The 125156-nt window shown below is 36.3% G+C and overlaps 1 long non-coding RNA gene across 1 annotated transcript; it reads right to left on the bottom strand.

Moving 5' to 3' along the window:
* Positions 1–22810: 22810 nt before the first annotated feature.
* LOC143693573 (uncharacterized) lies at positions 22811–84565 on the bottom strand. Its single transcript, XR_013181389.1, has 7 exons — positions 84204–84565; positions 57786–57868; positions 53655–53788; positions 52135–52252; positions 41835–41926; positions 40183–40270; positions 22811–29520 (listed from the first exon to the last, which is right to left on the bottom strand). It is a non-coding gene; the product is annotated as an uncharacterized LOC143693573 (long non-coding RNA).
* Positions 84566–125156: the final 40591 nt, after the last annotated feature.

Raw genomic sequence — 125156 nt, 5'->3', positions numbered from 1 at the left:
TAAAGACTGAAGGCCTTTTTTATCTAATTCATCTTTTGTAAATAAACAAACATAGCATGAATAATACCAAAAAATGTCCACAAGAAATCACTAAAGTTGTTAAATGAATTCTCTTTACCCATAGTCACAGAGAGTCCATCCAAATTTGCTTCTTGATGAAAGAACAATCAATTGAGATTTACTTTAAGCAGAAAGGCATATAAAAAGCAATAATGCAAATTTCATTTCACATGAGCATTTATGAAAGTCTGATTTTAAGGAGGAACACACAATTGTGTGCACAGGAAGTAGTGTTCCTCACACTACTTCACCAGAGAGAACAAACAGTGTGACCTGATTTACCAATCCTAAATAAATGATGCAGCTTGAATTTCAAATATTTGCAATCTGTTTGCAGGGTAAAATTCAGACATATTTATTGAGTACGTTTAAATGAGAAAATCATGATCTGCTGATGGATATTGCATGGGAAGAAAAAGAGGCTAATTTAGTAGAAGAAATTACAGGCAGAGAATTACTCACTCAGCGCTACTGGCAAATAGTAAACGAGTGGCACTAAGGTTTCAATTCAAACACTTAACAAAGAAAGCAACTAATAGCGTCTTCCTTTTTCATCTGAAGTACTATAAAGAAGAGGGCTAGCCCTTCTGCCAAATTGCTTTTGCAGAAATGTGACTTCCGCCTTCGTTATTTTTACTCAAATTGCCTTAATTAAGAAACTAACTCTCCAACCCTAACTTTGATCTTGTTTTCAGACTGGATTGTCCAGGTTCATCTTTATGGACTTGCTGATTTTCTGCTGGATTCAGGTCAAAAGTCGCAGTCTGCTGCAGAATATTCCTCAAAATGATACATGTCTAGGGGAAAAAATCCTTTTGGTTTGATATTATCTTAATATTTTTAAGAAATTGGAAAGTTATTAAACAATCCCCCAGGTTGAGAAATACTGTCCATCCCAAGGTTTTTCTGTTATACTGTAGAATTACACTTCATGGAGCTAAATAGTAATTTCAAAATCTCCTTTTTGTTTATTTTGCTGGATTATGTTGGTAGTGGTGGTGGTCTGGTTTTTTGGGCAGTTTGTTTGGGGTTTTTTGTTTCTTTTTTGTTTGTGGTTTGGTTTTTTCAGTCTTCTATACCTAAGAGATCTTGTGCAGAGCTCTTCTTTCTGGAGCCCAAAACTCCTTCTTAGGCAGAATTCTACTCTGACCTTATGACTTTTTTCCTTTGAATCCTTTGCTTAGTGAGATTTCAGGTTCTTACCTTGGTTTCAAAGGGTTAGTGTTGGAATGATTTGCATATGGCACCAATTCCAGACAAGTACAGTACCATGATAATTGTTAATACAAGCAGACTTTTTTACCTGGGGAAGCACCCTGATGTTTGGGTTAAGAATTGGAAAACAGTTTAAAAGGATGGCTTTGGCTCCAGCTGAGGTGACTCTAGCCACTGTCTGAAGGTGGAACTTCATATGTGAATTCTATTAGCTTGCTTGAGTTTTGTCCCTTTCTGGGGCATGTGGATTCTCATAGGGCCTCTCTTATCCTGTCTTCTTTGTTTTATTCCATACCCTGAATAGTCTCTTTTCTATGGACAGGAGGAAGGGAATGAAAGATGTTTTATATCTGGAAGTCTTTGCAAGCTGTACATTCAGTCCCCATCCTGTCACTTGGCTGGGTGGTGTGTGCCTCCATCCTTCCTCTGGAACACGTGGAGCAGGCTATGTGCATAAATGTGGGATAGTCTCTGGTTACATAACCTGTCCCAGTTACCCACTTTCAAGACAAAGTGGGGTTCAGGATATAAAAAAAGGTCTTCATTTTATGACCAGAAAGCCTAAGAGTCCTATGGTTTATGACCAGAAGGCCATCAGGAGCCAGTTCTGGATATCATGTTGATATCTAAATAAATTAGTTTTCTTTTGTATCCGTGGTGTTCTCCTGTATATCAGCAACGTCCTCTAATCCTATAGCATCCAAAATGGCTGTACATAGGATAACATTACAGAACTGGGTTAGGTAGGCTTGGAATCCCATGCTTGGGCCACTCATGTATTTCCCTAGACATTGAGTTCAGTCATTCTGTGAAAGTTGGTCCATGGACCAGAGAAAAGTACTCCCACCTTAGGCCTCTTCATGTCCTGTTGTCCTGTAGAAAAAAATTGTATTACTTTAAGGGAGTAGACATATATTATTTTTTAAAAAAAGCTGAAATTGCCTTGTAAAGTAGCCATGAATAGGAAGGGGGGGAAAAGAGAGAGTTACAATAAATAAGTGAATTTTGATATCTCATAGGATATTTGATTTTTAATTGCTGTTTTATAATTCCTATATTCCTCTTTTTGGTGATTGGCTACACAAATAGCGCATAGCAGTAGATAACTTTTGTAAGGTTTTTTGACACGGTTTTGTATATTATTTAGGCAAGACATCGTAATTTATTTCATTACTGGAGAACAGTTGTAAAACTGAGTGATAAATACACTGAGAAAATAGTTGTCAGATTTTGTGAAGGTATGTAAAGATTTGGTTCCTCAAAGGTCTGTTTTAGTTACGAATGCATTCAGTGTTTTCATTAATAGCCTGGATAAAGGACCAGAGCATACAGTTGGCCTTTGTTCATGGCACCATGATATGTAGCAGTGAGTTTACTGGGGTACAGGGTTACAAACCAAAGCAACCTTGACAAATGGAGAAGCAACTTGGAAAAGCAAAACATAAGAAATTAATTAAAACCAACTGCAAAATATTGCCCTTGGGCAAAAATAATCAACTGTGCAAACAGAAAATGAGGAACTTGTTCAGTAACATTTCTGAAAAATATCTGGGAACAACATACTCAGCACTGGTCAACAATATCCTTCTTTTGAAGAAGGAAAAGCACACACCAGGCTGTATGTTGAGTTGTCCCTGGTATGCAGACCATGTGAAGTGAGTTGTCCACCAATTGGAACTGGAACTGACAGAACTTTAGCTTTACCCATGTGCAGTAGGATTCAAATTGATAGGGGGCCCAAGCAAGTCCAAACCAGCTGGTTAGAAGATGAAAAATAAAGGGATGAAAAAATGTAGTTCTTTGGTCTAGGAAAGTCTGAGGAGGAGACCGTGGCAAAAATTTTCACACCGATTCAGGGAAGAAAGGAGTTCATCCTTAGGGAAGAAAATAATTTATCCTTAGGCAGGATTGGACAAGAAGTAAGTTTAAACTTCAACAAGAAATACTTAGTTTAATCAGGTTTTCCAAGTGTCCCGTAAGGATGATAAATCCACGCATGTTTCCTGGGGATGTGGTGGTAGTGGGTTAATTGCCACCCTTTGTGAATGTTGAAGGTATGAATGTTTTCTGTCCAAGGGAGTGAGATGCAGGCTATGATCTCCTGAGATTCACTCAGACCCTGCTTACTGCTGAGTTGTGATTGCTGTCTTGACTCAGCTTGAACATACTAAAATATAACTGAATGTTGCAAAATTTTGTTGAAAGGACTATCTGTATAACAGATATTCAAGTTTGCTCATTTTCATGTTATCTAATTTCAAAGAAAAGCATTGATTAAACAAATTCTCAGGCTTACAGTATATCAGCTGCTCTTTCTGAGAGCTTATTTCCTTGAAGCTATCAAGTTTGTACAAAATTGAAATAAAATATAAATAAATGGTTCTCCATGAAGATGGTGCCATTCTTTATTGAACTGCATCAGTGATAGGTTAAATTTATATTGCTCTGCTGCATGATTTTAATATCATTCTGGTCTGGTTTAGGCATAATCAAGTCTTCTGTTGAAAGAGCTCTTGTAAGGAGCAATTAAACATTAGTACTTTAGCTAAACCCATATTAAATTATGCCTTGGAATTTAAGTATCTGGGAATCATCTTAAATCTCAGCTTGAATTTTAGGTTGTATTGTACCTGCAATTTATATTGAGGTATAAGACAATCTGTTTCCATCTTGATTTAGTATTTATAGCTTAAAATGTTATTTCATTATTAAGTGTTCTATGCAACTGTTAGTAAGACCACTAATAGATTAAGGTACTATTATTTATGATTACAGCTTCTGTTTTTCAACAAGGAAAGAAGCTGAACATCCAGCAAGCAAATTTTAGCATGCTTTTTGAAAGCCTTGTAATAAATCAAAGCTAGCTGGGTACCCTTCAGCAGCCATGTGTGGCCATTCCAGCCCTTCCAGTGAATACTTATAACACAGTGGAGGCAAAGGACTTTGAAGTGAACTGAAGGGCTCAACAGAACACCTCTGCAGGGCAGGAGCAGGAGAATAGATTTCATTTCAGTTATCTCACCTTCCCTTCTCCCTGACAGGACTAGCCCTGAGCATTCTCATGGACAAGATGATATGAGATGCTGAGCCCTTTGGACCAGATTGTGACAGTATGAACCATAACTGGGAGTTCCAGGCACTCCAAAAGAATCCTTGCCATAGCAAGTCAGCAAGGATATACAATTTAGATTGACACTGGGATGGATGAAAAGGTAACAAATGGTACCTTGTGTCTTGATCAAGGTAGAACACCATTAAACATTACATTTGAAATCTTTGGAGCTTAGGAATAGCTTTATGTATGTGACAGTATGTTTGCTTTTAGGTATATTTTAACATTAAATATTTCCATTTTTTATGTTTTAAATATATGTTCAGTTTATGTCAGTATTTTTATCTGTGATGGTATCTTCCAGTTTAGTTCCCCTGTCAGCACAGAGATGTCTTGAAGCATTAGAGAAATAAATACTTCAAATCCAAAGGACTAAAGAAAAATAATTTTATTTGCATCAAAGGAAAGATAGGTTCTCTGCATAAATCTCATATTGAATATGTTATCTTTGGGCCAGACTGGATGAGTATGAACTGCACAGTTTCTTTTTCACTTGCCATGTATGACGTAGTGTAATGGCTTGACAAAGGAAAAGCAGAGTTACACTTGCTGTACCATACTTCTGATTTTTTAACATAATCAATGAAGAGAGATTATATATTGGTGGTATTGCCTAAAGATCAGTTCTCTGTTTTTAAGAGCTAATTTCTTTATATTGCCAGTCTGTTCTGAAAACTCTTTTGTGTTTCAAGATGGGAGATTTCCCCTTCTCCCAGTTTTGAGGAAGAACCAGAAATAGGGAAAATAAACTTTTCTCTGTGTTTCTACATTATACAAGCACTGATTTCATAATATCTAGTTACATTTTTGACAATTTTGCAACTAGGCTGCAAGTAAAAACTATTCAGTTCTGCTTTAGCAAGCTGTGTGAGGACTATTGATGGCTTGAAGACTTGCCTAAAGACTGACATATTTCAGCCTATGAAATCTGTCTGACATACCTAAAGTTAGTTTTTAGGAGACTAGATGGAAACCATGGTCTTCATTTTTCTAAGCGCCATATGCTTATTTATAAAGCTCCTTTTTTTTATAATCAATTGACCTAAAGAGCAAGCACAATAGTTATCAGATGACATCCTAATCATATGTATTAAGACTCTCTGATTTGACAGTATTTAATATCATCTTCCCAGTAATTTGAAAGTTTATGCTAGCATCTAATAAAACTTTGGCAGAAGACAGTGTTAACTACCTAATTTTGAGAAGTGCTGCCACCAAGGCTGTGACTAGTACACCAATCAAGGACAATGCTCAGAAGTCAATTCAACAGAGGCATCAGTATTCAAGTTTGGAGTAGGAAAGACTCTGTTGGTTACAGAGACTGTCTCTTGCCTTAATACAGTCAGTATGTTTTCTAGTATTGGAACTATGTTAAGTCACCAAAGTAACAATTCTTCTAGAGGTTATTCTAATTCTCTTGTTTGTAATTATTCTTCTCCCATCCTATATATACTGCTTTAACTTTTCTTTCTGAGTGTCATCCTAATTCTCTTAAATCTATAAATTCTAACCTTTTATATTTTCAGTTAAGATACCCCAGCATTGTATCTACCTAGGGACATGGGTTTGAGAACAGAGGGGAAGAAAGTAAATCTTCCTGGTGAATTTGCTATTAGAAGAGCAGGACAGAAACATAATTACTACAGTCCCATCCAAGCTTAGCATTGCCACAAAACACCAAGGTTGGCATTTAGCTGAAATGCTCCTCTGTAGAGTTTCTTTGCTTTACTTTAATTCATAGCTGAGAGCTTAGCCTATAGCAACCTGAGCCATAGTTAATGAAAATTGAAAGCTACATTATATGCTGTCCTTCAGGGTAAAAAAATTAAAACATCAACTTTATCTACAAAGACGGTTTCATTACAGCTGCTGCATTTAGGGAGAGAAAAGAACGCAAGGCATATACATTATCCAAGTGTCTCTGTCCCCAAAGGATGGATGAAAGAATATTTTCTGGGCATGAATCTCTAGGATTTTTAGAAGTGTTATGATAATTTTTTGTTTATAGTAGACTACACCATAAGGAAGGTTTTACATGCAGTGTACAGACTGAGTGATGATGTCATTCAAAAATTCTACTAGAAAGGCATAGATGGACGGAGTCTATTATTGAAGCACTGCCTTACATGAGCAAAATAGAAAAAGATGTGTAACAGCAAACAATTTCACTCTCTGTGGGAGCCATCCCTGTCTTTTTTCAATAAATAAGTTCCCATGAGTCTGGTTCCTCACTACATCTGATGTAGCAGATGCAGCAATAAACAGTGGTCCGGGAGTGAACTGCAGTTTTCTGAAACATTTCTGTTTACTGAACAATCCAGCATGGTTGGTCACTGATCAGCTACTCTCTATGCCATAAAGATAAATTCCTACATACTAATGGGGGACAATGTACAGCTGAGCTACTCCAATGTGAGTTTTTCCCTTCTTCCTTTGCTCTTAATGAAAACATTCTGTCCACAGTTTTGTGAATACAAAGTGGCAGCAGCAGCATTTGTTAGGTACCTCTTGCTTAAGGTGTGTGCAAAAGACCCATTATAGTCTGTGTGCAGCTCCTGGGAGTTCTTAAACACCAAAGCTCCCCAGTGTCCCACCCATAATTCCTACCAGAAAATCTCAGGCTTAAGTGCACAGTCTCTGGTACACATATGAAGCAATGAGAGGGAGTTAAATGACTTGGAAAATAAAGTACATGAAGTATTTTTATTATTTCTAGTATTATTGTATATCAAAGATAAATTTGTCTTTGCTGTGTGAAATGTAGCATTTATGCCAGGGTTCCAAGGGTTGCTTTGCTGGCACCTCAGTTTAGCAGGAGTGACTGGCCCGTACAGTATAGTAGATTTCCCAAGCCAGATGCTTGCAATATAATATTTATATTACAGTAGCTGCTTTTTAGTCTTTTTTTTTTTCTCCAATACACCTTCAAAGAGTAGCAAGCAATTCCCTGGGAACAACCTCTGCTGTGTTTCATGCTCTCCTGGATATCTTGATCAAAGTGCAATTTACCTTGAATAGCAAGTAAACCTGTCTTTATAAATCTGTAAGTCTTTTAGCATGAGCTTCAGAAAACACAGCATTATAAGAAAACAAATATTAAAATGCTCATAGATCAAACCTATATGCATCCCTAAGAATCCCTAAGGCATAAGCTGACCTCAAGATGGGGAGATTTGTTGTTCACTTCAGTGGTCTATCTTTTTTTCATTTATTTTGGTGGTACAGCATATCTCCTTCTTCACCTTTCCCTGGGTGCCTTATCCCATATCAGTTATACTTTTGTGAGTTTTATAAATGAGTTTTAGGCTATGTTTACAGATTGCTGTACACTAAGTGAAAATATAGATTAATTAATATTGAGCCAGGTGTTTGTAGAAGAGATATCCCATTTTTGGTTCACATATACAAATAAGCTGTACATGTTGTATGAAACTGTTCTTGACTGTTTTTCTCTACATTTTCCATTCTCAAAGACTGTTTTGCCTCTAGGAGAGCAACTCTAAAAAATGTTTCTGTTCTGTACAAAAAAATAAACTGAATTCCAGATATGCACAGTGAATGCATTTCAAGAAATGGATGATACCTGCTGTATTGCCAGCTTCCTGTAGGAACCCACCATGACACAGTATTAACAAAGATAGGCCTGATTATGAATTATGCTGTATGAATTATGCTGCTGGGGTAAGAGCAATCTTTTCATCTTCTCATTTTTAGGGATTTGCGAGTCCTACCTTGTGTCTGCTATCTTTTCATACTTCAGCCAAGATATCTTCCCATAAAAAATAAGATGCATTTAAGCTTTATGCCCTTGCAGTCAGATTTCTAAAACAAAACAAAAATCAGCAAATGTGGAGACATAGGACATACTTAATTCCCATTAACATTTATCACATATAGTCAAGGTGGTCTTATGATTAAGGAAATGACCTAGTACTTGAGAGACCTAGATTTAAATTCTATCGATAATTTCCTATTTATTTCTGCTGCAGAAAAACACTTAAACATGTGCTACAAATTAAGGACAAGCTTAAGTGGTTTTTGAGTCCCAGACTACAGACCTTGGGCAAACCACTTTGTCTCTTGAAGTCAGAATGTGAAATCTTTTATTCAGCTTGGTGAGCAGTTTCATGCACAACTACTGTCATTGATTTTAATATGATTAGTCATGATAGTAACCACTTGCCAACCTGAGGTTACTACCTCAGCTCTTATTCTGTAGAAGGGGGTAATTAAATTTACATGTCTCCCAGAAGTATTAGTGTATTACACACTAGATCATTTATGTAAATTTATAAATCCCACTCTTTGGAACTTCTTTTCACCAAGTTTGTGCACATGCAACAAACTTTTGCACAGATACAACATTTCTTTGTATTTTATTTTATTTTATTTTATTGAAAATTGTGTAAAATGTGCATATTAGCATTCTTAAGAAAATTTAATTGTTATGAGAAATTATTATATAAATAACTTCAGAGGAATTTGCTCATTCTGTTTAATATGGCATTTTCAGAGAAAATATTCTCTGAATCTTTTAATTCTACCAAGACAATATGCTTTATACATAATCTGTATCAGAGCAAAGCTTGTAAGAAGGTTTTTAAATACAAAAGAAGTATCCTGTATCACTATTATATTTGGGGGTTTGCCTTGTATCTCTTTTATGTATTATTATTTTTTAAAATAACTACCAGTAGTGCTGAACCCACTGTGGTTTGCAAGATAAGCTATTCTGAGATCCTTCATGTTCCATAAACCAGGGTATGTTCTTGATTAGGCAATTGCTGAAAGAGGAAACTCACAGGGCAATTGCACTTACATGTCAAAAGAATATTTATTAAGAAAAGAAAAGGAAATGTTGGAATCTGAATCAAAAGAATTTAACATTGTTTGGCCTAGCCTTTCATTTTCCAATAGAAATCATTAGAAAAAGATAATAATTAGCAAAGAGGCATGGATTTATATAGAGAGATATAGACATACATACGTATACATACATACATACAGTCACATACATATATATCACATTTGAGTTTAATCTTCCACTATTTTAATCTCAAAACCAATGGGGAATGTTTGATTGCAGATTTGCCTTTCAAATCCACCACAAATTCCTTCAGTTCATTAAAAATGAAGGCTTTTTCTCCTCTACTATTTCTTGTGGCCCACAGAAGGCATTTTTTGAATGTTGAAACTGTAGGAATAGTCAGTCTGTAGTCTATCTAATTAGATGCTTTGGTCAAACACAGTAAACACTTGAGTGAACTTGGGCAATTATGTCATAGCAGGGCTGGGACTTTAAAGGACAGAAATACTATGGTTACATATAAAGTGTCAATTGTCATGGATATGTTTTTGTAGTAACCAAATTATTCTTGTGAACTTGACCCATTCCACTAAGCTTTTAGTGGAGGCTTGTAATGAAATTTGTTCCACTGTGTGCAATCATGTGCAGTCCTTCAGGTCGAGTCAGCCAGGCCAGTGGGCTCCTTTGTCAGGCTGAGCTCCTCCTCTCTATTAACCTCCCAAACTAGCTCAACTTTACAGCTCTTAATTATATTTGTTCCATTTTGTGCAATTAGGCTCACTCCATGCACCCAGTCCACTGGCTCTCACATAGGACTCCAGAATGTTGCAAGTCGTGGATATTTATTAGAAAGGTATGAAAATCATGGAATCCCAAACTGCCCTGACCAACATGAGACAATTCCAGACCTCAATAACACAGTACAGCATTCAGCAGTGAGGGATTTTGAGTGCAAAGAACAAAATGACCAAGGAGATATGTGTGTGTTGAGAAGAGGCTGTGAGAGAAGGTAATAGGAGTCACAACTACCCCTGTGTGTCACTATTCTACTTTGGCATTGATTGTGTGGAGAAAGAACAATGTTAACACTTTTTTTTAATGCCAGCCATAAATACCAGCTTCATTAGACTCAGCTGACTTTCACAAACACTTATTATATGCCCTGCCTTCCCTTACTTGAGATAATTAAGAGAGTCTGTGTATTTAGTCCAGTTCAGATATTGCTTGTGGAGATCAAGAAAGAAGTTTATTTTTTAACCATGTTGATATGGGATCAAATCAATTTCCAAGGATATGGTGCTAAGGAAAGATGAGATATGCAGTCACCTTGACTCTGTGTATTGTGCCTGTGGTCCCCTGGTGTCTTTAAAATTAATTAAATTTTAGTACAGTAGTATAGATCTCAACCCTGGTCAAAGTCCTTTCTTCAGGAAAAGAGAGGAGACTAGACTGTAAGATTTGGCTAGGCAAAACCACAGCTGAACTGATCCTGAAAAAAAAAAAAGAAATTTAAAAAAAAAAGAAATTTAAAATTAGTCATTGACCTGGTGCTAATAGGAAGCCTCCAGGAAACTGCATTTCCACAGAAAATTTCTCTGCAAATGTAAATGTTATGTCATGAAAACTTTCCAGGCAAAACTCCTGCAGGCTCTCCAGTGTCTTCAGTCTAGTGGTATCTGCTTATACCATGGATGATTTTTCGATATTCTACTATGGAAATTTTGCCTAGTGAAGCACATAAAATATAAAATAGCATGTATTTATCTAAAACACAGGCAATACCTATAAAAATTGTAAGTAAGTTTAGGCACTCAGTATTGTCCTTTCTTCATTTCAGTGATTAAAACATCGATTAAAACTCAGATCCCCTTTCAATTAAAGGAGAATTTAGTTAATTCAGAGAGAATAAGGCACTATTTTTCTACATATAAGTCCTAACCTGCTTCTTTGAACAACAGGTTGTGAAAGCCAGCATTCTTGTGCCAATAGTTTAAATGGCACAGCAACAGTCAAATCTCTGAGATGACACTCAGTGGTCATTTCTCCTTGTTCATTCTGACAGAAGAGTTTGGCTCTGTCATCTTTATATCCATCCTTCATACCACCAAAAAAGTTACCACAAAATATCTGTTTTTAAATTGCTTCTGAAAAGTAAGCGTCAACTAGGGAAGAGTTTTTTCCTTAATCAGTGGGAAAACACACGAAGCTCAGACCTTACAAGTCATCATGAAATGCCACTGAACAAAGCATAAAGTATTTACCTCTTATGATCCCACTTTTGTTGTGACAATATTCCCTACAGCAACAAATTAGATTTCAGTACAGCAGCACTGGGAGAAGTAATGACCTGTCACCAAAGCATATACTTTTAGTATTAAAAATAATAATTCTTGTATGGGCTAACTCATAAGCTTCTCTGGTGTACCCTAGGGAATGAACCTCTGTGCATGCATCATCCTTCTGTTGCCAGACAATTTTCAGAGCCAATGACGTGACACCACTGAAGTCTGAGCCAGAAAGAAAGCTTGGAACACTTCTTTTTTTCAGTTTTATCAGGGCTCTCCAATACTTAATGGTGCAGGCTGCAACCACAAAAATCTATTTTCTAAACTAAACTAAACTAAACTAAACCAATAAATCATGAGCTGTGTTAAAAATGCAGAGAGAAATCACGAGCCCATGTTCATGGTAGGATAACAAGAGGAGACACATTACCATGCTTTGTAGATAAGATAATTCATAAACCATTATTTTCTTTGGGTAAAAATCTTGGTTCCATCTTTATCCCTTTAAAGAGCAATTTAAAAGGCAGTAGTTCTCAAAAACTTGTGATGACATTAATTTTTGCAATAAAATCATTTTCTGGATATATTTAAGTCTTTTAGGTAGGGCTAAAAGATAGGACGTATCCAGGAGGCTGAAATGTAAAGCTTCACAGTGACTCTACTGTACTTAGGGGCCTCAGATATATATCTTATCAGCTGTTAGAATAATTTCAGTTTGAATCCCTCCCAGAGTCAGAAAATTTTGCTACTCCTGGATTGATTTCTGTGGTGCTAGTGCGATATCTGTGCCTAACTTTTTCTGAGTGCCGTGGGAATCTGTCCCACTCAGCTGAAAGGAAATGTGATGAGTGCAGCCCTTCAGACACCCACTCATGCCTATAGATGAAGCAGTTGGAAGTGGGGTAAATTTTTCCTAGATGAGAACAAAGAAATATAGTCTGAACCGTTGGGAAATAGTCATCATAGTAACAAGATTTTATAACTTCTCACCTGAAAGCCAATAACTCCCCCTGCATCTGCTCATACTTTGCACTCACCATTGGCAACATGTATTAGGACAGAGGCACTGATGGATGGAAGTCTCTTCTTGATGACTTTTTTATTCTCTCTCAAACAGAGCCTTCCTTGTCATATTCCTTCTTAGTTTCTCTTGTGCGAACTTTAAATTGGGACACAAATTTCTAAATCCCCATTTTTAATGGCACTTCTTTGCCACTTTTGGTGCTTGTGCCCACATCTGTCTGCTGTGCTGCTGACAGCTTTCTTATCAATTTCATTGTTCTTGCACCTTAAAACCAGTGTTCTTATCTTATATTCTCTGAGAATTCTCGTCCCTATTTACTGCTGTCCTGTTTTTGTATTTGCACTGTGTGCAGCCTTGCCTTAATTATTTTAGGCACAATTTTACCAGATAATTTAGTCATCCAGTATGAAATACAAAATGAGCCAAATTAGATCATAAACATTCCTGTTCTAGTTATTTTAATGATTGCATATCAAGAAAGAGTGTTTGATGGACATGGTCTGGGAAGTAGTGACTTCCTGAGAAGAGCTGGAGAACACTATTGCTTGCATTGGTGAATGAGCCTTTTGAAGTGCCTCTGGGGCAAACCATTTTTGGACAGAAAAATTTGGGTAAGAATAATAAAATGCCCCAGTGGCTGAGGATATCTTGCATTCCTTCCTGAAAGTGCCAGTATGAGTGGAAAGAGAAAGGAATGCTGGCAGGCAGAATTAGTGAAAGCTGTATATTGGATTTTTAAATTATTTTTTTTACAGCTGTTACCAGGTGATGCTGTTCATATGTTATTCCATAATGAATAAATAACACATATGCTATTTTCAAATGTGTATATAAATATAGTATAATATTTTGATGTTTAGGAATCAACTGTAATAATAAGTGCAACGTCTTCAATATGTCTTTCATCTACCATGTTAATAATTTGTGTGGAGTAAACAAAAATATTGATTCTCTCTCAAGATTTCAGTCTATGAGAAATTTTCCAGTATTTTAAGTGTCCTTTGGTTCTCTACAACCAATTTTAGCACTGTAGCCCTTAGGCATCAGTATAACCTTAGCTGTATTTGTATAAGTAGTAATGGAGGAAAACAAGCCCTTTCAGAAGCAAATTTCCCTAAATTATTTTAGGCTAAAATTTCAGAAAAAGATTGAAATCACCTCAATGTAAATGATACCTAAATGATACCTCAATGATACCTAAATGTATCATTATGAGAGGCAGTCCTGCCTTGTTTTAATTTTTTAACACCCTTTCTATCATGTTGCTTCACACAACTGTGGATTACATCAGGGAACTGATCCACATAGATATAAGAATATAAGAAATTTCCTTCACCAATTCTAGCAAATCATGCATTGTGGTAACTGATTATTTTCTGAGAGTTCCTGATACAGTAGTTCTTATCTTTTATTTAAAAATTAAGCGTATTTCTAGACCTCATAATTGCACAGAAAAACCTGAAAAAGTGTTCTGAGTTCATTTGAACTTATCAGATTCCTGAAGTTCCTGAAAAGGAAGAAAGCAGACTTTAATTTAAGTTTTCTGCATTTGAAAAGGTTCTTTACAAGTTAAGATTTATTATATTGAAGTAAAATGAATATTACTTTTGGTTTTAACCTTTAGAATATCAGAATCTTAATGCAGTAGTAGCCAACAGCATTTTTTAAGGCTGAAGGAACACAGAAGGAGAATCATAGGATCATCTAAAAATTTAGGTTATAGGGAGATTTTGGAGGCCATCTGGTCCAGCCTTCTGCTTGGATCAGGGTTAATCTCAAACTGGATCATGTCACCCAGGGACCTGTCCAACCAAGTTTTGAAAAATCTCCAAGGACAGTTTCCCACAGTTTTTGAACAACCTGTTCCAGGGTTTTTCAGTTCCCTTTGTGCATTTTGTCCTTAATTTCTATTGTAATTTTCTTTCTATAAATTGTGACTGCGACTTCTTTCCTTTCACTGAGCACCCATGTGAAGCATCTGTTTGCCTTTTCTGTGACTCCCCTTGAGGCAAACAGATACCCTCTCAGCCTTCAGACCCTCAGTTTCCTCAGCTTTTACATGCATGTCAAGCACTCCAGCCCCCTCCAAATCATGGCTTCCCTCCTCTGGACTCTGCAGTTTCTAAGTGTCTCATTTGCATCACTCAGCCCAAAGCTGGACTATGGATAAACCTGCATGAGGACTGAGCAGGGGGGATAATCACCTCCCTGGGGCTGCTGACCATGCTCTGGTTCCTGCAGCTGCCTGCCCTGAGCCTTCCTCTCTGCAGGGAGCTCACCTTCCTCACAGGGTGTTGTCTGCCCCAGCCCACAGGGCTGCTAGGGTTAAACTCACAGACAGACCAGGTGAAACCCGGGAACAACAGGTGAACAGCACTTTTATCTATGCATGAGTAAATTAATTTAACTCCAAAATCACTGGACTTGTTTTCTAGCTTTTTAGGACAAATATTACAATCTGATAAAAAGAGATCCCTATTTGTCTTGGCTAAGGTGGTAAAAGGCTTCTGATATCAGAGCAGCTATGTCAGGTCAGAATCTGACATGATATGCTGAATAATAAAGAGGCAAAAAAAAGATAATACATTATATATTAGAAAACACATACTGGAAACCATTATTCTATGCTTGGAAAGCTTTGGGCATTTTTTAAAACGATGGCTATCTCTGCTGTTTTCAAAGATGATTTAAACCAAAGTTTAGTTGCAAGCTGTAACTTGAGACTGTTGTGAGTTATATCACTGTTTTATTATTCTTAATAGCATCAAGTCCATCCAGAGATATTTCATCCTGCAATTTTCTTCTGATATGAAAATGCATAATGTTAATCTTTGTAATACTTTATAAACTGACCATAAACCAATGTTTATGGTCAGTTAATCATTGTATTACTTTGCTTTAGGTAATTTAGTACATTACCATAATGTAACAATCTACTTAATATAAATTTTAAAGTGAGCCCAGTGCAAGTTGCAGGGCATTAATATGCTTTCTAACCAGAAACTCAGAAACACAGCTAAAGTTTAGATGCAGATCAGATATTTTCTGCTTTGAGTGACTTAGTGTTTTGCCTAAGGAATATTGTGATTTTATGAAAGTCACTACATTATTTTTTTTTATAGTGTGCCTTACAGTTCATTTAGAAGTCCCAACAGGATTTGCACAACCTCTGCAATAATCACAACACAAGAATATCATATCAGAAAGCCTTCCCGAGCATCAGTCTGCATACATTGTGGGGTGCTGTTTCCACCAACACTGAGGCATGTCAAATCCCACTGAATCCAGGGGAGATTTAAAAGCTGTCATTAGTGGGAGTTCAGATGAAAGGCATTAATGCTAACACATGATGACATTATTGATTATATGAAAAAATAAAACAGTGGGTGGAGGATACAGTGGGTGGAGGATGATGCAAAAGTACTAACAACCAATGGTTTTGGAATTTAATTAACTTAATTAATGATTTTTAAAACATTCTATATATTGTTAGATGGTACATTAAACATAAAGAAAATTGGTGAGTCTCACCACTAGTAGTTTCTATACACTTGTAAGAGACAGCTATGGCCCTTAAAGGACAGCTGAAACAAAGGTAGAGTCCAGCCAAATCCAAAGAAACCTTCCACAATCTTAAAACGAAAGTAAGTCCTCCTACCATCACTTAAGAACTTCAATAGTAGAGACAGTTATTTTTCATTTGGGATGTCAGGATTAAGGCTCTGCTTACATACAGAGACTCTGTTTCCCTCCCTGAGAGAAGAAAAATATTGTCAGAAGAACACAGGGAACCTGGACATGAGAAAAAGTAAAGTAATAAGATTAAGAACTTTAAGATCTAAATGACCTGGGTCAGATTACTACTGAAAAATCACTTTATCACCATTTTTGACTCTGAGGCACCAAATTTTAGCTAAGTGCTCTGCTTTAAAGAAAGGACTGTATTACATATCTCAAGAATGCTCTTCTTCCTCTATGAAGTAGATTAAAGGTAGTGTTTTTTGTTGTTGTTAATTGCTTCTATAATTTGTTCTATACATAATCTGATATATAGTGTGCTCACAACTCTGCACTTTAGCTTGTGGTATCTTCATCACATTTCACAGTGATGGAAGTAATTTGTTCCTCTGCAAAGATAAGACTGCTGAAGCTTGAACTGTTTGCAATAAAAGACATGGCAGGAAATGGATCCAATCTCTGACTGCTGCATGGAAGGGAATGAGATATATGTATTTGGCTTAATTGTTGAAGTCGTGACACAACCAAAAGAATCATACTTAGTTATGAAGGATAACACAATCCTATTAACTTAGTTGTTCAAAGAAGCACCGATACTACACCGAAATCAACCACTTTTCACAGAAATAATTACTGCTGGGTCTTTACTCTTTTGCCCTGAACAAGCCAAGTATATTTTTACATTACCTTTAAGTAAACGAAGAGGCAAATTGTGGCTCAAAGAGACAATGAGTCTCCTGGCTTTCCCTTTCAGTGCCTGAGTTCTTACATGCTGGTGCAACTAGGTCATACAGTGCAAGATTCCCTATTGTGGTTATTCTTTTTATTCACCTCTTACAGCTCCCCTGGGTATTAGCAATAAAGGAGAGTTTTATTTCTTTATTCTCCCTCCTATCCTGCATAGCCATGCAAACTGGGTCACAATTTGGACCATAATTCGTAACACATCTGTGGATCCCTGCAACACTTTATAATCTACATATGTTCAACCTGCCCAGAACTGTATCAGCTTTGCCAGCATTTTTGGGAGTAGGGAGGGAGCAAAGTGAGTAGATAGTCCTTTTGGTTTTTTTCAATCCTGTAAGAGAACAAAAACCATAAATGGTTTTGTTATAATCATATTTACTACATTTGTGTCACTGCATAGCAACATCAACAGGGCTGAGATAATCAGTATGATTTCATATTTTATTGTAATGAGATTACATTAAAGTTTAACCTCTGCTCTGATTTCCCAGATTCATTATATTTTACCCTATGTTATTTACATTATTTTGTAATACATTTTGCTGTGAGTTACTATGTCTCCAGAATTTTAAGTTTGAGTGTAGTTTTTCTTCAAAAGTTTCCCTGATTTGATTTTATTAATATGAAATAATATAGTTTTCTTGACTGTTTACAATGACAGTTTTGTCAGACATTTAACTGTATGTATATCATAGTCTCTAAACCAGTTATTTAAATTAGATTAATGAAAAGAAAAAGTATGTTAAAAAAATTGAACACCTACATGGAAAATGTTTATTGTAGGCTAGGCACTGTTTTACATTTCTTATTTTTTCTTTACAATAATCCATTTCTTCCCCCTCTGGCTCTGATTATACATATTACTAAATGACATAAAAAGAAAGATTTTGTGAGACTTCTAAACAGAAGTGGAATTCTAAACAGAATTGGAATTACAGGAATTTCAAGACATAAGCTCTGTAATACAATTTTACATAGAGTCCAGTCATTTAAAGAGTGGTAGTAGAAATATTTCAAATATATCACATAATCCAAGTCAGAGAGGATGGTTTCAAAATCCTGGACAAAAAGACTATGCTAAATGCACTTTATCATTCTTTTACCTCTTCCTCTCACACATTCATATCAACATAACTGAAGACATTGTTAGTCTTTAGCTGACAGCACTTCTACCAATAGGACTTTTTTTTTCAGGAGGATCTGATTCCCTTCCTAGATTAATTGACCCATTTTACTGCTGCTTCTGAGCTGCTGGGCTTCCCTGTAGTGCCTGCAAAGCCACTGCTTGCTTGTCTTTAACCCCTGCTGTGATGACTTGGGGTCTGCCCACAGCAGAACTTACTGAGAGATAGGAGAGGACTTACCTGATATACTCTGTGAAGACTGAAAATTTATCCCACAGGCTCATGGTAACAAATTTGCTATTGATCAGGGTCAGGTAAAATCTCACATGCTTGTGAAATTACAGAGCATGGAAATGGAATTGGTTGAAAAATATTTTAAAATGAAACATATACTTTTTTTTTGAAATAGTACAATTCCTCATGGGAGATGGAGATTTCATTTTTGGTTTAAAAAGAAATCCCCAAGTTTTCCAGCAAAAGAATGATTTAGACAGATTGGAGACTAAACACTACAGTGAACCAGGTTTAAGCCAATTCCCTGTGCAAGTATTTGTGGTAAACTACAAAATACTACAAAATATTTGCATTACTCTTGAGAAGGCTGTGAAAGGCATTCTTGCAGACTAAGCACCAGTCTCCATTCTGAGAAAGTAGCCTAATCCTGCCATCTCCAGAACTGAACAAAGGGCAAACGCTGCTCTACATCCTGCACTTGCTGCTGTGCTCTAGAAACAAAGCTTGCCTTAAAAAGTCTGAGTTCAAGACAGTCAGTTGGGACACACATTTTTACATAGAATTGCTTTCAACTAAAAGGAAACACTTCTACTACAAAAGGAAGCTCAAGACAGGTGAGGTGACCTGGTCTGTCTACTACAATGCAGCTCAATAACTGATAATGTACAAAATTTCTCGAGAATTTGATAGAACGCTTTATATTTGCTTCAGGTACATTATTAAAAAAGAGATTAAATAATCTGGAGTCTCTTAAAGTAGAATATACATTAAATAATCAATAAATACAGGTTCCTTTCTATGGAGCATACTGTATTTTTGTGATAAGAATTTTTTCATCTCTTTTTGTATATATTTTTACTGACACAGGATTCTCCCCAGTATCCTGCTCCCACAAAAACTCTAGCTAGTTATCTAGCTATCATCTATCTATCTATCTATGCATTTCTGCTCCTTAAACATTTGGTAAAACAAATTGTATTCCTTGTCCAAAACCTACTGGTGGAGCAGCAGCTGATCCCTAGGAAAACCTGCCCAGTGAGAGCATTGATTATTGGGAAATTGTCTTTTTTTAGGTTTCTGCTACCTCTCCCACTTAGGCTGTTTTGTATAGCCTGATATTCAACAATGAGCCATGCCACAGGTGCTTTGTGCTTGTTGCTATATGTTTCTTCAGCATTTGTTCCAAGTGTTTCAATTGAGCTTTCTGTTCTTGGTATTCTGTTTGTGGGTAAAAATTTCAGCTGTAGTAGTAATGCCTTTTCCAAAATCAGGGTTTACAGAAACAAAGGTGAATTGTTCAAAACATTCAGATAAAAATTTAAAATCAACCCGTCTTGGAAAAGGCACTTAAAATTTCTGAGGAGTTGCAAAGGGCTGAGTTTTTTGCGATCCATAGAGAAATTTTGTCACAACGCATTGAAGTGTGAAGCCAAAAAAAAAAGGTTTGTAGATGCTCAGTAGCAATTTGCTAGAGTTTGGCAGCAAAATTATCCTAATTTTCCAATCACACCGATCCTTCCAACATCTGTGTGGGATACAGCTTGCACACCATCACAAAGCTGAGGCATTTTGTTACCCTAAAATATATTACCTATTTTAAAACAATATCTCTAGAGACATGTGATATTTTACAAAATGAGGAAATGAGAAAAACAACAGCAGCAAAATTAAGATAATTCTTCTTTTTATCTCCTTTTTCTTCCATCATATCTCTTAATGAAAATGATCAAATCCATGGTACAATCCTACTGTGCTCAACTGTGTAAAGGAATTTGAATGTACAGAACTACATTTTTAGGTCCTGGGAGGAGGATGAAGAGAATGAAACCTGCAATGTACTTCTAAATGAAAGCAGCAGCTCTATTGGAAGAATATTTCTCTACTTCACTTGGCAAGGTAAACCCTTCCCACTCTGTATTCAGTGAGGTCTAAGTCCACCTTCTATATAATGCAATGAAAATAGAAACAATTTAGTAAAAAGAGAATTTGTCTTACTGTATTTCATATCTGCTACATATGTGTCTGTGTGTTTGTAAATACAATTTCTCAGTGTCCAGGAATTAAATCCTTGCCTCATAATGCTAGTAATAATAATAATAATAATAGTGGTGTCTTTACATTCTATGGAAAATAAAGATGGTCTATTATTTTCATTAGGCACTGGTAAGGGAGTGTGCACAGGTCACAGTATGCAAGCTATTAAGATTGAAGGCATCTGCACAAACAGCCTTGACTGCTTTTTAAAGGCTAAGCTGCACAATTTGTCTTTCATTAAGAGCTGTTGTGCAGTTTTGTGATTTGTAGCCAGCTCAACTGAGCTTCCAGAGTGTGTACTTCTATTTTGAGATCTTGTCAATAAACAAATAAGACATATGCTTCAGTGAGTCATCTGAGCAGAGCAGACTATCACAAGAATCAGTTGACCTGTACTTCCTTCCTGCTACTGAATCGTTCTCTACCTTTTCTTGTTAGCACAAAGTGTGTCCCTGTACACAGCACAAAACAGAGAAGCCAGGGATGGGAAGACAAGGTCTCTTTCATCCATATGGGTTTATTTGTGTTCTGCTGGCACTGTTATAGTCATACAGTAACCAACATAAATTTTTAGTTTTATTATCACCTCTAAAAAGAGACAGAAATGTGAAAATTGAAGCCAGAAGGTTTGTATCACAGGATTAATTAGGCAGGGCCAAGTGGAGTCACACTCCTCCTGGCAGTGAGTGCCTCAAGAAGGTGCCTGCCTTCAATTATGGAGCACACAAAGCAATTAAAAACCCTGTTTCTTTTTCCTGGGGTGTTACTTGTTGAGAAATCTTTTTTCTTTCTATTTTCTTTTTTTTTTTTTCTTTTTAATTCTCTGGAGATCTGAGCTGGTTTGAGGTGTAATCTGCAAGGGTAGATATTCATGAAAAATTGATTTAGCTGAAACCTAAGTGCAATAGGTTTAAAATAAACCTGAAAGGAATGAACAGTGTGTTTCTTGGCTGAAATTTTATTGGCCATTTTTTAAATACACACATACATGCACAGAGGACCAGATAATTAAGAACTCAGACATTATGGATCTCCAGGAAAGGATTTTGTCACTGGGACACATGAATCAAATCAGCCAGCCACTCTGTGCATTTCCTTAAGCCATACAGCACTCTTGATTAACCTTTTCCTGAGCACTTTACACAGATAGATGAAAGTTTCTGAATGGCAGGGTTGTGTGCACGTGTCAGTTTTAAACATATGTTTCAGGCAGCCATATTCCATGCTCAATTGGAAATTAGTACTCTGTTTCACCTGTACCTGGTTTACAGGATGTGATAGCCTTTCCCTGGATTTATGGCCCTCTTTGCTCTCCTGGTGTTACCAAGAGCTTTACCACCATCACTGACTCTGACTCTTTGTACCAGGACTCGACATCTGATTTTGTGCAGCTGGACCTGCACATTAATTCTTTTGCCACATTCCTTTCAAACACCCAGCTAACTCCTTCCTCTCCTGTTATTTCCCATGACAGATAAATAATTCAAAATATGATATAAAGTATGGTGTATATCTGGTTTGAATAGTGCTCTATCAAGATGTGCTTCAGCTATAGCAATGACCTCATACTTCCTGTTGAGTAGGGAGAAGCAAAAAGATATTTAAATCAATAGAATAAGGGAGTCATAGCAGTGGATATTGCAGTGCATGTGAGTTTTCTTCACAGGTATTACGTGACAAAAAAATGTATGATTGGGCATGAAAAGGATGCAAATAATGACCATTGGTTTATTATTTTTTCTAAGATTGGAATGCCTATATTCCCAAGCTTCCTCATTAATGTTGCCTAAGAAGTAATTACAGTTTTGAACAAAAAAGTAGTGGGTAATGGAGATTTTTTTCCCATTGTGCACTTTAATTTTATTATTCCCTAGTTTAAATATAACTCACAGAAGAATGAGAAAAGTCTTTATAAAGGTCATTAAATAAATGCTGCTGGAACAAATCTTTAAACAGGATCATCACTGAAATGGGAAGTTATACATATGGAACACTTTAACTTGTAGTACAGATTAAACAGTTGGCAAAATAAAGCTTTAAATTGCCAGACATTATGTGTCACTAAAAATCAATTCTGACAGATTTTATTGAGGCTTTTACCCATATTATTGCTGCTATTTTTTTTTTCAGTCAAAAAAAAAGAGGAAGAGGATTGACTTTTTCATTGCAGGTCAGCCCATTTGGCAAAGGCTATCCTGTCACATGGCACACTTTGATACCCATTTTGATTTAGTGTGCATAGTGTGTTTATCAGTGGTGAATGTCAAGATGACAATAGCTTCACATTTCTGAGCCATTGCCAGAAGAACTCTGATACATTCTCCTATGATTATTTCAAGATATTTTTAAAAGTTTCAGCAATTCCACCATGCACATAAAACACACAAAGACGTTTTTCTTTCTTTTCCAAGGTTGTTTTATTTGGTTCATGAACCTTAAATAACTACTTCTTAGAATTAGTTGGCAACTAGGGGATAGCAGAGCAATATTCTTTCACTCTGTGTCATGTCTTGTCACAGGTATAAAACTGTAAATTTAGTGCCAATGGATTTTGAATTTAGGCCACCATACTATCGATATGTTGTTTTCTTCAAAAAGTCATGTACATTTGTACATTCAAAGTCCAGTATTTTTGTAAAAAGCCTTCAATTTTCACATCATTTAGGGGGTTACTGATGCAATTTATTTAAAGAGATATTTATACATACATATATAAATACACACACAAGGACAGTCACAGGAGAATTATATAAAATAATACATTGTATATGGATTGAAATTCTGATCCTGGTATTAACTGTCTTTCAAACTGCAAAGAGTTTCAGTTGCAACACTTTTAGAAATAATTAGGAAAGGTTGTTATATTCTTAGTGCAGCTACCTTGGACCCTGCTGCCACATGACGTGTCTGAGGCCAGAAGTTTTGAGGTCTACAGAAAGAGTGAGAGTCACACTGTTAGCAAAAAGACTTATAATAGTCTGAAAAAACACCAAAGAATCAACAGCTCTACAAGTGTTTTAGGATATTCACCAGCAAATAACAAGATGAAAAATAGGCTGTGCTTCCTCTCTCAGTAACTTTATTCACCACTGCAGGTGGATCAAGAGTGAGCTGAAATGGTGTGTTTCAACCACCAACACTGAAATTTGTCTTTATAAAGTATCTCTGTACTGGGAACTGAGGCTTCATTGTGTGTAAAAAATCAGTCCTGCTGGCTTTAAGAAATAAGAAACACAATTTTTAGGCATCCTGCTTACTTTTGATTATCCTTCATCCTCTCTTTAAGTTTTCTTGTCTTCAAGACAAGTTCAAAAGGTTCATTTGGTTAAGATAGCAACCAAGGATAAGGGTAAAATTGTTAAACTTCTGACTTTGCTTTGTGCCTCTGGGCAAAGGCAAAGGGCTGAAGTATCAAGTAAACAAACATATTGTCAAATTTCCTGTGAAGCCTCATACTAAAGAGAGTATAAGAAAAATAATTAGTGACAACAACTTAATAACATAAACCTAACAAAAAGTGAAACATTTTGGAACTTTGTTCCCATTTTGATTGATGGTTCAAGCTTATGCATTGTGATTTTTCCTTGGTATTTAGATTATACAGATGCTCTTCCTAGGCATTGCAGAGCCCACAGGAACCACCAGATTGCAGACTGACAGTGGGCCTTGCTGTGCTGGTGCAAAGCATTGACCTGAGCCCTGCTGTGAGCTGAATTCCCTGTGGGAACCTCTGAGAGGAGCAGGAGAGGCATTGCTTGAGCCCCCTTACTGCTCCCCTGAGAGGCCCATGCTCCTCCAATATTACATGTGTGTGTGTCTTTGTTTTATGCTTCATATTGCACTATGCAGCATTGTACATCTACAATATGAGCATTTATCTACCTGAAGGGAAAGGTTTTTTTTTTTTTTTAATAACATTAACAAAATCAGGGTTCATATAGTGCTTTGATTCATTTGAACATAGATGAACTTAATTTAGGTCTGTTGTGGGACAAAATTTATTTTAGAAACTTTTTTGTAGGTAGTGACAACAATGGTATCAGATTTAGCAGCTGTTATGTTTCAAGCAGGAACTTTACATGTGGTTACTGAGGAAAAAGGGAAAGAGTAGAAGTTTGAAGTGTGAGACTGTTCCACAGGAGATTCTCCCATGTTCCCTTATTACAAATATTGATGAACACTAATTGAAATCCTTAATATCAAAAGAAAGATGCAATATTGAGAACAGAGACGTTGAACTGGAAATTTGTAGAGATGTAAGGCAGGCAAAACTGTAAGTCATTTCACCCAAAGCAATTTTTTAAAGAAGTAATCAATGTGCCCCTTGTCATTTGGAAGGGATATTTTAGAGTAAAAGTGATTGTACTTGTATTTTTCCTATTCTTTCTTAATTTCAGTTCATAATGTGTAACATATTTTTTGGGGATAAAACTCAGTCTTGACTTGGGGTATCTATTACATGAATTAAAGGTCATTATGAACTAGGAATTCTTCTGTTTGCCTGTTAATAACATCCAAAGTTGTGATTGTTTCCAGAATTATTTTTCAGGACTTCACTTGCATAGTAACCTTTTTGTCTGCCCTTTTTTTTTAATCCAGAAAAGAAAAACAGCGCTGTGAGCACATAAAAAGCAGATTTTATAAGAGCATACACTGATATACACAGAGTCATCTAAGAAGGTATTTAATAAATAATAGATTAGAAAATTTATTTCTAAAATAAGAGCAATTTTAGTAAATACTATCCTATTTCAGAAATGTTTGTATTGAGAAAGTAAGATATGACATCTCTGCCCATCAGAGAAGTGGGGAGACTCATCCTTAGTCACTTAGTATCAGCAAAGGAAAATACAAGGATTATTCAATTCTTTGATGAGAAGGCAAGATATTTTTCAGTGTTTCTTGCTTTTGGTTTGTAAAATAGAGTAAAATCATATCATTTTTCAATCAACCACTTGTAGGACTGCCTTATTATTTTAAACTAAATGTAGAACGTTGCCATATCTTTGTATCTGTGGAGTCCAATCTGAGTATGTGTTTCTTCCATCACCTACTCCAAGGATCATTTAGCACTCAGAGGTGTTCACCTACTTCAGCCATAGCTCATGATGTCAAGTGGTGACTAACACCACATTTTAACTGTCCATTATCTGTTACCACCAATTTAAATTCTGGGAAAAGTTGCCTTATAAATGAACATCCTCCTTTGGCTTTTATATAAAATACTCCTACTCTAACAATAATGCAAGTCCATCATCTTTAATAAATTAAACAGGACTTTCATTCTCCTTTAATAGAAATACAGGAAGTCTAAAACTTGTTCTTAGGCCCTTAAATTTAGGGGAACACTAAAGTAGATGCAAATTCTCAAACACAATAGTATTTCTGGTCAGCTACATGGAAAATTTCACTAAATGGCCAAGGTAGGAGACCACAATTTCTAACTAGATCCAAATAGGTCAACACTAGCTAATAAATTTTGATCGACTGGTTGTTCTTTGGTGAGGAATGAACAAAATGAAGGGCCATGAAAAAGAGATATACAATAAACTAAAACTGCAGCATTGATTTATTCTCATATAGTGTCTGTGTGATGGATTAAAAAATAATAACAACTTTTTCCAAGGTTCTCATCAGAAAAATCAATTTGACTGAGACACAAGGGTTTGTTATTACTATTTTTAAGCAAAAGCCTTATTGACAGGAATTTGTTTTATAAGAAAATATCCTATAAAATTATACTCCACAAATAAATATCACAAAGTGAAGATAAGTATTGTATTACATACATTTCTCAAAAGGCAATTGTGAAACTTAGTCATGACACACAGAAAATGTCATATTTTCTGGTTTCCACCAATCAATTTTTAACAGAAAATTTTTAATTCATTTACTCAATGAATAAAAAATAAATACAAACTCCCAAGAGACACAAGCACTTACAACTCATCAGATACTTAGATTTCTATTTTTCTATTTCTATTTTTTAAAAAAGCAAAACACACCTACAAAAAAATCTCACCCCAAAGCACAAGTTTTTTATATCTAATAGGACAGAGCCACAATTTCCAGTGAGCAGAAAATGAGTTTTTTATTAAAGACAAATGCATAGTCTTTAATGACTATGAAGCTTATATGTTTTTTTGCAGCTGTGAAAGTATAGTTATTATGAAACCACTCCTAAAATAATTAAAGGGGGAAAAGAAGCAATCTTAGAATTTATTTCCACCAGCTGATTTGGGGAAATGTAGAATGATTATATTTTTGATTGTAAAATAATTACTTTATTGAAATAAAGTATTAAATAAAAGTATTGATACTGATTTGAAAAGGACAGAACTTTGAAATATTTTTCTGTGGATTAAAACACATGTACATTTTTAGATATCAAAGAAAATTGAGAGAGATATTGGAAATGTATTTATATGCGTGAGTTTCATATGCAAATGAGTTTCAAATACAAAAAACACTTCAAAGGCACAGTAAGGGTTTCCATCACCTATGCATTGAGATTTATGATTTCTGAGGCTGATACCTTGGAAATCCACGTAAACAGAACATTTACAGCACATATTTACCTACAACCTAAATGTATAAGAAGAAACCTGTTTTCCCTTCTTGTTACATGGGTCATCTGCAATTGCAATAGTGTGCTATAGAGATTGTAAACTGTGTTCATGAAGCCTTGGATGTTGCTGTTTGATGCCATTGTTTTATAATGGTCAGTTTGTAAGTATTACAGATTTGTATCTCACTTGGTAGGATGCAGAGAGATTTTGTCAGGGAGTTTTGTTTCTTATTCTTCAGCTGACTCTTGACTGGGCTGAGCAATCTGCCTGGAGACGTGTCAGCTTCAACCAGGTTTTCCCCACAGTGGCAATATTTGCATTTTCCTTGGAGCACACTTAAAGCCTGGCTGCCCTTTCTATGCCACTGCCTGGAAAGGTACTGGTTGTGCTTCAGGAAAAGATCACAGGGCAGGGGACAGAAGCCAGCTCTAGCCCTTTCTCTTTTGACACTTACACCCTTACTTGCAGTGTGAATTGGGCGGTTCTGGAGGTTTCTGCTCTGCAAATTCCTCTCCCATCTTGTGGCAATTGTGCTGATTTGAGGCAGACAAAAGAGTCAGGATCCCTTTTACAAGGCTGCATAGTGGAGGAATTACAGGAATTACAGGGTAAGGAGCAACAGGTGTCCACACTGCTGCAATAGTGACATGCTTGACTTTAAGCACAGCCATAATGTCAGTTATTTATAAATAAGTGAATAATAGGAATGGACATTAGTGTTGTTTACGAGTTACAGAGGAGTTATTTTATTTGTGTTGTGTAATAGTTCTGCTTTATTTCAGAGGTTTGTTTTCTTTTCATGACATTTCATCACTTCTCATTTCCCCCAAATTAGATTGTAAACCAAAGTGTTCATTCTTTATTCCAGTCTCACAGAACAAAAAAAGAACACCAAAACCCCTGTAAAATAAACATTGCTAGTATCTACATAATGCATAGATTTCAATATACATTTTATGCTTTTTAGTACATAGTTGTGATGGGTTAGTAGAAATAAGCTCAGTAATGTTGACAACAGAACAAGAATACTTTTGTATATAAACAGTTAAAGCTGGATGCAATGTGTTTGAAAATAATTATAACTTGTTTCAAATAAATCTCAATCCCTTAATTTTTATTCACAATAGGGAAAACTAAGGAAATACAAAGTAGCAGAAGATGGAACGATCTTTTGAAGTGCTGGCATGTTTTCATCATTGGTTGTTAAGACTAACTCAGAACATGTTTCTAGTTTAGCTAAAGAGCCACTGTACACCTTAATCCATGTCACATAAAATTATTCTGCTGTGTGACACAGCTATCACTGAAGGCTTCCAGAATATGTGAGATTACTTTTGTTCTCTAGAAAATTAACAAGCTTTCTGTCTTACCCTATGCGACAGTTACATAAGTACTGAACTTATCAGAGACAGAATAACATAAACCTTCATTTTATGTGAGCATGTGTAGTCATTTTATCATGATGCTCTCAAGCAGGAACATTTTTCCCTTCTTTTCAATTGAACAATTTCTCTTAGAATAGTATAATGTCAATGCTTACATCAAGCAGACCAGAATAAATACCAGCATTCAACAGTAAAACAGAGAAATAAAACAAATGAACAAATAAAAATAAAACAAACCTAAAAAAGTTAAAGTTGGCAATAAATGGAAACACATATTTCAGAATACTTCCTATTTTGAAGGCCACTGACACCTGGAATATAATTTAGATGCCTCAGTCTGCCACAACACAATTTAAAATTTCAGAAAAATAACTTGGTGAAAGTGACAGCAAAGGCACAGGAATACTAAGGTACAAAATTATTAATATATATATATAACTTTTATAAAAAAACCCCAATACAGTCCACATAAATTGTAGTCTGAACCACTTGTGGTATTCACTGAACTAATTAACACACTGTAAGTACAGTGATACTGTAGGAATGTTGGGTTCGAAGTTATAATTCAGGAACTTAAAACATGGATGTTTAAAGAGAAATAGTAACTACATTTAGCTGAGGAAACTCTCTTCTGAAGCACTCTGCTGATTAACAAAGCTGTCTGTGAAATTCATGATGCCACCAGAAGATCAGAAGAGTAGAGGATAAATTGTCCATTTGGAGATCAGAAAATTGATTTTTCTGGCTAAAAAAAGTCTTTTCTTCACTGAATAAATGTATTATGAAATTCATTAGAATGGAGTTATATTCTGCAAGCACAGTCTTTTTGATTTAAATAGCAATTAGTATTTCATTTTAATTCCACATGAGTATAACTCCTTAAGAATGTGTATAAGCAGGCTTATGGAAAGCTGAGAGAGACACTAAAGATCATAACTTCTCTAAGAGATAGTGCTGTTGTTATTCATGGGGTTTCTTGAGTTCTATGCAAAGTCCTCAAAAACTTGGAGAATATTAGATGCATCTGTCCTCTATCCTCCTTTTAAACTACTGTGGCTGAGACAGTGATTAGAGATGGACAAAAATGATCTTTTGCTTGTAATATGAAGCACTCGCTTGCTTTTTCCTTGGCTCATTTGTTCTCCATAATTGATTGGCATCTTGTCAGTAGGTGCTACAAGTATGTCTGTTGGAAAAGATCAAAAGGCTGCTCAGTGATGAAATCCAGCAAAAGTATGGTATAATTTCTTTTCTTCCTTGCAAACCCTTTCTGTTGAAATCAACTCTTTAAGTTCTAGGTAAAGTTTAGGAGACATTCAAAGATAATTCTTAAAAATAAAAATAAAATACAGTAAAAGCAGAACAGCCTAATATCAGCAATATTGATAAGAATTGCACCTGAAATTATAACTTGTTTTCTTAGGCCCTAACTCATATACACCATTTTTGCTTGAGATCTGAATTACATTTTTTTATTTAGCAGACTTATGTCTTGTAACAGACCTTGAAGTAGTGCTGGAAAGTCTAGAAACACCACAGTGGAGACAACATTATGTGCACATGTGTGTTACTCATTCTGACACCATTTCCCATTATGCTTTCCAATCCAGCCTACCATGAGCAGGGCTCTGTATCCAGGAGGACCATCTGTATCCTGTTATACCAAGACATCCCTTGTCCCAGTCATCACATGGGTGGCACTTGTATTTTGCTCTTTCCCAATTAAACACCTGAGAAACAACTCACTGCTGACAGAAATCCAGTGGCAGGGCACTGATTTCCAATGCTGAGAGGAGCCTAGGCAGACCAACAGCTTTGAAAATTAATAGACCTGGGGTTTTTTTTGTAACAAATGTTATTTCAGAACTGCAGCCAAACTACAAAGTCCTCTAAGTCTACAACTCTCCTGGCACTGCACTGCCCTGTGTGCTTGTTTGTTTTTGGAGCCAATTGTTTGTCATGCTCTCCTAGTGACATCTACAAAATCTGGGTTTGCAGGTTTTTTTTCTGTGAGGTGGAAGTTATAGAAGGGTCTCAATCCTTAAATGTGTCCTCCTATAAACTAGGTATACTCTTGTTCCAATATAAGTCTAAAGAGAAGCTACTTTCAACCCATACAAAATAACTTCAATTTAAAGTACTACAGAACTTTAAGAGCTCTATGTATATGAAAATGGTGAAAGGACTTTGGCTGAATAACTGAGTAAATGCAAACATTGCTGCATTTGCTGCTTTTAGTGCATAAAAACTCAGTTCAGAGACTAATTAAAATATCCTCACCAAGCTTAGGATAGGATAAATTATTCCACCTAGCAGGATCATAAGAAGGTCCAGGTGACCCAGAACCCCTAAAGTTTGTTTGGAGTCCTTTTTTTTCTGAGTTAGGGGTGCAACACCATGTAGTTTTTCAGAAAATGGGTGAAGAAATGAATGCAAGCTTGACAATATTCTGTAAGGTTCAAGATGTGTCCTAAATGCAAAATAAAAATAAGGCATTGTTATTGTAAAAGAAATAAAGGTATTGATCTGTAGGGATCTCCAAGAACTTTGCATAATAAAATGGTAGTAAAATGAGCTAACTCTTGAGCACAATGGCTCATTCTTGGTTACAAACATGCTGAGTTTTATGTAAATAAATCTGCAAGAATTTTAATGACAGTGTCTGTTCTGGAGAGTAGGATTTTTTAATTTTATTTGATCAATGTCGGAGAGTATAAAACATCAGAGCTATTATTTTCTATTAACTGTATCTGGCATTGGCATAAGCAGTCTACTTTGCCAATGGGTTGAGTGGGTAAAGAAGTAAGAAGAGAAAAAAGTTTGTGAAACTTAGTAAAAACTTCATAATCTATGTATAAAAGGCCTCACTTACTTGTTCCCTTTTTTTTGAAAATATTTTATAAAACCAAAATTCTGTTGATATTTTTCAGTTTAAAAAAATAATAAAATCTCACACATGTAAGACTTTGAATGTCTGGCTCATCACGATTTTAATTGTAAATCCCAGGAAATGCAGAATATGAAAATTAAATTAGGAAGTGCTCAATGGATTGCAGAGTAGTAAATTTTATTAAATTTCTTTACAAAATAACATTTAGAAAATAATTTAATAAAAAGCTGTATGTGCCTTACTAAGAAACAATGAAAAAGGTTCAAGCAGTTTTTAGTATAACTAGAATATTTTTTTGCAATGCCTGTGGTCTTAGGCAAGCTGTGGCTCAAGCAAATGTGAACAGATCAAAACATATGTACCTTTAATCTAATACGTAATTTATGTATAGATTACTAAAATATCATTTATGGCAAACAACAGCATGATTCTTTGAAACTATTTTATATGTACACCCTTTATGAAAATATAGAGAATTGTTAACTAGTCTTGGGGAGTTGCAATCTAATGTTTGTCACAGACAACACATTAAATTTCAAGTTTAAAAAAAAATGTAGAATTCACAATCTGTATATACATGTGTAGTATTCTTAGCAGAAGTCATAACCTGCTGTCCATATTTTGCTGTAAAAATCCCCATTTTACAACACAAGAAAAACATTAAGTTTATATGTGCTTTTTTTCATATCCATGTACATGGCTCTCCATACCATAACCATCTATTTTTCAGTAGGTTTGTTCTTGGAGAGACAAATCAGAAATCTTCTTGTATTTTGGCTTCTGTAGCAGTATTATGAATGAGGTATGAAAAGAAAAAGACTACAAAAACACATATTTCCCATGTACTTTGGAACAACTGTGCAATGTTAGATCTTATTGCCGAAATATAAAGAACTTGTGCTACTTGGACTGATAGGATGAAGATTTCTGGTTTGACATGAAGACAATATTAAACCTGAATTTAATCATGCTGGTCCAATCACTATTGCAGTGTCATTTTTCCTATTTCAGTTTAATGAAAGACAATGATACCTATATATCAATATTCCTTTCAGGACAGTTATCATTCTATAGGGCTGTTGCAATGTCCTCAGAGCAAAACCTCCAGATCCTCCTAACCCAAAATCTCCTCCACTACCAATCTGTGGCAGTGTTTTTCTGAGTCACCTTGTCATGCAAGCCTACTGAGTGAACAGCATAACTAATTCAGACAAGAGTTTTTCACCAGGTGAAAAGAAAATTCCAGTGTTAAGTAGCAAAATCACACTTTTTTCTACAAGACACTGCTCAGTACAAGCCATTCAGAGTCCTCCAGATTTTGTTCATGAAACAGCTGGAACACTGCTCAGATTGATTCACTTGATTAACTTAATTAGTTTGACTAATAATAATAGCAGAAAGCTGCTCAATACTATATTATTCGTAACACTGTCAGTGGGTACACCCAGTTCATAAAATGTCAAAAAAAAAAGTGAATAATGTAAAATGTTGTTTTTAAGTCCCCTGACATTGCCAAGAACAAGAATAACATGTGAGACATCTTGCAGATCTCATAATCATGAACTTGGAGCAATAGTTCTGAGGACATTGATGTCATCAGCTCAAGCAAGTGTCTCACACAGGACTCACTCCTCACTGTCCCAGTGCCCTACTTAATAGCCTGGATGCTTCTCTTTAATACAGCAGGTTGCCTTACATTCCTGAGGATCAGCAGATAGTGCAGGAAGGCTTTTATTTCATGCCTCATTTCTTCCAATATCCTTGGAATGACTTACCTCACTCACATTCTCCTGGCAGTTGTGGAAAAAGAAGAGAGTTGCAAATGAATTGTTATTTCCTGTATGTGTGTACACAGGTGTAAACATCACAGCACAAGGGACAGAGAAAGAATTTTTAACAACAAATATTTCAGTGATGAAAATCTTTACCTGAGCAGCTCTTAGTCCATACAGGTGGGGTGGCCAATTGCCTGTTAATTAGCTGAGGGGGACTTTTAGTCAGTAATAATGTTATTCAAAGAAAAATATTGCTTTAATTAGGGTTAATTGGTGGCTCATCAAGGAAGAAGGTTGCCTGCCTTCTATGCCCCAGAAAGGTGAACATGCAGCTCCTGTCTGAGGCACAGCTGAATTGCCTACATGTCACTCAATCAAAATCTATATGGCATTTGACATCTAAGCACCAATTGTTTTGAATAGAAGGTCCTCTTGTTCAGATGGGGACGTATGCACTAATCACATTTCTACTGTCAAGTCACAACATTTTTGTGAAAACTACAGGAGTTTTACAAGGAAATCAGTTGCCTGCCAGTGAAATATGCTTTGCCTTACTAGAGTTGCGTGGTAAATTGTAAACGTTTGGAATTGAATTTTGTTCAGTTTTCATATTTTACTTCAAGAATATTACCTGGAAACCAGGTAGAAGATACAGCCAGCCAGTAAAAAAATTAATAAAGTAAATTAATCTATAAATTTCTGTAATATAAAATGTAATATTGATCAGTAAATAAATATAAACAACATTGGCACTGAAGAGTTTCACAATTAATTTGAATTTAGAAGCTCACATCTCTTTGAAATAACTTTGAATCACATTCTGTTCTCCCCTCCAGCAGTTCTTCCCAGCTTTCCATTATGAACAGTGCAGATGGTACCTGAAACCACATCTTTTGCACAGCAAATATTGCTTCATTGCCAAGACTCCTCTGCTGCTAAAGGGGCAGAGGTTCCTTGGAAGGTGGCACTCCGGGCAAGAGTTTTTTGGTCAACTCAGCTCATTCAAAGAAGTGACAAGCATGATAAAAGGGCCAAAAGGTGTTATGCCTACTGGATCTGACATCCCTAGAGCTGCTGAGAGCTTGGATATGGTAACTGACAGTTGCCTTTTTTTTATCAGGCAGATGTAAATTCACTAAATACACACAAAGGAGAGCAGATGTGAGCCAGTTGTGTACATAAAACTGGAAAGCTCATAGGAGGTTGCTTTTAATAATACATGTTAGACTTGAACAGTAATATTCCACTAATGTTTAATCCACAAGAATGGCAGGGCAATAGACAAAGGAGGTAGAGTAAAACTCATTTTCCTACAGCAGCATTGTGTGATACATCCGAAGTAAACTACAATGTGGATCTTCAGCCTTTTGGCTCTGACTACAAATTCATAACTACACTTAGAGAAAAACCTGTAAGAAAAGAAGTTTCAGAAGCAAGCAAGGGAAAAAAAAAGGCAGACAAAATGTAAAACAAAGCAAGCCCTGTTTTTTCTTTGTCTCTTCTTCAGTCTTCCACATCCTTTTGTATTCTGTGTTGAAGCCAGAATCAAATATGCAGTATTTATAGTGATGTTACTCTCCTGATAAAGTATTGCACAGGCTGTGGCAACAATCTAGGGCTCAGCAGGGAAGCTGTGAGACAGCTATTTTTGTAATGTTTAAAATTATACTAAATTAATAAAAATAAAATCTCCTGCTGGGCTTCCAGTTTTAAATAGCACATTGTGGTGTAAATTATCAGAGCATCAGGGTTCTGCTAATTTAGTACATATTATAACACTGAAGACATTAAAAGATCATAGCATTTTTCATTTTAAAAACAACACTGTGAACTGGCTGAAAAATTTCAATAGTTTATACTAAGAATGACTAATATATGCTCAATGGGATAGAGGGAAATGTGAAAACTGCACGTCATAACTTTTAAGGGTTTGAAGGTATAATTGTTTAGAACTCTGTCAGAGAGGATTCTGCCTGTTCCCTAGATTATGACAGTCTAACATACTAAATTATCACCTTCTAAAATTAGAATGGTACTTAAAAATAATAACTACACTTAATTTTATAGTAAAGCAAAATGAAATCTTTCCTAACTATATAAAAAAAGATTGCTTTGAAATAAGAGATCTTATATTGTCTCATACCTGTACAGAAAATTTCTGCAAAGTAGTGCTGAAAATCCTACCACAAGCATATATTAGGTTAGATAATCTTCAAGCAAACATCTTTTGAAATCATCCAGAAAGTTCCCACTAACTTAACTTACAGAGGAGGCATGAGCTGAAAGCACTTAGTCAGTTGTTGGGGAGTATGAAGTGCTAATGTGTGCAAGACCAAGACCTAAGCAGAGTGAAAGAGAAAGGTGATGACACATGTTTCCAGAGAAACTATGTTAAAAATACGAATGTCCACTTGACAGTAAGCTCACATATTGGCTCCTTAGATATTTTCTGCCTGCTTCTAGAAACCTCTTGTGGCCATTCATCCCTGGTAGAAAAAGATCAGAGTAATGGCAAGAAAAATGTGCCACTGCAAACCAAACTGTCTGATACACTTTGACAAGGTTAGGTAGGTTGATAACAGCATTAGTGCTTTGCAAGTACTTATTGGTGCCACCCGTGGGTGGAGCAATGCCCAGAATAATGGCAACAGGACATTTGTGGGGAAAGTTCAAACAAGACGACGGGCTGAAACACCTCTTCCTCACACCATGTTTTTCTCAGTCTGCTTTTAAAATGCTAGAAGCTGTGTTTGAAAGCATGGAAGACTTATGACTACTGCTAGCATTTGTGTTTGCTCATGGTAGACTATTTATTTTGAAAAGTACTGCTTGTTAAGTAAATAAAAGACAATATAATTTTGGCAATTACTATGTTTACAGGGAGCTGGAACAAGGTGAAAGTCACTGGCATTCTTGTTGAGCTAGCTGATAAAATGTGACCTGAAATAATGTGTTCCTAGTGAAGTCATGCAAAAAATCCCTAGACCCAGTACAGTGAGACCATGTCCTCATTGTGAAGAGAGCAATATTCATACTGTGCTGTGGCAGTCTAATATGTGTGTATCATAAAAAACTGAACAAGCAAATAAAAACAAGATAACTGCAACTTCTTGGGATGACTTTTGGACAGCAGTTTATCAAAATTTACATGCAAAACAGCTCACTCCTTTTAGAAACCTCGAGTCTGAAAAAAACCCCCACTTTTCAAGCCCCATCAGGTACTACTTTGCTGGCTCACTTGGATTTTCATAAAGGGTGAGTTGATTTAGAACACCATTGAATTCAATAGAAAATCATAAAACTGAAATAAGTGTTGCTGTTATAATGCAGCAAAGAGAAAGACCAAGATTAGAATAATTTTTTTTTAAATCAGAAACTGATAATTTTTAATACAAATTTTATGATTGAATAAAAGCTTATATAATGGGGACTGATTGTTTAGCAACATCTCCCTTACCACCAATCTTGTGGCATTTCAGAGGTCCACTTGGCACTTAGGAGAGCAGTAATTGAATTTTCAGTTTTCAAAATTATTCTAAATTATTTGAATCTGGGTTTTCAAAATTATATGTCAGTATCAAGATCATTGTATACACTGGATTCAGAAGTATGAATTTTAATCATGAGTATATAAAAGTGCTAAGCCTGATTATCATTTCTTACTAGGCTTCCAAATCAAACTTTTTTTTGTGATGTCAAATTCTGATTTACTAGCCAACATCAATGACAAGTCAGAAAATCATATGAAAGTTCCCAGTGAAGTTTTGAAGCTTCACCACTGTGAAGAGATTTGTTTTGCTACCACTCAGGAGTCCTGTGCTTCCCTCCTCTCTGCTGGAGTGGGAATAACATGTTTTCCCCCTCCCCCAGAGGACTTCAGAGAGGGTGAAGAGTTTCAATCCATGAGATATGTCAGGAATGGAGGCTATAAAGGTTACCTCTGTAGCAGTATGAACACTGGCCATGACTGAGGCCAGCTTTGCTCCTTGCTCTCTGGAGCAGGGAGGTTGTGCTCAGCCTGTTTGCTGAGGGCAGACTCCTCAGGTGGGAACTCACTCTGCAAACCAGACCATGCCAATATTGTGCCAGTGAGCATGCTAATTATTAATTCATATGATAAATGCAGGGCCCACGTTGAGCTATACCCTGCCTTTGTGTAATTTGTTAGTACAGTAAACTTAGAAAAGAGAAGCAGGCAAAAAAGCCACAGGGAAGAGGACACAAAGATCCATAAAGCTCTAAAGTTAGAGATATATCCTTTTGACTCGTATATTATTTTTCTTGGGTTTCTGTTGAGCCTCTGTGAAGCCATATTTTACCGATCCTCTTTCAGAAAAATCCAAGTCTAAATAAGTGGCCATGCAAATTTAACTGGCTTTATTATTAAGAAAGTAGTGTTCAGTACTAACACATAAGTGATATTTAGACAGTGCTTGTTATATTTTGCATACAGGTGAAATATAAATATTGCCCCAATGAACACACTGTAAAACAAGTTTTTGTATTTTTTTTCAACCACAAATGTTCGAACACTCACAGTCTTGGTGGGGAAAAATGCACAGATTCATGGAGGAAGCATCTTGCACCTTACATGACACACTGGAATAACCTGTGTGATGATATATTTTTTATCTCTATGGAATCCAACATGGTTCTAAAAAGGCCTTTAGCTGAGATGTGTTCCACAAAGCTTAGTGTTGGAGGCTTCTCTTCACCCCACAGACTGGTTGTCTGAGTTTTCACCATTATTCTGAAGCACTTGTTATTCTCATTTCCAACCCCTTTTTTCTCCCTGTTTCATTCCTTGTGCTAGTATTCATATGGATTTTTTAAAAACTGTTATTAATTACAGATGATGTTTCTTCTTCACACTTGACCGCAAAACCAGACTGAAATGGACATTTATTGAATGGAGATGTAATGTAGTGTGCTACCAGTTCATGTGCTGCTCAGGCAGGTTTTGAGACCTTCCTTCCCCCTCTACTGATCCATAATTTATTAAGTTCAGGAGCTCTGTCAAAAAACTGAAACTATAGCTCAGCAGCACTAATTGCCATTTCCATCATCAAAACTGATTCATTTTCCCTTGATGCAAGAAATAACATAAGAAGAATGACCTCTCTAATCAAGACATAACATGACAAACAAAGAAATCTTACCCTCCATAAGACAGACAATTAATTACCACTCCTTACAAGACAACTCTTTCAAAAACTAAGTAAATACAAAATTATGAACAACAGCAGAGAGCATTAGTATATCCCAGAGTTGTGAGTATGCCTGCTTATTTAAATGATGATGAAAACATTGGGAAGAATAAGAAGGTAGCCCAAATTTATCATATAGAGAATTTTTTCCAAGACACCAGCTTTGTTGCAAGGGGTTTGAGATCAGATGAATGGTGCTAAGAAAACACACAAGATTCTGGACAGCCCATTGTGCCGGAGAAAAGGAAGAATGAGGTTTCAAAATGCATTTCCAGATGCTATGTTGAATCACAATCTCCATGGAGATAGACTCACATGAGACATTTTTGTGTCTGAAATGAAGGACAGCAAAACACGGCTCATTTCTTTTGTCAAGTGAATGAGAGGCTGCTCATTTGTCAGGAATGAGCACAAGGCTCACAGGATTATTGCTACTGTGACGCTAGAGGCAAGAGCAAAACATTGAGATAGAGCACAGGTAGTAAAATGCTGTGGAAATTTGAGCCCATGCAAGTGCTCTAGAACCTGTCTGCAAAAGAGAGATATTTGTAAAGTTCTGGCCAAGCCTCAGATGAGCCAAAATTTTTGAGACATGGTGATAAAAATGAATACTTGCTTTCCATATAGGCATAAACAGGAGGGAAAATGTCTACTTTTCACTGAACTTTCAAAAGTAGGGAAGAGATGAAACAAATTATAAAAATTAAAAATTAAATCAGAATTCAATGTAAATAACAAAACATGAGTGACGTGACATCATATTTTTGTCTTCTGTCCATGGGGGTTCAAAACAAAAGTAGGAAGCACAAGTACTGCAGAAACAGAAATAATATTTGACTGGGTTATTAAATATTTTACAATACTCTGCTGATAGCATATATTAACAAAATAAATGCTTTTACCATTTGTTAGAGATGCATATACATGCACTCAAAGAAAAATCTGTCTGTCATACAGATAAGAAAGAACTCGTAGAATATCTTGATTATCACAGTCACAACCAATTCTATATTCAGCATAAAAGAAGGAACAATATTCCATGAGTAAAAAGGTCTTAGGTAAACTAATAAAGTTATCTTAAGAATAAATCTCAAGTTATATATATCATAGTTTAAATCTCAAAATACTAGTGTGGAGATGTACACTTCTATTATGATTATCTTGCATGACTCCTAATATGACTACAATCTTCTTCAAGGATTTCTTAGGCTTCTTCTCATTTTTTTTCTTAGGAGTTTAAAGAAATCTTGAAATAAAGTCAATAAATTTGAACATTTTTCTGTTTTTCTTTATATTAGTGTCTTTGGCCAGAACACTGAAAGCCTTCATTGCTCCAACTGTTTACTCCTGTCCAATTTTCAGTCCTTCACAATCATTCCCATGAACAAGGGTATGTTTCTCTTCTTTCCTTAGGGTTCATATCCTTAGCCAGCACCTACTTTTTACCAATTACCCTTCTCTACTTCCAACCTATTTTATTTGATAAAGCAAATTACTTTGAATAAATAATGTATTCAAGTTCAGCCTTCCTCTTGTTTATTATCCATAAGGAAGACAATTACAGCTTTGTCAAATTTATTTGGATTTGAAAGTATTTACTAATTTTGTATCAGAAATTTTCACCCTATGGCCCAGTCAGGAACTTTGTTGATATTTTGAATTAAGTCTAGTATTGATGGCCTAAAGCCAAATGTAGGAGAGCAAAACAAAAGTAAAGTAAAACACTGTTTCATTTAAGCTATTGAGAAGACCAGATTTTGGAGACCAAACTTGTATTTTTTGTCCTCTCCACAAAAGAGTGAAGAATCCATATAACTTTGTTAGGGTATGTAAGTTGATCATAACAGCATGGTAATTAAATAAAGTGGAGCACCCATTTCAACTCTTCTATAACACTGAACAAAAAGAGAAAAAAGGCATATAAATTTTAAAAATTATTACAAAAAAATTACTGGATTCAAATTTTATTTCCTTACCTCGTGTGGCCTCATTAAGAAATGGTATTAGCTCTGGAGTTAGGACTCTTTGAGTTGGAGTTTAGGACTTTCTCTTATGGTGAGATAACTAGAGAAGAACAAAAAACATCAAATATCAACTTCAAATATCTATATTTTCTGTTAATGTAAAGGAGAGTACTCTTTGGGGTTGTTTCTTTTTTTTCCTTTCTTTCTCTTTTTTTTTTTCTTTTTTAAGTAGTTGAATACTTGGGACTTCTAGGAAAGGCAGAAATAGCAAAAGCTTAATAAAGAAATCTCTGCCAAAATCTCTTCTTGATTACTTTGTCCCTGAATGAAAAGTCTTTTGTAGCTTTGTTTCCATCAACTTGGTGGCCTTTTGAATTTGCCACAAAGTGCACAGTAGCCTCTGATCCCCAGGAACTTTTTATTTGTGCCATCTCTGAAGCCAGAGCTGTTTCACTGTTGATCTTTTCAGTAGTTTCCAACCCTCTTCTTGAGCTGCGAACCCTGTCTCTGTGCTGAGACTCTGTCCTGCCTGCCACATCCTCTAATCCAGAAATTTCCATCCTGAGCAGACCCAGCTCCTCCCAGGGACAGGAGGACTGTCTCCACCCAGCACATTGTCTTTTCACTCCTCCCCATGGCTTCGACTCAGGTTGCTTTACTTTTCCCAGAAACCACTCTCTGGTGGTGCCCTGGATCGGCCTCAGCTATTTCATAGCTTCCTACTAAGTTTTTCTGAGAGGTTTTCTGGAGCTATAAACTTAGCTGCCTAAAGCACAGAGAAGCTTCCAGGCACTGAAGGAGGTGAAATTGCTGTCATTCTGCTTTCAGAACACAAATATGGGGACAAGGTAGATAAATGTCTAGAAAAGGGAAAAGGCAAGCCAAAATCACAGTCCTTTCACAGGAAAGACTATTGAATACCCAAACAAGCATAGTTTCAATAATTTTGAATTGTAGACAGGAAAATGAAGGCAATCAGATACTGAAATGTGAGACTTGGCTTTAAATAGCTCACAGTCCAGAGCAGTTTTCTCCTGTAAGGGATTGCTCTCACAAAACAAGGAAGAAGCTTTCTATGCTCCTACTAAAACTTTCACAGAGAGCCCTTGGTATAGTTACTAGCATTCAAATGAAGTTACTAGCATATTGGAATACACCCAGACCAAATAAGACATAGTTAGTTAACAGATGCATATCCACAAAGTCCAAAATACTCTTAGTCACATGTCATTTGAGACCAAACAAAATATCCTGCAGGTTATCCTTTCCTAAAAGCAGATTTCATACTGAGGTTTGCATTCCTGCTCTGTGTGCCAGACTTGATGACCTCTGAGGGAATGCAAATATATAAAGATGAGCCATATTTGCACCAAAAGAGATAATTAAAGAGAGGAAGGAAATTAAAAAAGAGAAAAATACACTGCAAATTTCAGAAAATCTACCTAATAGTGGAATAAGTGGATTGAGGCATAAATGGTCTCCCAAGAGATAGAACAGAAAGGCTATCTGCTTGGATTAGTACTAAATGGAATGAACAAAACACTAGAAATTACATTGCAAGGAATAATATTGCACTGCCAGGGGAATGGTTGGGATAATCTAATTGTACTGTTTATCTCCAACCCCCCAAAATTTCAGGAGACAGTATCATGAACAAAAAACACCTTTTTATGCTCTTGCTTTGGCACTCCTCTACTCTCAAAGTCTTTTATCCTCCCAAGAACTGCTTTTGACATGATATGAGGATGTGTCCAACCTGAAAGGAAGTGGAAAGAAAAGTCCATGAAATATTTTGTGAGAAGCACACTCTCACCATCCTCAGGGCTTACAGCAGCTCTAGTATTTCAGCAGGTATGACTTTTCCAGCAGGTGTGACTTTTCCAGCAGGTGTGACTGTTCTAGTGGGGTGTCTGTATTTTCTTCCTTTCCCATTCAAATACCTTGAAGAGCTATAGGAGAGGGTTACAGAAGCCTTTGTTGCTTTGATACACCTGTTCTGATTGCTCATCAAATGGCAGTGATATTCCTAGAAAAGCTGCTGACAAAGAGAAGGTAGGAGACTCACACTTGTGGGTTTTGTTTCTGTTTTTCAAGGGAGCAGTCCCCTTTGGAAACAGCCTTATGAGAGCAGGCCAGAGGGGTGACATACGTGTGAACATATGTCAGTGCCCCCCGTGGTAATGTACATGCAAACATATGGCATTGCCCTCCTGGTGCATATTAGCTGTCAACAGACACAGGAAGGACCTTGCCCTGGTTATGTTTCTTATCATCCATATGGTTTTCTATTGCTCCTGATAGCAGATAAATTACAACTACTTCCAAAATCTCTGTCTAATAATAGTTTGTGTTTATTCCAAATATAGATGCTTACTCTTTCCCTTTGGTACTTCCACAGAATTCATTGAGAACCAAGCAACATTTTTTCATTGCATTGCAGGACTGGTGATTTGAAAACAGAGAGAAAAAAAAGAGAAGAGTCAGCATGCACACAGCCAACGAGATGAATATCTGGAAGTAAACATGCAGCTTGACCCCTGTAACTTGGAAGGGACTCAGCCTCATGGGAAGGAAAAGCCTCCCTGCCACATTGCACACACACCACTGTGGTCAGCAGAGAAAATCAGGACAGTGGCTCAATATGAGGAGAAAATGCTTCCATCGAGAGTTTTACAAAATTACATGATTCTATGAAAAACTGAGCTGGCAGGTAACAAAGTTAACTCAGTTAGCATATGGACTGATATTTTTCTAAAGAGAGAGTAATCTGCTAGACATTTTATAGTGAAAACTCAACTGGCAAAAGTACAGAGCATGTCTAGATGATGCTGAAGTTAATACTTTCAAAGACTAGTTACATGAACTGTGAAGAGAAAGAACCCAAAGAGCAGCTAGCAGTGCTTCTGCATTAGTTTACTACCGTGTTGTCTACTCCAGACATAATCCCAAACCTCTAGGCAGCCACTTCAATTGGTTCAATCATCAGCCCCTAAAGTGGTGTAAACCACAAAGGGTACAAAATGAGTGTTTGTTTGAAAGCACTACTGTGAGTGACAACCCAAAGTCTGAGACACAGGCAAATCACATATCTGTCCTGCCCCCATAAACTCAATCTCCTTGTCTGTTCCCTTTCACACCCCAATATCTTAGTCACACTGCACGTGTGGCAGCTGTCATTTGTTTGCTGCGCATCCAAGGACATGCTGCTTGGTTTAGTGCTTCTGTTGACAAAGAGGAAGACATATGCATTGCACTAAGACAAGCAACATTAGTCTTGAAACTCAGGTCTTAGTATGTTGAAACTCCGGTCTAAATATGTCAGGGACATGTCCCTGTTGGACATCTGATCTCTCCTTTCCTGTTTGACTGGCAGAAAAACATCTGATCCATAAGACTGGTAGTGGAACAGAACAAGTTTGAAGAAGTACAAAAGAACAAGGACAATATATCACAATACTTCTTTATATTAAAAAAAAATGTTGTGGGTTTGTGGTACTTCAATTCAGTTTAGATGATCTTGTGGCACTGAGAAAAGTCTTCCAACATTGCATGTCAGTAAAATACATTTGAATAGATTTATGCAGAAGCTCTCAAAACAGTTTTGGATGGAGTGTACATAATATGATTGGCATAAAAAACTCAGCCTAGCAAAGTACTCTGTGCTATCAAGAATCATAACATTAGTTCTTAGCATGATTTCAAAGCATTTTAGTAGATCAGAACTAGTGTTTTTATTTTTAGCTGGATTTAGTATAGTAATTGCAAAGAATCAAAAGTTGAGAGTTGTGTACAACAGCAAATGCTACATGAACATAAATATTTCTCACTTTCAGTAGTTACTGGAATGATTTGGTAGAGTCATGCTCAATGACTGTTCCAAACTAACAACATTTGTAATAGTCTAGGAATACTATAAAAATTCACAAAGAACAAAAATTTAGGGTGCATTAATGGGGCTGTCTTTATCTTTCAGGTGGAGAGAACTTTATGACAGGAAACAACAATAGGTTAAGGTAAACAGCTTATTTTGCCTACCTTCATATTTCAATACAGTAGTTCAATATAACCACATTTCTCCAAAGACTCGTATTCTGTTATTGAAAGGTAATGGTGGGAACCAACTTAAGAACATGTAAAATGCAAGATTTTTTAATCAATGAGAAGCTATTAATTTAACCAAGCCTTCCTGTAATAATATTGAGACAGACTGTCTGCCTGTTTTTACATTATAGCTAGCTTTGCAATCTTTACAGACTATAATGAGGTGTGTACTTTTTGTGAATATATTGATTGAGAGTGGTCCTTAGGAATCTAATGCTGCCAAAAACTTGGTATCGCTCCACGATTCTTGAGAGGTTGCTTGCTTTCTGGAGCAACCAAGTTGTTATTTTAGTAGGAGTTGTTGACTCTTGCCACTCACTACACATAGGACTCATTAAGTTTACCTTCACTAGATCACATTAAGCTCAGACCTAAGATCAGACTTAATGTGATCCAATGGATCACTGATCTGACAGACTACCATGTTAAAGTACACTGATGCATCACTTGACAGGTTCATTAAAGTCATTGTGCACATGTGGTTCTGCACCAGCAGGATTCCTCAAGTTCCCAAACCACCTCATCCACTAATCTAAGCAAATCTTGACCTGACATATTTGGAGTTGACCAAAAATTCAAGGCAAAAATTTGAGCTGGACAATGTAATTTTTAAGACTTAGAGAAACCAAATGGATCTTCTTAATCTAAAAACATGCCTTAGTTTAAACATCTTTATCTCACTTTCATGATGTATCACAGCTGATTTCAGCAGAATCACCCACAGCTAAATCCAACAAAGAAATATGTTTTTATCAACTGTGGCTTTATCATAGATTTTATTAAAAATTGTTATTAGCTTAGAAGACATGTAAAAGAGAATTTATAGCTAAATATACTCAAATCATTGAAAAAATAAGAAGCATTTTGCTTGCTCAGATACTACACCAAAAGGTACTGACTTTTAGGTGTAGTATCTGAGCATCTTCCATTAGCGCATTAAGCAATATAAGTAATATCTGAAACATGATACATAATCTGGAAAAATTTCACTTTGTGTATGGAAAAACAAAACAAATGTACTGGATTGTGGAAAAAGTAGAATCAGTGTTACTTCAGTGTTAAACACAACTGGCTGGAAAAAACAGGTATTGTGGGTTTTTTGGAAATGCCAAGGTTTTACAACTTGTGCTTATCCCACATTAGGAAGAAGCTGGGGAAAAGAGAGTAAAAACACCTTGTGAGTAAGACAGTTTTGCACATTCTATTAGAAGTGGGAGACAAGAATGAAATTATATCCCCTGATCATTAGGGGGGCTTGAACTAGATGACCTTTGAAAGTCCCTTTCAACCCAAACCGTTCTTTGTCCGTGAATGACTCCATGACTGAGATTCCAGGAATATTCTGTATAATAGCTACCCAAGCCACTGGAGGTTCTGCTCTGCAGTGTGCATGCATCATCCCCAACACTTTGCTGCTTTTTACATTCTAGTCTGAGAAATGGGCTCTGGGAAACCATGATGGAAGTGGACCAACCTGGCCTGTGGTCACTCTGCTCCAAAGGAGTTCATCTCCCTTCCCACATGCCACCAACACAGAAAAAAACCAGGAAAAAGCTGAGTGTATATTTAGAAAGGTCATGTATGATACAGTCTAAAGCTGGACCACATATTAAATACTGGAACATAATAATTAGTAGGGGCACACTGTTCTCTTGGTTGTCTGGGGCATTTCAATAACTTTTACCCCACTCACCAGCTAGCTAGATAAACTATAACACAGAATAACTGTAGTCTGATGCTTACATTTTCTAATGAAAATTTTAGCTATAAAGTAGTGTCTAGTCTTGGAATATTTTTATTTATTTTTGACAGAAATAAAAGGAAAGCTTGGAGTTTCTACTGAAAAGAAACTTAAAAATACATAAAATATATAAAAGAAATTTAAAAAATACTAAAATTATGTCATTCCACATCCAAAGTGGAGCTAATGTTCGTATAGATAATATATAATATTTAGAACAATTCATTAATCAAAAATGTTTGACAGATTTGGTGTAGTGCAATCTTTTACTGTATCCTTTTAGTTAAGGTGAAAAACAAAATGCAAACTAAAACAGGATTACTGAAGAGTAATCACAATAGAAATAAATACCAAATAAAAATACAGAAACCATAACCTAGGATAGTGTTTCATGGGGAAAGGAGACCTAAGGTGACTGGATATGGATATGTACCCACTAGCTAACAGTTTATGACAAATGAAACATATTTAAGTATCCTAATTGTCTTTCTGATTTAATAGGATCCAATAAATGGAAACTGTATGGCCAGAATAATGAAAAGAGCACAAAATTTATCTCATTCTGTTGCGTCCTCTCTGTGTTCTTTTGTCCTTTGATTGCACTGGTGGATAATATTATTTTGTTCCCAAGGAAATATGTCCCTTTGATTAGGTTGCAGATATTCTCTCATTTGTCACTGTTCTATCAAGCTATGCCATGTAACAGCAGGAACCCTTGATTATTTAATTGCTTGTAAGAACTCATTAAATCTTACTATCAATCATTGGACATATGGCAAATATCACCCAATGGCATGAGAGGTTTTAACAGTGATCTGTCACTGGGGCATACCCTTTCTTTGGTAGCATAGGCCCTTTGTTTAGTTCTCTGATCATAATAATTTTTAATTAATATTGATTTGTAAAAGAGTGTTCATGCAGTGGCCTTAATCTATGGGTACAAGGATAATCTTCTAACAGGAGCATTTGTAATTCCATATAAATATCCAGGAACCCCATCTAAGAGAGTTTAACCTTTTTACAATGTTTTGTAGATCATGTTAGTCTGATGATAACCTAATTTAGTCTTCAAAGTGGATATGGCTCATTAAGAAAAACGTATAAGAACCAGTCACACAATAGGTTTTGCATCAACACCTTGATGGTATCCTGTGAGCTATCTCTGATGATATAAATACAAAAGACATTTTTCACAATGCAGAATATTAGCTATAGCTACTAGAGGTAGTGACCTGTGCTACTACTTGTAGCTATCTGTGCAGATACTTGTTTTGTCTATAACAAAAATCAAGTCAAAGGTGTGGGAAGTTATCTCACCAAATACTGATTTATTTAATCACAGGTCCTTAAGGTTTATATATATTTACATAGATGGATGATAAAGTAATGAAATAATTTGATTATTGGAAAAAAGTCCTGCCTGGAAAAAATCCCTTCATATCCTGGGATATGAAGATTTTAGCATAAGAAAAATTTAGATTCAGCATTCTTTGCAATCAGAACATTAGCAACGGCTAATTTTACCTGAGAAGGCTCAAAGTTAGTAATGCTCAAAAACAAAATAAACTCTCAAAGATGAAAGTTCACAGCAGCTGGCAATGGAACTACTCCATTTTTGAAATCATAAAAAGAGTGATATTTGGCTGTTTTCTTGTGATGACTACCCTTTTACTCTACTGGACTCACTTTTACATTGTTATTAGAATTACTTGGAAGTTGCAGGAAGCAAAAGAGAAAAGCCCAACCACAAAACACTTCTTTGATGATTATATTTAACAAAAAACTTGCTTCCATCTTTCTTATTCTTGATATACCGCTATTTGGAGATAAAATCAGGATATTTAAGCTACTACTTTGTAATAACTTTGTCAAAAATCCTATTATTTTTGAAAATTTTGTGTTAAAAATCTAATAATTGATAAAGAGACAAAAGTGGAAACTAGAAGATTTCCATCTGTGAGCCAGACTTCTATTCACACATGCTACCTGTGACACACGAGACTCTTTATCTGAGGTGTGGCTGCCTTTGTAAGATAACAGGTAGGACTTGCCATAGCAACAGTTTAGGTTTGGGAAGGGTGGGTTAAATTCCAAAATTTGTATGTTCTTGGAACAAATTTTTGAATATGGATCACAGCTGGTGTCAATGTAAATTTGTTTTGTGGTTTTGTGTCAATGTAAATTTGTTTTGTGTTTTTATAGAGCTCAGTGGGTTAGCTCTATAAAAGAAGTAGAGATTTGAGTGTGTAGAAATAGTAAAGATCCAGACGCCTTGCTTTAATACAGAGTGAAAGGACAGCTGTGAGAAGCAAGAAAGAGAATGAGAATCTTAATACCTGAGATATGTTTTTGCACTTTTAGGTATGGAAATTATTAAGAAAAGAGGCAGAAAACGAAAAAGAATTTTGAAGCTGGATTTTTCTGCGTGTTAGCATTTCAGGTTACATTTTGTTTGATGACATTCTGCCTCTACATATTTCTGTGTATACATCTCTGTTCTTTTAATAACAGGCATCTGTAATTTGTCTTATGTTATGTTGTCTAATGATCATATATAGTTTTTCCAAAAAAAACCGTATCTGCTTTATGTTTTCATGAGGACTTACGTTGACTCCCACATTTTGAAACAACTACATTGATTTAAAAATCTATAGCGATTATTTTTAAACTGGTTCTTTTCTAAAGAGGATTCACCTATGTCTAAATAGCTGTATGCATACATACAGCCTTGAGGAGAGATTATTCAGGTGTTTTGTATTCTCTGATAAAGTGAAGTCTAATTCATTCCTGTAGAGGCAGAACTCAGTCCTATAACAAGGGGAAAACCTTCATGACAGATATTCAGCTACAACTATTATGTACTTAACATTATTAGAGCAGTATAAGGGATCAGGAGTCATTTTCCTTTATATAAATATAAAAGAATCATTTTCCTTTCCTGGAAAACGCTATAAGACTGTCTTGAGATTCCTCTAAACAGTGCTGCCTATGAAAAACTATCCCAAGGAGCAAATCAGATATCATGGCTCATGAGAGAGTTGTTTGGGAAATATTTCAATAAATGCATACAATTTAATTATTATTTTGCTTTGTAGGTTACATAAACTTGACAAAACATTACAGGTAGACAAATCACAAATTTCAGTGGTTTTATAAACATTTTGTTACTGGTTTGGTCCTGATTCCTCATTTTTTTCCATGTTGCGATTTTGTTGGAACCCTTTTGTGCTTTTTAGTTTTCTTTTCCTGAAGTTTAATAATTGCAAAATGAGAATAATAAGGTGAGACAATAAACAAATTTTTGTATTCTATTTGAAATTTTGACTTACTTCTCTAAGAGATAAAGATCTCTGTTACCAACTGTCTTGAGACTATGCAAGTGAAATACTTCATTAACCATTCAGAAATACTGGAAACGCCTTATTTTCCCAATAAAGAGTTTAAACTTAAGGACTTCACAGACAGCCAGTTAACAAGAACTACAATACATTACAGTAACTTCATTACTTCAAGGTAGGCTAGAGTGCCATTTCAGGAGTAATGAATGATGCTTTAAGGTTTAAGGCAGATACCCTATAGACACTGAGATTATGCCACAAAATAGAGAAAGTCTTCCAGGAAGCAAATTAATAAGCTTTGCTAAGGGAGCATAGAATAAAACCCATTAAAACCCATTAAAGGAACCCAAACTATAGGCAGAAGGTAAGGAAGGATTGATTTTTTTTGTAGCTGTAAAGGCAATAGAATGTCTATTTATTAATTAAAAATACATTTTATGTATTGGGATGTGATAAATTGTTGACTGTTTAGGTGAATTACCTCAGAAATGCACCTAAGGCTATTTACACTGATAAATTATGCACTACTACTTTTTTAATTTCTGAAACAGTTTCACAAGTATGCTCAACTTTATTTTCAGTTTTCAGCAGCAGTTTTGAGTAATCATATTCGACATTTAACTACTGCCACTAAAAGCTTCCTAGCCAGAAAAAAACCCAACTTTCACAAACAGCTTTAACTCTCTTATTTTCCCCTGTTTTCCTGTTAAATATACATACATATGAAACACAAAGTTTTCCATTTTGACAGAATCTGGTGAAAAAAGTGACATACTCTTTACTATATATTCCCTTGGCTTTATATTTCCTTAACTTGGGAGTGCTAAAACAAGTAACCTCCACCTGAAAGAAATGTCTGAAATATGAAAATGACGTTTTTTGGGTATAAATAAACACAAAGCGAAAACTGAAGGTGTATCTGTATAAATTCTCACACACCAAAGTTCTGTGAAAATATATTCATCTCTGGGATTTTTTTCTTCTAGGATACTCACTAAATCAGCTACATGTGAAAAAAATGAAATATTTTTCATAGACGTAGTATGTCTTTGGACATATAATGTTTTAAGTTCAATATCTATATTTTGTACATATATATATTTATAGTGTCTGTTTTCTGATATAGACATGTATTCTGTGTACTTACAAAAGAGTTTATATCTGAAAATCAGGCATCCATCCAATACCAAATTAGAAAATTCAACATTATATTTGTCATCTCCTATAAATGTGAATGTGTGATGATGGCTATATGGGAGTGAGTGTGCATTGTGTGTGTGTCTGTCTTGAAAAACAGGCCTTTTTTGTCACTCTCTGACAGCGGTGATGGAGGGAGAACAATACCTTTATCTCACTGTAATTTCTAAAGGCATTTAAAGGGTTCATTGTTTCAAATCAAAGAGCTATTCATAAGTTCCAATAAAATGCAATCCATCACAATTTTACATGAGCAGAAGCTTTCAGCTTGTGCATATTTTGTCAGGAAGGCAATTTGAAGCTTATAAACACAAATCACTTCTTTGGTTTTTAACCACAAAACATTTACACAGTACTGACATACCACCTACACTACCTCAGTACAAAGCCAAGAAGGAGAGCAGGCAGGACCAGGAAGCAAGGACCTGGAGACAGTACTTTCTGTTACAGTAGACCAGATGCTGGGGCATTAATTCAGGAATTCTCAAAAGATTGAGAGAGAAAAGGATGTTCCCCTATGCTTATATCCCTTATCAGAGTGTATATGACATAATTATTAAAATACTTGTTTGGATGACAGACATATCTGAAGCAGGTTTCTGTATCCAGGAAGAAGGACTCTGGAATAATTTATTTGATCTTTTTTTCCCCATTATTATGGTTGTGAACGAATGTGTACATTGACCAGATGCACAATGGCTGTGGTACCATAGCCTCTCTGATCAGCAACTGATTTGGCTTAGTCTGTTAAAAAACCTTTGATGCATAAGGGTGAATCACTCTTAGAAAAAAATGTGAAGAAATATTATGCATTCTATTTCACTGGAGGAGAATTGAAGCCACAGATGCTCTACTGTTTCCCAACCCTACAATCATTTAAGTGGCTTACTCAAAGAGCTGGAAGCAAACAGTTCTGTCCTAGTCTGTCTTAATGTGCAAACTTTACTCTATTTTTATTTAGTATTTCCTATTCTGGGAATCTTGAAAGTACAGTGCAGATTCATCTTCCTAGGGAACCGGTATTCATAGAATCATGAATCATAAGATAATCTTTGTTGGATGGGAGATCTGCAGGTCATCTTGTTCAACCATCTGCCCAAATCAAGACTTACTCAGAAGCTAGACCAGATTAAATAAGGCATAGTCCAGTCAAATTTTGAAAACTTTGTTGAAAGTCCACAACCTTTCTTGACAGCCTGTTCACCATTCTCATTGTGAAGACTTTTTCCCTTAAGTCCCCTTGCAAGCTCTCATCATGCAACTTTTTATCATTGTCCTTTGTCATTTCATTCTGAATCTTGGAGAAGAGACTACTTGTGTTTCTCCATAATCACCTGTTATGTACTTAAAGACAGAAAATTAATCACCTTTTAGCTTTCTTTTTGGAGCTTTAAATAATTACATTCCTTCAGGGTGTTGCGTGCTCCAGCTCCTGTCTATGCCAGCAGCCTTCTCTGGCTTTGCTCCAATTTGTCAGTACCTCTCTTACAGAGGGGAGCCCAACACTGTGGCACTACAGATAAAAGTGGGAATAAACACTTCCCATGACCTGCTGGCCATGCTCTTGCAGCCCAGTATGGACTTTACCTTTGGCTGTGCACTCCTTCAACATGCAGTGCAGCAGAACTCTGGTGTCCTTCTCTGCAGAGCTGCTTTCCAGACAGCTGGACCCCAACTAACACAGATGCAAAAACAGCACTTCCCCCTAAAAAAAAATAAATACAATCATTTGTATTTTAAGAGAAAGAAGCTCTTCAATACCACCACAACATAGGAATGCAGTCTGACAATTGCTAAATATACTGTGTTTCCCACTAAGATTTAAGGAGGATTTCAGGCCCCAAACCTTTAGCTCTGAAAAAGAAATAAAGTGATTTATAGTAAACAAAAATCACTTTGTAAAATAAAAGTGGAGTACTTGCTACTCATTGTAATGCACACTGATATATTGTTTAGCAGCACCATTGTTTCATTCCAAATAATCACAGGTCAGCAACTGACAAATTTACTGTTATCTATCAATTGATTCTGTTACAATGTCCTGAGATTTAAAACTCCCACATGAATGTTTACCCTTTCCCTAGTGTTAAACTATTATCCTCTCTCCCCCTTTTTCTTCTTTGATTTTAAAAATTAAAAAAAATATATATTTTTTTTTATTTTAGGCCCATGTACTTTCAGCATTTCAAAAGGCTATTTGCATATTTATTTTGGAACTGTTAGCTGCTACTGAGTTGTTTTCATGATAGGATCATGGTCCAACATGAATATTTTGTGTTATAAAGTATATTAAGAAGCCAACCAAAAATCAACAGGAATGGTTATTCTAAAATCTTTTTCTCATTTGACGCAAACAGATTGCTTCAAAATTTCACATCTTCTTTTCTGTGCACAAACTGCCTAAAAAATTTGTGGTGGCAGTTGGATTGTTTTCAAAGCACATAAAACTCTAACCTTTCTTAATCTAATTTACATTTTAAAATATTTGCTGTTTCAATTCAATTTATGCTGCTCCTGCCATGGATAAGTGGGAGGACAATGTTTAAAATAATAGTAGTTCTTTCCTCTTTCAGACAGCCAAGCATAGAAAAGAATAGTTCAGAGTAGGTTGGGAGAAGAAAGAAAACAGGCCTGGATTCACTTTGGTAAAGTAGCATCACATACAGAATCAGTATATTCACAGCAGAAGTTTTGGAACAAGCACACATGGCTTTGTTGCTTGTTTCTGTCACTACTTTTCTTTCCTTTATTTATCAGGATAAATAAAGGAAAGAAAAGTAGTGACAGAAAATCAAGCTACTTCTAAGTTGCAGAACATAGATGCAGAGGGAGGAGATGAAGAGACAGAGCCACTACTGCTGGAACAGAGACTCGTTGCCATGGGAGCAGGATAAGGAGAGCTGGTACCCTGGAGGCAGTGACTGGGGACAAGAACAAAAAGGAGAGGGATAAGAACCTGGAACACTGCACATACAGGGAACAGACTGATGCACACATCCCCCTGTATTTTAGGAAGCCCAAGCTGCCTTATTTCCAACCCACATAATCACATGCATGATGGGGCCAAGGCCAGAAAGGCAAAATTTGGCAAGGAGAATATTAACTACCTGTTACTGAAGTAATTTGCTTTTTTCTGACCAGTCTGGTAGTTCTCTCTTCCCTTTGAGCTCATTTTAAAATACTCATGCTATTGACATACAAGGTGAATATCCATGCTCACAGTCTCATATCTTCTGGATCACTAAGGAAAAGACAAAGACATTTATCCATGGAAACAGAAGATTCACAGTTTCTTCCCCTAGCAAGTAATACATTTTCTCATAGGAGTGCCATGACAATTCTAACACTGTGAGGTTTTGGCTTACACAGAAAGATAATTTTTTAAAAATTTGGCTACATATTTCTACTGACATTTTTCAGTAAAAATATAGCACAAAAATTCAAGCAATATTCTCATGTCATGGGACATTACCATGCTCCAACGGGGCTAAAAGTGCTATAGAATTTGACTGTGGTATTTTTAGCTTTGAAGTAAGTTACTTTAAATTAGGTTGTCATTTCCTGTCTAAAAATCATGTATTTCAATTTCCATTTTCCCAAATAGCAGTCGTTTTATATGGAAAAGATCAGCAAAGAAACTTTTCTCCTTTGCCTTTTCCAGGCACAGAGGGTAAAAATGGCTACTTCTTTTTTTTCACATGCTTACCTATCAAACTTTAAACCCTGTGCCCCACTGTTTATCTGCATGATTTTATTCTCCTTCCTCCCAAGTCTGCCTTGTATTCATGTTCTTTTATTCTACAGTATGAGCTGATTGTTCAAGCTCTATGACCAAACCCCTCACTTTGTAACCTTTTTTGAAAGTGTACAGTAATAAAAACAAGCAGGAGTTGTCAGTGCAGCAAAAAAATAGAACTGCCTGTTATATGCAAAGTACATCTTTAATGATGTTTAAAAAGAAGCTAAACATCTCTATGGGAATTCTTAAAACACTTATCTCTTAGGCTCTTATTTAGTTTTGCAAGTCTTTGTTGTTTAACAAGCAGGAGAAATGGGTCATCTAATGTTATATTAATCAGTAAATTAATATTTTAATTTGATTTTCTTTATAGTTGAGATGCTTGCGGCATCTCCAGTGTTTTCTCTCTCTGTACACTGATGTTAAGCAGTATCATTATCATACTGTACCTTGGGGTTGTGAGATAACAGGGTCCAGTGACAGCTCTATTCTTAGGAGAGTGGGAGGTTTATGATGACACGTATACATTTTAAATGGCACATGGAGGCTCTCGTGCAATGAAATGTCTTACAGCTGAGTCATAGGCTTTTCTACATTGGGCTTTTTGGTTCATATACTTGAAATCACACACTTTCATGTCTGAGCAGGTGATACATTTTGCCAATTTTTTGATAAGATCTTTACAGTGTGGTGGAGTAAAAATCTCAATGATTCAGGTTTTTGCAACTAGTCCTATTTTGAAATTTTTTGATAAGTTGCAAGAGATATGACTATCAATGGATGAAAAGGGGAGAAAATGACAATTAACTCTTATTATTTAAAGATTAAGTTCCAGTCAAATCTATTTTTTTTCAAATATTCAGTTAGTCAAATACAGCAGGCTTGTTGACACAGGAAGAGACACAAACTTTTATTTAACATTATCAGCTCAAATTATCCTTTTGAAATGTGCTTGGAAGTTCAGAATTTTGATTAGATCAGGCAAGACTGTCCCTGTCCCTTGCACATCTTTACAAGAGCTGACAAAGAAAGCTTTCTCCTTTTTGCTCTCTTATGCATGACCTTTAAACAGGTCAAAATAGCGCTAAGATGGAAATGGTTCACAGGTTACTGTTAGGTGAGTACAAAGGAAGAAACAGTCTTTGTTCCTTTTACCTCCTTAGTCACAATCTGACCTTCTCACCTTCTCCTTTCCCTCCAGACTCTGTAATTGAGGATATTTACTACATCAAAGTTCCCATGTTTAGTTCAGGCCCCCTCCCTCTGTTACAAATACACAAATCACACATCCTAGTGCATGCTCGCTCTGGTCCAATGGTAAGTTACATGTCTGAGTGAAAATATATGCTTGGTGATACCCTCACATACCAAGGTCAAAGCAAATCACATTCACACATTCCATATCACACTTGGTTTGCTGGCCATACCTCAGCAGATGCACCATAACCATATATGACTGTAAAACAGCCAATACTTTATTGTTTCTTGAGCTTCACTGGCTTTGTAACATAGTCATTCACAAAAATGCATCCAAATGCAGGTTCCACTTATGCTTGCAATTGGGCAAGTGCAAAATTGGCTCAGGAGGAATGTAGGCATGGTGCCAGTTTCCTTCTCTTCCTCTCTTTTTTTTTTTTTTCTTTTTATATTTTCTTTTATTTTTCAAATAACTTATTAATGTGAAATGACATTTTAAACACTGCATAGCACAGGATTCTGGGTTTGGGGACTGAGTCATGTCTGGCAACCCTTACTCTCAGTCAGAAGCTTTTTTTTCTTCTCTCAGAATAGTGGTACCAGCTTTTCAAAAGATAAATCTGCCTGGATTGAGTCAGCCTTGAGGCCAGAAATGTTGTGTGGGCCGTTGGCTGGATGACTGCACCAGAATGTTTTGAAGTTAAAATAAATGGAAGACTCTAAATGAACGTGCTTTTTATTTTAGCATAATAATAGAGTTAATGCATAATCTTACATTATGAGATCCATGAAAATTTTTGTGATAGATCATTGAAAACTTGCAGGAATATTCACATTGCTTTTGATTGGTACAGGCTTTCTTTGAGGAAAGTACTCACTCATTTTTTACAAAAGCCTATAAATAGAATAACAAATGCCTGATTTAGTTTGAATTAGAATGAAGCTCGGAGTCTTATTCAATGTCAGAACTCTTTTGAATTCAAGAGTAGGCTTACCTCAGTTTTCATATGAAGGACTTTTCTAAAAGCATGAAACTGCAGAGGTGTTTGGCTTCATTGTGAACGTTTCACACATCTCTAGCTATCATGTTGTTAAAGTCAGCAATTGCCAGTGTCAACAGGATGAGTTTGTTACACATCACTGAATGTTCAGGGACAGGTTTGACGCCCTGTATGATTTTGAAGTCTCATCTTTTGGAGCCTTCACACAAAACAAATAACATCTATCTTCAAAAAGAGTTTTTTCAGCTCCAGAAGCAGGAAGGAAATGGACTACATAAGCAGGAGCAGCAGAGGTGTCTTAAAAAGGTGTGTGCTCCAGAAGTGAGTATGCATTGAAAAAAGAGACAGTCTGCTTAAATTAAATCAAGTAACCTAAGGGATCTGGCTACTCTCCCATTTTTACAACACATTCAAAAAATAAGTTAGGAAGAAGTTTCTTCCTTTAGCAACTTGAAAAATAGATTGAAGTTCCAATTCTTCTGTCCCAAAAGCACAGCAATATTTTCTCTCTCTATTGATTATCAGTCCACTTCAGTTGAAAACAGTCCTGACTAAGATCAAAATTGCTTTGAAAAGATGACTTTAAACCTGATAAAGTACCAACACCACTACACTATGCTATCAGATGGGTATTTTTGGAAAATGAAAGTAAATCAATATTAATAATATAAACCAGAAATTGATTGATTTTGCCATTAAAATATGTAATGGTGAAAGAGCCCATATCTAATTATTTCTGTTAAAGTCTATAAGTAACGTATTAATTAAACTGGATACATGAAAATATCTGAAGACATTTGTAAGACTTACTTGGGTCAACCAATTTTTAAAAGCAAAAGTTCTGCCATTAATAAACTGCAGAAAGATCAGAGCTGTTAAGCAATGAGGATGAAAGTCACATGAAAGGATGACTATGAGAAATCTGAAAAAAAAGAATTTGCAGTCTCCATCATTCTCTGTCTTTTACAGTCTAATAAGTTAACTTGTACTGACTGGTAAGAGAGGCAATAAAAACTGATAATTCTTTAAATGACACTAATTCCAGGATGTATGCAAAGCCTTACCAATGCCTTAGCATCTATCAAGGACATATTAAATAACTCAAGATAGTGGATTAATATTGTGTAACCATCTTCAGAAATACTAAACCATCCATTCCAACATCCTTACTAGCATTGATCATGAACCATTGAATCAGTACTTTATGTTCATTTCCTTTCATTTGCTTTATTTTACACTGGGGAATATTTGCATTTGTACTACATTCCTGTTTCACATCAAACACACCCGAAAGTTCTTACCTGCCTTAATGCAATAGTAACTTTGGTAGCCAGTTATTGTCCTTGATAGCTATGCTCATATCCCACTGCACCCAACAGAGAGACTGAAATAGCAAAAAAAATGGGAAAAAATGAAAAGGAACATAAAGACCCAAAAGGCCAGTGATCTGATAAGAAAACCAACATAGGATTGAGAAATTGGTAAATTTGTAAATTAACATCTAATGTATGTCAATAAAGCTCTAGTAATGACTTAAAAAAAAAGTTAACAAAAGCACCACCAACAAAATGAGGAATTAGAAAGCACATTAGAGCAATCAGTAAATCATTAAATCATTTTGAAAAATAATCAAAATCACTATACAGAACTGAAAACCACTAAGTCAATCCTTATTGTCAAGCCTAATGTGATCCAATGTACTGTAGTGAGGGAATAGGAAGGAAGTGTCTACACCACATGTTGAATTAAAGGGAATCAACCAGCCATTTACTTTCATTTATTTAGTAACCTTCATGATGAGATCATCAAATATATTGTCTCCTCAGGAATCATAGAAGGCTGGTATCTTGTTCTTTTTCTTCTATCCCCCTCTTTCCAACCTGATTTTTCCATCAGACTACTTGACCACTTAAATGCACAGGAATTTTGAGGGGAAAGATGTTTTTGTTTCTTACCAGAAGGAAAACATACTGAGATATTATGCTGACAGATTAATTTTAAGTCACTCTGAAGGATTCACTAATGGAATTCTGAAGATTACAGTATCATATTCTCATGGAGCAGTGCTCACAACAGGCTATGCTAACTGAGACCAATAAGAAATAATTTGACGGCAAATGGTTAGTAGAAGGAAAAATGTTTCCTGTTCCACAAAAGCAAAATCAAACAAGAAAAACATATTGATGGCAACACATTACCTATAAACCTAGAGATCACTTTATTAAACAGAGAGGACTTCCCTTGTCTCTTGTTTTAGTAGGGAAGCATTCTGCTGTTGGAGTAATTTGTTGTCAAAAGTGGCTGACATGAACTGTGCTCCTGTTTCTTCTGTCTCACTTCCATGATGGGAACCTGAAACAGCCCTACCTGTAGATATTTATTCTGTAGAACACCCAAAGGAAGGTGAAAAGGATAACACAATGGGTAAGACTCATGTTTCCAAAGGCAGTCAGTATAACCAAAATCCATCTGAGTGACTCGATGGCTCACTGTTCACTGGCTTACACGATCCCTTATCCACACTGTCTATAAATGACTTGGTAATCTTGCAAGAGCTTGCAGAAATCCTTTCTTTGGTCACTGTAGTCCCTTAGTACAATTGTCTCTCTAGGCAACACTGCCTCATTCTGGCTAGTTACAGATTAATTTGAATATTGCTATAGAGCTTTGTAATGTGTCATATTTATATTTTGAAAGCAGCAAATGAAGTAAGTGCCTTTAGATTTGGAGTTCCCTTCAGCTACTTCAAATCTGCTGGAGTTCATATGTATTTAAAAGCCTACATATATTTTTTTTCCTGTAGAAGCTGGTCCAGTAGTAGATACTACCATACTTTGCAAATCCTGACTCAACTATATCAGTACATTGTGGTAGGAATATTACTACCGAGACAGCTTCCCTGCTTGGGTGTACTTCCCTTTAATTACTCCAGCAGTGTAAATGTAAATTTGCACTTCATGTTACTTCTAATACTCAAGCTCCCACATAGTTTGAGATTATATATTCATAAAAATATGAAAGAGATATCCCAAACAAGGGATTTTCTTTGAAGAAGTATGGTTACACTGTCTCTTTTCATAGGGTTAAACTGGTTCACTACCTGCTTCCATGATAACAGTAATAAAGTCTCAAATGAAAGTTATAGATTATAAAAAGATAATGAATATACTACTGGATATAATAATAATTACTATAATAATAATACCACCACTTAAAAATGCACCATAAAATTATTGAAAGGTTGTACCAAACAATCTGAAAAGGAAGGAAGCCACAGGTTTGATTCTTTGTTGTTTCTTGGAATAATTCTAGTAGTTTATTTTTCACTCTTGAATAGCTTCTGCACAATTTATTGTCATTTTACTCAGTAGTAGTGCTGATTATGTATCTCCACAGAGTCGAAGTTGGAAAAATAAGCTGTTTATAATTTCAATCTTTTATCAAAGAAAGTAAGTCAAAATATTATTAAGTGCAAAATTTCCAATTAGTGATAGCTGAGGCATACATTATCAATAGCACTATATTACTTTTTTCTGCTTCAATTTGTCCAATTCTGCTCCAATGGTAAAGATTTTGTGTACCTATGAATTTATTTCTTGTTTTCATTGTATATGGAAACAGTGTATGTACCAAATTTCAGTACATGGGGAGATCTGCTGACAATTTACTTTGACAATTCACAATTTGTAGAGCATAAATGTTTGCTAAATCATGTGGGTTTGCTCTTGCTCTCTAACCGATTCATATTTTTTTTAAATGTGGAAAGAACAGATAATGTTTAGCCAGTAAAAATTAAAAAAACTTAATACTCTGTAGATGATTTGTGATTCCCTTCTTCCTCTCATATTCATGCAAGAAAAGCTGTTTGAGTAAACAGTCACAAATACTAAAATGGAAGGGCATAGGCAGACAGGAAGAATGGCTTTTCAATTGGTTACTTAAAAGTCTTCCATTAGGTGTCAGCTGCTTACATTTCCAAACATTATATCCCACAATAATGAATAAAAGACTTCCTAATAAAAGGAAGGCTTTTTAGTATGAACATTATGAGTGCCTACTCAAGACTAAGGTTAATTTTGTGCCTTGCACAAGCACTTTGGCTTGCAGATAAAGAGCTTGATTTAGGAATGGGTCACACTCCACAGACGTGAAATATCCATCTGTTGTGTGAGCAGTCATACTCTGGAGTGAATGGAATTTCTCAGATCAGAAGAAAGTAACTGAGTATTTTGTGATATCTGATCTCTCCCCCACCTGTGGAAACCTATTGAAGCAGCTCTACTTATAAGGCATTTGTCAGAATGTTAATTGGAAAAATGACTTCATTGTGTGAGTCATACAGTCACCTCTGTGGACCTCATTAGGTTTAAATGAGCAGACTGAAGGCCAGAGCAATCATTCTGAACACAGCCATATGTTGGTGAAGAAACTCTCTCAGAAATAGGCTTGTGGCCAACTCTGGGGACTTACAAATGACTAGATGGAAGATGGAGGCCTTCATGGCAGGAAACACATTGGAAACGCTGACATATGTAGCATGTTCCCTTTCGCAACAAAGGATGATAAAAAAAAAATCTTTTAAAATAGCAGATTCACTACCTGGTAGGTTTTTAAATTGCTTGCAGCTTTTGAGTTGGGACAATGATATTTTTAGGTGGCTGTAGAACATGCTTATGTGTAGCTGTGGGCTTCTTTGCAGGACACTCCATAGCTCTGGTTTGAAGACCTTTGGAACACAAAACATTTTGGTGAGAAACGAAGTCACTCCAGCCTGACTTCAAAAATTAACAAGGACAATCAAAATGAACAACTGGTTGTGTCTGTGACTTTCTGTGAGAATATAAGCTATATTTATGGAGCTGCTTTTTACCTACATTTGAGAATTAGGTAAATCTGGATGAGAGTTTAGTAGAAAATGAAAACAACTCTGTCCCTCTCAGCAGCTCAGAAGTAATCTCCAGCAGCAGATGTAGTACAAAGAGAGTGACATATTCTACCATTAATTTAATTTTTTTTTTTACCTGAAAGTTTCTGCTATTAGGATATCCAGACTCAGAAGTGCTGAGAAAAACATTATTGGAGGATATCTCATAGTAAGAAATCTTATCAGAACAAGTAAATGGAAGGAGCATGAGATACCTATCTTCTTCTTCTTATGTCATCTAAATATAATATACATTTGCAATGAGGCTTAAGGTCATTTACAAAGCTTGACTAGCAGACAGGGAATTAAAGTCCTTATACTTTTCCAGAGGATAACAATAATTAATATAGTCATTAATATCTACTGCATAGCCTCCCCCAAAACAAAACTATTGAAATACAAGACTTCTGTGATTACAGATATGTCTTAGCTTAAATATATCTATTCTGAAGCTATAGATTAAAGTACTTTTGGGGGTGTGAAACTCTCAATAGTCTGACCTTTATAAAATTTATGTCAACTACTCATATATGTCTGAACTTCTGAGAAGTGCACATATTGCTTCCTTTTCTCAGTTGTGCACAGTCCTTTTTCTATCTGACCTCAAAATAAACAAGAATGAAGAAAATATTTTTTAAAACTGACGGCTTACTACAACTAAGCAGAAATAAAACAAGAAGCTTTTAAAAACCAGCGAACTACCAAAAAGAAGACTGAAAATCTTGACATTGTCATCACTGCTTGAGAAATTGTATCTACTCAACTCCACCTTTCACATGATGAAAGACAAATCTAAGACATGGCCTTGAGGTATCAGGCTCTCCAAAACTCTGCCCACGCAAGTTATGTTCTTCCAACAGGTATATTTTCATTACACTTAGTGTCATAATTGGAAACACAGAGATGAACAGCATTTCACAAAAAAATGGCTGTAAAATTGTATGCTCCCATAAATAAAGCAACGAAGTAACAACTTGTTTGTAGCACAACAAGAGAATAAAAACTAGGAATTAAAACCCACTGGCCCTTGTAAAAGCTCTCACATCCAAGAAACACATGGTCCTTTTCCCATGTACTCACCCAAGAGACAAAAAATATGGCCCTAAAGCACAGAACTTCATTTGTAACACAGGCAGTAAGCTGGGTATCTGCACCAAAACACCTAAAATTTAGAGGTTCCTACTCTGGATTCATTAATAGATTGGGGATTCATAAGGCTCACCTAGTCTTTATTTCATTAAAGTTCTAGTCAGAAATTTTAAGCATCTATGAAGTTACATATCACTTTTAAGGATATTTCCTATTCCTGTGGATGGATGTAAATGTAGATACTGCTATGTCACCAATATGACTAATCATTATTACCCAGCCAAGTACATCTTTCTAGTCATATTCATCTTTAAAGAAGTATCACAACCAAATCTTCAAAGCAAAAATTTGTCATGTGAAAATTCTTTCTTCCTTTCTTTGAAGTCCCTTTGCAGTTGGAGGTGCTGTCTATGGAATATAATCTGGCATGCACAGCTGCTTTCACACTGAATGTTTCAAATTCAGAGCTTTTTCTAGAAAACCAACCAAGGAACAAACAGCACTGAAGTTTATGTGAACCAATTATTCTCTGTGCTCAGCATTGAAATGTTACGATGGTATAATTCACTTAACCACAGCCTATGCAATCCCTGTGGATAAACAAACTCTTTGTCCTTGGTGTACCCATAAATTCCTTGTTCCTCCTCCCAGTGCCTAACTTCATGTCCATCCTTAAATTATTAACTCCCAGAGCAATGTCTTCCTCTTTGAAAATAATAAAACTATCCGCCAATTGTTGTTACCATGTAAAAAATTAATTTTTCATAATCACATTAAAGAAAAATGTAAATATCTACATGGTAAAATTCTGCTATTATTAATTAAAGACTTTGATTCAAAACCAGCACTGTCTCCTCTAGAAATGAATATCCATATTTAATTTTAATATTTAACAATTCTTTTCAGTAATCAGCAGAATTCATGGAAAAAAGCTTGCTTGATTGTCTACACACAATTGATTACTGGTATAGATTGTAGTTTAGTTCCATAAAGTGGAACTGTGGTTTGAGCATTTTAAAACACAGGTTCATGTATGTTCAATATTTTGTTCAGTTACACTATTTGCCAATATTTCCTCCAATTACAACAATACATTCCAACTGCCTTTTCATAAAGCCATCTTTCTCATTTATCTTTTTTGTCCGCTTGGCAAGAAATATCCATAATGATGACTCTTTTCCTAACCTTGTATTATCAGACAGGATAAAAAGCAACATCAAACACCTGCTTCTCTGAGGTACGGCTTAAAGTTATTTGTTCCTCAGCCTGTGTCACAGATGACAATGCAGAAGGTACTTTTCAGTTTATTGATTAGACTAGTGGGAAGTTTGCATTTTTCTGAATCAGCCTCTGCTCAGTGCCCTGCCTCTGTGCTTCCAGCTGTCTACACTTCCAACGCTCCATTCCAGTTTGAACTCTGTTGTTCAAAACACGTGAACTAAATGAAAGCTTCCATTCCATGGAGCAATAAGGCTTCCCACAAAGTGGCTCAACTGTTAGACACCAGCCTTTACAAATATTTAGGCAAGTCTTGCTCTGCATCAGATACAGAGAACAATATACATACGCAAGAGTGAACTCTTGCCTCTGATTGGAGGTTTTTTCCAGCCTGATCACCGTTTCTAACAAATTTAAAGAAATAAGGAAATGGAATGTAAGAAACTAGAAAGACACACCATGGAGAAAATTAAACAGTTCTTCCTGAATTGCTATTTTTTTTTCATTTAACATGAGCTATTTTCATTTATTATTAGTTACACTGTTAAATTAACTGGAAATATATAATTATACTTTAATAACTCTATTGTAAGTGCAAAGTACATCCTTAACTGGGAACTTACAAAAATGCTTACATGATGCAATACTGACATAGGTTATAGATTTCTTGTGTATTTCAAGGGTTTGTAACATTTATAAATATCTGCAAATTAAGAATTGATAAAATAAGAGTATGATAAATAAAATGCAATTATTTTTCTATGTTTCACAGATCATATTATATGCCAAATAAGGTTCTTCTGCGCAACCTTGGCCACCTGCTTTCAAGCTTAATAGAGTTAATATTCCCCACTCAATAACTATTTTGAGTCTGGTAGTGCAACCTACTTCACTAATGGTGAATCTCTTCCTGGCACACAAATACTACTACTAGTACTGATGTATATTTTTTCTTCTTCTCTGTCTGCTGCCTACAGAAGAGCCATACAGCATACATGCAAATTAATCTGTGGGAGATAATCCCAGTCCCTCAGTTCACCTATTTTAACATCAGGAAATAAGGAAGTTCAGTACTGAAAGCTCTGTAGCTCTAGGGCTTACAGACCATTGCCACAAAACATATTTTTCTGCATGTATTGCTTAACTGTTATTTTGGACTAATTTGTTAGTTAAGTTTAATTACATAACAGTTGCGCTTACATATCAATACAGATTTCAAAACTCCTGGAAAACACTTGCTGCACTTACTAAAAAGTGCTTTGCAGCATTCCCTTTCTCTATTTTATTGTTTCCACACTACAGAAGTGCACCAAACTCCCATCCATTTCCTTTGCTAGTGTCAGCTGGTGCACATCCAGGCCTGTGGTGGAGCGGTTTGGTCTCGTTCCCCAACTGGCTGCTAAAACTTGCTCCTTGCATCTCCTCTCCCCACAGCTCACTGCTTCTCCTGGCTGCTCTGCTCTTCCTGAGGGCTGCAGTGGCAATTCCCAGCCCTGGGCATATCTTCTCATCCAAGCCAAGCCAGCACCCAAGCCTGGCCCTGGTGTGTCGGGTCCGGCTGTCTGTCTCTGCCCCGACACGGGTAGAGTGGTTCTTTGGTGGGCGCGATGCAAAGGACGAGTCTGGACTCTTCAGTTTTCGGTCTTCAGGTTGTTTATTATTTCTTATCTACAAAATTTTTCTGTCTGCCCAACAGAGGTCTGATCTGCAGGCAGTCACAGGCACTCTCTGACCACCCACGGGGCGGTCATGTCTTTTTATACTAAAACCTACGTATACAATATTTACCTTTATTTCCCAATGCTTTTCGCCCATGTTGGCAAGTGCACCTTCACTAGAAACCAATCTCTAAGTGCCAACATCATCACAGGAGATGGAGGACAAGAAGAAGAAAGAAGAAGGACAAGACACGCCCCGATCTCTCCATCTTGTCTCCATAACCCCCCTGTACCAAAAACCTTAAAATCTATATCTCACCCTCTAAATGTGTCTCTTTTACACCTTTTACTCTAAAGTGATTCTCTTGTCCTCAGACTCTTGTTACTTCTGTGGATGGATCAAAATCAAGCCACCAAGCACTCTTGGCAACATTCCAGGGTTTTCGAGACCCCCAAGGGTTCTCCTGGCATCTCTGGACATCGGGAACGATGTGCTGAGATCCCACATCTCCCCCTTCTGTTTGCACCAAGAAGACTTCTTTGGCAACTTGACTCATGACACGTCTCACACACATAAAGATGCATGGGACGATGAGCATGAGGACTAAGAGTATTATTAAAATATAAAATCCCATTTTTAAAAACCCTCTCCATAAGGGAGAAAGATCAAAAAATCCCGCCACATCATCAATCCATGACCCAGTGATCTCGCCCAATTTCTTTATACTGTCTTTTATATTTTGAATGCTTTCATGAATTGATCTCGAATGATCTGAGAGATTCATGCAGCACATCCCCTCAAACTCTTCACATCCATGTCCATGAGCGAGCAATAGATAATCGATTGCTGCCCTATTTTGAAGAGTTGCCTCTCTCACACTGCTTACATCTTTTAACATGTCACTCAAAGCGAGAGAAACTGATTGAGCATGCTTGCTCAACCAACAACCCATGTGGTCCAGTTGAGTCAAGGCCACCCCTGATGCTGTCTGAGGTGAGAAAATTGCTGCTGCAATTCTCCTTGCCTTGTCCCAGGTGTACACTTCATCATCACAGTCTGCACTGTAATGTTGCAAGGACCTTTTCTCTTTGTGTTTTTGTTCTCTCAACACTTTTAAATCTGGTGACAACATTGAAATCCTCCCAATGCTGCATGGACCTCCTTTGGCATTTGCAGGAATGCCGTGCCAAATTTTGTCCCCACAAATTAAAAACAACCCACGTGGCAATTGCACTGGGACCTGGATTGATCCTTTGGCTGTCGTCACAGTGTGATTACACCAAGCTGATGCATTTCTATAATATTCATGATTTGGTGTGACATCAATGCTATTGTTTGTCCTTGACACATTCGAATTTTCAAATTTCATGCATAGCTCCATTGTTGTGGACCCAAAAATTTCCAATTCCTGCGGTTCAGTAGAAGCCACAGGTAAAAGATGTGTCCACGCACACCATTCATTCACAGGATCTTTGATGACCTGTGAAATCTCCATTGGAGGATGCCCTGGAATTGGCCATTCGCCCACTGGCAACCCAACCATGCATGCCGTGAATGGTTTCCCTGGTTTCGAATGTGTCAGGCAGATACTTTCTAAATTTGCTGCCTGGGCTAACGTTTCCCAAACATTTTGTTTCGGCTGACTGACTGAGCTGACATTGAGGGTTGAGTACTTGAGCGTTTCTTTTGAGTGGAAGGGGTTTGAACCATAGGGTTTAAGGCTAGAGGCATCGGTCTCGGAGAGGGGATGGAGCCCCGGGATGTCGAACCCCGAGTGTGGCCCCTTCTTTTCGCCCCAGACGTCACAGAGGATCGGACCCGCCCCCGACCTCGCTCCGCCGGCAATTCCCGTGCATGCGTGCCTTCGGGGACGCCCTCTGCCTCCCCTGTACTGACGTCACTGTCTCCGTCCCGCTCCACCTCCGAAGTCTCCTCCCTATCGTCTGTTCCTGCCCCTCTCTCCTCCTCCTCTGACGCTGTATCCACACCCCCCGCCGAAGTGCGCAGCCCCCTCCCCGTGGGTGCCCCCTTTCTCGCAGCGATTCGAGCCGATCTCCGGGTCCAGACTTCCGGGTCTGACGTCACCACCGCGCGTCTCCTGCGTCCCTTCACAGCAGCTCTCCGGAGCTCTGCAGCTGCTCCGTCCTTGCTGCCCGTGTCTGACGCTCCCGCGCTGGTTTGAGAGCTCTCCCCGGCCACTCCCTGAGCCTTGCCCGACCCGCGCGTCTTTGGCACCGCTCCAAAGGCGACTGTCGCTTTCGGCGTTGCGCTCACAAGAGTCGCATGGAAACCCGTGTCTCCCATTGCCTCCCCGCCCCCCCCGCCGGCCGCCGCCGCTTCCGCGCCGCCGCGCCTGCCGCGAGAGAGCGCATCCCCCCTCCCCGCTTGTTCCCTTTGAACCCCCCTCCCCGACTCCGCCACGTTTTCCACCTCCTCCCCCCCTGATTCCTGCGAATCGGGACAGTACACTCCGGAAGGGTGGCCTGTCTCCTCGATGTCGCTGGGAGAAAACTTTATTTCATCAGGAAGAGGAATGGTATCATCAGTGTCTGAGTCGGAGTCTGAGGTCCCTGTATTCTCTGTAGTTTCAGGGTGCTTTAGGGTTCCCTTGGGTTTTCGGGATGGTGGGACTGAGGGCAATGACATTTTCCCTTGTACCCTTTTCTCGGGCACCTTTTCCCCCGGGCTAATTGAGATCAGAGCCAATTTCTGCTTGGAACCTTGCTCTGCTCCCTCCGCCCCTCTGGGACCTGCAACAACTTGTTGCCTGGCTGACCCCCTAAATTGAGTTGAGGTCGCCTCTAACATAATTCTTGCTGAGGACAGCAACTTTAAGGCTGTTTTATCTTCATTGATGGCTAGAAAATATAGGTGTCTGTTAACTTCTTGCCAAAAGCCTACTTCAAATAACAGCCTTGTTTCGGAGTACGGGTAATTACACCGCACCCACAGCAATAATTCTCTAAGCTTTTTCTTTGGGATCCCCTTAGTGTGTGTGTCTGCCACGCCTTGTAGGTCGGACAGAATTTCTATTTGTTCCTGGGAAAGTGTACCCCCCATGTTCTTAATTCTTGACCTTCTCACCGAATTCCTGTCGTCAGAGCAGTCCGGAGGCTCCTGGTCTCTGGCCTGCAGGTCACAGGAGATGGATCCGGAGGCGCCTTTCCGATTCCGATCCGGGCTGTCCTGCTACGAACTTTCTTCGGCTGAGGTGGAGTGCGATGTTTTCTGCGGCTGCTGCGTCTTCAGAGTCTCCTGGCTGCTTTCTGGCTGTTTTCCCAAGGAGTTATCAGGCTCTCCTGGGAATGAGTCCAACTCGGGAGCTGCCCACTCGGTGCTTCAAGGCTGTCCCTGTGCAAGAGGTGCACAGCAGAGCTCACCGTGGCTCAGCGAAGGCTGCTGGATGCTGCTGGATCGCCGGTCGCTGCCGAGCTGCTCCCCCAGTCGCCGCCGGGTGCCCACCGGTGCCGGTGCCCACGGGGTGCCCACCCAGGGACGCCAAATGTCGGGTCCGGCTGTCTGTCTCTGCCCCGACACGGGTAGAGTGGTTCTTTGGTGGGCGCGATGCAAAGGACGAGTCTGGACTCTTCAGTTTTCGGTCTTCAGGTTGTTTATTATTTCTTATCTACAAAATTTTTCTGTCTGCCCAACAGAGGTCTGATCTGCAGGCAGTCACAGGCACTCTCTGACCACCCACGGGGCGGTCATGTCTTTTTATACTAAAACCTACGTATACAATATTTACCTTTATTTCCCAATGCTTTTCGCCCATGTTGGCAAGTGCACCTTCACTAGAAACCAATCTCTAAGTGCCAACATCATCACAGGAGATGGAGGACAAGAAGAAGAAAGAAGAAGGACAAGACACGCCCCGATCTCTCCATCTTGTCTCCATAACCCCCCTGTACCAAAAACCTTAAAATCTATATCTCACCCTCTAAATGTGTCTCTTTTACACCTTTTACTCTAAAGTGATTCTCTTGTCCTCAGACTCTTGTTACTTCTGTGGATGGATCAAAATCAAGCCACCAAGCACTCTTGGCAACATTCCAGGGTTTTCGAGACCCCCAAGGGTTCTCCTGGCATCTCTGGACATCGGGAACGATGTGCTGAGATCCCACACTGGTGCAGTGCATTCGCCCCCCCATCCTCACCCCCAAAGGAAGCTGTCAGTGTTTCCTTGGCAGAGCAAGGCTTGGCGAGCTCTGTGCTCTGGAGCTGCAGCACGGGGCTGTGGCTGGCCTTATCAGCCTGTGAAATTCCACTGAAACCAAGGGGATTTCTGCTGTCAGGAGGAAAGCATGCAGAAGGGCTGTCAGGACTGGGATCTTACATACTACTCATGAGTGGAAGAAGGAAAATGGAAATCTTTTCAATGAGCCTCTTTGCTTTGTAATATAAAACCATGTAATGAAAGAACATTCACATCATTGTAATTTTCTCGTGTTTTATACTTCAGTCATATTTTTCATAGCAGTTCCTCAGATTTATTCATTTCAATTTTTTATGTTATTTCTTTTTTTTTTGTCGTTGTTGTTGCCTGTTTATTATTGGCATATATTTTTAGTATTTTTCCTTTGGATTTTTTTTTAATTGACAGGATTTCATCTCTGTTTGTTAAAGAGAACCAGCTGTTTTCTTCAAAGATAATTTTCTGAAGCTGTTGTGTGCCATAATTACACTGCAATTACACAGCAATATCCATAAAAGCAGATGAGGATTCTATGTGTCCTTCTGACTCATTAGAAGTTGCAAAAATGATGGATGCAGTCTTTCCTAGCTTGACTATTGCCCTCTGTTGGCAAACCCAAGTCCTGTCCTATCAAGAAAGAACTAAGGCAAGGAATAACACAACCTTTGAAAGATCAATTTCAGTTTTGGTAACAGAAACACTGAGATGATGATGAAGCTGGGCAGTATTTTCTAGGTGCTTTTTATGGAGAACACTTTGAGTGATTTTTTTTAATGTTTGCAATAAATCAGTGTTATATAAATTTTGCACATTTTCTGATAAATTATTTCATTTCTCATATAGTTAAATTACTTGAGCAATGATTCTCTTTGCAGTTCAGTCTCACATTCATGTAATTTCCTTGCAAATTCCTTCAAAAATTTCTTACTTTTAAAAATATGGTCAAATTCTATTCAGTTTTGTTTCTTCAGATGTTCTGACATGAATAAGTTGAAAGAAGTCAAAATATGCTCTTATGGCTTTAGAATACCTTAGATCTTCATGTTCTGACTGCGGAGAAGAAAAAAAATCAGAGAGCTGCTATTTTAACTCAAACCAAAGCAGACCAAACCTGATTCCTTCTGAATCAACAGACGAAAAACATTTTCATTCTGGAATGAGTTCTGAAATAATTAAGATGACAAAAGAGAACAATTAAGATGGGAAAGGTGAGATTTGGATGGTGAGATTTTGGGAGGTGTGGAAGGAGAAGGGGTTACTTGGTTATTTTTGCGTTAAATATTGAATCAGGTGAGCTGTTTAGTTTTGTTCATTAATTTCTGGTTAAGATTTAGCACGGTCACTTCTAAAGATCCTTCATGATGAGCCTAAGCTAAGCTAAAGGGTCAGTGGGCTGCTGGCACTGATTTTCAATGGGCTCTTGTGCACTCCTGTCAGAGCAGCCACTGAAGCCTTGATTTTGCAAAAGACTGGGGCTAGGGCAGAACTTCAGAAAACAAATTCATTTCATTAAAATCCTGCAAAGTTTAATGAGACCTGAAAATCAGAAGAAACCTATCAGCACATGGATTTCTCCTGATGCAGTTTCAAAACATTTACTTTGGTATGGGCAATAGGGAGTATTCTGGTTCTGAAGTCAACTGCCCCACTAAAGCACACAAGGTGATTATTAGTCCTCTAGTGACTTTCAGCAAACAGACCATGTTTAAACAGCAGAGTTAAACAAAACTCAGTTTAGAGAGTCTATTCTGGAGAAAAATGGCAGTGGAAAATGAACAGGCTTTAATTTAATTTTATTTTATGTCTTTCTAGCTGTCATATCATCTATAATTTATATCTCAGCTTGCAGACTTTTTAGATGCTCAGAATTCGAGTGTTTCCTTTAATGCCAAACAAGGATGAGATTTTAAGGCTAACACAAAGACAGGAATAAATTTTCTAATGTTCACATTTTTTCAGTACTGACAGCTAAGGCAACTTGAGTGAAGCTTCATAGTCAGTGACTTCTTGTTTAGCATTGCTGACTTGACTGAAAATTATTTTATATTGTCTTTTTCCTCTCTTTTCAGTAACAATTCATTAGTATGTCCAAGATTTTTTTCTCCATGAAATTAGACTTGCACACCAAGACCCTGTAAATGTAGTAAAAACCTACACCAGAGAAAATGGAAATATGCAAAGGCACCCTTTGTAAAATGAGGAACTAGCTGTCCGTCCACTGCAAATTCACTATCAATTTTGAGTTTCTGTGTAGGACAGCAGTTCTTTCAATAAATAAGACAATTGCATAATTGCAAGACTTCCAGCTTTCTCTCCATCCAGTGATTGCTGACTGAACTGTGTTGATTAGCTTTCAGTACAAGGCTTGACAGTGGCTCTGCAATCATTCTGCACAGCTCATACCAAGCAGTATTTTAATTTGTTACAAGAAATACCTGCTGAAGTGTGTTGTTGAAGTCACAGCTTTCATTCTGCTGGTCTTGTAGAAGACACCACTTTTGATGCCAAGCATATATTTTTCACAGCTCCTTTGTATTTTTCTTCCACTATCACTCTTCATTCAAGATTTAGAGAATTTTTTTTAAACTCAATTATTTACAGCAATAAGATAAAAATCCCCACCACAATTACCCCTATTTTGTTAAATTGTGAAACAGTTTATTTATCAATTCTGTCAAATATCTAGTAGTGAAAGTCAGCTCTTTCCCAGCTCAGTTTATACATTTTGCTACTATATATACTTAAAATATCAGTAGATAGGAAATTAGAATTCAGCTAGCAAAAAATATTTTTTAAATATTGCAGAGACCACAAGCACAAAACCCACAAAAAAGTAGTATTTTTGCATATATAACTAAGACAAAATATGCAGCAGTTAAAGCTCATACTTTTCACTTTTCTCCACATGTACAGATCCTCTACATTTTTTGGAGCATAAAATTCTGATGTTGAGATTGTGACTGCATGAACTGCATAGAATTAAAATATTATTTTTATCTATCTAGATTCATTAAAACGTAGAGAGGAAGAGGTAGAGCCTAAAGTTCAATTAATCATCAGTGTCTGAAAATTATGGTGTTATAGTTCAATACACTCAAAAAAAAAATCTGAATTGTGTTAACTGGCTTCTAAATTTTCCTAAATGCTCACTTTATTTGTGTTGTCAAATCAAAGATTGCATATGTCTCACTGCAGGAAATATAAGAAAAATTGACTGGGAGATAAATACTCTGGTTACTGCATGCAGGAATTGCAAAGATGTTTGCTTTAGGCATATCAGGACATACTGTCCTGCTGTAAATATAATGGTTATTAGGGAGTGAAAATTTAGGCTCAGTGCCACTGTAGGAGACAGCTTTTTTTTTTCCTCCTTTGGTGGTTCTTCTGAGATTAGTATTCAAGCAGTGCAATATTTCTGAAAAAAAAGATGTTCTTTAGCCCCTCTTAGAAGATTGTTTTAGTGAACTTGGCAATGGCACTTTCAGAGGTACAACAATCTGATGATTGCCATTCAACAGTTCAAGCTAGTCTGTTTTAAATATTTCACATTTCTCTTTGAAAGCATATAACTCATATCATATCTTTTATTAAACTCTGCTGTCAGGTTATTTTTGGTTTATTTTTGAACTTTCATGCTGGTGTTATGTACTCAATGATGTGATATGTATGTACAGTACATTTCTCACAAACACTATTAGCTTCATTATTTGTGATTTAGGATTAAGATTTGTCTTTCAAATCCACAGTTTCTGTCAACTGCAATCATTTTCTGCTTGCCTTTACACATAAGATCAATGCTCTTAGAGTTCAGGTTTCTATGACTGTCACCCTGAAGCTGATGGTATTTCTGGTTCTTTATTGCCTTCTGACATATCAGTACACTTAACTACAATTTTTCTCCAGTGCCTGAGGCTGAGTTGAATGAAGTGGTCCTTCAGTCGCATTCTGTCATCTGTGTGTTGACCACGACCTTCATGGTTTATTTATGATTAGGAGGTTATGTCTTTCCTTACTCTAGCAATGGTATTTTAGCAAAGTTCTTCATCAATTTCTTAGTTCTGCAAATACCTTGCAATTTTGCAGGCTTGCTCTCTGCAATATTCTTCAATAAATAATAGGAAGCTAGCCTGCACTTTTAGAGAAACTTTCCTATATATATTTCCAGTGCCAGCTTAGATTGTCTCTTACATTGTCAGTTGTCCTGCAGAGCTGGACAAATAATGAATGACCTTTGCCATCTCTGGATTGTACCACTGTGAGTTGTTAGATGACATTTCACTGTGAACTAATGATCTGGTAAGGAATCTGCTCGATTATGTATCATCTACCTGGGAGTGAATGTGTCTGGCAGACACTGAAAAGGATTAAACATGAACAGTTTACAGCAGGATGAGACCTTTTGGAGCTTTGAATATCAACAGTTGATAAAATATGAACTAGGCATCATTAGTGTTTCAGACTATGTATAGTGTTAATTTCAGTTGGGATTATTGCTACTGTTTAAACTTACACTATAAATTGAGGAACTTTGCACTTCCTTGTGCAAAGCCCCTTAGTGAAATTAATGACATTATGCATGTGAGTAAACACCAGAAGATGACCTTAATTTCTAGCTTATTAATCAGAACAGTTCTACAATACCAGAGAAAAAAGGATGTAAGTCTTGCATCAATAAAGTTTAGGTAGATTTACCAAAGCTACCATCTAGCTGAAAATTATTTGTTTGCACAAATAAATGAGTATCTTCTCACACATATATATTCACAAGAGACATATGGATTAGGAAGAAAATCAATTAAAAATTCCATGTTGCTGTACTAGAAACAGTGATTTCCTCCTACACAATGTTTATATTGTGTTATAAATCTAGTGGATCATATCTCTCTTAAAATCACCTGAAATTTCTTAAATTTCACTGCCCTTAGGCAGTTAACACTAGTGCCAAATCTTCACCTAGGCACTTTTCACATGCAGGGGTTTGTTGTCCTGGTATCCTTTATGCCATACTTCTTGTGAATACTCTGGATTTCCTCCAGATCCTTCACCATCCTTGCTGCCCTTCTCTGGCCATGTTTGAGCACCTCAACATCCTTCCTAAACTGAGGAGTCCAGAAGTGGATGCAATACTCAAGGTGCAGCCTAACCAGGGCTGAGTATGTGCTGTAGAGGTGCTGCTGATAGTTTCAAACACTTTGCTGCAGATTTTAGCACACCTTTTGGTGTTATGTAAGAAGTAGCATTCATAGTCATAAAGCCAACACTTCTGAGCAATTTTCAGAAGAGAAGGCTTCTTTAAGGCAAGGGTACACATTGGGACCCTTGTCTAGCCTCTAACTTATAAAAGCATATAAATCCATCATTTTACTTTAATACAGAAAGTACTATTAAATGACATTAAGCACTTTGTTAAAGAAAAAAAATGTATGGTCACATTTTTTAATTAAGCCAGAAAAATGAAAATGCCATGTAGAAGAAACACACCATCGCCCCCACTGTCAATTTTGGAAAGAATATTTGCACTCTTTTTTTGTTGTATATTGTCTTATCATCACCTCTTTTTCTTCCTTCTTCCTCTTCTACACCTCACCAGTAAGCAGAAGAATCACTTCCACTTTGTATATGTGAATACAGTTTTCTGAGCATGAAGACCATGACTTTTTTTGAGAATCAACTTCCTCACAACATAGGTGCTCTTACAAGAATCTCAGACACACAAATATTTACTCATAGGTTTTACACTACATCTGAATAAACTCATCATCGGTCAAGTGTCTGGAATCAGTACTAAGAAAGATCTGATCTATTTGATGGATGTGATTAGTAATTCTGACTTAACCTCTTGGATTGTACACACTGAAGATAGAAAAAAAAAACCCAAACAACCCAACAAAAGTGCAGAATCAGTTGATCTTGACACATTAGTCACAGACAAATGGAAATGGCAGGACACAATTCCAGTAATGAGTGTCATAGTCCAAAGAACAAAATCACAGCTAATTTGTAAAACTGTTAACACACATAACATTTACCCTTCTATTTAAAAATCTGCATTATTCAAAAGGCTTAAGGGTAAAGAAGCCAATAATACTTGATGATTCATTAGTTTGAAAGGCATACATGCTCTTGTTAAGACAATTAAGGCTTTGGTCACAAATCCTTTGGTTTTATTGATTTGGCAGAAATCATAACCCTGGCTCGTTTTATACTTAACACTGAAGAGCTCTGAACAAGGGGAAGATAGGTTAAGCAATTATTCTGTGATATTTGCATTGAACTGATCCTGCAGTTTAAAAACACCAATCATTGACCAAATGCTGTATTATGATGTAATGTGGCTACAGCAAGTGCCATTCATCCTGCACAAAAGGCAAATAGAAGGCTTCTGTATTAGTATACTGAAAATTTGATTGGATAAAATGTCAAATAATTTTTTGCAAGCTACTCAGAAAAAAGCCTTATATTATCTATCTAAATAGTACCTTTTCATAGCTGGAACTACTACTTACAGAGGGTGCAGCTTTACTTTCTTTCTAAACACCCTTTCAAATATACTGTTGAAATCCGCCTTGCAATCAGTAGAGTTTCCTTATAAAAGAGTTCTATATTTTAACTTTAAGCCCTCTGTTCTGTTTTGGATACATGAAAACCTTTTATTGGAGATGTTCCACTCAGAAGAGAGAGATTTCAGAGCCATCATGGACAGTTCTCTATAAGCATCAGCTCAAAGTCCAACAGATGCCAAAAAGAAAAACCAACAATAAAATGCTGGGCATTATCAAGAATATAGCTGAGGATGAAGATAAAATATAATGCTGTCACTGTCAACTGCATGCAGCACTCTCCATATCTGCAGGACATAGCAGAGTCAGAAAAAACAAGAAAAGAACAAATAAAATTACTAAGGGCATGGTGCAGCTATCTTGAAAGAGACTACCTAGACACAGGGTTACCTGCTGAAATTCATTTCAACTTGGATTAAAACAAGAAAATTCTTCTTTATGCAAAGGGCATGGATTGTGTAACTTCCTGCCAAAGACAGAGTTGGAGGAAACAATATGTTCAAGAAGAGATTAAACAAAACCATGGACAACCATATCCAAAAGCAGATACTGAGGGAGACAGGTGGGGATGCACCCTCTGTTGTCCTTCATCTGTTAATTGTGGATGTTAGGGCAGGAAACCACAGTTAGTGATCAGGCTTGAGGCCTTCTATTGCAAGTGCTAGACAGGGAGCAAGATGGACTTACTGATGAGATCTGTTCAAAAAACATGATTCTTTAAGCTGTTTTACAAGAAGGGAGTGAACATGTTACTGCCAAGAATAGTCTTTCTAATGATAGAAATTTTATATATATATACGTGTGTGTGTGTATGTGTATATATATATTTGTGTTTTCTGTTCAAAAATCATACATACACTTCAGGAGTAAAGAGGTGTTTAAGCAGACTTTGAAGATGTTTTGGGGTTTTTTCTGCCATTAAAATGACAAATAAATTAATGAATAGTGAAATATAAATAAAAATATATTGCAAAAAATCCAATGTATCATCTTTTTCAACCTATATTGTCCTTTAATATTGATTTTCCATCTTTTATGTTCACAATATGTTAAATATTACTGTCAATCTAAAATGTTTAAAAAAACCATCATGGAATATTTCAGGAAGTTTATCTGAAATTCATAATTTCAATATTTTCTCTAGAAGCCTACTTTTAGAGGTTATCTTCAGAGTATAGTGTTGTCAAATCAAGAAAATCTGAATGTCTTAAATTCATTTGAAATGTTTTTAAACAATCCCAATTCTTATTATTTGTAGAAAATATTTGGATAAAAGCAGAAAACAATAGCCAGTACAAAGATGTTGTTCAAAACCAGTAAACATTATCACTGTATCTGCCAATTTAGTTGTCATGGATTATGAAACTAGTTCTAAACTTCTTATATTAAAAGAGTTCTGAATAAAAGAAACTGTCACTGTTCAAAATGTTTATCATTAGAGGTAGGACCTTCCTAATTTTACTTCACGACTAAAAATACTCCTCATGCAAGTTAGGATCTTTATTGACTGAAGAACTAAACTTCCATTTTACCTAAATCTTCCTATGCTAGTCAGCTCCAACATCTTAAAACAGTAACATATGGCTTGCAGCTTGTCAGAAAAAGGGGGATACTGAAAAATTTAAAACATAAAATTTAAAGAAAAAGGCTTCTCTTGCCTATTTTTCTGTAATGTCACTGTAAATCTATCTCAATTTGAGCTTATTTAATTCTTGCTGCAGGATGGACAAATAATTTGATGCCCTCAAATAATTCTAGTTTTTGAGACTAGCTGGAACCCTTACAGAAATGTCCATAGAAAGAGTCTTGACTTAGTAATTAGCCTGATGTTTGATGTGTTGGCATCTCATGAGATGTCACAGTGATGAGTAATAAATTCACATGAACCCACAGCTTCATTCACGTTCTGCAGGAAAATACAAAACTGTGTGCTTGTAAGGATCACAAAAAACAATAATTTGTGAAGACTGGATCATGCTTACTACCACAGGAATTATATCAAGTTTAGATACCTTTTAGATAAGTATTTAAAAACGAAGTGTTAGAGAGACTGGCAGTATTTTGATCATAGCACTAATCAAGTGGAGTATTGTGTTAGAGTTTCACTCGTGATCAAATTTTCTTCTAAACACACATCTTGCAGAAGCAGTTTCACAGGCATCAGCTGATGTGTGACAAACTGGGGAGCAATTGGGAAATGTGCCTGCAGCTGAAAGTGTTAGTCTTCATGTCTAGTGGTACTTTGGGGTTTATTTTTCCTATGCTGCAGAAGGACGAAGCCGCAACCATTGTGAACTTTCCCATACATACATAAAGCATTTGCAAACAGCCTGAAATCCCAGCTTTCTACTCTGTCACTCTTCCAGCAAGACTAAATCACTGAGACCAGTTAGAATCAAGAGCCTCTCCATCTTCTGATAGAGATCTGCAAGGTTTTCTGGTGATGGTAGTCAGGCCACTACTGGTCTTTCAAATGTTACATGAAACATGAAATCACTTGGCTGGAGAACAGGTTATCCTCTAGGCCTCAAATACATAACAACAGGTGCAACTGAGAGAGTCTCAGAATAGCTATCTGTCAAGATGCTTTGCTTTAGGAATTCACAAACACAGGTTCATAAGTTAGACTTGGTCAGTGCAAGAACTTGTTATATTTATGTACATGTTGTTCCACAATACAGCTAATTATAGCTGTCAGAAAGACAGAAACCTCTAATATCAGCAAAACTTTCCAGATCACAATTTTTTAAAACTGTCTGGCTTTTGAAACCAGCTCTAAACACCCTACTATAGGAAGAGATATGTAAAATGCAAAATGCCCATGTCTGGTATAATTTACAGTAAGAATAATGCAGAATTATTTGGCAAAATCAGGAAAAAGTATTATAGAAATAATATAATAATAAAAGTAATATAGAAATAAAAGTATTATAGAAAAGTGAATAGAAATAATACATCAAGGTAAGCAGGTAGTATGCACACAAAAGGCATTTGAGGAGTTACTTTTAATAAGGGGGGTTGTGTGCACTTTGGAGGAAGCAGTACCACTCATTAAAATGTACACTTTAGGTTAGTCTTCTCTTAGGAGTTAATAGGGAATTAATCATCTGTACACCAGGGAAGGATGGTTTGATCAATACTGAAACTATAACCTTCACTGAGGCAACATATCTAATAAGTACATCTTGAATAAAATTCCTTCATGCACTGACTCATTTTTCTTAAAACATGAAACCAAGAAGCATTAGACTGTGTTTGGAGTGAGGGTGATCTCAGCAACACTTCTGACTGGTCTAACCAAAGTGTACCCATCTATACACCCACAGATAGGCAATAAGCACATCTAATACATTATTAACACTGAGTAAAAATAATAATGGATCAAGAATTAAACTTTCATGAGCAATATGAAGGTCTGGTGTTGTGGCTATAAAAGAAAAAACAAGCTAAACCCCATATTTATCTAAATTAACAGAGAAAGTTAGATTTCCTTCTCAAGCAAATAACTAAGGTGAAAAAATTCTCTATACAAATTGAAGCTTTTCACTGTGATAGTAGATGCAGTAAAGAGTGCTGAATAGCTTTGATTTTTACATAATTATATTAATCAAAGCATTCTAAGAGAAGTATTAGATCTAAAAAGTACAATATAAGCTCTAAGTTCTATTTTGATTCATTCTACCTTTTGCATTTTTTCTTTGATTTTTAATGGCTGCACAGGGTGCCAAGTTGGACTAAAAGACTGGCAGAAAAAAACCATGGTATATTTAGTATATCCAGATAAACTTTACTAATGAATAGGTAAATTATTCCCTGAGTTATCTATCCAGTAGTCAGAGGATCTAATCTATTGATTTACTTACTATGGGGCCTGCAACTTACTCTAATAAACCTTCTGATGCAGCTCTTATATTATGTAATGAGCAGGAAAAAAGAGAGAAGTTTTAAGGTTGAAAGTTAGATATTTGCAAATCAGATACACAATAAAGCTGTGAGATTTTTAAGCAATTCCCCAACTTTCACACCTTTGCAAAACTATTTTAGCTAATGCATATTTCTTGGGTGGGACTGATGTAGTGCAGGCAGCTGATTTGCCCTGTATTTTTTAAAGGAATAAGTAAAGGAACAGAGATAACCAAGAAGTAATGCTTATCCCAATTCAAGAGAAGCATTTGATATCTACTTGTTTTATTGTGCCAATGATGCAGTTTAGAAATACTGCTTTTGGTACATTTAATTAAAAAGCTCACTATTTTTGTCAGACCTCTGGCACCAACCACCAGCTAACTATTTCCAAGTGCTTACCAAGAAAACCACTGCTGGGAATAATGACTTTGGCACAACTGTGCTTCTTGCTTCTGTCTGATCACCCCATGTCTTGTACAAGGACAGCTGAAATGCTCTTTTGACAGCAAAACAGCAGAAATTGAGGCCTGTGTCTTAAATCAATGAACATGTTAGTTGAACTGAATTGTAAATAGTGGTGATTTATCTGCTTCTATATTAACAGATAAAACAAGGCAGGAAAATAGTGTAGAGTGGACAATCAATGAAAGGAATCACTCTGACTTTCTGAAAAAGAAAGCTGTTCATAGTCATAGCGCTTTTAGGGAATGGAGACAAAGACTTTGCCCTCACACCACCTCTCGGGCAACTCAGATTTACTATAAAAACCAAAAGCTTTATGTCAGAGAAAAGAATATCTGGAGAATGTGTGAGGAAAGGAGAAAAAAAAGTACTATTGCGGTCTAAAGAAGATATACTTTTACCAAAGTATAATGGGTAAAAGTGGACTTGAAACCCAAATTGCTGACTCACAGTTTACCATTTCAGAGAAGTGCATGCATCAGAACCATCTTACTTCCATGTCTTATTTTACTGACATTTTTATTACATGATTTTTTAAAGATCTCTGTGGTAGTGCTGTTTGGGAAAGGGTTGAACAGCAATTTACAAAAGACACAGTATATGTAAAAACTAAGATGACTACTGCAAGCATCTAAACAGAACTCCTTGGGTGCGGAATTTGTTCTCATGAGACCAATGTCACTAGGCAATATTGGCTCCAGTTCTTCAAACATTTATATTCATCCTTCTGCAGTCGTTCTTAAATTAAATTTGGGTCCAGTTAACCCAAAGTGGTTTCTTTAATATAGTCTTGAGAAGGAGCAGGGCTCAGTGCACAGATGGGAGATGCCCAGACAGCAAGACAATTCAGCTGCAACTCATGAGCAATTCAGATCAATTTTAATCATAGAATGGTTTGGGACTAGCAGGGAAATCTTCAGCTACATCAAGTTCCTCAGACTCCTGTCCAACCTGACCTTGGAAGTTTCCAGGCATGGGGAATCTAACACCTGGGAAATATGTTCCAGTATTTTGCTTCCCTCATATTAAAAAAAAAAAAAAAAAAAAAAATCCTTATAACTAACCTAAGTCCTGTGGCTATGTTACAGGATTGGCAAAGGAGTCGTGCTGCAATTGCAGATGCTGCCTAAACTGATCAGCCAGGAAGAAAGGGGCACTCTCACTGGCTCTTTCAGGTAAGCAGACATATTCCAGGGCTCACAGGCCTGGGAAAAGGAGAGTTTCCTACAAGGAAGACAGCTGAACTGAGCCATGTTAATCTATTACGTAAGTAAGAACAGTAGAAAGTAAAAAATTAAATGGAGGGGAAAAATAAATGGTGGCCAAAATTAATTTATTTTTAAATATTTGAGCTGAAACTAGTAATAAAGTAGAAAACTAAATGTCAAAAGATTATTATCCTGACAGTGCCTCATCTAGTAGGGTTTTCAAGCCCATGATTAGCTTTAGTACCTTGTGTTGTGAAGAGCTTGGCTTGCAAGTTGCAAGGTTAATAAGTGCAGGAAGAGATACAATGCCCTAACTGCTCCCGTTTTCTCAGCAAACAGATGATGTAGAGTAATTATCATTCACTGATAACTGAGTGTCTCTCTTTTTAGATCTTGTATTCTCCATAAACTGATTTTGTACTTAGAATAGAATTTTCAAGAAATCAGTCTGCCAACATAATATGGTCTTGTTATTGCAATACTTTAGCTTGTAAACAACTTCTCTACTTTTTCCCTATTTTAGATTGACTGAATTCTGTACATAATGACACATTTATGATTAACAGTGAGCTATTTACCCAGGGACTTAACCTCTGTTGGAAAGCTACAGACACTCAAAATTCAAAATCACTTTTAGAAAGCTGCAGAAACTCCTATGTCTTCGAAAAGTGGCACTGAAGTAATTTATCAACCGTAATACAATGAAAGGAAGAGAAAAAAAATTTAAAAATCACCTGTAAATCATTATTTCGGTATTTACTGAATAGGTTCAATTTAGTATTTAAAAATAGAAAATCCTGATATCTGGGGATTGAATTTCATTTTGGCCTTATCAAGGGCAAATCAGAAGTCAGAAGTCACTCAGAAGTTGGAAGAAAGCAACAGAGGAGAGGATGAAGATTTTCAATAACTGCCAGCAGCATGTGCACTACAGGAGAGATCAGGGTCCTGACCAAGTGTTCACTGTATATTCAATTCTCAGCAGTTTTGAGAATACTTAGACCATGTTTCTCTCCTCCACTTGAGGAATGAACTAAATACCCTCTACTCCTTAGAAGAGTAAGAGTGTGGAAAAATGTATTCATTTGCACTCAAAAAGTGTACTTTTTCTTTCTTTTTCTTATCCACACGTTCAAAAACTTCTCTTTCTTTCAACTGCTTTTTTAAACCTTTGAAGCTTGGCAAAGAGGTCTATGCACTTAAGAAAAACACTAAAATGTTGAATCTGCTGTTTCAAAGAGGTTCATTTTGATTCTGATTAGAATTTCTTTAAATGCAAGTCCAAAACCTGTGGAAAATTAGTCAACATTATACACTGGCAGAAAGCAGTTGGAGACCCCTCATTGCCAGCATCACAATCTCCTTAATTTATTTCAATCACGATATTTAATAAGACATCTCAAGAACATCTGTTTGAAACTTGCCCTCCTCATTTTTCAAAATCTCTATGCCTGAACACATGGAAGCCATGCATTAAACACAATCAAAAGCCCATTCCAAAGATGTATGCTTTCAGCAAGAAAATATTAGGGTGGAATAAAAGTACATCCCCCATCCCCTTCAAATCTCCCCTTAATAAAGGGCTAGCATTTAATCTCAGTTTACACTTGGATCTGAACATTCCTAAACAGTGCAGTTCCACACAACTTAGAAGAGTTACTTAGAACACAGTCTGGTTACAGACCTTGAAGTAAAACAGCCTCCTTTGCTCACAGATATTTAACCCTTTGTGTGCCAGCTATTCCACTGTCTGAAAGCCTATGAGCCAGCTTGTTCACCTTGCAGGTGTTCACCATCCTTCCTTCCTTCACTGTGCTACTGTGAAGAATGAAAGGAGCAGTGATACCCAACACTGATTTATGGGGGATAACTTTTGTGCCTTTTATCTGATGACAAGGTGATTTGAAAGACTAAAATATAACTTTGGCAATGGGCTCAATGCTTCTTTAAGCCAAATTCTCTGACTACTGGGTTATGGAGCCACATATATTTTTATTCCATTCCTGTGGCCTAATAGATCATTAATTACCTTCTGCAGAGAATGGATTTGAGCATATGATCTAATCCCTAGGATTTTCTCTAAAAAAAGAATGGCATCAATGTGTTACCAACGTCTGATTAAAAGAAAGGTATGAGCTTTACTTCATTACTTTATTTTCAAGAACAAAGCACAGATAGTCCCTTTCAAGGAAAGGTTTCTGATGCTTTTGGTCCTTAGTTACCATTGCCTTAGAAAGGCAGAATTTGACATACAATACTGTCAAATTGCCATACAACTTTAATCTTAATACCCCCCTACCTATCCCTCTACTGCACCCCCCTTCCCCCCACAAATACAGGGAGCCCCAGACAGCAAATTCCTTATTCTTAGGGCCAGGTGGCATTGCAGTAGCTGGTGCAGCTCATGTCTCATTCACAGGGTAGGGTGACATGGCAATAACAGCCAGGTATGAACTGACACATGTATGCATAAGACTTCCAAAAAAGTTTCACTGGCTCACCTTTGTTCAGTTCACCCATCCTGAGTCAGCTCTGTCCAGGCTTACAGGTGATCCTTCCAGAACCATGTTAATCCTGAGATTAAGAAACAGCATTTTCTGTCTTTGTCCATTATTACTGCATTATTTTACAGTATAAAAATCAGAGCCTGGCTTTATTAGATTCTACCCTTTGCCTCTCATCTCTCTTTCAGAGTGGGAGTGAGAAAGAAAAGACAGTAATTAAAAAAAACAAACCCTAGAAATCAAAAGTGTAAGATTTACCACTGTTAACTTCATGAATTTAGATTTTGCCAAGCAGAAAAATACATTTTGAAACACAGCCAACATCTATAATCTTAACTCTTGTTCTAACTTAATTTTGCTTTAAGGTTCTAACTGCAGGTGTTTGGGGTTTTTTCCCCTCAGCAGTTTAAGACTACATGCTTGTTGCATCAGACCAAGTTTGCTGAGCTACTGAGTTCCATTACACACCCACACAAAAGTACAGTATCACCTCATAAAACACTTCCAGGCTTCATCATCTGAGTAAAGATATGACAAGGCTGTTTATCAGTAGGTAATAAGACAGATAATTTAACTGTACAAGCTCTAATTGGTCTAATTCACTAACTGACCTCTCACCACTTGATTCACTAGTACAATTGAGCTCTGATAAAGCCTTTAATTGTAAATTGCACACAGCTGTGAGCTGCTTCTCACGCTGGCACAAAAACACTATCATCGACTGTTTCATCTCTGCGACCTGCTAATTTGGAGCATATGTAACTGTTTTTAATGCTGAAGGCTTGACATACCACAAACAGCAGATGTTGCAGCTGCCCCTGAGACGCTTTATTTAATTCAATTACGTCTTTTGGAGATATGTAAAAAAGCTAGGCGAGATGAGAGAGGGCAGGAGAATGTTAAAAATGGAGCCCCTGGTTGAGGCCCAGGTGGCTCGATAGGCAAATGATTGGGTGAATGTCTAAATGATCTTTTTAATTGAGTAGACTGACGGCTAATCAGGGTCATGAAGTGTTATCACACTGATGAGCTGAGTGGAGCCCTGGGCTGCTCTGCAATTAATGCTGCTTTTGTGAAAGGAGAAAAAAGGAAGATAATGTATACCATCTGGCAATTGTTTATGATAAAAGCAGCAGTTTGCTACAAATTCAAGTTAAATGCTATTCATAACATTATTTCTTCTGCTGCTGTGGAGGGCAAGGACATAGAGCCCAGGCCTTTGTCTGACTTTCTCATTCTCTTTCAACAAGCAAAACATTCATTTGCTTCCACGTGTGTTATTATTAATTACTTGCCTGCTTGCTAATGTATGGCCCAAATGATGCTCTCTTTGAAATGCCATGAATAAGTCCAGCAATCTAGATTTTGGATGCTTCATGCCAAAGCATCCAATGAGATAAAAAAGAAGCTAAGGTCTTAACTTGTAGCTAAAAGCCAGAGAAAACAAGTTAGTTGTTTTTTCAGTGTTGGGTAGTCATACCCCTGCCCCCTTCTCCTGCCCTGTTTCATTTTGAGGAGATTGAATCTTTAAAGGACACACTTAAATGTTCAGAAAAAAAGCATGGTTTTGATAAGGAGGGGAAAACAGAGGCTGATGAATTTCTATGTGAAGGTGTTTCACTAGGCCTTAGAAGGTTTGGATTTACAAAAGCAAAAAACAGTTCACCAGCAGGTCAGGGGTGTTCTGGGCATGTGGCTTTCTAGCAAGGTAAGGAGAAGTAGACAGGTACTGGTGACAGCATAACACTGAGCTAAAAGCTCATCCCTGTAAGTAGAATATTATTCTACTACTAGGTAGAAGGACATGATAAGTGGGAAAAAAATAATCCTGCCAATTCTTCTCAGGTTTTAAACCAGCTGGGAGCTGAAAATAACACTGCTGGGGCCCTCCTTAAAGAGGACAACCAGCAGTCAAGTTGGGGAAAATTTAACAATATATAGTGTCACTTCTGACAAGAAGATGAAGCCTTGGCTTAAAGCTTAGATATTAAGAGCTTATTTATTGCTTACAGATTAGTTCTAAAAATCAGGTCGTTGCAATTCCTGGCTGTGTCACAAGTATATTGCACATCCTTAAGAGAGTCACTTCACTTGTATGTGCTTTGTCTGACAGAGAATCTAACCCAGTATTTTTTTAAACCAACGCTCAAGTCAAAGTTGATCAAAATTAAAAAATATCTGTTTTAACGCCTCCTTAAAACTTAAAAGGCTAGAAACAGAGACTGTCCCTCTGCCAGAAAAGTTGGAAAGAACTGGACTTTGTAAAGTTTCTTTAATTCTTGGGGTGCTGGAAGCACATTTTTTGCATCAGTTCTTTTATTGTGTTTTATATTTTTTTACCTTATGACTGGATTTAAGCATCACGTATATCTTCAAAGCAAGATATTGCTGAACAGTACTCTAGTAAAAGGAGCAAAAGGCTCAAAAGCAAAGCACCAGCCTCAAGTTTAGATCTTACAAGTTTTTGTCTTAACCCCTTGTTAGTTTCAGTTCTGTGGACTACAGATGAATACATCAGTTATTACTTGTGATCATTTGTTATTTCTGTCCCTACTAACCACTGTGTACTGAAGATGAAATATCAGTAATGTTTACAGAGACCATCTGCTTGCAACCTGGAGAAGAGAAGGATATGCTGCTTTAAGGATTTCACTCAGCAATTCTCATGCTTAAACCATGCTTTGAGTCAAATTTCTAGCTATGATTAACAAACCCATTCTACCAATATACACTGCAGACTCCTTAGCAATTTCCTACCTTCTCCCTACTCTTCCAGGTACTGCAACATTCAGAAGTGCCTGGGAGACTGTTTTCTCTTCCAAGGGAAGTTCTACAAGATTCTTTAAGTTTTCTTGCTCTAAATCAGGAGAAAAGCAACAACAAACAAAATGCAACCAACCAAACAAAAAAACCCCAGTAAGAATTCAAAAGAGGAGAGAAGGGAAGGGAAAGGGAAAGGAATGCATAGTCTGAAGGAGGACTTTGTCTGAAGAAGCTGGGAGCTGCTCAGCTCCAGCTGACCTGGCAGATGTGGTGCACAGCACAGGGACACAACCCCTGAGCAGTGTAGGCAGGAAGGAGCAGCACTGCTGGTATCACAGGACAGTCCCCAGCACAGGTGAACCACGTTGGTCCAGCAGCAGGCTGACACAGCCACACTGCTCTGAGACCCTGCTTGGTCCATGCTGCTTTCTAGGCTGGCAGTGCTTTGCTCCACTTTACATGTAAATATGCAAAAGACCTCCCTGAGCCGTCCATTTAACTCTGAATTCTGAACACAAGTTGAAATGGTTCTACAATACCTCATGAAATAAAGGCACATCAAATGTTGATCTGTCCCCAGACTCAGCTCTTGGATTTAATACTCTAAATGAGCCAGATGAATAGTGGGTCAGTTCTATTGCTGCTCAGAAATCCTTGCCTTATTAAAACAGGTACATACCATCTTGGAAAAAAAGTTTCCATTTCAAGGAACAAGTGTATTCCGAGAAAAACATTCTTAAGAAATTTCCCAGCTGTATCTCTTCAACAACAGCTGTTCACTAGGCTACTGTTTCATCATGGTAGTGAGAGATTCAAAAGGATTTTTTTACTGAACAATTGAGGTAGAATATTACCGTGCTTTATGTTTTAATAAGGGCAGAAAAACAAAATACTAGGGAAGAATGCTGTGATAAGAGTACCTTGTGAGTAGTGTTGGGAAGAAGTGCCTGCTGAGGGTGTTTTAGGAGTGCAGGAAGTTACCAGATATTGTAGCAGGCAGCAGCTCTTGGTAAGACTATGGAGTTAGACAGAAATGTTGCTACTAACACCATGCTTAAGAAGACAGCTTAAAATAATACTCAAGATAGTCTTTGTGGCATTTTGAAATCATGGCATTAAGCTCTGAATTATGGATGAATGCTGCTTTATTTCAGTTTAATAAAGGTATCCTGCTTTTTCTCTCAGACTAGTATTAGACACAATAAAAAAGAAACATTCTTTCCAAGATTTAATATGCTATTTGAGTTCTCTTCTGTGATCAGAGTTTCCTATTCTCTTTCTGATTTTTTAGCTACAAATTAATGTAAAATCTTCACACATAAAAAAGAATTTGCAGTGGCATTTCTACTTATTTCAGGAAAGTTTAGGACTCCTATATTTTATGTACTTATAATGAGACAGCATATGAATTCTATTGTTTTAATTTCATTATGTGTGTGACAGAATTTCTTTCAGGATGACTGGGACTACATGAACAGCTGAACTTTCATTTTGATGCCAAAAACAGTGTCCTTTTTAGTGAACTAGGTAATTTGTTTCAGCTCAAAAAAAGAAAGAAAACATAAAGTAACTCTGTTGGCAGTCTGAGAAGTCCTTTGGAAGAGTAAACCTGAATTAAAGGCCTGAATCCAGGAATATTTGAATACTTTGTAGGACTATTCCAACAGAAGAGTTTAAAGGAGAACTATCTAAAAATATACTCTCCCAAATATTTGGTTCACAGTCCTATCTCCATGCAAATAAAGAGAAGGAAGAAATCCTCCTTCCTTCATCTCAGCTCTGTGACAAATATTTGGACTGTTGGACCCTAAAAAAAAAAAGTACTTCCTCTTACTAGGAACAATATGACATTATTATCTTAAAAGTGAGCTGAAGATGTTGTTCTGCCATATAGACTCACCTTTACCACACTACAAGTATGGCTGTTGGAGAGGAGTGCAGAAATCTCTGGGCAATTAAATCATTACGCATTTTAGCAGCAAAATTATGAATACAGATTTAGCATTTCATTGAAACATCAATAATCATTCAAGTACCTCCTAATGTCCTTTCTTTGAAGTACCTTAAACATTTATAAAAATCACAGGTTGGCACAATGACTTACAGAATCTTTGAAGTAAAATGGATCTGAAAAGTAATGCTGCTTTGCCTTCAGTTCAGAATTCAATGTAGAGTCCATTCTGCTCCTTCCACAGAACTCCCATACTTTTTACATGGCTAGGGGAGAGACCAGGATATAATTTAAGACTCACAGAACTGTCCATGTGTTCATAAAAGCCACTGTTGCTGCCCAAGGACAGGAGAAAAAAAAATCTTTTGGGAATGATTGTTCTTTCAGTACCAGTGTTACCAACAACCACATGATCTTCCTGAGCAGTGGTTTAGCCAGAATTTGAATCCTAAAGCTACTCCTGCATCAGGCCATGGGCAGTGCCAGAGCATTACAGGAGCAAGGCATTTCAGCTCCATCATAATTTTACCCAGGGGACTGAATTCCAGAGGCACAGCAATACATGTGCAAAAACCTGCCAAATACAATATCTTAGCTAAAACCACAGGCAGAGAAACATAAGGTAGGCTTACACTGCTACCCCTCTGAACATAATAAGATTTTTGCTACGTTTTCTTCCAAATTTACCTTGAAATAAGAGCATTCAAAGTGAATAGTTATGCTAAATGGTGAGGAAATCTTTATGTAAAGTGTTTTCATTCATCTAACTTCCATGAATAATATTCTGGAAATGCCTCTGTCCCTCTGTTTAGTGTAAACACCTAACTTTAGCCTACTTTAGGTTTCTAACAAGGATGTTATTCAGAACAACTACATTAGAGTACATGAATATCTCCCATGGGGTCAAAATCCCAAAGACAACTTTAAAAAACATTGGTTGCTAAGACTGTATACTCATCAAATTAATTTTAATTAGGTAGAGTAAGGCAAATTATGTTTTGCAATGCAGTGTACAATCCTAAAATAAATCAGTGAATGAAAATATCCAAATGCAAACACAGGTTGATATAACTCAGAACATCCTAATTGCTCTTGGAAACAGGAGTCTCATAAAGTACATATAAACTGTGTCATCTTGACAAAGAGCACCCCGCATCCTGGAGTTTTCTACTGAGTTTGTTTTAAGTTTATGCTAAAATAAAAAGGAACTATTTTTAAGGGCACAACAGACAGTCAGATGTCTAACTCCAGGCAAATTCAACACCTGAGACAGTATATTACACTAAAATCTTGGGAAGATTTCCAAAGCCTCTAAAAAGAGATAGGCGGAATTCAACCACTGATAGCTAAGCACAGTTTTGTAACCCATGTAAGACAATTCAAGATGGTTCTTCTGCCATTCCTGAATTCCCACCACCTCATGACCTTATATTTTATTGTATCTTTCTTGAACTGGAATGAAGAAGAGCACAAAGTTTTTACCTTTTTTTGTAGGATTATTTTTCCCTTTGTCTGAGATAAAGAAAAGAATGAGTATGTGGAGGAAGGCAGGGGCATTGTAACATTAAATTACTTGTAAAGCTGAAGAGAAAAAGCAGAAGGTGCAAATTGTAGTGACAGCTTACATTTAGAGATCAAAATTCATGTGCCTCTTCAGCCTAGTTCTCTCTTCAGAGCTACTATTAAGTATATGTTAGATATAAAAATTAGATACTAAACAAACATAGTATCTATTAGATATACTTGAAGCTCTCTAGCTATTTTAAGACAACACAGACACAGCTATGTAAATACTTGGAATTTGATCCTTAGAAATCCATGTTCTCAACACTGACATATGGCATTTGCTAAAATTCAAAGCAAATGTGTATCCAAATCACTTAGACCCAAAGCAATGGAGAAAAACAAAAAAACTCACTCCAAAGTTGTCAAAAATTTTCCTTTTGATTTTTTACCCTATTCTGCAAGGCATGACAATACTCAGATGTACTACCTTACAAGACATCTCTCTCATAATAATATAAATTTAGTTGAAATGTATGTCCTCATTATTTTCAAAACAAGCATATTAATTTTCAGTTCAAACTGTCCTAATTTTTTTCTTTCCATAATAATTTTAAAGGCATATTTCAAAGGAAAAAAAAAACCAAACCAAAGAAATATAAAAAATAGTGGTTTTTTAACTCCAAACAACATTTTTGCTCCCATATACTTTTCGTTCAGAACTGCATGCTCACCAGACCAAAAGAGCAACTTTTTTTTCCACAGAAATGCAACCTAAGGATATTTGCATAGAATACAGTATTTCCAACAATGAACCACAGTTCAGACAGTTCAGTGACAGACTGAGAAAATTAGGACTGTTCAGCCTGGAGAACAGAAGGTTGCACAGAGACCTCACAGCAACCTCCCAGTATCTGAAGGGGAAGCCAGAAGAGGACTCTTCTCCAGGAACCGTCGTTGTAGGACAAGGAGTAATGGGTACAAACTGAAAGAAGGAAAATTTAGGTATTTAGGAATATTTTACAGACTATTAGGAAGAAATTCTTTATTGAGAGGGTCCTGAGGCACTAGAAAAGGTTGCCCAGAGAGGTTGTGGATGCTCCAAGCCTGGCACTGTTCAAAGCCAGCCTGGATAAGGCCATGAGCAGCCTGGTCTAGTGGGAGGTGTCCCTGCCCATGGCAGGGGGACATTTGGAGTGGATGATCTTTAAGGTGCCTTAACATTCTATGAATCTACAATTCCATGATTTTAAAAAGGCAACCAAATTTTATGGAATTTTCTTAATAAAATATATGGTCACAAGTCTTCCTTCCCTGAAGAAAGTATGTATGTTGAAAGTGACTGCTGTTTCAAGTACCTCTGTTCTGCCTAATTTTAAAACTAAAATTCCATTTCACATACCTTAGATGAAGCTCAGTTAAAGATAACTTTCTTATAATTTACTAGACAGCCTAGGAAATTTTTTATTAATAATGACTAGGAATTAAATTTTAATTCTAAAACCATTACAGTGTATAAATAGAGTGTATTCACTGCTAAGAAAATTGCAATGTAGCTCTTATAAGCAACTTATATTTTCAGAAAGAAGTGGAAGAAAGTAAAAAAAGGCTTGTTTCTAGTTTATCATGGTGTAACAGATCCCCAGTGATATCTGCTCTCTTTCCAGAAAGGCAGACATCGGATTACAGCAACAGAGCAGAATCAACCCAATCTGATGCTCCTTGAAAAATGAGTATAATAAGGATCTCTGGGAATACAGCTTTCATGAGTCACTTCCAGAAGGGACACAGCTGAAGTAGAGGTTCAGCAGCATCCACTGTGCATACACCAATATTTGTAGGGGGGGAATCAATCCCAGAGCCTCTTCTTGTACTGTGGTATTTCTTGGCCAGAAGAAACCATAAAATACCCACACTCACATATGGTTTTGTTTCCAGACCACAGAAGTTTAAATAACATTTTTAAAATACTTTGAAGGAAAACAAGTGAACTTCTAATGATAAACAACTTCTGTGAGACTCCCTATATTTATACTGCTCAGTTCCATGTGGAGCTAACAACAAAGGGCTTGAACAGTCTGCAGTGTTCCACAGTCTACCACCCTGCAAAGGTCACAGTGGGAACCCAGCTCTGCTCTGTGCCTCCACCAACAACACCTTAGCAAGGTTTTGGCTGGCCTCCCTCCCTCTGCCCTTAGTCACCCTGCAGTCTGGGGATGCATGATCTGGATGGAGAGAGATTGAGCTCATGCTAATGAACCCTCCTTATCATGCAGCCCTTATGCCTAATTCATCAGGCACTTTGGAGAGCCAGCAACTCATCAGCAGCTACACGGTGAACGTTTTAGCTCAAGGCTGGGCTATGCTCTCTTTTGCTGCACCACCGTGGTTAAAGAGACTGAGTAGAGAAGTATGTGTTGATAGATGAAATGTTACCAACACCTTTCCTTACTTACTCAATGCTTACTGGACTCTTTCTGCAATATTAACAAAATTAAAGCAAAACAAAGTTAAAACAACAACCAAAAAAATCAAACAAAAACAACAAAGAGGAGATTTGAAGTCATTCCATGCCCTGAGTAGAATATATTAGAAAAAAATATCTATCTATCTATCTATCTATCTATCTATCTATCTATCTATCTATCTATCTATCTAAATGCATTTAGACAATGAGAGATATCCTGAACCCTTTCTTACTTTTCTGAAAGGTTTTGAGTCCACTATCATTGTAACTGCATATGCAGATACCCAGTGCCTTCTACCTAGCCTATTGTTCTTTCTACCCAATATCTGACAGTCTGCTGTCTGCCATGCCTTCCTCTGGATTTCTTTGTAAAGAGACTCTCACCATCAGCAGCAGGCTGAGGGTGCTGCCAAACACAGGTACATATGTGCACATAGACACAGAAAGAGAACAAATCTTCCTGCACTTCTCCTTCACTTACTGGTTTTAGACCTTGCACAGCACTATAGTATAGTAGCTCTTGAATCTTCACATTTGAATTTGTAGGTTTAAACTCCTCATTTGGTGATGCAGTCTCTTTCCTCTCAGGAGTAGAAAACTTTAGTAAGTGTTCATTGGAAGAATAAAAGATGTTAAAGCACAAATGGGCAATCTAATCTGACTGGTAGTGAAAACAACCTCTGCCTAGAAAGAGAAATTAAAATTGTACCAGTTGTATGTCTTCCAGATTCTCCAATGACTCTTTGAATTGCTGCTTTGAACTACTACTCTTTGCAGTAGGAAACTTTGGATTTACATTTGGCTTTTGCAGTTCAACAAAAGTCTTATTTAAAAAAACTGAATAAAACCAGGCCAAAGTCTGTAAAATAATATCCCAGTTCTGCAAGAAAAAGAACTATCCCCACCCATCACACTGCAACATGAACTTTACCTGTATGAATTGCACTGATTCTTTACTTTTTCTTGAAATGGTCATATTCCTTAGCAGACTGATATATCCTTTGTTTCTGTAGTGACTTTCTAGCACAGTATGACCACAGCTTTCCTGGGGAGAAACTTAAGGATGCACATTTCTGTCAGGGTGCAGAGCAACCTCTGATGTTCATACTTTAGCTGTTTAGCACTGATGGACAAGGGAAGACTCAAGGTCAAAAACACTCCTAGCTTGCTGTCCCTCTTCAGTAGGAAAAAGGATTCTTAAAGTGCTTATCCTCAGATGGACAGGATTTTTTGAACCTGCCAGTCCTGTTTGGGTATATAAGGTAGTTACACATAACCATGTACATGTATGATTTATGATTTCCTATGTAAAAATATTTTAACACCTTTCTGGCCATGCAAAAATGTCAAGATTTTAGTTTGCCATTGCACCCAAAAACCAATCTTCCAGAGAAACAGATCCCACTGCTGAGCCATGATCCAACTTGGGTTTCTAAAGGCCGATGACATGAACAGGGATGTTGACTGTCCTTATAGAACTTCACTCAGGCTACTCTGGGATCTTGGTATCCAACTAGACCAGACTATTTTTTCCACTTATTGAGCAGTGCCTGACTTTTCGCTGTGTCTGAAATCTACTGGAGAGGCATGCAGATTTAATTGATAGCTTTGCAAAGTTTCCCTGAAGTCAAAGGAACAAGACCCTCTGGTTAGCTCTAGAGGTCTGAAATAAAAACCAAAAAATACATACTCATAGTCCTTTAAAAATGGATGATTCATAGTCCAGTTTTCATTTTGGGGGTTTGGATTTAGGGCACTAAAAACCCAAGTGATTCTCAAACCACTATGTGTGCAAAATTAAATAACTGTTTTCTGACAGATTTTAATTGGAATCCTTTTTATTGTTCAGCAAGACCTAGTAACTACTGATGCATAAGAATTTTCTTTGTTGTCTTTGTTTGTTTCACTGCAAAGTTTACATTATGCTGTTTTGTCTGTAATTTAAAAAGCTTGATCATAACTATAAATACAGGAATCTTCAGGAAGATGTTTCTGAAGAAGTACAAGAATATAAGGGCCTAAAAGGAAAATCTTTTACTAGGTTTATATCTCATAGGCCTCTCTCAATATGGTCTTTAAAACCTGAAATAACTTCATATAAATTTGTCTGCAGAACATCCAAGCAGAAGCACAACTGTTTGCAAAAGTTGAGGAAAAATCATTTAAGTCTACCTGGCATCATTTCAGTTCTTTACAAATCTATTACATGAAAAAATCTTAGCTCCAGGGAGCTACACTATTGTACCTGAACTGGAAGGTCTGACCCAGATATGGATTGTACCTATTATGTAGAGACCATCAATTGACAAACATTTGAAAGTGTTCAGAGTACTAACACAAATAATATAAAAAAGAAATCCATCGGCAAGAAAACATATCATGAAACACCTGAGATACAACAAAGAAGGTAGTGCTTGTTCATTGTGAACAGACATTTTCAAGTGGTTTATAGTTTTTACTTTGTTTTATAACAAGTTTAAAAAGAATTTAAAAAACCTCAAAAAAACACCTGGCTTTCAGAAAAATGCTTCTTTTAAATAAAATCTGAAAAGTTATGCAATGATTCTGGGCATGTGATCTGGGAATTCAAGTACCCACAGCACTCACCAGAATTTGGGAGAGAGGAACAGGGTTTCTTTATTCTTTTTGAGTTGTAAGTGATTCAGCTTCAGTGGGTTTCAGACAATGATGCCCAGTGAAAACCAGATCTACAAGAAAATTGGACAGAGTGTCAGGGAGGTCTTGGAGTTGTGGGCTAAGGAGGAAGAACCAATGTTTTCTTCTTTGACAATCAGATTTGGAAAATGAAATTCAACTTGCAAGTGAAGTTGATTGATTTTTTTTTTTTTTACATGTGTAAACAAGAAATTCACATCATTACCAGAATCCACATGCCCAGATCCCCATTCCAAAATAAACCAGGTGATCTGCTTCATACATGGACCTATTGTTAGTGCTGCAGTCCTTGTGCCTACTTTGAACTTTGTGCATCAGCCAGGGTCATACTCAAATGAAACATTCTTCTTCATTTCTTCAATTCAGGATGGAGTTAAATGAATCAAGAGTTTTTCCATTGATTTCTATAAGTTTGTGTTTAACACCTAAAACACCCCAGATCTTTTGTTGTGGTGTATAAAGCAACTCAAGGTAAAAAAAAAAACCTTTTTGATGATACTAGAGCCATTCTTAAGAATAATAGAAGAAAATTAAATTTCAGGAACAAAATATCTCTGAATTTCCCCCCGTGTAGCATCCTTGGCTGCAGTCTGGAGCAGAGCAAGAGCTGTGTGCTTTCTATGAGTGCAATATCAAGCACTACAAATGTTCAGCTCAGAACTGTCAAGCCACACATAAAATATTGATACCTCACATTGGCAGGGTTAATACAGTGTTATTTTAATTGCAAACACACTGTGGGTGATTAGTCAAACTTGGTGTGTCTTGAATTCTAAGATAAAAATGCCTTCTGGCTGGACCTCCTATGCAATTAGCACTATGACCCTCATGTGCTCTTCTCTGTTATTAATATGATTGGTCTAATATGAGTATTAGACATCATTCATTAACCTGTTGTGAACCATCTTAAAAACCATCTCTGAATAATAGACTACATTCCTTTTTCTAAATCCATTTACAAGTAAGGAAAGTGAAAAGGATGAAGACTAGCTTTCCCCATTACATTGACTGGTGCAGTGTTAAGCAATATATACACTATGAAATTATGAAAGAGCAAATTAAATAACAGGGCATATCTGGCTTATTAGTAATGGATGATCAGGTGCTCATTCTGTTGAATTTGCACCCTGTTCAGAAGATGAATGCACATGCCAGAAGAGAAATATTTTAACTGACCCTGTCTGAATATAAACTAAATCACATCTGGAAGTTCACTGTTTTGCCAGCTTACTTTATGTTGGGTTTATTTATTTATTTTTCTTTTCTTCTATTTTTTTTCCTATTTCCCTTTCCTTTCCTTTCCTTTCCTTTCCTTTCCTTTCCTTTCCTTTCCTTTCCTTTCCTTTCCTTTCCTTTCCTTACCTGCTATTTGTAAAAAAATTGAAGACTATTATTAGCAGTAAATTAAAGAAAAAGAAAGGAAAGTATTTTTGAACTTAAGTGCTCTCTTCTGTGTGGACAGGTATTCAGTTAAGAGAAATCAAGTACTCCACTGGCTTCAGTGCAGTTATATACTTTACATTAGCTGAGAAAAAAAACCCAGTAAAAGAACATTATCTACAATAAGCAAGATTAGATTGTTAACAGGAAATGATGATACATTAGAAAGGTTTCCTGGATCACTATTTTACCTAATAGCACTCTGAACTGAGTATTGCTGTTTTGCTCCTATGTGAAAGCTTGGCCATTTCCGATTTTTTACACATCTCATATGCTTGCTCCCATCAGTGTCCCTGACTTATGATGTGTGAGGCACCCCTTCTCTGGTCTGCAGAAAAGGTCAGACCTGTGGCAAGATATCTGCCTAAGAAGGGTGTTGAGATTTACTTTATCTGATGGGCAAGGCAAGCCCCATCTGAGAGGAAAAGATTTAAAGCACTGCAAGAAGCAGAGGGTAAGATGAGGGATCTTGCCTGGTCTCCACACTTCTCTAGGAAGCACACCTGGTTTTGTAAAACTCTACGTGCTCCCTTCTACTTGATGGGCAAGGGTTCAGCTCTGCTCTCTCAGCTGGTGTGGTCACTACTAGGGCCTGGGACCTGGGATAATGTCTTGCAAATGTGTGAGGTGTAGGAAGGACAGAAGCAGAAGGATTCTCTTAGAGGTCCAGCTCATAATGCCTGAGACTTGGCAGGATGTACAAGTGAAATAATCTTCCTTTAAAGAAGTCAGTGTCCATGTTTCATACCCTTAATTTGTTTGGAGTTGGATTCTGAGGAGAGGAGTCCTCACTAGCATAGGACTGAATTTTATATGTTTATAATAGGATTAAACCTTCCTCAGCAAGCACATAATTATTCTAGATATTCCTATTGGAATAATATTCCTATAAGAGGCATAAGATTACTGATTTTTCTCTCTGATATCTAGCATGCTATTTCATTAAGGTATCATCTTTTAAATCAAACTCCTGAATTACTTGAAGAGTAGTTCAGAGATTGCTTTTGACAAGTGGGCATGAAATACTCAATAAAGAGCTGTGAGTTGTTATTAAATGAGTATTGGGCTGTTTTCACTGAGATTTCCAGGGCCTCTTAGAAAGCCATACCTAATGCTTAAATTAAACATTGAATCACATGACTTCATCAGAAGTCAGCTACTAATAACATAATTCTTACTGATCTGCCTACAACCTGGAGATCAGTTCAATTGTTAGGAATTCTAGCACTACCAAAATTACCACTGTGTTGAATTATTAATGGTTTGTATCAAAGAATGAGCTTAAATTGCTTTGGTCTTGTGTAAAAATTCCTCTGATCTTTGGCAATCATTATTTATTTACAGCTCCCATACGTTCTCCCTCCTTCACAAAGAAATAGGGTTTCTTAAGTATGGCCAGGAGGCACTGAATTTTCATATGTAGTACTGTCTCTCAGTTAGAAAGACAGGGAAGAACTGCTGGCTTGAAGGTTCAGCAGGCAGCTTTTCCATGTGAAAGGCAGGTTATCTAAACATTTTTTTCCCCTGAGAGAGATATTCATAATATTTATTCTAAAATACAAATATTAGGGCTCTTTGCTACATGTGAATTATCCTTAGGTATAGTAAATACAGTTCAGGTTAAAATAAAATCAGGGCATAGCAACAGCTAGTGTTTACATTTATAAAAAGTACATGTGGAGATTATTGCAGGAAAGTGTTCCTGAATTTATTAAAAAGCCCCCTTTTAGTTGGATACAGAACATTTTAACATTTAAACTTGAACTCAAGTTGGCTGTAACTGTAAATGTGGCTTCTATAGAGGATCTCTCTGTTTAATGTGGACATCTTCCCTTAAGTTGGTTCATTTTGCAGAAGGCAGATTAATACCAAGTGTCCTGATTTATAAATTACACAAGACTGGATATTTAACTTTTTTTCTTTAAATTCAGCTTAGATCTATCAACTAACGTCTTGACAATCCTTTAGAGTCAAAGAGAGATAAGATCACCCATTTGTCACTATTACTTGTCTGTGTCAGACATATAATTACTTGAAGCATCTGGTCAGATACAATGAAAACGGAACAGAGAAATAAAGGACATATTTGAGATACCATTGCAGTTTGTATTTAAAACTGCAACAAAAATTCAAATGGTGCATGAAATTTCTTTAAAGAGAAAGTTATACAGAATAAATTCCTAAATTTTGGTTTATGAAAATAATTGATGCCATTTTTTGCTTTGAACTGATGCTCTTCTGTTGATAATCTGTTAACTTTCACAACATATACATAGAATTGATTTTCTTCAGAAACAGGATATAGCAAATGTTCCAAACAAAATGCCTTTCAAATTTTCATACAGCAGTTCTCATTTCTGTCAGCTTTTATTTAAAACTGCTTGTACTTGAGGAATATGGTTTTTAATTGCTATTCCTTTTGCTTCTACTAGAGGAATATGGTTTTTTAATTTTTTAATTGCTATTCCTTTTAGTCTCTAGAAATCAAACTGCAAGTGGACTACAAATTCTCAAATTGTGTTTACTAGTTTTATAAGGTTTAACTGAAGATGCACTCAGATTGTTAACAGGGTTTGATAGGTCCAGCACCATGAAAGGGAGAAGCATTAGGATGCTCACCAGCTACTTAGTTAGTGTATGCCACTATCAGACCTGAGCAATATAAAACAGCACCAGAGTCATCCTTTTTCTAAAATGCTTGTTCCTGTATTAAAGTTCTACTTTCCCTCTATGGTAGATATTCCTACTGAGTTCCACACTCATAGAGGAGGGCTGGTTTTAATTACAACCTCTATAGCAATGTCCCTGGCCTGCTAATTCTTACTCTATAGAACTCTTTGGGAATAGATATCAAATATAAACACACTGTTTGCTCTCTCTCTGAAGCAATCTTGCCTATGATAAGTCAGCCCTGAAAGGGTTCACCTGCTTCTTGGAGCAGAAATCCACTTCTCCAAATATATGTTCCACTGAATCACCAAATCCTGGCACAGACATACAGGAAAGGCACATCATTAACAGCAAAAGGCACTGCCTGCTGATAACTCCAGATAACCCATAGCATACATCTCTATATCCTACTCTAACAGTGAAGTTCTTTCCAAAATGCTCAGTGCTAACCCAGTGTTATTACAACTGAAATAGCAGCAATTAAATTTCCATTGCAAAGAAAATATGAACAAAGCTGAACACTCTTGTAAAAAACCACACCGTTCAGATGGGGAAAGCAGCTTTGAATAGCTGAGAACTCTGTCAAATCAACATCAGTTCTCATCAGAACACTCCAAGGTACTTCTCTTTGCAATAACATAATGCATTTCAATTTCTGTCACTATCACTTTTCCATGCTTAGACAAACAATGCTACATGATTACTTTATATCTCTAAAGACAGTGATTTTTCCCTCAAACTGCCCCAAATAAAATCTAGCAACACTAAATGTATATAATAGCAAAATTAAAACAAAGTATTAAACAGAAAGTAAAGAGCAAAGATGTAGAGAGGTTACATCCAAAAATGTCTCTAAGTTAAAGACTTCAGAATGCTAAGAGTGAAAACTCAAGGTTAGAATGGAAGCACTTTTGAAATGTTATCTGCAATGGTTATTGCACTGGTTCTACCACTCTCAATTGCAAACTCTCATACAATTCCCTATATTCAAGTTGCTCTATATATATATTTAAATCCTTTTGTTCATATATGCAATAGGTAAAAAGGTTTTGGTTTTTGTTAAGTATTTACAGGACTATGACCTTCATAAAGGTAGCTTCCTCAGATGCTGAAGGAAAATAGAACACCTCTGTCTATTTATTAAAATATGCAGATATGTTCAGAGGTTTTTTCTTTGTTCCCAAGAAATACAATTTTTAATATATGATGTTATATGATTCCATGCAAAGAAGCATATTTTATTTTACAATATGCAAATATGCTGCATTTATCAAAAGCAATCCTCATCAAGTTTTCTTTCTTTTGGGAAAATTAAAACATATTTTGCAGCTAACTGTGCAATATTATTGCATCTAATATGATTTTAGGTGAGGGAAACCAACGAATACAAGTTTAGGTGAAATATTTTGAAAAATGCCTCTGCTCATATTTAGGACAACACTTTGTTTAGCAATTGAGGAAAGTACTCCTTTTAACTGAGAATAAAATCAAATCTTCTCTGTCTCTTCAATTAGGATTATCCTGCTCACAGTTTTTATTTAAATAGCCCATATATTTGAGGTATTGGATCAATTTCATACATGATGAAATATTAGATGTCTGGAAATCACTACAACACACACAACCCCCTCTAACTGGCATTATGGGAAAAGTAATCATGATGCAACTCACCACTCACCCAAAAAATGTTATGATCTTTTACAGTTTCTCAGACTTCACTTGTACGATCAATCTCTTGTAGAATGCTTTGCACTTGGATGGTGGTGAATTGTAGTGGACTGACATTTCTATCTGAAGTAAAAATTGTCATTCTTTCTGAAACTCAGAGATAAATTTTTGTGGTTTTTTATATGCATACACCAATATTTGACTATAAAATAACATATTCACATTGGCATACAGGAGACTATGTGAAGTTAATCAAGCATCCATGATAGCAAAGGAACTGGCAAGCAGATTATGGTGAGGAAATACTTTTAATCTTAAATCTCAGTTCTGTGAGCCAGCCATCTTAATTTCTGCCAGTCTGAGAACAACTATTTCAAAATTGGTTCACAATATGTGCTTTAGTCTGACCTCAATTATGACCAGTTTATACCAGGCTAGTGGGAAAACTTGGCACCACATCTCTTTTAACCTTACCCTTTGAGGATATCCTTCAAGATTATCTTTGCATCATGGTGCATTTGCCAACACTGTATTACTGTCATCCCATTTGGCTGAAACGAGATTAGTTATCTGATGAGGTATCAATAAGTACAGTCTTGTATTCTTAGACTCTTTCCCTGGAGTACAGGAACTGAGAGCAGTTTCATTATTTTTCCTTAAACTGGCCTAAGCAGAGTACAACAGCATTAAAATCTTATCACTTAGGAAAATTAGCAAATAAAATTTCCAATTTTTTAATGAATAGATTAACAACACAGCAAGATGAGTCCTGGAAGCTCACCAAACACAAAGAAGTCTTATTTTTCCCCTGGATGTCTTTCTCCAGTGAATTTTTTTGTGCTTTAGTTCATAAGTGCACAGGAGTGCACTTGGATGCCATCAAACAGAGATTCAGTAGTCACTGGTTATTTCTGATATGTAATAATCTCAACACAGAATCAGAGTGTCAAATGGCTTCTGCATTAGAAGACTCACAGCTGTCAGAATTTATCAAAGACCGATTGTAGGAATGGATGTTGTCAAAGTCTGCTGCATATGGTCTTACAAACTTTTCCTGCTATTGTAATTTCAATGGAAAAGTTTTATTCATCCATTAAATTAAATAAGCAGGAAGGAAGTTCAAAAAAGACAGTCTATAACAGGACTTGTAAAATTAATAAGAAATTCCAGGAACCAAAACAAAATGATAAAAACAACCTAAGTAAAAAAAAAAATTAATCCAAGCTTTTGATCATTCTTCAGACATCCCTCTTGGGACTTGGCTTTACCAACACATCTCTCCAGAAGTTATACTGCAAGGCAATATAGAATTACATTTATGATGACAAAGTAAATTATTCAATAAAGAAATTCAGGTTTCAGTAATGCCTTTTTTCCTCCTAAATTTATGTAGCAGCATAAATTTGCACGTTGCTATTTATCAGTCTAGTGAGTTTTTTTAGTATATGAGTGCCTCCTAATGAAAAAATAACCAATATCACACTAAGTTGATGGTATATCTTTCCTTCTACTTAACAGTTGATTTTAGCCTTCTCTTCCCTCATTCTGCATCTACCCAACAATTCTTTTTTGCCACTCTCTTTCTAAATGAATTCACTTATACATCCTTCTTACCCCCTTATTCTTAATTTTAGTTACTTTCCAGAGAACTGTAAAAAAGAAACCAGAAATAGCATTTTTCTTTCATTTTAAAAACAGTCATTTTCATGATGGTAAAAATTTTGTATGCCAAAAGGCTTCTTGGACTGTTGCTGCTGTCCTCACAGCTTAGACTTTATATTTCACTGAAATAGATGAATATTCAGCTGTTCAAATGGAAACCAGAATCTAATGATCACAGAACCCAAAAATGGAGAAGAACCAGTCTAAAACTAATGACTTGTCTCTTTTTTGGCGAGGTTTAAAACAATAATGCAAAGATCTGTAAATTTAATTGAGAAAAACAACAATAAAAATTTTCTTTATTTTGTTATAATTTTATTTCAAAAACCCCAAATCTTTCTTTTACCCCTCCTTAAATTTCAAGCTCTGGTCCTTGTTTTTATTAACCCCCAGGAGAAAGGGAGTGATGAAATCTCCTTTTTCTTACCTGTTTCTCATTAGTATATAGAGATCCTAAAGCAAAAATGTAAAGGAAATAAAATTTCTTTTAATCAGAAATGTTTTACTTAAAATATGACATAAATTTTATTTGGAAATCAAAGAATGACTAATCTTATTTCTTGTGATTTATTTTTAATAAAAGTTCAGCTTTTTCCCCCAGTTGTTCTACTGAATAAAGAAACATTACATTGAAGGAAAGTGCCTTAAAAGTCTTTTGGGTTCAGAAATGGCTTATTGCTAAGACTTACAGTGCAAGATAATAAACCTTTTTTTTTTAAATTTCACTTCTTACCAGGTTGTAAAGCAGACAGATATATTCTTATTGAGACAGGTGATAACTAGAAATACTTTGGTTTCTTGACTCAGTATATAAGCTGAAGTCACAAAAGCATTATTTTAAAAATCACTTGTTTTTCAGTGGTGTTGTCATTGGAGATAGAATGGTGGTAATCCAGGTTGAAGGTCATCCCCAAAAAAATTGATTAGTTGAAGTAATGAGTCCTAAAGTTATGCAATTTCATTTGCTATAATTACCATGCAGAATTGTAACTCACCCTTGTTCTCTGCGGAAGACATGAAAGAATGCTCTGCCTTTTTGGGTGTCAAGAGATAATATGTAATCTATGCATTCAACTACGGAGTTTTTTTCTAATCACCTCTTGTTTCCTAAAATTAGATGTTCTTTTTATGACCTTAAGATCTTGAGGACATATTGAGGAAAGCAACTCCCTTCTTTCTCTTGTTTTTCTGTTTCAATATTTTAGAAAAAAATCAAAACACAGTCATACTGTTACTGTTAAGTAATTTCTTAACCTGCAAAGAGACAAGAAATCCACTGTCTGAAAATAGTCAGAGTCTCAACAAAAACCATCTGGAACCATTAGAAGACCCAATCAGTTGAGAAGCTTAGGCTTCTCAATTGTAAGAAAATCTTTGTATATTAATTATTTGTTCTGTATTATATATTATCTAAAAAAAATTAATTCCATCTATCACGTTATTCTAAACTATGAAGTCAAAAGGTTTACAGCCCAAGAAACACACCTTTGATTCTGAAACTTCTATTGTTGTAATCTTCCATTTTGTATGAATTCACATCCCAAAATGAATTATTGGCTTAAAAGGAATGCTCACAATGTTAAATGGCAGATAAGAAAAAAATGAATGTGAGAGTGTGGAGAGATGAGAGATATTTATTTGTGTTTGTAGTGCTATGTGTGAATGCTCAGTTCTGTCTTGCTTCTTCTAAAGAAGCAAAAGGAACATTTACAATGTGAAAAACATTATTGACAATAACACTAAATAATCATACATGTGCTTTTGGATAATTTTTACAGCAGCACCATACTACATTCTTATCAGGGAATGGTCTAGGTGGCTGTTAATTTTTTTTAATTTCCTGAGATTTATTTTTCTAGTCTTAATTTTATTCTGATAAGAGCTTTTGAACATCACCTTAGTTTAAAATTCAAGTATATGCTGTTGAGTGACAAAGAAATAAGACATAAATGCACAGGATAAGTCCCAGTGTAAAATAGTTTTTCAGCTTATCCAAAAGACTTCCTCACTGACATGTTCTCTGCACTGTGGGGAAGCAGATACCTGACAGAGTTTGGGCTTTTTAAACATTTTATTATGATGTTGCCATTAATTTAGACACTTTCCTTATTGATTGGCAGCATTGCTTGTGATGGAGAGTGTAATTCCTGCACTGTTAGATTCTGGGAAACTTCCATTTACCTCAGCAGAGCAGTCCGGAACATTGACGCAGCTACGTGGTACCTGGCAGAGTTCATCTAGCAGGTCTGGAGGAAAATCACTACTTGGAATCATATTTTCTTATCTACCAATATGTAGCAAAAGATCAGCATTTCAAACATATGCTCGTGACATAACTTAGCTTAGGTAGATAAAAAGGCAAAGACATTTTAGATGGGTTGTTTACTCAGAAAAGATAATCTGCTTACAGGAATTAACTTTGCTAGTAAGAATTTAAGAGTTTCATTTTTTTAATATAAATATTTGGCTAATAGACAGAAAAGGTATTTATTTTCTCTTCAGTTGGCTTTCTTTCCTAGGATTAGTATAGCATGACAGATGGCTGATGTCATCTTTACTTGGAAGAACTCAGCTGGCAATAATAGCACGGTACATTTCTGGGGATTTGCGGTACTGTATGTCATGAAGTCGTTTTCAACCAAAAAGAGTCCAAAAGGGAATTCCCAGAAGTAAATATCTGCCTATGATATCCTACTGTGTCTTGTTGATGCATCACAAGCAGAAGGAATCATAGAGTCTTTATAAAACTCCATAAATATTTACAATAATGTTGAAGATACATTGGAAATGCTACAGATTGCAAATGGTATGGGCCCCCTTGGCACTGTAACTTTGATTTTGCTGTTGAGTGAGAATAACAAAAACTGGTGATTTATATATATCAAAATCTGTTATGTATATATTTGAAGTTCAGTGATTTTTGTCACATTTGACATTCATGTGTAATAGAGTGAAAGCATTAATATTAGTAGAATGTAGATACGCTGGTTGATTGTTTTTCATTTTGCTAATGATTGCTGTGATGAGTAGAATAATGTCAGGGTCGGAGGGTTAAAGTTAATGAGAGCTTTCCATTGCACCATTGATTAATGGTGGATACCACAGTGAGAGATTTTCAGATTCCTGCCATATAAAAACAATAAAGGTAAAAATGATGCCAATTTAAAACTTTTACTTTGACTCCTACCAAAATGTTTCTAAACCTGTCATAATGATATCTAGGCCTGACAAAAACTGTGAGAAATTATATAAAAATATTTAAATTGTATCAGATGCTTGTAATTATATAAATCAAAGCTCGCTTTTTAAATCCACACTTTCTCTATCTGCACTGTTAAACCATAAGAGATTTTAAATTCCTCTCCTAAATGCATGTTGAAGAGTACACTTTCTAAAGGCAGAATAATAGAATTTATTGCAGCATAATACATGTTTTAATATTATAATATGATTCTTTCAATAGCTGACTTAATAATTAGGATTTAAATATGTTGATTCCAGTTGCTATCTGTTCCCTCCTAATCCAAGAACAGGCTTTACTGACTGGATTTCAAAGACAGGGGGCTACTTCCATAAAGCTCCAACTCTTCTTGGAGAACAGAGATACAAATGCAAGAAAGCAGATCAATATCCATAAGGAACTGAGAAATTTTTTTTGATAATTATTTTCCATTTCAATGCTTTTTACTACTCTGTGTCACAATGAGAAAGAAAAGAGAGACTGCAAGGCAATGGAAAAAAGCATCTTAAAAACCAAAAAGTCCAACTCACCTTCAGCCCCAAAATCTAACTTTACTTTCAAAATGTGATCTTGTCAAACAAAATATATATTTTTTAAATTCTGCTAAGAGCTTTCCAAAATATATACTTTTTTAGCAAAGAATATTTAGCAAATAAAATCATATCATATCATATATTGGTAATGTATGAGAGAATTTAATGACTTAAGACAAATGTCTCTGCTTGTCATATTAACGTATCTTTATATTCTTAAGAAATGCACAAATAAAATATGACCATGACATTTATATGAGAATTTTTATTCCTTTTCCATTTTTTATTAGGAAATAAAATTAAATGGCTGCATGTACCACGGTTAAAAGAAGTTAACTCTTGATCCATCACCTGAACATTATGGACAATGAATGCTAATTGACCTACAGTACCTATGAGTACCAATGTAAGCTTTACCCATTATATGAACAAATTTGAAAAAGGCTGGCCTCATAATAATGCAGTATAAATCTGTCATCTTCCACTGTAGCTATGTTGATGGTGCACTGAAGAGACCATCATACGCTGCAACATGGAAAATAGTAGGCTGGTAGGATTTTTAATGCTTTTCTTTTGTAGTACAGTGTACTTCTTTCCTAAGTATGATTAAATAATCATAAGAACTCCTCTAAGGGCTAATCTGCGTTATTTCCCAGATTTTCACCTTGGGGACATATTGTCCCTTGTCACTGAAACCTCGGGGACAGAAGGGTACGCTACAGGGTGGCACAGCAGGAAGCTGAGATACTGATGAAACAGTGTTCAGTTAATGAAGGCATGGCCCATGGCTTCTGCTGGTATGCCATATGTTTGAAGAAATGCTAATGACTACAATTCAAATACCTTTTTCATCTTAACTATATGTAAATGTGTTTATAAATGCTCTCTTATAAATATACTATCACATTTTTAAAAGCTAAGTGCTAATGTTGCTTTCAACATCTATAATACACAATAATTAAAACTTTAGCAATTCTGCTTAATTATACCTTATGGGAAACTGTACAGTAATTTATAGAAATTAAGCAGAAAAACAAAGATCAACAGAAATAAAACAGCGGTCTAAGAACTGAATAATGAATCATTTAGATCATTATTTTGCAAAAAAACAAGATCATTGTGAATAGACAACTTAGGCCCAGTTCTCAAACAGCTGAAATTTGCAAGGGAAAGATGAATTTATAAACTCATGACATTCTATTAAAAAACTCCTTCGGCAAGTTGAACCAATTGTGACTTTTTTGTGCAGTCAGATCATTTAACAAAACTCAAAAATTAGAACTACCGATTTAAGATCAAAAACCGGGGAGATCTTAATTGGGCCGTGGCTTTTTTCTCTTTGCTTTACCTTTGTGAAAACCCTGTAACACTGCGGGTGATCATTAGCCACAAATGGCATTTTGCAGTGAATCATCTTCTCCCCAAGTGGCCAAAACAACATCTCCATTGCAACAGCAGACGTGGCATTCAGGAAGAGCAGTTGGTGACCAGGTTAGCCTACATGGGACACTACTATTTTTGCTGCAAGACAGGACACCCTGTTGCAGTCATAACTCTTCCAAAGAAACTCCCTCAAGATCCAGGTTAAGGCATGGTGGTATTGCTAATCTGGGAATCCAGTGCTCACCTTTTTTCCCCCCCTCTTAACATAACCTACTCACTCATATAAAAATTTTGTTAATATCTTCTACAGAATTTAATAAACTTAAGATCAAGAAGGGCTAAATATTTTTAAATCTCAGAGAAAGCCTACTGAAATTGCATCTCACACAGGCAAAGCCATGAAACAGCCACCAGTTAACTCAATTTTCATTCAAAAATCCAGTCCAAGCAAGGAAACTAAAATCTAAAATGTGACAGCTGCCTAAGCGTTCTTTAGAACACTATGAGTATTAAGGTAAAACACCTCTACCAATCTGCTTTTACTGATTCCTTTCTTTCATTTGATCCTTAAGAATTAGGACAGAAGTAATTATGTGAATGAGCTTTACTTGTCCAGTTTCAGACAGAATTGTCCAACACAAGTGCTACACTTTCAGTGGAAGACTCTTTCTGCTTCACTCTCACCAAAAAGGGTCACAAATCTGACCTTAAGGAATTAAGAGGAGAACTGGAAAACTGTTATATTCAGTGATCTTCTTATTTAAAAATTAGGCAATTGTTAGAGAAAAATAACTTCTGACTAACCATATACTGTGGAGCACTCTGTGGGAACCCAAACCAGGCTTCTGTGTGTAGTTTACATGATGAAACATTGGACTCGATTTTACAGTCAAGGCAATCGAGGTTTTAAATTCCATTAGAGAGAATGTGAAAGTATGCTGCACAGACGAGGATATCTTGAAGGTAAAAATAAAAAAATAAAAAGAAAGAAAATCACAGCTTCTCAATATCTTAATGGAAGGTCTCCAGGCTGGGTAAAAAACCTCTTTATCAACTCTGCCATCTCTTCAAGCAGAATTCATCTTTGCCTGCCTCAGCCAAAAGCAGCTTTCTGCCCTCTGTGCCCCCTTCAGCCAGGCAAGACTGACGGTCAGGGTCAAGAATTTTGCCCTACATATTTGACACATAGGCTCTGAATGTCTCATTTTTTAACCATTAACACTGACTGGTCTGTTGAGGTGTCACTCTCTTCTGGAAAGCTGGTGAGACATGGGCCTTTTGTTGGCCTTTCATACAGAAGAAAATTTCACACTCTGACTGAACATTATTTTTTATTGACAAAAATGTAAAATATGGAGGACTATGGAGGTAATGGGTAATGGACTAGAACGCGTGTCCTTCAGTTTAGCAAGTCAGTTCCAGCTTGGAAAGTAGAGAATTATTTTTACACTTAGCACTTGCTTACTGACCTCTGTGAAGAATATGAGTAAAATGATTTTAGGTACCTTCAATTACCACAGTTAACAAACTTCAGCTAAAAAAAATTAATGAAAAGGTGTCATCTTATTCCTATTTTACACATAAAGATGTAAGGTAGAAAATGTAAATTTGCATTTCTGAGAAGTAGAGGTGATCAGCCCAGTGATTTTGACAGGAATCGGGAAACTCAATAGCTGATACCCTCAGCTTCAGGCCCAGTAGATATTTAAATATCAAAAATGGGATTTATGTATGGCTGTTTCGATTGTTTTTTTATCAAATGAACATATTATTTATGTAGGCTACAGAAATGCACAAAGGGAATGGCAGTGACAGAGAAAGACTTCTGGAAGGCAGTTCTCATTAATGGTGTTATCTCACTCCTACAAAACATGGAAACAGTTTTGAGGGAAAAGGCTTGACACCAGATCTCCCACTTTACAAGCTGGTGTTCAGCTACAGAGTTAAAACTCATCTTCTTCTCTTTCTTTCATGCTCAGAAAATCTTCAGTTGTCTTCTACAGAACACTTGAGCGTTAATGAGTAATATTTGAGTAATATTTAAAAGTGCTCTGAAGATCCTGGTTAAGCATATCAACCTAGGACCGGGGTAAGGTGAACTGGGAAGTCTCAGGCAGGTCCACTGATCCCAATTTAATTAACTATTGACTTGAGAAGTACACCTACATGGGGCAATGCTGCTCTTCCCTCTTGTTGCAGTTTACAGGCATAAGTGAGCACATATCAGGTACCTGAAAATATGCTTTATATTATCTATATTTTGAGCCTCAGAAGAACTCAGGAAGCCCTGTAGACTTTGGTGATTTGTCCTGTTCATTCATTAATTCCTCAGCTGCTGGCAGCCTCACACACCTTACACCCTATGGCAGTTTCTGGGGTGTCTCACTCCTGCTGTACCCTGTAGAAGGAACCTGACTGCCCAGCCAGGGATTCTTCCATGGGGAGGCAAATTTGGCTTTGCACTTGCTTTATAGTTATTTGTAGAGAGGGGAAAATTTTGAAAAGCTGTATTCCTTGCTACAACAAAGTGATCCTTGGAATGCCTGTAAGATCCTCAGTCAAGCATCTGGATATTAACAAAAAATTCCTTTCTGTTTACTTGTTTTGGAAAAGTAGGCTATTCACCAGAGTATTATGTCTCTCCTGGTAAGAAATTGATTATATGTCTCTTCCCTCCTTGACTTACAGTCCATGTTTTCAGTTCCTCTGATGGTATATCTTGAATTTTCAGTGGTTTTTGGATATGTCTATATGTCTTCAATTTTTCCTCACTAGACCTTCAGAAAGCCAACACCTTTTGAGCAATGGTGGCCAATAAAGCTAAAGATTGAATCAGATGGGCAATACAATCCCTGGAAAAGATAACTGCATAAAAATCCACCAAACTGAGGGGAGCTTCTCAATTTGATCACTATGGTTAAAGATATGTGCAGGCTTACAGCTTTGTACAATCAGTGTAGCTAGACCAACTGTTTATATTTCAGAAAAAGTATTAAGAGAATTTATTAAAACTAGAAATTCATTTAAAAATTGCCTTTCAGAAAAACATTTCACTACATAGAATCAAAATAAAATTTGACGGTTCTTACAAAACTCTTTTTTGCTGGGGGGGGAATGCATTTAAATTTCAATAGAAATAAGGTCAAAGTGTTTCAAAAATACTTCAGTTCTTGGGTATAAATTACATCATAGTTACAAGTGAACCTCAAAATGAAAAATAATTTTGAAACAAACACCAATGTTATATTCCAATAAATGCAGAGAAAGCTGTTAGCCTATTGAAATGTTTTGTTTCAAATTAGAAAACACCTTTCAAGCAAATTTAATCAAAATTGATACTTTCCTTTAACAAGTTCAATTTTGTCAAAATCCTGTTTCCTGACAGCTGCAGTTATGACTTATATTTAGAAGCTTCCAAAACATTTTAATTTTGAGGTTATTATACAGATACTTCCAGTGCTAAAAGAGAATATTGTAAACACTGAAGGCTTAGAATAGCCTTTTCAAAGCAGGATCAAAAGCTTTAAAATGTTGCGCATGGATATGGCTGGGGAATTATTTCAAGAGACAAAAAAATTTGGAGAATGTTTGGAAAACATTGCTTTCCATAAATCTATACAAAGAATTGAAGTCTCAAGCTTTTGCTAAGGAAAAATATCATATCACATCCTCCTGATTATTCAGTTGTGATGTATTTTGTCTGTTTACTCACCCCTAGCATAGGAGACATGAACTCTGGGACAGAGGTGAGCAGATTTCAGTGAGGGAGGCTGGTGCCTGCTGAAAACCCTTTATTTACACCAGAAGAGCTGCCAAAAAAGGAAAGAATGTAAAAGATAGGGAGCAAAAGCAATCCTGATAGCTAGAAATAAATAAAATAGGAGTTATTTATCTCTCTCATTTTACTTTATTTTTTAATGTAGAAGACACTTAAGCTATTTTTAAAAGCACTTTGATGCCACCCTTCCTTGGAGTAGCAGAACACACAGTACCCACCATTGCTGAGGCAGAGTTCATTTCACTGAAGGTACCCAGAAAGCTAATTATCTCCTGAGAACTTGCTATAGTTTTAAGGTTATGCAAAAGATGTTAACTAATCACACAGCTCCCAGATATTTGTAACATGCAGTGTGACTCTGAGGTTGCATTTAAATGAGAGACAGGCATGACTACTGATGTGTTGTTTGTTAGTGCTGCACAGCAAGCAAAATGCTACATTACACAGTGCCAAATTCACAATACTTCATCGGTTATGCTTCAGAGATAACAGAAAGCATACAACACTTAATCAGTGTTCAGTGTTCCACAGGCTATATTAAATAATGATAATAATAATAAACTGAGAAGTACTCCAGGAAAAAATAGACTACAAAATTAATTACAAATTGCAAATATGGTGCAATGCAAATGAAGGCAAACAAGAAAAGCAAAATGTTCATTTTTTTACCAAACACTGCCCCAGTTTGGAGAACTTGGGCTTCCTGATAAATTAAAAGTCACAGATCAGGCCTTATATTACCTGTATTGGCTAAAAATTACACAAATTTGAGGATGTTCAAATATAAAGCACAGAGCTCAGAACATATTCTCAATTTATAATTGTTACTTTTTAATATATGCTGAAACCAAAACTACTGCAGACAAGTATCAGACATTCTGCATATTTTCAGAAGTGGATGGGCAAAGAAAATGGAGGTTAATGAATCTGAAAACAATAGTGTTGACTTCTTTGGAAACAATGCTATTTAATGTTTTTCCCCTTTGAATAGCTGTAAATGCAATGAGCTAGTTATTTTATAACAAAACCTCACTTTCAAAAGTTGTAATTTAGTGCAATCAATCAACAGCAAACATGAAAATATATGTAATATATATGTTTATGTCTATTTTATATATATGTACATTTATATTTATAATATATATAAAGACAAAAGCAAACAATTAGAAAATAATATTATACCTCTCCTGCAAGAGTTTATATTTATGCCTTGTCATTCATAATTTGAGCAAAATTACAACAGATAAGAATGATGGATAACTGTTATCTCTAAACATCTGACATGTGAATTATTTAATTAATTGTTCCCATTTTATGCTACAACACTAAGCATATTGGAGTAGGCCCATACATATTTCAAGAGGTGCCTGTTTTAAATTTAGGGCTATGTCTTCATAAGACTAAATTAGAGACTAGATAATTAATATTTAACTTCTATTAAAGCATCTTAAAATGTATGGTCTTAACCACCACCTTTCACTTAAGACAGCCACATGAATATCTATTTGTAAATTTCCTCTTAATTTTCAAGCAAATGAAACACAAATACAACTTCAGAGGGCATACAAATGGCAAAAATCAAAATAATCTAGGGTTTAACAACCCAGAAAAAGCATGTTTCAGAATTTATATCCTTCTGATCAGAGAGTTGAGGGGAAAAAGAGGGAACCTCAGATGAACTAAAAAAAAAATCTACAGAGGTTGGTATACAGGGCATATCTGAAAACTGATGTGGATTTCCAGTTTAAGCTTAGTGGAAAGAAAGAGGGGAAAAAAAGGCAAAAACATTCCTTGAATCTGTGGTATTTGACATAGAAATTGAATCTTGCTTTGAAGCTAGAAGCAGCTGTTACTGAGAAATAGGGAAATAATTTACCATAAGAGACAAAGATAGAAAATAGATTATAATCTGGTTCATAATATTATTGAATTATTATTTTAAAAGTCAGAAAAACTAAATGAGCAAAACTGCAAGCTATCAGAGGTAAATGCTGACACTACAGGAAATAAACATTAGAAGATCACTTAGTTAATAGAAGGCCAGAGTGCAGAGTCTCAGGTGTTCAGTGAAACCAGCCTTCCAGCTCAGAGGGAGTCTTGTTTAACATAGAGAAGAAAGTCACAGACATGAACAATGAAAAAGCTATTTACACTCAAATATAAAACTATGGATCAGAAATGCTGAAGAGCATTAAAAGTCTGGAACCAAAACTGGAATCCCATAATTAGCTATTCCTATTTAGGAATTGTGCCTACTTTACCCAAATTTCTAATCTGTTTTTGAAAAGTGAACTGGAGAAGCTCAGGTAGCCAAAATAAAAAAATTAGCTAATCAGTGGCTTTTATTTCATTATGGACAAGAGGTTTATCCCATCCCAGGAAAAGGATTTTAACTTCCAATATCTTAGACAGTAGATCAAAAAGAAAAGAAAATCCACAGAAATAAAGCCTTACTCAATGGCAAAATTTTTGCCAGCACTAGTACTCAGTTGGAAAAAGTCATTTGGGGGAATAATTAACTTTAAACCCGCCTCTCCCCAAAACAGAGATTTCAGTATGTTATTTAAAGTCTACAGGCCAAATTGTCTATCAATTAACTCTGAGTTCAGAGAATCAGCAAAAATGCAGCTGCAAACAGCAGAGCTTTGCTAGGATGAAAATGTCTTTCCAGCTAGTTTTGAAAAAGCCTAGCCTTTCAAGGTCCCATTCTTGAGAAAAGGCAACGATTAGCGGCATTTCCGCCACTAACCAGTCTACGCTACTTTGATCCTTCAGTAATTGCTAAAACTAACTTACATCACTGAGATTTAACTACAGTTAAATAATTACATGAATAAGGACCTATATATGCATACAATGGATTTTTACATATTTTTATTCTAATGACTTCATAATCCGGTTTCCTTTACATATGAGCAGCCTTTCAGTTCAAGAGAAAAAAAATACTAAACAAACCCAAACAGCAATACTTGCCTAATATTTCCGTTTCTAAGTAACCCTGTAATTTTTTTCTTCCAGACAACTTTTTCCCGACCATTTTCAGAAATTTAATCTAGGTCATCACATCATGACTGAGCCTTCCTGAATCATACATAATTTGCCTGAAAACCTTTGGTTTGTGATGTCTCCAGTTCTGGATTATATCCTTTTATTTCTGTGTTCCTTTTGATATTTCATCTCAGCATGCTGTATATATTAAAATTACAGCCAATGCACATATGAATTTGAATGCCATACTAAAGTGAGTATAGAAGATGTAGTAAAACAGAGATTAAAAATGTATGTGCAAGAGATGAGATTGGAAAGGTTCAGTGGGACAGTTCAGTGTGTGAAAGATGCTCAGAATTTTAGATGACTACCTAAATTTTATTCTAAAAACATTTAGATCTCATTTTCAGAAAGAGCTGAAGCTCAGCAAGAGTCCTAATTGTATTATCACTTCCTAATTCCCTCAAAAAATTTAGAGCTGTGTTAAAATTAAACTGTGGGTGACTATGAACTGTGGGTTCAGATATGTAATTTTCATTTGGGATGTCTACAGAAATTTAATTAGATGATCACACTAGTGATCACTCAAAGGCTTGACTGGTATCTTATGAAGTAAAATTCATGTCCACTAAGAAACTCTGGGCAAGGAAGCTTAAAATGGCCAAAAAAAAGAGCAACTGACTAACAAAGATTATCCACATTTGTTAGGTTCCTGAAAAGAATGATAGGGACTAATAAAGAACATCAAGAAAAAAAATATGACAAGGTTGAGTGACATTCCACATTTGGGTGGCTAAAGAACAAAGCTGTAAAGAAAACAAAGTGATTGCCTGGAGTGCAAAGATCCTGTCAACACAAAAACAAGTTAAACAAACAATTTTATTCTTTTAATTCATATTGAAGACTGTGTCACTGTGATGTAACTGAACTCTTTAAAATCAAATCAATCAATCTCTGTAGCACTTTGTGGAAGAGCAAGAAGCAGAAAATAGAAACCTGACAGCCCAATGTACCTTTGCCCTGATGTTAACTTGTCAACACTTATAACCCCAGAAGGAGAAATCAGACAATAGAGAATATATAAATTATTCTTAACAGCAGTGACAGCTGCTGTCCTTTTCCTCTGAATGCGTGCAAAACTCACTGGCTTTGTTTCATTATTTGTTATTATTATTATTATTATTATTATTATTACTATTATTACTACTACTACTATTATTACTATTATTACCACCACTACTATAACTACTTTTTCCTATCCTAATCTTTGAGAGATGGATAAAACTGCTGTAAATCCAAAACAAAAACAACTACAGTTTTGAATCTTTCATTCCACCACCAGCAGGTAAACAAAAATCTTTTCATTAGGAAAAATGGCTGGGAATGGAAGCAAAATCCCACTCTGCTGGGTCCCAGAGCTTCCCAGAACTGTAATTACAGCTGCATAGAAATTATATCCAGTGCACTGAAATGACACCCCAAGCCTTCTGGACTATGGAAACTTCAGAAGAACCTCAAAAACAAAGATAAACCACTCTGCTATTCAAGGCAGGAGCGATTGCTGCAGGAGCTCTGCTTCAGAAGTGATGTCCTTGCCAGGCACTGCTCATTGGAAGAGACATGAAACAAATTAAACTGTTCTTTGTTCCCTTTTCAGAACTCATCAAACACTGAACAAGAAATGTAAAAGTTACCTTATTTTGATAAAACAAAATCTTTCTCTAACCCTTGTTGGATTCTGCTGCGTTGAGAAATCAGGAGCTTACCAGAAAAGCCCATAAACACTGCTTGGCCCACTGGAGTATGAATGAAGAATGGAGCTGAGAGTCTTACTGTCCCACAGGTCTTCCAGCATTGTTGGATTAGTAGGCTGAAGCCTGAAAAGAAATAAAGTTGATCAATTCCCAGAAGAGACTAGGGCCTTTCAAATCTCCCAGGACCTTACAAGTTCTCTAGGAGCTCAGTAAAACCTGAAATATTTGCTTAACTTCTCTTCCCGAAAGATTGCAGTTGTGGGTGTGAAGGTTTGGGGCATTTCATACTGCCTTTTGGATTTGTTTTCATCTTGGTGAGCTGCTGCTGTGAGAAAAAGATTTACAGTTTGGCCAGTGGTATATGTAAAGAGTTCTTTTTTTGAACCTCAGAAAAAAATTATATTATATTAGACTAATATAGTTTTATGGGTGAAAAGAGCTAAAGCAATTGAAGGAGAGGGAATCTAGGCATGTTAAAAATCAGTATCACTTGGAAGCAGGACCAGCATTTTACAATGTCTAAACAATTTGTTGAGGAGGCTGGTAAATACTATGAAAAGAGACAAATTTGGAAGGATAATTAGGGAGGATCAAGATGAAACACTAGCTGTCAGGAAGCAGAAAGTGTTTTAAACTAGTGCTAGCAGATGCCTCAAGTATTACTCTGCACGGACAAAAGGAAAATGTGTGTGGAGATAACCCCAACTTATGAGACTAAGAAAAGGATGGAGTGATAGGGAATATAAAACACTCTGATTATTGATGCAGTTCTTTCCTTCTCTCTTTGCAGAAGACAGAAATGAAAGCTGTATGAGTCTTTGCAGGTAAAAGGTTATGTAATTATCCAAACATACCTGAATTTCTGGTCTAGGAAATGCACTGAATGTCTAATCTAGGAATTGTCATCTGGTTTTCAGTAGGAGGACAATGTATTTCCTTAGTTAGTTAGTTTCTTAGTGACTGTTTCCCCTTCTGCACCCTGTACCTTTCAATTAAATCCCAGGCGGTGTTAAGTAAACGGAGGTAAAATGAAACAGGAGTCATTCAATGGCTAGAAATAGTATGTTTGCCTTTATCTGCACACACTGAATGGGCAAAAATATATCATAAAGGGTCTTGCATCCACATAGGCATCACATTGTTCTCATAGCATGGGACAAACAGAGGGCAGCACAAGCTATTTCCCAGCAGATTTGGGCCAAACCAGGTGGATCTGAGGGCATGCACAGCAGAAAGCTTTGCTGTCTGGAACTGCCACTATTTCAGTCTCCTACTCCAACTCACCATTTTCTGTAATGCACGTGTAATGCTTCTGTTTCTTTCATTCTTTCAGAGGTAAGAGGTTATCTGAAAGAATATTTGGGGGAAAATAGCAAACATGAACATCTGCATTCCAAATGGTCACAATATTCTGAAATATTGGTGAATTCCTTTATCGCTTACTTTCAAACAATAGGAAGCAGTCCAGTAGGAAATATTTGACAGGACAATGAAAAATACAAATACACAAAAATTCTTGATATAGGATCAGGCAAATGAAAATATGCAAATACATGTGATTCATTTTCTAGGGCAAAACACTTCTGTATGATATCTGGTATAATTAAGACTGAAAACTTAAAGATCTTTCATATACTTTATACACTTTACACATTTACAGCTAATCAGAACTGTTTCTTTATTGGCTATTTTATGTGAGTGCTGAATAGCAGTCCCTTTTTGTAGCTTTTTTCCCTACAGCAACTACTGAAGTCTTCATTTACACTGCACAAATTATCCTTAGCAGCAGGTAGGAAGCAATCAGCAAGGTGTAGCTGGCAATAGGTCTATTTTCATTACAAGATGGAGAGAGCCAGGGGACATGACATTTGTCCAACATAGTCAGGGAGGACTCTATTAGGAAAATCAGCTCTGGAAAATTGTAGTCTTGCTGAGGAGAAATTGAAAGAGAGAAAGTGGGAAAGAGTGTGGTTGTTTTGTTTGGTTTTTTCTTACTTTTTCTCATTAAGGTAAGAAAAATACAAAAGTAAGAAAAAATTCACAACCTTTAAAAACTTCCTACAATGCCATAAAATGCATATAATTCTCCTAGTCTTGAGTACACTGAGCATTTCAGAGTATGTCTGTGAAATGATTTCACAGTTACTCATTAGTGGAACTGTTAGCAACAAATTTGGAGGAGGAGAGCATGAGGATTTTGGAGATAAAAGAGAGTCACAGCTAATGCTGTTATATCACACTGGATAAATTTTTCAAATAATAGTAGAATAAAACAGAGGTGGGAGGGAAATTGGCAAAATCATAATGGCTTAATTTTACATACCTAATTGAGACGGCCAAATTGAGAAACTGAATATCCCAGAGTGTCCCTTGAAGGTGGTTTCAGTCCCCCAAAGTTCTTAATTATCTTTTGAAGGTGACTATTTTCTCTTGAACTACAATGGCAGGAATTTTCCCCATTATATGTTATTATTTCTGGTTCTTCTTTGAGTAATCTCTCTGTTGCCTCCCTTCAGTAAGCAGGAACATTTTATGCTTTTAAGTATTTACTGGATGTTTTACAAGGAAATATTTTTTCTAGAACTGTAAATACAAAGAACTCCTCTAAGCAAATGAATGCCCAGCAGGCTGTATTTTCTTTCCTTTTTAAATAATACATTTGCTTGCTACTGTCCTTGGAACTGAACTTCCTCCTTTACCATAACATAAGAATAAATGTATCTTGTTAAGTTCCAGGGTAGGTTTTTTTTCATACATAGTCAAGGAAAACTCCTAATATAGTGAAAACTGTAAACTCAGACTTGAATAAAGGCTACAGTCCTTAGATAAAATTATTAAATATAGAGGCATCTTGATAAATTCTTACATAAGTATAGCTTAAATGTAATCTTCTTAAGAACGTGAATATTTGCATTCGTTTACCTGAATAAAATCCCTAGAATACAGATGAAATTATGCCTTTTTCAGAGATGATGAAATGAAATATCACAGTGTTTGCTCCAGAAGTCTGTAGCACAGCAGGACATTGAACCCTTCTCTTGTGAGTCCTAGGTTAGCACATAAACCACAGGTGGAGAAACCCACCTCCATCTTAAGGGGATTATACCTGCAAATGAAAATGAAAAGGAAAACATACTAATCCTCATCTCTTCACTCCTCTTTCACCTCTCAGAACCTGAGGAAAAGGACACTGTCAAGTTTTCTCAAGGAAATTGTCTCTTGTGATTTTTTGGTAGGATTTAGAATCCCAGGTCTTTCCCAGGTACCTAACAGTTAACTCAGGCATATGAAGCAAATCAACATTGGATGGGCAAGTTAAGTGGTAGCAAAAGAATTTTTCTAAGGATTTTAATCTAATTTTAAAGTCTCAAGGTGAGGAAGTATAATGGCTAGATCTTAAACAAATGTATAAAATATGCATTTGAGACACAGTATACCTACATTCTCTATAGAGTAAGAGACTTGGAGAATGTTGTAAAGCTGGCTGGGGGCAGAGGGAAGGAAAAGAGAATAGAGCCAATGCCTGTCTTATATTCATTGAAAATCTCCAAGTTGCTCAGAAGTGTTGGCCTGAAATGATGGTTCGCCCCTGATTTTAGAAAACTATTCTCAGATCAACATTTTTAGCTGTTTGGTATTGGATAGCACACCTTGTAGAGGGTAAATACTCTTTCAAATGCCCTCTAACACCAACTGAATATTGCAAAAATTCATGCTCTTCAGTATTGGACAATTAAAACATGAAACAGGCCTCAGTCTCACTGTCTCCATGTGAATTCTGAACAACTGAAAGGACTCAAGTTCTAGTTTCACTTTTTTTTAGTTGCTCATTTATCCATATATTTTACTTTAATTTTCCTGCATTGCAATTAATCTCACTGCCTGAGGCTTCGCATGGTATTCTAAAGAACAACCAAATATCACTCACCTCACTTTGCAAAGATTAAACAAGGATGGTGCACTAGTAACCCTTGATTCTTAGTCTGCTCATATCTACACTTTCTCTTTAATGCTCTATAGAGATACTTCATCAGCACAAAATTGTTACAAAATAAAGCTCCTTGCTATAAATGTACACCCAAACATTCCTTCACATCTTGCCATAAAAATAGTTGGTATTTCACAGGCTAAATTTGTCAAATCTAGAAATATCAATCAAAATGCTTGAAAATAAAGATATTAAGCATGGTTGTTTTGAAATTAGGTGTTGCAATATTGCTGCAGCCATAGACAGAGATTATGGTAGGAAACTTCAGCAGCTTCATCCACTGAAGGATGTTTGCTCTGATCTGGAGTCTTCAGCCCAGCCTCAAGTACTCATTAATACAGGGTATGTGTTCTCTTCTGTGCTCTCTTTCTCACACAAAGGAGCATGTAAGAAAAAACAAGGAACATGTAAGAAAACAGTGTAAAGAAAAAAACCATATTGAGCTGAACACTGAACTTTCCAGTTAATAATTTTCTTGTAGCACTGTATTAACTTAATTCTATGAAATAAACTAATTGCAGAAAGCATAGCTACAGCTAAACTTCTTAACTTGAATTTCTATTTAATGTCCAGGAGAAAAGAATTTTGTTCTCACTCCTTGTCAACTGACTCAGGTTAAAAGCTTCTTCATACACTTGAGTTGGTGCAGCAAATTCAACTATTTGCTTTCATATTTGTTGTGAGGTACATCTCTGCTGCACTGCAATATGCCCTTTGTTGTGCCTGTTTAAATATCATCCATACATGAAAGGCACTGAAATTCTATCGGCGAGTTTTTTTCTGAAAGCAAGCAGTGTTGGAACAAAATCAAAGCAAACAAACCCATCCTGCTCCTCTCCAGCTTTCTAAAACTTTCTCAAGTTGTGGGATATGGGAGAGAGATGCAATTAAAACAATTCTCTAAGTGCTTTATTTGCCACCTGCCATTCATTGAATACCTGCTGATAAAAGTGAGTTTTTTTACTTGCAGATTTGTCCTGATAGACTGGAATTATGAAAGTTCACGAGTGCTCCAGGAGCCACATGAGGATAAATATAGATTCAATCAAATCAAATCAAGTTTGACAATAAAGATGTAAAAAGTGAATTACTTTCAGCTTGCCCCAAGTTGTTTAACAGAACCAGGACAGTTTAGGAAGGCAGTTTTGTTTAAAAAAATTATACAACCTTGTACTGTTTAATTCTTCTGTTACTCTGTTAGCTATGCAATTCCCAAGCTGTTACAATTTTCAAAAGGTATTTTATCCAAAACTTACATTATGTTCAGAGGTGCTTATACCATGTTATTTCAATTAAACCTTTTAACTGTCACTTTTTATGCTACAATATATTTGGGGCGTAACTGTACATTAACTATTCCTATCCTTTGACCAACATACTCACTGGTCATTTTCAATGAAGGTGTGTGTCTGTATTAGTGTTTTATGCTAGATCTTCCCTGCACTTCTGAAGTGAATGTCCCAGCTGTTCCTCTTTACACTGCTGTGAGATCTGCTTGTGAAGATCAGTTGGGACAATAGTGAGGGGATGTGAAAGTGCAAACCCAAGGTAGCTGGGAATGCCAGATTTGAACACTGAGTCCAGCTCTAACTGTTAGTGCCAGTAATTAAATTTTGCATCAATATTTTCTTTCTTTTTACATATGTCTTTTTCCTCCTTGTTGTTTGCCTCTTAATGTAACGGTAGAGAAAAAAAATTATGTACTCAAAAATGTGAATATTTGTCTTTAAATTAGCGAGCTTTTATCACTAATTCTCACACTGTTTATTAGAATGCATCTCATCCTACTGATGAAGATGTTGGAAGAGCTGTTATCTACAGCATGTCTCTATGTCATAAATCCATATGATCAGAGAGGGTGGACCAGCAATGTCCTGCTAATGCTGAAGTTCGTGTATAACTGACAAAGACTATTCAGCTGACCTTATATGTTAGATCATGGAATTGATTCAAATTCAGGAGCCAAATACATAATGTAAGTTTGAGAATTTAATGTAGTCACAGCCTCAAAGCTTAGTTATATCAATAAAAGGCAATTCAATTTCAGTAGTCAATTTTCATTGCTATTGGAACTGGCTTCTTGCAAATTTGTGAGAGAAAAACTAAAGCTACAGACATTTCCTGTACTAATGCATGAGCAGAAGGTTTGTGTGTACAGTCATGAAACCACAGGGTCCTCTTGGTACACACAGGCCTCCATTGTCTTTTGAGGATATTAAACACAGGCATCATGTGTAGGCAGTCATACTGACTCTGATTTTATTTTGAAGTTCACCTGGATACCTTTCAATTTTAGGACAACAAAGACCTGATGCTGAAAATAGTGACAAGTCATTGTTAGCACCATTGACAAACTGGGATATTTCACAAAAAAGTCAGAATTTTTTCACTTCAAATTAAGTTTATAAAGGGACTTATATTAGCGTCCTTATGAACCAATTTACTCAGATTATAATGTCAGCATTTACAACATCAATAAAAATAGGACTTTGTACTACAACAATGGGTAGAGTTTCATTTTAGTAAATCAGGGAGGTGTGGCATTTTCTTTTCAGCGAGTTATTCTCAAACCAAGGTCACCATAAAATCATTCTTTGAACAGACACATGGGAGGGAAATATAAAATGACCCCTCAAGGATTTTAACTGGCATGTGGTAAAGACATATTTAGGTTCTCAAGTACAATAATTTTGAGTGAAACTGAAAAGTAGTAATTTTTCTAGTTAAATGCTTCAGGTCTGTGATTGGCTAAGTTTCATAATCTTCCATAATGGATGTTAAAAAAAAAAAAAAAACTAAAATAAAGACAGAATTATTGTTAGTTCACTAATATGATGCTAATTGTTTTTACCTGGACCATGCAGGGATATTTTTATTTTAAAAAAATAAAAAAGAAAAGAAAATAATTAATGCTAAAAGTTTATTTTAAACTAAAAAAATCCACCAAACCTATGTAAAAAGTTGGTGGTTTTTTTCCCTCTAATGAAATGAGCTCTTTACATATAAATTATATTGTAATAACAGAGCTCCCTGGTGGAAAAGAGTTCCTTCTCCTGCTGGCAAAAATTAAGATAATCACAGATGGCTAATGATCAAAAATACTGACTGACAGCTCTGAAGTACAAGGCATAGATAATATTCTCAGAGCTACAGTTTATTTATACTCAGAACTGGCTTTAGGCACCCACAAAATGTGCATTTTTGATGTCCTATTATAATGGAGATTTTTTAGCCACCAGTCCCTGTTGCCAACGTTTTTCCTTAAGACTAAACTTATCACCATGATTTTTTCACCAAAATACTTGTGTTTCAGCATACCAGTTATTTGAAATTATCTGTAACTAGCTAAATTTTCTTAAACATGTAGACCATTATTTTTAGCAGCATTATAATTAAAATGTGTATTTTGAGTTCTTATAAATACTCTATTATATACTTCAGGGTTTATATACTGCAGAAGTCAGTGAGGGCAAAGACATGGTACTGAAACTCACTTGTTTCTTGTATTTGAATGAGGGTGTACAAAGGGACTGGTTTCTTTGGTAGTGTTCAAAAACCTATAAGGAGTTTGGTCTTGCTCCCAGTTTTGTTAGATGAAATGTTTACTTGATTCAGACAGGAGGTGGATGACCTTATAGGTAATTCTAGTTTTCTCAAATGTTTCTTAATTTTCATTTTATGTCTCCTTTAAAACTTTGCTAAACATTTTGTGGAGTAGAAACCTACCTTTAATTTCAAAGCACTGACTGTGTTTTAGGCTTGTGATTGTTATAATCTTTCAATATACATCCAACATGCAACATCAAATATTTTTTAATATAATGTCTGTCCTATTGAAATAGAATTTCTAGCTCCTGTAATGTGGATGAAAACCTGGAAAGATATTCCAGATCCATTTAAAAAGTTTGCTAATAAGAATGCCAGTTTTAAGTACCAAAATACTACCAATTTTGTATTAACAACACTTCCCATTAAATATTATGTAGCAATGGATATCTGGAAAAGTTTCCACTCCTTTATCCATTTAACTTTCAGGTACACATTGAGAAGATGGCACAAAAAAAGAGCAAAGTTCATTGAACTTTGCTATTGATTTTTTTTAACTTCAGCAATCAGGAGAGAGGGAGAGAGGGAAACAGAGAGGTGCTACTTATGGAAAAGCTACACAAAATTACACGTCACTGGACATCAGTGAATGTAGAAGGAAATTTTCAAAATCCAAGACCGTAGGAAAACCTACAGTCAGAATTTGCACTTGCTTAGACTCTGCAGTTCATCCTCACAAGCAGCATAAACAAGGCTTCATTAATCACAGAGCTCCCGGAAATACTTGCTTAATAAACCTTTTGATTTTCAGCTAAGTGTGATTTTTGGACATGGGCTAAGGATTCTTGTGCTGACAGCAATAACCTTGCTGATATTGCATAGTCTCAGACTTTAATACAGGTTCACATTCTTTTCATTCAAGTGTCTGACTGGACCCCT

The sequence above is a fragment of the Agelaius phoeniceus genome, chromosome 1 (assembly GCF_051311805.1).
Source record: "Agelaius phoeniceus isolate bAgePho1 chromosome 1, bAgePho1.hap1, whole genome shotgun sequence".
Classification (NCBI taxonomy): Eukaryota; Metazoa; Chordata; class Aves; order Passeriformes; family Icteridae; genus Agelaius; species Agelaius phoeniceus.
Note: the sequence above shows the minus strand (reverse complement) of the source record. Positions and strands in the feature narration are given on the sequence as shown.